Consider the following 114080-nt stretch of genomic DNA (forward strand, 5'->3'; position numbering starts at 1 on the left):
CACCAAGAATTGTGAATGTATCATCTTTCCTGGGGCAGTTACAGGTTGGCTATCACTTCTTTCATCTGTATGCATGCATGTTTTAAGGTTTTTGCATCAAATCTAACTAAGTAATGGAAGATTAAAATTGAAAGTTGAAACTAGTGTTTAGATAGATTTTTGGACTATTGTAGAGTGAAATCTTGCTCATATAGAGTGTAGATTGAGTAATTATTGTTGCCAAAAGTTTCATATAGATATTCTCGCAAGTTATCACTGTATCCCCTCTGTCTCCTTAATTTGCAAATGTGCTTATTACTTATTCATGTCAAATTCAGTGTGTACCAAATGGATGGGCTAAAGGAGTCTTGAGTGATGCTGATAATCTTACAGAAGAGACATTGGATGGAGTATTGAAAAAGTTTCTCAAAGATTTTCAAGAAGGTTCATTAGAAAGTAATGGGTGGCCTAAGCTTTTCAGTGCCTATATCATGTCGAAAGCTACCATAATTGCCTATACTAGAATTCTTGCCAGGAAATACCCCACTTTCAGCATCAATAGTGTTTGCCCTGGTTATTGCAAGACAGATATAACTGCCAATAATGGTTTGTTAACTGCTGAAGAAGGTGCTGCTAATCCTGTGAAGCTAGCACTGCTTCCAAATGGAAGTCCATCTGGCTTCTTCTATTCCCAGGGTGAAGTGTCATCCTTTTGATAAGTGGTATAATTTTATGGATCGAAGACAGACTGCATTGAAAAGCTTTTGCTTGTCTATTATTATGACACTATCATGATATCCATGAAATAAAATTGTATGTATTAAACTTCAGCTTTTGTTCTTACATGAATCTATTTTCTTTTTACAAATCTAATTTATCAATATTAGCGTCAGCTTGGCCAACAATAAAGCAGAAAAAAAATAAAATTGTTTTTGCTAGTTACAAAAACATAGCATCGACTTTTCTGTCAAATAAATAGCGTTGGCTTTTTCAACTTTAAATTAGTGTTGGTCTCAGAGATACTATCATATTTGCGTCGACTAGGTAAGCCTTGGGCAGGATCATTATGCTAATTGAGGTTTTGCGTTAGCTTTTCCTCATTATCTTTGGCTAATGGAGCCTATTTTGTAGTGTATGTCACATTATTAATTCTAAAAACCCCATCAAAACGTCCTACAATTTAAAGAAGGCTTAATTGCACTTTTGCTCCCTGATCTTTCATTTTTGTGCGATTTACCTCCCTCATCTTTAAAATGAGCGAATTCCCTCCCTCTTCTATTAATATGTGTGATTTAGGCCCTTCCGTTAGTTAGCCGTCCAATTACTAACGGTGGTTGCTATTTTCACCCCCCCTTTTACTAACCACACCCCCTTATCAGAAATAAAAATAAAAAAATAAAAAAAACGAAATGAATTAAATAAAATTAATAGAAAATAAAAAAAAATTATAAATTAAAAAAAAAAACTGAAAAAATATTTTTATAAAAATCAAAGAAAAAATAATAAAATAAATGAAATAAGTTAAATACAATTAATAGAAAATGAAAAAATATTTTTATAAAATCAAAGAAAAAACTGAATTTTTTTTTATAAAAATCAAAGAAAAAAATGTTTTTATAAAATCAAAGAAAATAACATATTTTTTTTAATTGAAGATAGAAATTTAAAAATAAAATAAAAGAAGAATTTGTTTCTATTTGCACCACCTACACTAAATTAAAAATAATTATTATTTTATTTTATTTTTAAATTTCTATCTTCAATTAAAACAAATATTTTATTTTCTTTGATTTTATAAAAACATTTTTTTCTTTGATTTTTATAAAAATATTTTTTTCAGTTTTTTTTTTGATTTTATAAAAATGTTTTTTCATTTTCTATTATTTGTATTTAACTTATTTCATTTATTTTATTATTTTTTCTTTGATTTTTATAAAAATATTTTTTTCAGTTTTTTTTTATTTTCTATTAATTGTATTTAATTTATTTAATTTATTTCATTTATTTTTTTTATTTTTTGGCTTAATTGCATTTTTGCCCCCTGATCTTTCATCTTTGTGCGATTTACCTCCATTTTATTTTATTTTATTTTATTTCTGATATGGGGGTGTGGTTAGTAAAAGGGAGGGTGAAAATAGCAACCGCTGTTAGTAATTGGACGGCTAACTAACGGAAGGGCCTAAATAGCACATATTAATAGAAGAGGGAGGGAATTCGCTCATTTTAAAGATGAGGGAGGTAAATCGCACAAAGGTGAAAGATCAGGGAGCAAAAGTGCAATTAAGCCTTTAAAGAAGTTAAAGTCATGCAAGGCATTCTAAGCATGGATAAAAAAACCACTACTTCAAATTGTCTCTTTATATTATGTTATAATCCTTCTTCGCCGTCGTTCCTATCCTTCACATTGTGGGTGCATGTAACTTCAGATTTAACAACATCAAGGACATGATGCCATTAATTGAAAACCAAAATAGATGATAGTAGAATATGACACTTATACTCATTTGAATGAAGAAAAAAAGTATTGAAAGAACGCATACACTTAGCCTTAGAGAAGTGTTTTAAAACTCGGTTCATTCATTGACTCGATCAAGGTATTGAGTCAATGAGTTACTACTTTAAGAATAAAGTATGCTACTCAAGTTGATACATTACATTCGGCAAATACATGAAGTAAAAAAATCCTAAAAGCCATGAGACCAAAGTTCCACCATAGCCTCTAATTGTTGTATAAATGCAAAAATATGATAAAGACTTTTTACATGTCACTTCTTCACCTTCAAGGCATGATCGGCTCTACCAGAGCTGTGCATAAACAATTACAAGAAAGGCCACAATAAAACCATTAATGATAAGCAAACCAACATTCAAAGAAACAAAGGGTGGTCTGAGCTTGCAGCAGAGGAGCTTGTGGCGAAAACTAATGGCAAGAGGCGGACAGAGGTGTGTCAAAGGCAAAGGGAGGACAGAGGTGCCGCGAAGGTAGGGGAGGAATAGGTGGGGGAATTTGGTTTGGCACCCCACCTATTGGGTTTCGCACCCCACTTTATTAAAAACGGGAATTTAAATTCCGATTTTAATACGAAAAAAACGGAAATTAAAAAACCGTTATGTATTTTAGCATATGTGACACATTTTCAACCGTTCATTGCATATAAAAAACAAATCGGAATTTTAAATTCCGTTTTGAAAACGGAAATTAAATTTCCGTATTGAATACATGGGGTGCCAAACCCAATAGGTGGGGTGCCAAACCCAAATCCCAATAGGTGGGTAGCAGAGGCACCAACATAAAAGGGGTAAACAAACTCGGACAAAGAAAAGACAATACTCACACTAAGAAAGGAAGAAAGCTCACTTATTGGGGTAACTAAATCACATATTTTGGTAGAGAACACATCTATTATCGGGGAAAACACCGACACTTCAGTAGAGATTTTATATTTGTTAGTTCCTTTGTAAGTGACCTTTAATCATAGAGGCATGCCCTGACCCGGGATTGTGATTAGAGCAGAACCCACCCAAAATTTTGCTTGCAAAAAAAATTAATTTTAATTATGACATTTTTTTGGACACTACACATGACATATTGAAATACAGCTGGTGACAATATTTAGTCCTTAATCAAATGGGACATCGTTCAGTTGCCTTTGCTTACCAACTACCAAGTACCATAGATGTGATCGCTATGCAAAATGACAACCACAAAAAGCTGCTAGGCAGAAGCCAAAGGCATACGGTTGTAAAATGCATAGATATGGATAAGGTGCTGCTTCCTTGTTCTTGTTCTCATTGTTAACATTGCAAACTTCAAAGTTGAAACTGAAGATGAAAGAAGCTACACAAAGGTTGGAACTAAAATGGCTTTTATTTTTATTTTTTAATTAATCTTTAACTAATTAACTTGGTGATAATTTGGTTGAGTTTGTCAGGTATGCAGTAGTGACAGGGGCAAACAAAGGAATTGGATTAGAGATAGTTAGGCAGTTAGCTTCAGTTGGAATCAAGGTGGTGCTTACAGCAAGAGATGACAAGAGGGGTCTTCAAACTTTGCAAACTCTCAAAGCCTCAGGTTTATCTGACCTTGTAGTTTTTCATCAACTAGATGTGGCTGATGCTGCAAGTGTAGCTTCTCTGGCAGATTTTGTCAAATCAGAATTTGGGAAACTTGATATTCTGGTAATTAACTAACATGAAATTTTTGGTACCTATAACATTGCTCTTCTTAAAACTGCTGTTATTCATTTTTATAGCAAGTTTGTAAAGCATATTTAGGTGTTAGAATTGACTTTCCACTTTCAGAATCAACTTTTGCATATTTGTTTACATGTTTTACTAATAGAAGTTGTCCAATGCAGGTGAACAATGCAGGGATTATTGGAGCTAAAATTAAAGACAATGATTTATATAATTTGGCGATTTGTAACTTTGGGGTTAGTATCTGTCATGTAGACAATAGATGATGAATTTTTTGGAATTAATTATTTCTTCTGCGTTGTTAAAAAGATTGTAATTGTTTAACTTTAACAGCAGGGTTTGAGTTTTTGAGTTGTCTGCTGTCTCTACCTCTCAGGTGTTATCAGAAGATGACGGGGATAAAGCAATGACTCAAACATATGAGTTAGCTGAAGAATGCTTGCAAACAAATTATTATGGTGCTAAAATCACTACTGAGTCCCTTCTACCTCTCCTACACTTATCTGATTCACCAAGAATTGTGAATGTATCATCCTCCCTGGGGAAGTTAGAGGTATGCTATCACTCTTTTCATCAATATGTTCTAAGGATTTTGCATCAAATCCAACCAAGTAAGAGTGGTTTAGTTTACCATTAGAAAATATGAAAATGAGAAAATAACACATCCAAATGCACTTTTTGTTGAAGTAGAAAACCAAAAAGACTCTCAGGAGAGGAAGATTATCTCTAAAATTCGGGTTAGACAGAACTCTACCCATCATACTCATATGATATCTTAAAATTAGGGCTGCACCTAACTCTACCCCAACAGTCAGGGGTGAGGATTATAAGGACTTAGGCTGTCATATCTCTAGTCGATGTGAGATTTCTTAACAGATTAAACTTGAAATAGTGTTCAGATAGATTTTTGGATTATTGGAGTTAAATCTTGCTTATATTGATTCCAAATGCAGAGTAAACCTTAATTTATATGTAGATTGATTCATGTTGCCAAAATTTTAACATCGATTTCTCAAGTTATATATCACTGTAAGCGCTTAGGCTTGAGGTATGATTGCCCTGATGATATCCCTCTCTTTCAAATTGCCAATGAGATCAAGGCGCGCAAAGCTTCTCAGCGCCGTTGAGGGTGAGATCTGGGATGTTGGCGAGTTATGGGCTGTAAAGGTTTTTCCAAGTCCTTTGAGAGTTTTGGGGTATTGCAATCGGCTTTTGGTATTTGAGGTTGTTGCATTTGCGGCTTCTAGTTTTTGAAGCTATTGTTCTTATTTGCCGGTGTTTTGGGTTGGTTTTTTGCTCTTTTTGGGATGGTTAGCCTTGACCGTGTGGATTTTTGATACTGTGTTGAGATTGTTTGGTTGTATATCTTATCAGTTTCCTCATTATTATTATTATATATATTTTCTCCTTTCGAAAAAAGTTATATATCACTGTATCCTGTCCCTTAATTTGCAAAAGTGCTTATTGCTTAATCATTTCAAGTTTAGTGTGTACCAAATGGATGGGCTAAAGGAGTCTTGAGTGATGTTGATAATCTTACAGAAGAGGCAGTGGATGGAGTATTGAAAAGGTTTCTCAAAGATTTCCAACAAGGTTCATTAGAAAGTAAAGGGTGGCCTAAGACTTTGAGTGCATATATTATGTCCAAAGCTGCTATGAATGCCTATACAAGAATTCTTGCCAGGAAATACCCCACTTTCTGCATCAATAGTGTTTGCCCTGGTTATTGCAAGACAGATATAACTGTCAATAACGGTTTCTTAACTGCTGAAGAAGGTGCTGCTAGTCCTGTGAGGCTAGCACTGCTTCCCCTTGGAAGTCCATCTGGGCTCTTCTATTACAAGGGAGATGTGTCATCCTTTTGATTAGTAGTATAGTTTTATGGATTGAAAAGCAGATTGCATTACAAAGCTTTTGCTTGTGTATTATGATTCTACCATTGTAATCAAATTAATATTAATTACCTTTTAAATAGTTATTCAATTACTAAAATATATTGTTAATTTACCAACAATGTGTTGGTTTAGTGATAAATAAGTGAGATTTTCGTAAGTCGTAAGAGTGAGTACACAAATTTGAACAATGAAAAAATTATTTGTTAAGAAGGACTAATTGACTGTGCCTTAGAATGAATACTTGGCCTCAGAGATTTAGAACACCCGTCAAAGTGAGTATAAAAAAAAATTGATATTATTATAGAACTTGATGTTAAATTTTAATTTCCACATTAATTAAAAACTAAATTAAACCGGCCGGTGACATTTATATTTCTAGAAGATCCAAATCTATAGGGAGAAAGAAAAAAATAGTAGATATCCAAATCCAAACACTCAGTCAAAATTGAAATTATCAAACACAGCTCCAATAATATGAATATAAGCCAAACGTGAGATTTGCCGGAGGATTCTGGAAGGACAAAATTGTACTATAATAATAATAATTTGATAAAAGCCGAAAATGAAGCTCGATTTGGAAGATACTAGGTGGTGGTGATGATGATATTCATTCTGGAAGGTAGGGCCAAATAAATAAATTAGAATGGTTTTTAGGTTACCCACCGGCCAGAGTCAATGGGAAAAAAAATGCCTTATCAACTTTAACCTCTATTTACATTTCTCTATGTTGCTAAAATTTCTCAACTGCTTAATTAAGGGAAAATGACACTATTCTAGAACTCAGAACTCTTGAGCAAGATGTACTCTTAAATTAATGGATTTTTTTCACACCCCAACTATATATCACACTAAAAAAAACATAAGAGAGAGAAATAAGCTATGATAGGTAATGCGCTATAAAAGAAAGGATAGAATTCAGAAATAGAAGTTAGAGAAAATGAGATGGTAGATAAAGTGAATGTGGATGAATCAAATCGTAATTTAAACAAGCCATTGTTTTTTTTTTTTTTTTGAAAGTAAACCACAATTGCATTAAACATTAACGGGCAAAGAAGTCATTACATCAGAGTCTACAATAGAAATCGCAGCATGAGGAACCACTTCCACCCACACTGAATTAGCATAGGTGGAGGCGTTCCGAGCAAGAAAATCCGCAACTGCATTACCAGTGCATCTAACAAAAGAGAAACTTATAAAATCAAAAACAGTAGCTAAAAAACGACAATCACGAACAATGGAATCCAAATAAGAACGCCCTTTTGTCCTTCGGTGCCAACACTGATACAGTTGTAATGAGTCCGTCTCAAAACACATCAGGCGGAACGCCAACGCCTCAGCAAGCAAAGGTGTTTTCCTATAACAAGCCATAGTTTTTTAAAGCTAAATAAATATAAATAGGGAAAGTAACATAAATAATTTATTGGATCATTCCGGAAATGTCACTTTTCACCATATTTTTAGGGAATACAATGTGTAAACTTTCTAGGTAAGTATGGAGTGCATCAAAATGAATCTCAAGTATCCATTTTGAACCCTTTGGAGGATATAAGTACTTTGTTGTTGGCTGATGCTAATGCTAACGCTATTGCTATGAGAAATTCTTTTTTTGAAACCTTAGTGTCGGTTCTATTTTTTATTTACATAAACTCAATTAAGCTATAAGGATTAACATTGGATAAAAAATCAAAGTTATGCTCCTTATATTTGTATCATATACTATTAATTCATTAAATAATGACACATGGAAAATTTTCTAATGATAAATTGAATTATAAAACTGTTCGGTCATTAATTATACGGTCAAGGAACTTATAAAATGTGGAGAACATAAGTGTGATTACTGATTAATCATAGTTAGAATTAAAAATCAGCAAATTTTGACCATTCACCTGGTCATCCAGTGTCGTTTTCTTCCTTTGAGGATGCAAAAAAGAAACTTTGATATTATAACAGAGAGCTTAATTACTTGATGTGAAATTTTGTCATTAATTAATTGAAGAGTTAAATTAAATCGACGACATTTCTATTTCTAGAAGATCCAAACTGATATCTGGAGAGATGAAAAATTAGTAGATTTCTACTTCAAAAAGTCTGGTGTCAAAGTGAAAATTATCAAGCACACGTCCAAATTAAAGTGGTAATGATTCTATATAGAAAATCCATAAGCCAATTGGAATTTTAAAAAAAAAATTCTAGAAGAACCAAAATTGTATTATGATTTATGACTATTGGTAATTTTTACAAAGTTAAAAAACGAAATAAAATTATAAACATGTGAAATTTTTATTTTAAAAATCTAACTCATGGAAAATTAATCTAACATAATTTACACCTCGATTTGTTGAATAAATTTATATCAAATTAATTAATTAATAAAATTAATAACATACAAATTAATATTAATTGTAAAAAAAATTAATATTATTTATTTATTTTAAAAAGGTAACCATTTAATTTTGAAGTAGTATGAAAAAGCCAAGTCACATTGATAAAGATACGTGGCGACCATAGTGGTTAAATATGACTGTTGGAACTTCTGAGATTGAAAGTTAAATCCTCATAAATGCATTTTTGATGAACCCTTTAACTTTTATTGCACCCAGGTTAAACATAATTGCTACAGAGTATGTATACCTGGATTTGGAAGGGACGACGGTGGTGAAGAATATTGATTCTGGACGGTTGGACAACACGGATAGATTAGACTTGGTTTGTGGGTTACCTGGCACCGCCAAAGTCAACGGAAAGGGAGAAGAGTCCTTAATCTCCATCTCCGTTTTCTCTATTTCTGTATTGTCACACTCACATGGATTGTGAATTTGTGATCCATCCATTTTATACTCTCAACAGTTCAACGGAGAATATTACATTTTTCTAGAACTAGAATTCACAACTCATGAGTCACGAGTAGTTTAAGCTTTCAGTTTAATTTCGAGGGGTTCACCCTTAGGTTGGTTCGGGCTTGAGGTAAAATAGAAATTAAATTATTTAAATATGTAATTGGATTGATTTGACATCAATGAATCTGAATCAAACCAATTCGATTAAGATTAAGTTAGTTTGGTTCGGATCATTAAATTGGTATATAAAATTTATGACTATTAAAATAAAAATTACTGCCTTTAAGAAAAAGTAAAATAAGATTTATAGTAGACAAATAATTTGAAATGAGAATTTTAAAATGTTACATGTGTTATGAACTGAAGTTTCTTAAATTACAAGCGAAAATATTATCGGACCACTAAATTTGGATAATTTTACGAGTTTAATGGATATGCACTATCAGTGTAAAATAATTTTACATTAACATCCCATCAATGTTTGTCACGTAGCAGAGAAAATCACATTCATTTTTTATTTTAATTAAAATTAAAACATGTTTACTTATTTGACGAAATTCAATTGGATGTCAGTGTAAAGTAGAGGATGACAGTGCATATCTAGTAAATTCTAATTTTACTTTATGGGGTCTCCCTGATATGCACCACTTTTATAGTGGTGCAATTTTACACCACTTACTTTGACCGGTTATAACAGGTCAACACATTAAATTTTTTTAAAAAATATATCATTAAAAATTTGTTATATATTAAACTTCTTTAAAAAAAGATGTGTTAACCTGTTATACCAAATTAAAAAAATTAGTGTAGAATTACACCACACTAAAAGTGGTGCATATTAGAGTTCACCTACTTTATGTATTTAAAGTGATTTAGATAATAGGGGATGTATAAATCGCCCAAGTATATTATTTTAGAGTAGAAGAAACATGGTAAAGAAAAAGATAGCAATGGGTAACATGAGAAAAAAGTGAAGATAAAGTGAGGGCATTTCTATGTATTTCACAAAAATACCCCTCACTTTATATTTTATAAAAAGTTATAGAAAAAGTAAAATCATTATCATTGACAAAATGATAATACTTTTTAATGGTATTTTAATATTATTATTACATTTAATTTCAACTCTAGAATATTTAATTTCATAGCACACACTTTTTCTTTTTCTTTTTCTTTTTTTCACTTTTCTTTGTACTTTCTTTCTTAACAAACAATATTAATATTAATCTTACATTCATCTTTTCCCTTTCTCTCACTTTCTTTACACATCCAAACATGTAAAATATGCGTCACATTATTTGCGTGCTACTGTTTATACCTTTACAGAAAGTCATTTAAGGTGTGCAAGTGAAACTAGAGTAGGAAACTATTTGACCAAAAAAAAAAAGTAGGACACTATTTAGAGTTTACCAATTGTGTTGTGTTAGGTAATATACCTCTCAAATTGTCTTTGGGAGTTTTTGTTCTTGTGTGATTGTCCTTTGTCTTACTCTTCTCAATTTTACGGCTGGTTATCTAGAAGACCCAATTGCACTCATCAACAATCAAGAGATAACCACTCGTGATCAGGGGAATAACCCATCACATCATTAACAAAAGTCCAAAGTTAATTATGTATTTAATTTTTCCACGAATTCAACTTATATCAACATATGTTAAATTTGACGTGACAAAATTTGTTTTTAGGATTCACGTTATATTCGGTGTGTTTAATTTTAATTTTTCTCTCCATTAAAAAAAAAATTAATTTTTCTCTATTAATATATTAAAATACATAAAATCACGTTTATGTTTACATTAACGCCCAACCAAAGTAAGTATAAAAGTGATACTAGAAGTTGTCCTAACCCATTTGACTATATAAATAATACTCCAGTTCGGGTTCATCTAACTTTTTAATTCATTCATTCTGAAGAAACCTAGAAAAGTGTTCTTCTATTATTTTATAGTTGTCATCCAATTTAAATAATACCCTCCTCTCTCTTGTTCACTCATTCATCCATACATTCATTCATTCATTCATTCCAGATTCAGCATCTAACTATGGTAATGGCAGACAACAAAAAACAAAGGTACTTGTTTTGTTCATGTTCATGTTCTGGGGCCATCCAGACATGAATTCTTAAACATTTGAAAGATCCATTTTTTTCCTTGCCCTTCAACTGTTTGTGTATATGTCTGTGTTAACATTTTGCTGAATTTTGTTCAGGTATGCTGTTGTTACAGGTTCTAACAAAGGGATAGGAATTGAGACTGTGAAAGGGTTGGCCTCTAATGGAATCAAGGTGGTGCTCACAGCCAGAGATGAGAAGAGAGGGATTCAAGCTGTTGAGAGATTGAAAGGGTGTGGTTTCTCCTCTAGCCTTGTGGTTTTTCACCAGCTTGATGTCACTGACCCTGCTAGTATTGCATCCTTGGTTGATTTTGTTAAGACCCAATTTGGGAGACTTGATATCTTGGTAAGAAGAATTTGTTGACACACTGAATATTCTGATTTCTGAAGTCTGGTTCATTTTTTATTTTCTTCTTTCTCTTTTCTCTCTGATTGATGCATTATTATAAAAATGGCAATGCTTTGGAATCTTGCATAAGCATAATCATTGTGCCTCCACTCTGTTTGTTCCCTTGAATATTATGATTCTCAATCAGCATTTGTCTGGTGAATCTGTATATTCAAGAATTTTTACTGTTCTTACATATCTTCTTAATCACTCAAGTCTCTTTCTGATTCCCTAATAATTCCTCTTATTGCTGAACAATATATTTGTAGTTAACTTGGAATGGTTTTTTTAATGCTGCAGTGTTGCTTTTTGATTTGATGACTCATTTAAGAATCTATGGATCCCTTGATTTGTGTTTGTGCCCTTGAATAGTGTCTCTATGTATGATAAACCCCTTAAAATTGAAAACGCACTGACAGAACATCTTGTGGACTGAGTCCACTGTTCCATTAATATGCCCAGATTTTCCTGATATTATATTACATTGAGATGGTTGACCAGTGATCTTAAACATTTCTCTATCAGAATCAGAAAAGTTTCTGTGCTTGAACCTTGGTTTTAGCCAATTTAAATCATAGAACTTATTCCTTTTCAACTGTTCTGCAAAATCAATGAACTTAGCCTGATCAACGAGTTTAGTCAAACCAATTGATTTAGGCCCCGTTTGGAAGATCTTATTTGAGCTTATGTTTTAGCATAAACACGCATTAAATTATTTGAGCTTATCTTAGCTTAGCTCTTATTAGAAAATCTCAATGGGTTAACCATGGTAATAACCCTGGATTTTTCGTTTCTCCCTTTCATTACATGAATGGCTCATTCAAGAATTCCAAATTCACATGCAGGTGAACAATGCAGGAATCAATGGGTTCAACACACATGATATGGTGAGTGGACATGTTTTCTTCACTCTTGTGTGGTATTAGTCTATCCATATAAACTAGTAAAGCCTCTGAAAATTGACCTGGGTTTCTTGTTTATGAATGCAGGTGGGACAAACAATTAAATGGAGGGAATTGCCTCAAACTTATGAAATGGCTGAACAATGCCTAACAACAAATTACTATGGTGTTCAACAAACAACTGAGGCTTTTCTTCCTCTTCTTAAGTTATCCGATTCACCCGTGATTGTTAATGTTTCCTCCGAAGCAGGGCTCTTAAAGGTACAGAAACAACCAAACTATTATTATTGTTGTTGAATTCTTTCAACATATGATTATTCATTACCTCAACAGCATTGAAAATTTCATGTTATGCTGTGTTTCAGTATATATCAAACGAATGGGCTAAGAGGGTGTTTGAAGATACTGACATTCTTACAGAAGAGCTAATAGATGAAGTTTTGAAGGAGTATATGAAAGACTTCAAACAAGGTTCCCTAGAACATAAGGGTTGGCCAACCTATCTATCTGCATATAAGCTCTCAAAAGCAGCTGTGAATACCTACACAAGGCTTATGGCCTATAAGCATCCAAAGTTCTGCATTAATTGTGTTTGCCCTGGTTTTGTCAAGACAGACATGAACAGAAACACAGGAAGCTTATCTGTTGAGAAAGGTGCTGCTAGTGTTGTGAGATTAGCACTGCTGCCACATGGTTCCCCTTCTGGCTACTTCTTTGCTAGCCAAGATGTGTCTACCTTTTGATTGATTTTCAGTGTATTTACATTCTTACTGATCATATAGGGAGAAAATGACAGGATGTGCGTCTTGTACATAATTTTTATCCGTCATTCTATTATTGTCTCTTGAGAGAAAATGACAAGAATTTTCAAGGAAGCATAATTGGAGAAAGATAAAAGGTTCTGAGCAGTTGCAAAAGGAGGAAGAAGAAGCCAAGAGAAGGAGAGAAGAGTAAGAAAGAAAGAAGGAAGAAAATGATAGGGGTGTTGCTGTGGCTTCGCAACAAACCCTTATGGAGGCATGTGAGAAGGAAGCCAAAGATGATGCAAGTTGAAAAAGAAGAAGAAAAAGGAGAAGAAAGTGAAAAGAAAAGCTCTAACGGGAAGAGATCACATTACTCTTCAAAGAAAAAATATTATGACAAGAGGCAGGCCACTGATGCTTAGAGTTGAGGATTTTGTAGAAAAGGCTTCTGAGGCTGTACAACATCTATATTTCCATCTCATGTTGAAGGAAGAAGTTATGATGTCCCACATGTTGTTGTTGCTACAATTTTACTACCTGTTGAGGTACAAAGTTCGGTTGCTGGACCTTGTACTGCTGGTCCTTCAAGGCATGCTGACCCATCAACTGTTGAGAACTTGAGAACATAGATGTTGAGAAGTCCCGGATTGCCAAGATAGTCATTATAAATGAGAAGACAAACCTCTTGAACTAGTTTTTAAAGTAGTGTTAAGTCTCTCAAATTCTAATATGGTGTCAGAGTCTACCTTAGATCTGTTTAGGGGAGACCACACGTATATGGGTTACCCGTAGATGTTCATTTCTGCATATTCCATGCTCCATATGTCCAACCATGAGCATTAGAGGGTGTGTTGAGAAGGCCTACATTCTTACTGATCACATAGGTTCAATGTATCTGGATCTAGGGTTTGGGGCTCACCAACTACATAGTGGGGTCCTCATTGTAAATTGTATGCTCACTTTTCTACTCAATATATCTCTAAGTCTTTTGTGTTTCCGGTCGACAATATCCCTATGAGTCGATTCAGGGACATAACCCTTATGTATGAGAAGACAATTTTCACCTCTTAAGCTAGTTTTTGAGGTGGAGTTAACCACCTAAATTCTAATAATATATCATTTTGAACCAACTATTTTCCCAAATTCTGTTAACTTGGAGGAGAATATGCTTTAAGGAGAATAATACAATATCCCAAATTCTGATAATACATTGTTTTGAGGTTCAATGTATTGGGCTAGAAATACGATTACCGAGAGTCAAGTCCATGTTCGCTTGTGAATGGGAAGTCCAAGCCGATTATGTTCTGAGGTAGAAGAATAATGCAACCGATTTTTTAGCCTGGGACACTTTTAGAGAGAGTTCTCCGCGCTGTGTTTGGAGGCGTCTTCTGTCTTGTGTTATTGCGTCGTTGTGTCATGGCGCTCTAGTTTAGTTGTTTCAAATATTTTGTTACTTTTGCTTTTGTAACCAAAAAATTTACAAGGGCCAAAACTACATACTTCATCCGTTCCTTATTATAAGAACCAAATTAAAGGTGCACCTTGAGTGACAGATTCAAAAAGTTTGAGTTGCAGAGACAATAAGCATACAAACATACATGTAAATAAGTAGTGGGGGCAAATGATACATATAGTAATAAGAATTTTTTTTTTGCAAGGCAAATAATACAAACAACACAAAGTATTAATGAAACATCAAAAAGTTTGTCGAGGCAATTTCCCCCTAGCCTATAAGGTGGATCCGTCATTGTGCAACTTAATTCTTTATATATGAACTAGTTTGAAGTTTGTGGTGAATTACTTATTTTTTGACAAGAATATTCTTATTTAATTGAGTTTTCTCACTCTTTCCATTCACAAAGACAAAACTAATGCATAGAAATTAAGAAAGGTTTTTTTTTTGGACATAAATTAAGAAAGGTAAGTTATGGGCAATTTTGGAAAGTTGATATAAATTGAAAACAAATTCAATGCTACTAACCGCGTCACATATATTTCTTAATGGGCATGAAATGATAGGTGGATTATTTATATAAAATGAAAATTTTATTGGAAACAAGGTCATATTTGTTACGCTCTCTGCTCCTCAATATCTGTCACTTTAAGCTTGTGCCGCATGTATTAAGGAATATTACTTATTATTTTTGTTTTATTAAAATTATTACTAATTCCTCGTTCCTATATATCTGTCACTATTTTAATCTTTTTTTCCTATTTACTTGTCACTTTTATAATTTCAATAGAGCATTAATCCGATTCTACCTTGAAGTTCATGATGGTATGAACATTGAAATGTCACAACCCATATCTCACCTTAGCTTTTATCACTTTAGCTATCTTTCTGGAATAATTAAATAAAAATAAATATAAGATAAAAATGTTGACATATGGGGATGTATCTTATGAGAAAGGTAATCTTATGTGAGAAAATGAGAATAAATCACGACCGTTAGATCTAACAATCAACGGTTAAGATTAAAAGAATTTAATGGTCATGTGATTATCACATGATCACTTAAAAAAGTCACATGACTTAGGGCCTGTTTGAAAGTGTTTTCATTTTTTTTGTTTTCAAAATTGTTTTGTAAAATAGTTTTTAAAAACTATTCTCGAGAACAATATAAGAAAAAAACTTGTTTGGTAATTAGATTTTGAAAATAGTTTTGAAAATAAAAAAATAAAAAAACTTGTTTGATAAATTTATTCTAAAAACATGTTTTAAAAACAATAAAACAGAAAACTTGTTTGGATGCCTATAATTTTAGAGTATTGCTAGCCACACATAGTCTTCTCCTATATGTTGGAGAAACTTATCAAAGGACGTTATCAATTAAAACATTTAAATGAAATATTGAAAATAGAGATGTGTGCAAATTATAAGTCATATATAGATCAACCCAGCAATGTTTTTTCTTAAACAAAACAGATTTATTTGATAAACAGTGTTTCATGGGAACATAGCCCTTCCAAGTAAGCATCATCACGCAGGCTTTTCCAAACCATTCACAATAGACTCGCAAAACCCAAAAGAAAGAAACAACACCTGCAAAAACCCCACCATAAATGAACATCCCACAAACTATACCACATAAGATCACTAATGCTCACCCACAACATCTTGAATTGCAGTACCAAAAAACTAGAAACTGAAGACAACACAGTTGCAGCCTTTTTTTTATATGCAAAAAAATGTATTGAATGAGAAGTACAAGGGGTACTTCAACCCAATATAAGTAGATAGTTTAAAAAGATAAAGATAAAATACAAGACATGTCTAAGAACAATCTTAACTGCTACAAGATGAACTTAAAACATGATTCTAAACCATCCCTCCATCCTTGTCAAAGAGAGCACTAAAAATATCACATTGTACTTTAAATGTTCCCTAAAGCCAACAAGGCAGATCCACACAGCATACAAATCCTTGATGACTTGGTGGATTTTATTAGCTATCAGAGGCAAAACGGGTAACCATAATCCTCCAACAACCAAGACAAATAGCCACTATGCAGCACAATCAATATGCTACCTTCAGTAGCATATACAATGCACATATGCCCCTAAAATATGCTAGCACCAGCCAATTAAAGCAACTAGCAACATAATACCCGAGAAACAAATAAACAAACGCCTAGTAGACCCAATCTCACCGAAAAATGAATCAGAAAAAAAAAAAAGCCTCCAACCACAGCTCCTGATTTGAACCTCAAGGCCCTTAATCGCAGCCTCCTCTTCACCTTTGAAAACCACACCTAGCTCTTTAGCAACAACCCAAGTCTCCTTCGCACAAGAGGCCACATCCATTACACCTACATCATCATCTGTCCATGAGAGTGACTCCATCAAGTCATCAACTAAGCAATGTTACTAATTACTCCTATATAACAATTTCTACAACTCTTGGAATTATCTCTCAATGGTATCCAAAGATTTAAATGGCTAGCAGTTTTTCCGATTCACCATGGGCTCTGATTCTTCCACAGTCCACTAACTTACAGTATTACTTCTGCAAACAATTCTTCCTTCAATTTGATAAGCTTTTGAACTTAAAAAAATAATAACCAATACAATCAATCAATTCGACTCCTCATGGTTGCATCAGATTTAAATTTTTTTCGGAATCTTGGTGATGTCAAAGCCGGCGCCGACGGAGACTTTGCAGGAATCTAGATCCCACCATACGGAAACATTTGCATCGCGGCAGGGGCTCTAAGACTCGGGCTGAGGAGAAGAAGGAGACAATGAAAATCCACAGACTTGCGGTGCAGAGGAGGAGATTGGACTGCTGCAATAAGACAGAGACGATGAAAACCCACTCTGCCTCATCATCGTTGCAAAGCGAAAACGAAAACCAGAGGAATCGTGAAAACCTATTTTTCTAATATCTAATAATTATCATTAGTGCCATTAATGAGAGAAAAAAAAAACAAATTGTTCTCCGTGTTTTCATGTTTACAAAACAGAAATATGAAAATAGAAAACAAAAACAATTTTTTCTTGTTCTGATTTTTCTGTTTTAAAAACAATAAAATAGGAAACTGTTTTTAAATTAATTTTTTGAAAACAACTTAACCAAACAAGATTTTTTGTTTTTTAATTTTATAAAACAGAAAACTGTTTTTAAAAACAGTTATCAAACACACCCTTAATGTTTTAATCTTGACCGTTGATGGTTAGATCTAACGGTTGTGATTTATTCTCATTTTCTTACATAAGATTACCTTTCTCATAAGATACATCCTCTGTTGACATATATATATATATATATATATATATATATATAAGGGGGGAGTATATTCGTATCACATAATTCTCCACACAATTAATTAAACGTGATTATTTTTTCAATATGAAATTCATTAAGAATCTATTCAAGTTTAGAAAAGAGTTGTATTAGTTTGCACCGTAAAGAAGTTTTACAGAATCACTTTCAAAAAAAAAAGTTTTACAAATCATCCAATAAAAAACCATCAATTTGTCATATTATTATTTAAATATTATTAATACATAAAAATAAAATCCTTTAGAAAATCGTTCACATGTCATTAAATAATTAGAAAATTTTATAAAATTGATATAATAAACTTCATACCAAGTCATCCAGTGGGTTTGGATCCATCAATTTTATAAGTGTAATTATAAGTGTGGAGAACATTATAAGTGTAATTAATCATAGTTAACAATTAAAAAATATTGATCATTCACCAAGTCATCCAGTATTCCAGTGTCATTTTCTTCCTTTGAAGATGTGTGTCAAAAAAGAGAAACTTATATTAACAGAGAAAATGATGTGAAATTTCGACATTAATCAATTGAAGGGCAACATTGTACCGATAACATTTATATTTCTAGAAAGCTTATGTCACCTGAATATTAATAAGGACTCGAAAGCGAAAAATAAAACCTGGATTTGGAAGAATTGGAAGGAAAGACACAATGATGAATGATGATGAAGAAATTAATTCTGGAAGGTAGGACTACACGGATTAGACTTGGTTTGTAGGTTACCACCACAAAAGTCAAAGGAAAGGGAAGAGGCTTTATATCTATATCTGTATTGCCACATGGGTTGGATCCATCAATTTTATATACTGTCAAAGAGTTCAACGGAGAATTTTGCATTTTTCTAGAACTCACAACTCATGAGTCATGGGTAGTTTAAACTTTTAATTAAAGATTTAATTTATATGGATGAACAATGTAAAAAAATTATCACTATGTGCAATCACATTACTCCATTGGAGAGGTTGTTAAGTTTAATTTTGAAGCATTGATGTCTCCTTTGAACTTGGTTGGTTTTGATTTTATTGTTAGGGATGAGTATGGTGAGGTCTTAGCGCCGTGATGTCGTCTCCTTTAGAGGTTTTGTATTTAGTTTTCGCGAAAGCTCTTAAATTCAAGTGAGCTCTTTTTATGGATCTATAAACATTTGCTTAGAGTGAGTTTTGAAACTAATTGACTTTAATTGTTTGATAGTTCTTATTTTGCTTCTATTATTATTTTTTGAAATATTGCTTTTATAGTTTTTTTTAGTGCTTCGGAAAATTCCTTCTATTGTTTATGATAGTAGGACTTTTTTTTGCTTCTTATTAATTTTCTGTATTAAAAAAAATCTAAGAAGAAAAAGTTATAATTGATTGAATGTGATATTTTTCAACATTAAAAAATTGTAATTTAAAAATGAAAAATAAAAATATAAACCATTTTTGTTACTGTAACCAAAAAAACATTTTTTTACTGTTCTTGTATTTTAGTTTTTAAAATCGATAAAAATAAATTTTGAAAATATGTTGTGACAAACAAGTTTTTTTAACTTTTTCAGTTTTTAAAAACAGAAAATTGTTTTCAAAAAATGTAATCAAAATAGGCTCTAAGAATTTGAAACTCGTTTGATTATAGTTCTTAAAAAATGATTTATATTTTTAAAAACTGAAAATTGTGACTGTTTTAAAAAATGAATTTTAAAAACAAGTTACTTAATTTTTATAATGTAGCAATACCTAATTTTTTTTTAATGTTTGAAAATATCTTATTCAAACAATTTATTTTCCTTTTATAAAAAAATTGAGAAAAAGGATGATGCACCAACCGTGTAAAGTTTTTTTACACCGTCAACCAATCAGATTTTAAGGATGTGTCACGTCAATTAATGAAATTGAATAAAATGAGAAAAAAATTCACATCCTTATAATCTAATTGGTTGACGGTGTAAAAAAACTTTACACCGACAGTGCATAAAAATTAAACTCAAAAAGTTTTCCACAACAGTTTCTAAAAAGCAGAAATTATTTTTAAGAGCATTGATATGACTCAATCTTTTTTGAGTTTTTCCGTTAAAACCTCATGAACCAATCAAAAATAAATCAACAAGTTGATGTGGGGTCAGTTACCATTAATGTGATGTGTGAAAATACATAACATTTTGCCGCATATTAGTTCGTAGGATTTGTTGGGAATAATTTTGAGCCATAAAGCATTTCTTTATTTTAAAAAACAGAAAATTAGTCCATTAAGGATAACTCAAGTGGTAAGAGTTATGAAACATATGGTTAAAGTACGAAAAGTTTAGGGATTAATTCCTGAAATGTGTAATTTATCTTTCCGATATAAGAAAAAATAAAGAAAAATAGAACGACAATCAAACAAACTCTTGGATTTTTATTTTAATGTTTTTTTAGTTTTTTTTCCGTTGTTCTAGTAAATGTGTTACTGATTTTTTAGCTAGGTTTTATTTTCATTTAAACAATATTGTTTGAATACTTTGAATTGAGGAAGAATCTATAATCTTTATTTTTTTTTGAAATGCTATAATCTCTCTTAGAGCATATTTAACCATGATTTTCACTAAAGTATTTACATTTTACTTTTTACAACTCTCAATAATGTCACATCATCTACATCGTTTTTTAAATTTTTACTCCAACCCAACAACTCTTAAAAGTTTATATAAAAAAATTATTTTATTAATTACAAGTTTTATTTAAACCTTTTACATTAAGCAATAATAAATGCAAACACACTTTTCATGATTAAATTGAGTATATACTCTCACATACCCTCACTAGCCATGTTGGAATTAAAAATATGCTCTAATGGTTAGATATTGATCGGAGCATGTATTTGACATTACATACTCCCATTGGAGATGCTCTTACTCTCTTCTTGTTTAGTTTGATGTATTAGCTTTTGTGCTTCTTATAAAATTTTATCTATTCTTTAGGCCCGAGGGTAGCAGTTACAAAATCCAAAATACTAGTGTTCTTTTCCCGTGCGTTGCACGGCGATTAAATTTATTGTAAAAATGAATCAGTAGAAATATGTTTTAACTTAGTTTAGGCTCTTTTCAGTAAGTAGAACAAAGATGAAACCGAACATATGTTACAAACATGTAGATGGATGACCACAGTAAATATATTAATTTGATTAGGTTGTATAGACCTCATAATGGCAACACTTGAATAGTAATAAGAACTCAGTTTTTAAGGAATGCATTACATTGAAATAAGTTAAAGGCTTAATTGCAACTTTGGTCCCCGACGTTTACATATGCCACGATTTTGGTCCCTAACCTAATTTAATTACATGAATGGTCCCCGACGTTGTAGGTCGTGTGCAACGTTAGTCCTACCGTTTATTTCTTAATGGAGGAGACTTACGTGGACGTCTAGTTGGAGAGAAAAAGGAGGTATGAGAAGAGAGGGAAGCACGTGAGTATCACGTGAACTCACGTGAACCTTATATGAACCCATTATACCGAAATCTGAAACCCTAGGGATCTAAATCGTGTTACCTTCTTCGTTCTAGGGAGGTCAGGAGTTTGGGTATAATGGTTCAGATAAGGGTCAAGTGATACTCACGTGCTTCTCTCTCTCCTCATACCTCGTTTCTCTCTCCAATTGGACGTCCACGTAAGTCTCATCCATTAAGAAATAAACGGTATGACTAACGTTGCACACGGCCTAAAACGTCGGGGACCATCCATGTAATTAAATTAGGTGAGGGACCAAAATCGTGGAATTGGTAAACGTCGGGGACCAAAGTTGCAATTAAGCCTAAGTTAAACATAACAATAACAACAACATGAACCCTTATTAGAAGTTGTAGTTCATGATTAATGATAAAAACTTCATAACCAATCATGTTGTTAATAAAGCATATTTGAGCTATAGAACCTACAAAGGAAAAAATTTATATAAGAGTAATAATCAATAACCAATACAAATATAAATTGTGTATAATTTAAAAATGTTAAACAAACCTTATAGAAACGCCAACAAACCTTATATCTTGTAGTTAATGATCATACTTTAAAAAGAGATAAGAAATTAATTATTTTTTTTTCATTTGTGTAGCCCATTAAGTTATTGAGCGAAGACAAATCATTCATCTAAATGTAAACCTGTATTTTTCCAACTGAACCCACCCCATAAGTGGGTTGAGCTAAGCACACTCACAACCTGAGTCCATTTTGGTCGACCTAATTACTACTCCACCTCAATTATAATATTTTTAAATATTACATAAGTTTCCATGCATTGAATTATTACTTAAATTTCTAAAAGTAACTTAACATCACATAATTGATTATTGGAATTGGGTCACAACCTACCCAAAGAATTAATAAACAAAACAACTTTTCATAATACAAATGAAAAAGGAATTATGTCTTCCATATTTCAGACCATGCAACCTAAATATCTCCACATATACTTCATGGAGATGATGTTGTCGTGCATTTGTCGAGATTTATTAACAAAATAAATGCAGTTATTTTGTTCACGTTCAGACGATAGCTAGCAGCGCTACTTGATCATGAGAGGTTCTTCAAAGAGTTGGTCGATACAAAATTCTGGTTGGCTCCATTCCAGCACATATCTATTGGAATTTCCTACATCAGTAAAAAAAACAACATTATAACATAGACTAAAAAAATTCTCATAAAAATACATATTTTTCCGTTGAACAATTTTAGTGGTCGAGGTACCTAGGTAATTTTACCCTGCTGCAGAAAGGTCGATCAATTCGGACGACCTTCTCAATCTTTCTAAGGATTGTGAACTCTTGTACTCGTCCAACCTTACTCAAAACACCGATTATATCTAAAATATCCAGATATCAGAAATTGTTAATACAGTGCGAATAATATAACTACAAAATAATTAACAAAGGCTCACTGATAGTGGACGTATCCTCCCGAAAGTTGAGTTCAAAAAGATGAGTGTTTGATGGGTAATATTCAGAATTTTCAAAACTAATAGTTGGTGGGAATTGGAAGGACTGATAAAGTTGAAGAATAACATGAGGTGATTTATATAGAAATTTCATAATTAGGGTTACTTCTCAATGCAAGTTAAAAAATGTAGGGAAATTAGGGTATTATGAATGGTATTTGAAATTAGCCGGCCCAAATTTTTTTTTTTCAACCAAAATTTCAATCGTACGCTTATAGTGACTTTTAATAGCATGAGGTGATTTACCACTCAAAATAGGAAATTCAATCAATTCCAGGGTAATTTTTTCTTCATAAGAATGGAATGTATCAAACATGATATTAAAATACTACCCCGTGCGTTACAAATCATGATATTAAATAGTGATTCCATTTATTAAAATATTACAAACGCACGGTTCACTTATAATTATTATGAATGATAGGTCAATATATCTCATTTATGAAAATGATTAATTATAGGAAAGGTGTTATTTAACTGAGAAACGCATTGATTTTAAAAAGAAATTGAGAAACACGTTGTTGACAGTCCTCACACAGGCAATCAGTAATTATAGGAAATTCGAAACTATTTCGAATATTTTTGAAAAATAGTAATTCTATTTAAACACATGGATCTTGTGGTGCAAAACAAAAATTATTTGTAATTAAATAGTTGAAATAGTCAAAATGTTAATTAGCCATTAATGTGGATATTTTATGTTAGCAATTAATGAATGACTAAAAAAATAATAATAAAAAATCAGCATTCAATAAGCCTTCAATAATGGACCTCCATATAAAACTGAAATAAAAATGGGCTTTGTAATGTTTTGGTCCAAATCAATAAGACGGTGACACTTGTCAGGCAAAGAGAGAGATTGGATGAAAGTAATTCTTGGAATGCCAAATCAGGAAGGTGAGTCTCACAACCTTCCTCTTTTCTAAAGTATATAGATACTAGTCCTTTTTTTCTTGAAAATTACAGCATTCAAAGTATTCATGAGTCACTCATGACACTAAATACAAGATTTTTTAACAAAAAGCTACCGCTTTTGATTTCTTAAAGGCACTGATTAGCATTTCTCTTATTCAATTGATACTCTTTCAGGTTATGTAATTAAAGTAATTCATGCTCCCTCCGACCACTATTATATGTTATTTTTATCTAAATTTCTATGATTAAGAAAAGTCGTTGTTTGCAATAAATTTGTAAATTTTTTATCAACTTTCCTAAATCACCTATGAATTTATCTCTTCAATTTAATATTTTTTCAAAATTACACTATCTCTTTCATATTAAATAATGAGGGTAAATTTGGAAAAAATGTATTACTCTAACTATTCCTATATATAAGTCACTTTTACATAATTCTCTTAGATTAAGAAAAAGTAGTTTTTTTTTTTGAAAATAAGAAAAAGTAGTTACTACCAATAAATTTGTACAAAAATTTATTAACTTTCCTAGATTACCCTATTTTTTTTTGGTACATCGAAAAATTAAGCAGACAAGAAACAAAAACTACAAAGCTAACAAATCTCTAGATTACCCTATTTAATTTCCTATAAGTTTTTCTCTCCAAATTAATATTCCAAAATCTCACTATCTCTTTCATATTAAATATATTCAAAAAAAATTATTTAATGCTTTATAAAGTGGCTTATATTTAAGAACAAATTTTTTTTTCACAAAAAGTGACTTATAATAATGAACGAAGGAAATATATTGTTTTTTTTTAATCAAGGAGGGAGTATATGTTTCATTATTATTTTTTGATACATTATGTTTCATTATTATAAATAGACTTAAATAAACATTAAACAACATAAAAATATCTTACATTCATTTTTTTTCTCTCTCACTTCTTTCTTCTCACTTTCTTTTTCATAACCAAGTCCAAACATATGAATATCGTCACATTTTTTTTGTGTGCATGTGCAATGTATAAACCTTTTACACAAAGTCATTTAAGGTGTGCAAGTAGAACTAGAATTGCAAAGTTTTTACCGAATGTGTTGTGTTAGGTGATATACCTCTCAACCAAGTAAGGTTAGTATAGTTTAACACTTCATCTCTTAAATACATGGTTAATTATTCAATTAATAACTGTTGTGAATAAAAAAAAATCCAATGATCAACCTCCTTTCGCTTAATGCATATAGTAAGTCAATTAGTATTAGTTTTGCAACTATCCACTATGATGATGATACCTTACTTAACATTAAAAAAAGTTATATATATATATATATATATATATATATATATATATTGTTTTTGGGATTTTTGTACTCGTGTGATTGTCCTTTTGTCTTCACTCTTCTCCTTTTTACGGCTCCTTATCTAGAAGACCCCAATTGCACTCAGAAAAGTTAACCATTCGTGATAGGAACAACCCATCACATCATTAATAAAAGTTCAAAGTTAAGTTAAAGCGGGAGTTGGGTTTGACACCCCACCTATGGGGCTTGGCACCCCACTTTATCAAATACGGAATTTAAAATTCCGTATTCTCCCTATTGAATACGGAACTTAAAATTCCGTACTATATTTAAGCATGCGTGTCACATTTTCAACCACTCATTATATACTAAAACAGATACGGAATTTTATTTTCCGTATTGATACGGAACTTTAAATTCCATATTTAATAAAGTGGGGTGCAAAGCCTAAGGGGTGGGGCACCAAACTCAATTCCCAGTTAAAGCTCATACTCGAACTTGTCCTAACCCATTTGACTATACAATAAATATTTTGGTCAAACCAGCCTTTTCTTTCATTCTTAAGGAAAGTGATCTTCCATTTCTTTTATAGTTGTCATCAATCATCATCCTATTTAAATAATACCCTCCTCTCTCTTGTTCACTCATCCATCCATCCATCCATCCATACATACATACATTCATTCCAGATTCAACATCTAACTATGGTATTGGTAATGGCAGACAACACAAAACAAAGGTACTTTTTGGTTCATGTTCTGGGCCAACCATGTTCTATGTATGTCTGTGTTAACATTTTGCTGACTTTTATTTTCAGGTATGCTGTTGTAACAGGTTCTAATAAAGGGATAGGATTTGAGACTGTGAAACGGTTGGCCTCTAATGGAATCAAGGTGGTGCTCACAGCCAGAGATGAGAAGAGAGGGATTCAAGCTGTTGAGAGATTGAAAAGCTGTGGTTTCTCCTCTAGCCTTGTGGTTTTTCACCAGCTTGATGTCACTGACCCTGCTAGTATTGCATCCTTGGTTGATTTTGTGAAGACTCAATTCGGGAGACTTGATATCTTGGTAAGAAGAATTTGCTGACACACTGAATATTCTGAAATCTGAATTCTGGTTCATTTTTATATTTTCTACTTTCTCTTTTCTCTGTTTGATGAATTAATATAAAAATGATAATGCTTTGGGATCCATTGCGCCCCCACTTAAAAATGATAATGATTATAAGCATAATCATTGTGCCCCCACTTTGTTTGTTGTTCCCTTGAATATTATGATTCTCAACGAACCATTTGTCTGGTGAATCTGTATATTCAGGAAATTTTCCTGTTCTTTCATATCTTCTCAATCACTCAATTCTCTATGGATCTCTTGACCTATGGTTGTTCCCTTGAATAGTTTCTCTATCTATCATAAACCCCTTAAGCTTGGAAACACACAGAACAGCATGTGGTCTGAGTCCACTTTTCAATTACTATGCCCGGATTTTCCTGATATTAGATTTCATTGACATGGTTGACCAGTGATCTTAAACATTTCTCTATCAGAATGAACAAAGTTTATGCGCTTGATCCATAATACTTATTCCTTTTCAATTGATCTGCAAAATAAATGAACTCAGCCCGATCAATGAGTTCAGACAAACCAATTGATTTAGGCCCTATTTGGTTGACCTTATTTGAGCTTATCTTATAGCATAAGCGCTTGCGCAAGTGTTTGAGAATTGAGCTTATTTTCATAAGTTGCTCAAATTAGCTTATGAATAAGTGTTTATACCCACCTATAACTTATTTTGAACTTATTTCAGTAAGCTTCTCAAATTAGCTTATGCCATAAGTGCTTATTGAAAAATCTCAATGAGTTCACCAGAGTTATAACCTGGATTTTTCATTTCTCTTTTCAATTACATGAATGACTCATGAATTCCAAATTCACATGATGCAGGTGAACAATGCAGGAATCAATGGGTTCAACACACATGATATGGTGAGTGGACATGTTTTCTTCACTCCCTTCACTCTTGTGTGGTCTATCCACATAAAACTAGTAAAGCCTCTGAAAACTGACCTTGGTTTCTTGTTCATGAATGTAGGTGGGACAAACAATCAAATGGAGGGAACTGCCTCAAACTTATGAAATGGCTGAAAACTGCCTAACAACAAATTACTATGGTGTTCAACAAACAACTGAGGCTTTTCTTCCTCTTCTTAAGTTATCCGGCTCACCCGTGATTGTTAATGTTTCCTCTGAAGCAGGGCTACTAAAGGTACAGGAACAACAGAACTATTATTATTGTTGTTGAATTCTTTCAGCAAATGATTATGCATAACCTCAACAACATTGAAAAATTTATGTTATGCTGTGTTTCAGTATATATCAAACGAATGGGCTAAGAGGGTGCTTGAAGATACTGAATTTCTTACAGAAGAGCTAATAGATGAGGTATTAAAGGTGTATATGAAAGACTTCAAGCATGGCTCACTAGAACATAAGGGCTGGCCAACCTACCTGTCTGCTTATAAGCTCTCAAAAGCAGCTGTGAACACCTACACAAGGCTTATGGCCTATAAGCATCCAAAATTGTGCATTAACTGTGTTTGCCCTGGTTTTGTCAAAACAGACATGAACAGAAACACAGGAAGCTTATCTGTAGAAACAGGTGCTGCTAGTGTTGTGAGATTAGCACTGTTGCCAAATGGTTCCCCTTCTGGATACTTCTTTGCTAGCCAAGATGTGTCTAGCTTTTGAGTGATTTTTAGAGTATTTCCATTCTTACTGATCACATAGAGGAAAAAAATGAAAGGATGTGTGTCTTGTCTTGTACATAATTTTTACCCATCATTCTATTTTTGCGACATAATGAAAGGAGGGGAATAATACGTCTTAGTTTGCTCTCCTCACATTTTTTTTGTACTTCAAATGGTCATTTCCAATTGGTAATGCTCATTAGTCTAACAAAAACATTATTGCTTAGGTAATAAAATAAAGTACCCTAAACTTTAAACCCAAACAAAGACTACAGCCCTTGGAGGGAGTCCCTGAGAATCAAGGTCACTCAGCAAGCGGCCTCTCAAAAACCTGAACCCCAACTTCAAAGAGCGGGCACCATACTTTGTTAAGCAATTCGCTGGGGCATTACAAATTTACAATCGCGATAGACACGACGAAACTGCACCACCCAATCCCTCTACAGGATCTCAGTAGTGAGTAGTGACATTCAACAGCGGCACAATCAAAATAGTTTTTTTTTCTTCCAATAACTTGATTTCAGTTTTTTTTAAATATTGGTGTTTTAAAAAGCTTAAACACAGTTTTAAAAAACACTTAAAAAAGTTTTAAAAATATTTTTTGAAACTCTAAAATTTGAACCAATTACTATCTTCTAATATCTATAGTTAGTAAAATCTATAGTAACTAACTGACAATCCCTTTCAAAAAAAAAAAAAACCAATAATCCCTTTTTGCGCAGAAAAACAAACAACCTAGTAATCCCTTCAAATATTTTTTTGTTGTTGCAAAGTAATCCCTTAAAATGTGCATTCAAATTAAACCCCTAATTCAAACAAATTAGATATTTATATTAAAAATATTGAATTCAAATTGTAAAATTGAAAATATATAATATCCACTAATAAAATAAAGGATAGTACTATTTCATTTTCACATGACTAATCCATCCACGACAGAGATGACAGGGCATGCCTATGATTTGTAGTGCAATATGGCAATGCCAAATGATATATACACACATCTTTTTTTATACACTTCATTTCCACCTATTTTTATCTCTATCTCTCTCTTCTTATCATTTATCAAATCTTTTACTTTCTCTCTTACTTTTTTCATTTCTTTCTATCTCTCTCTTCCCCCACCTCATTCCACCTCATTTTTTAGGTGTCAACTAATCATTATTCATGGCAATGCTCAAAATAGGAACGAACTATTTGTTAGTGAAAATGAAATAAAACTGTTTCTTCCTCACAACAGAAAATTGTTTTACCTAATAGGATAGAGATTGTTTGCTCCTAATCCTTATCCAAGTTGAACATTTTCCTCTCTCTAATCTCTATATATAGACACTATATCCATGATGAAAGTTGCAAGTTCTCTTCTACAGAGTCAATATGTTGGGAAATATGACTACACAATCCTTGTTTCTTCTTCTCCTTGTTTCCATTTTAGCATCACATTCCAATGCTTACCCTCTTTCAACCCAAGGCAGATGGATCATAGATGAATCCACAGGGCAAAGAGCCAAACTTGTGTGTGCTAACTGGGCTGGTCACCTTCAGCCAATGATCCCTGAGGGTCTAGACAGAAGGCCATTGAAGGAGATTGTTTCTGAGCTTGTCAAACACAAATTCAACTGCGTTCGCCTCACCTATGCAATTTACATGTGGACACGCTATGGCGGTCACATTGTGAGTGGCACCTTCGATGGTTTGGATGTGCCGGAGGTGGTGGCTGGCATAGCCAAGAACAATCCTTCTGTGTTGAAAATGACACACATTCAGGTCTTTGAAGCTGTGGTTCATGAACTTGGTGCACAAAATGTGAAAGCTTTGCTTGATAACCATGTTAGTGAGCCAAAATGGTGCTGTAATGATGATGATGAGAATGGATTCTTTCATGACAGACACTTTGATCCTCAGGAGTGGGTGCAGGGCCTTACTCTGGCAGCCAAGCACTTTGCAGGACATCACCCCGTATGTATTATATTGCTAATTGCTAACTATTGCATGTTTGGATGTTTGTCACAATTGATTTTGGATAAATTGATTATTTTAACATTGAAGTGAAGTGATTTAGTTTGGATACATTTGAGAAAAAATGTGATTTTTGTAAGACAATGTTAAAAAATCTAGTTGTAAAATCGCACAAAGAAATCTGTCTTGTTTGATTAAGATCGGTGACATGTGAATTTAGGAATTCCCTGCTTGTAGAGAATCCCAATTTAACCTACTTTCTAGTTTCTACCATGATTGATTTTTGGTCTAAAAAAAATTCTCCAAAACGACTCACAAACATATATATTATCACCAAAATTGATTTTTTCCTCTATCAGAAGAGGAACCAAACACACACTAAACCTTTGTTTGTCTTAACTCTCTTTTCAATTTTTACTAAATTGAATGTAGCATACCTTTTATTGATTTTCCAACCCTAACAGGTTGTGGCAATGAGCTTGAGGAATGAGTTGCATGGTCCACGCCAAAATCTGAATGATTGGTACAAGTACATGAGCCAAGCAGCACTGGCCATCCATAAATCAAATCCAAATGTGCTTGTGCTGATCTCAGGTTTGAACTATGACACTGAGTTGCAGTTTTTAAGGAACAAACCATTGAAGATTGACTTGGGTAAAAAATTGGTCTATGAGACACATTTGTACTCATGGTCTGGAATTGAAACACTCAAATTGAAAGAGATTTGGACCAAGCAACCATTGAACAGGATATGCTCCCAGAGCATTGAGGGGATAGACTACAGAGCTGGGTTCCTTACCAGTGGTAAGAATGCAGCTCCTTTAATCTTCACTGAGTTTGGGTTTGACCAAACAGGTTCTTCAGTGGAAGACAACAGGTTCTTGACATGCCTTCAAACTTATCTTCTTGGAAGAGACTTGGATTGGGGTTTGTGGGCATTTCAAGGTGACTATTACATTAAACAGGACAATGTTCAAGTTCAGGAGACATTTGGTGTACTGGATACCACTTGGCACAATCTGAGATACCCAAATTTCACTGCCAAGTTCCAACTTTTGCAAAGGAAGAATCAAGGTAAGTCTGTTGAGTTATTTAATCAAATAGTTTGCAGGCATGTGAAGAAAAGCAAATAATATCAATATCAACTTGCATTTTACTTGTGTTTTTTTTTATGCAGATCCTACTTCAAAAGCCCCCAATGCATATATCTTGTACCATCCACTAACTGGTCAATGTGTCAAAGTGAATAACAAGAATGAACTTGAAGTTGGTAGCTGTGAGAAGCCAAAAAGATGGGTTTATGGTGGAGATAGGTCTCAGGTTCTTTTGCATGATAACAAGAAGTGCATAACTGCATCTGGTGAAGGGCTTCCAGTTTCTGTTTCTGATGAGTGCCAGAGCAAGATCAGTTCTTGGAAATCTGTGTCCCTTTCTAAGCTTCATTTGGCTACTAAGGATAAAGATGGGAAACAACTTTGCTTGCAGAAGGATTCCAATTCATCCAGGATTTTGACTTCAAAATGTATCTGCATAGATGATGATTCTCAATGTCTGAATGATCCCCAAAGCCAGTGGTTCCAGCTTGTTGCCACTAATGTTTAGTTTGGTTTAGCTAAGTTTATGTTTTTTTTGTTTCTTCTAAAAATTGTTATCGCAATTCCAATTCCGACCTAGATGTGGTGGAAAGCAAAGGTTTCCAAATAATATGACTCATAAAAATCGAACTCTCGACTTAAAGGTTCAAACAACCATTATTTACCATTGTGACCGACACCTGTTGGGTAGCTAGGGTTTATGTTTCATATTGCACAAAATTTATCTTTTTATTTTGTTCTTATTATTTATTAAGAAGCTTTAGGCGGATATATATGATTCAAAGGACAAAATCAAATCTGATAAGAAACAGTTGTTAATTTTAAGTTTTGAACTAAAACTAACACAAATACAGATTTTGCTGCACATCTTGAAGGCATTTGGAATCAGTAATTAAATGTGAATCTTCAATTTTGCTGCACATTTGGAATCAAAAAAATTGGCATTCCTCCACTCTACCGCTCCAGATTTCACAACAAGACAATCGTAAAATTACATTCTTTTTCTTTGGTACATCGGAAAAGGAAAACTCGCAAAATACATCCGGATAAAGGGATAAAAACAACAAAGAATTTTTTATCAATATTTTAACAAGTAATCAAATAAAAAATAAGTGAGCTAAACATGAAAATTAAAATATTTCTTTCAATAATTTGATTTTTAATATGACAAAGAATCATAGCAAACCTAAAACAATAAAACTAATGAAATTGAATATAACAATACATAGTAAAATTAAAATCGAGAAAACCTTGGCATAGGGTTTACCTTCTTGAAGATTTCGTTCTTCGGAGTTTGCCTTTGAAGTCTTCGCATATTGATCAGTTTCAGAAAGAAAAGTACATACCATATTCTTTTATCTAGACATCGGAGGGTGGAGGTGAAGATCAATCATTCAATCTCAATAGCCATTGTGATTGACTGATCTTCTCAACCACCCAATGATTTCCTGACAAAATTTGAACATGACATGTCCAGTGCTTTCTGCAATTAATCAACATGATTTCAATCACTCTGACATAACTTAACTTGCATGAAACTCTCGTTTTTTTTAGGAACAAATATGAATGAATATGATCGAATTCACTCAAATTAGGATTTCATAGTAATATATATGTATATATCGATACTTATTTTTGTATAATATCCTATTGATATCTTTTTCCCGACTAAGATATTATTTGATATCTGTTTTTTTTTTTGGTGAATAATATCTTATCGATTGATATCTAAATCAAGCTATTTAATGAATATGATTTGGGATAATTTTTTTTTGAACGGGATAATTTTTTCTTGTAACAAACGGAAACTGACTCAGAATTAATTGATTTAATTTTAAAATTATTAAAAAACCAGTCAAATTCTAACTTTTTTACGGTAATTCAAATTCTAACTGTTAGCTTTATAAAAATGTAAAATTTACGAAATATGTGTAAGTTGGTTGGTTTTTATTTTATTTTTTGTTTTCTTAATTTAGTCCTGAAAATTCAAAATCAAGTTAATTTTTTCCTTTGTTCAAATGTAATCTCCATAGTCCCCTAGCTCAAGTGGTATGAGCTGAGGGACAAATAAGTTAGGTAGAGGGAGGTCCAGAGATCGATTCCTGACGGGTGCAATTTATCTTTACGATGTACAAAAAAAATGTTATCTCCATAACATTTAAATAATTTTTCCTTAAACATTTAGTTCATGGTTTAATAACCAGATACCTTAGGAAACCAAAAATATTTGAATAACTTTTCCTCCATTAGTGTCGGACTTATCCTTTGATTGTTAAAATTCAAGAAGCTTTCAAAAAAAAATTCAAAAGAAAATGTATATGATAAACTTTTCATTTATTTTAAAAATTATTTATAACTTTTAATCTCCATGCGATGCTTTCCTTTGTAAAAAAAAAAGAATCTCCATGCGATGAGGTTGTCAAGTTTATTTAATTGTAGGGCAATATCAAATCATTAGAAGCCATTGATCAATGACAATCCTGGAGACCTAATTAAGACTAAACCCTCATTCATACACACTTCGAAATTTTATATAGTTAGTTTATTAGATTTTTTATTTTATTTTCAATAACATTCAAGATAAGTACACCTGATTAAAGACTATACCCTATTCATACACTTGAATAGCCATCCCAATTTCCATAGTTATATTTGTATATATCTTATCAATATCGATACCTTTTTTTCGGAACTCCAATATCGATACCTAGATCAATAGGATTTGGGGTAGTATTTTCTAATAACAGAGTACAGAAAATAACGGGATTATTTGATCTAATTTTTTATTTTCTAATAACCAATCAAATCTAACTGTTATCTAATCCTAAAATCATTCTAACGGTTTTCACAATCAATTTCGATATTTGTATCTTCTTGATATTTAAAACCAATCTATGTCCTTTTAAAGGTTACTTTCACAGTTTAACGTTAAAAAATAGAGTTTAATGGATATGCACTGACAGTGTAAAATAGTTTTACACAGTCATCCAATCAAAGCATGCCACATAGGAGAGATAATTACATTTGACTTTAATTTTAATTAAAAGAATAAGATATTTTTTGATTTGGCGGAATTCAATTGGATGTCTGTGTAAAACTATTTTACACTGTCAGTGCATATCCATTAAACTCTAAAAAATAAGGTTACTTTAAAAAAAAAAAAGGTTAAATCAAACTATTCAATGCACATTTTTTTATAACAAAATAGGGAACTAACTCAAGATATTATTTTTTTGTAGAACTAAGATCATTAACTCTCATTTCAAAAAAAATATCATTTAACTCAAGATTATTTAACTTACCTTTCCAAAAAAAGATTATTTAACTTGATTTTCAAAAAAAAAGAGATTATTTAACTTGCCATAAAAAAAGATTATTTAGCTTAATTTTTGAAATTCAAACAACAAGTCAAATTCTAAGAGTTAATTTTATAAAAATAAGTTAAATGAAGTATGTGCAAGTTTGTTGGTTTTAATTTTTTAATTTTATCCTCTTTGTCTAATCTTAAAAATTCAAGTTAATTTTTTCCTTTGTTAAAACCTTATCTCCTCATATGAATACTTTTTTCTCCCTTGGAATCAGACTTATCCTTTGGTAGTTAAAATTCAAAATAAAAAATGGATCATAAACTTCCCATTTATTTAAAAATGAAAAGTAGGGCAAGTTTATTTACTTGTAGGCCAACATCAAACCATTAGAAGTCAGTGATCAATGATAATCCATGAGACCTAATTGAGACTAAACCCACCTTCATACACAACTTGCTGCAAGGCACAAGGGACCAAAGCAAATGAGCGAAGCCTTCATTTTAAAAAGACGATGATGGGAAAAGGACAATCATTAGCATAACATTCATTTCCTCACCAAGCACTATCTAGTTTAAGAATCCAAGTGCAATTGGTTAAGGGTATCCACATATCAACATGGCTATGCATACCTTCAAAAACGTGGTTATGTATATATGCTGCTCAATTACATGCTGCTACTCTACTATCATTCCACGAGATTCTCCAAATCGTCTGCAGCCTGGCTCAATGCATGGAGACACATTTTCTTCACCTATATCAAAGTAAGTTTTATCCATTAACTCTGACATTTAGGGGAGGGATTGAGTTCATATATATCAACAATGCATTGAGCAAAAAAAAAAGACAATGCAAATTATTCAAATTTCAACATTACAGGAGGATTTACAAACATGCACTGAATGCTCTGATTATTAGTGTCTGACTTGATATAAAGAATCCCATGTTGAGCAAGGAATAGTTACCATAACTGCATAATGCAATACTATGTATGCGCCCTTTGCGAATATTTCAGCCCAATTTAACCCATTCAAAAGTACTCTTATTTGTTGTTTTCATTCTTTGATGTGTAATCCTAATTAAGTTAGAACCCATTTTTGTATTAAATTATTAATGACAGGACTAACTGGTTAGTGTTATACTAACAGCTACAATTTCGACAATTGATCATCATGACAAAAAGAAAATTACAACTCAGACTATATTTAATTGGTGCAAACACAGGATGTAGTTTCTTATGAGCTTAGCTCGTGCAATCCAGCAAGCCATGCTGATCACAGTTCAAGTAGCCAAATAGATGCCCTAGGTTCCCCTCTGCAACTGACTAATACCCTCAAATCCCACAAACAAATACAATGGCAGAAACACTAAGGCACAGCATCATGAGGCACAAGAATTAAAACAAATAAGTTCATATGTGAAAAATGTACCAGACAAGACAAGTCCAGAAAGTAACTAATTCGAGAGACAAGATGGCATACCCCAAGTTTATCTTCATTTGCTCTATGGCTTGATGGAAGAGTGCGAAATTCCTCAGTTAGACGAATACATTCCTTGATATTTTCAGGAGAGACAAAATCTAAAGCAACCTTTATGCATGACTGTCAAAAAACAGTTAAAACATTGAAGTGAATAACATGGCCTTAAAAAAAACAATAACATGAAAAGGGGTAGACAAGCAGGCAATTTAGCAATGATAGGCATGACACGAATTAGTTTATGGAAACATAAAATTGGAACAAGACAAATAAACATTATATTTAGAATTGACACACCTTCATGTTTCTAACTTGATGGGGGCACCCAGCAGGTATAAAGACTGCCTCACCAAGGTTTTGTATAAAAGTCCAAGGTTCAATTCCTGCAACAGGGCCTCACATGAATAAATGGGAAGATGGCTAAAGTCTTCTGTGCCATAAAATAAATAAAGATAAAGTACTAACCAAATTCTTCCTTCAGCTTCCTTTTATGATGAGAATTTAGATAAAAAACTTGATCATGAATGGGATGAAAAACCTATTCCATCATATGAAGGATATATAAGAATCAATTATCAGCGATAAACTGTGAAGATATCCAAATAAAGCTAACATTTGAATTGAATCCTAAAATTAAGAAAGACTCGTATTTGAAGACAAAATCATTACCAAAAAAAATTTTAAATATATTTTTATTTAAACAAGAAGAAATATTAGAATACTGCCTGAGATATTATAAATCATTAATTAAACAAATTAAAAGGAGCATGGAACATAATTTTCGTTTATTTTTTCCTTTAGTTTATAGAATTCATATTCTAATTCAAAAGGTAAATAAGAAAAGATTCATTTAATGAAAAAGAAAATAATAAAAAAAACTATCGAAAATCAAAACCATAGAAAGCACTACTTTCAAAACTTAGGTTAATTACCTTCTCCACTCGAGAACAATAGAAATGTCTGAATTCCCTAAAATGATTTCTAAGGTATTCCTCAAGCTTGGGAACATCTTGTCTCCGAAAGATATCCCAGACAGCGCCTCCCTTGGCAAATTCTTGCCCTCTATGCAAATTTCCAGAATGCATAGGCTGACTAATACATCCTGTCGCATCCCCAACATTTTCCCCCTTACAATCATTTTTTTCCTGCAAAACTTGAAAAGGTTCACTTCTGTCCTCAGCAGCATACTGTTGTTTCAACTTCTCTATTTTGGCAAGATGTTCAGACCTGAGGGTCACTTCCTCAGTATGCATCAAGATATTTACCTAGAAAAGAAAATCAGAAAACCAATCTTACATGTGCAGAAGCTGGAACTTGATATTCTTGTCACAAATGATAATCAAAATTAATTATATTAAACTCTCAGTCTGTATGTATACTTTGACAACAAAACCCATTTGTAATTGTAACACTATCTATTATTGTATTATTATTATTATTCTTGGCGATTTCCAGCCAACATCCAGCCACTGAAGAAGTTGATCCAAGCAAAATCCAGCCTCACATTCTAGACATTTACAATGTTTTAGAGTTTCCAAAATTCAAATTTTTGGTTGTTGTTTGAAGCTTCTAAACTATTTTGATTTTTTTGGAGCATGTTGGCCTTGTACTGGTAATCCTGCACAGTAGAAAAATTAGCAACATTCCAACCCACTCTGGGTTATGTGTCATTCTAGTCATTTACTTGGAGAGCATATGGAAGTGTTCTAATGGAGTTTATTTGGGCTTATCTTAAGATATAAGCCCTTGTAAGTGTTAGGTTAAGCTTGCTTATGACCTACCTAAGTATATAAAATTAAGCAGGTGTTGCTTTTATGTATATAAAACTGTTCATGGCCTGCCTATAAAATAATTTGTAACTACGACATTGGGTTCATTTGTGGATAAAAATAACCATTAATGCATATCACATACCGCATCTGACATGTCACAATGAAGCTTGGTCACAGAGTCTCCACATCCAAGCTCTTCAGCAAAGCCATATGCTATATATGTCTTTGGCCCCAAGTCAGGTTTCAAAGATTTCTTCGGCAGCTTTGTGGCCATGTTAAGAAAACCAGAGCGAGGGTGTGTATACTCTTTGTAAGGTAAGGCACTAATAAACTCCATACCATGACGTGGTAACTTCCGCTCAAATGAATTAGACGGGGGCCAATCTTTGAGTTTGAGCACCTCAGGCCATGAGTCACGATGAGTACGACCCTCTGAGTATCCCTTGAAAAATCTATGGATGTTTATTTCAACCTGCATGTTCAAAAGGCTAATGAAGAGACTATTGAAAAATATCAAATTTACAGTACCCTTTTTATTGGATGAAAGCGTTTACTGAAGAATGAGAAATAGAAAGATAAAGGATGCAAAAAAATATATATATATCTTTGGTCTGCAACAAAAATTAAGAATTCTTCTTCAGCCAAACAAGCAAGAAACACAACAGGAGAAAGGGAGGTGTATATGCTCACAAGAGCTCAGGAATTCCACTTTATATGAGACAACAACCATAGCCAAACAGAAACAAGCCTTGAACACAACCTATTTTTCTGCATGCATAAATGCCCCATGCATAACAAGAGTAGTAAAATAGACCAAAAGTATATAACTAGGAGCACCAATTTAAAATCTCTTATTCAAATATAACCTCTGGCTAACCATCAAAGCACTTATTTATAATTAATTTTATAATATATAATATGACTGACCTCACACCAATCTAGGCAGTCAATTGCTTTCACGTTCAAATGTTTGGAATGATGGTAAGTCAATTCACGCATTGCACGCCACATTACCATTGGCTCCCAGCTCAAGCCAGATGTTAACTCAAGAGAATTCCTAACAATAATTGGTTCTCCCTTAATCCAATGGCCCTGGAAGTGTTCCAGATCCCCACATTTAGCATCACTAGCAGAAGGACAATACAAATAGTTGTCTTTTGAGTCTTCTCGAGAGGCAGCTTTCCGCAACTTCTTGTTAATGGAGTCACTTTCATCATGTGAATTGAAGCACAAGGTACACTGTGCAGAAACTGCAGCCACGTCTTCTAGTCCATGAACTTTGACTAATCTTGCCACCTTTTCCTTTAATTCTGAAATCCAATTTTGTGAATGTATGCATTTCAGCTCAAGATATTCATGTCCACAACCATCATTATCCTTTGGTGGACAGGAAATGGCACCATTTTTCATTGCTCTCCACACATGCTTAGAGCCTGAACCAAGACAAATATCTGGTGATTCTTTCTTGAATGAGTGCAGATCTAAAGGCACTCTTCTAACACGAATTTCCCGGCAACATGTAAGGCAAAGATCATACGAACAATTTGGGCAGCTCCTATGAAAATCAATTATAGAGGTTTTGCAATTGTTGCTGCACATAATAGTCAATACCAGTGGGTAGTTAACAATGAGATAAAAAAACACAGAAATTGATGATCCAAATTATAATATGACGTTGGAAAAAATCTAACCAATATATACGCTCATCTGCGAAACAAACAGTTTGGTTTACTTCTAAATCTGAAAGCAATAAACCTGCAATTAAATCAACAAATTAACAGCGATAATGAAATTGTATGTAAGATAACAATCAGCTAGACTTCAGTAGATTAAAAAAGTAAAAATATACTCTTGCATGTACACATTATATCTCACTCTGCCGTTTTTAGTCTGTACAGATCACTTGTTTAGTCACAGTACAAGTAAAACACTTCAATCTAGCACCCCCATTCCCACGGAAAAACATTCTTTTAAATGTTTCTTTTTTCTTTCTTTTTGCACTGAAGCTAGTACCATATATAAGTATAATGTACCTCTAATTTTTGCTTCCATCTCCAATTCCAACTGCTGCTCGTGATTAAATTGTTCCAGAAAAGGATACAATGTTCTCACCAAATGCTTCAAATGTTGAACCTTTTCATCTTGATTTAGAGGCATTCCTAAATTTCCTGAATTCTAAAGTACATAAAGTAAGCCATACATTTATTGTTGCTTGCACAAGAGAAAGCGTAACATGGAGAAAGAGCATATCCACTTTGCAAGTACTAACCATAGCTGGGACTTTTCTGCATAAACATGCCTTGCAGTTACAATTTCCTCGACAATATGGACAAGATTCTGCTATAGCCTCCTCAGACATTTGCGGATACCTATATTAATTGAAAGATTCATATTTCAAGGAGAGGGAAGAGAGAGAGAGAGTGCCATCTCATCAGTCCAAGAAAATTTCCAATGAGAAATAAAAATCCCAATTATCATACACAACATTGAGAACATCAACAATCATGTGAACTTGAAGAAACTCATTACACTCTTGCATGACACAACACATCAGGGAAAGCCAAATCATACAGTCCAGTTGTTTACATTGACACCTAAACTGTAAATAAATGCCTCACTGCCTCCACTGTGTTCAGATATTATTTTTCTTCAATTTTCTTTAACTATGACATGTTGCCAAAGGCGTACTAAGATTCATTTACAGAAGACAGTGTAAAAGCCTCAATCACACAAACATTGTTCTCAGTTAAAAAAGAGTACATATTCGAAGAAAACACCATATTGGCAAAACAAAGATAACTTGAAGAGACAGAATCACAAAAAGGCATGCATCCTACTATCATATTTCAGCGACCTAAACAGATAAGCCAAACCATAAAAGGCACTCCATATTTTCTTCGAAACTAAATTTGCCACCTCGGAGGCTGAAAGGACAAAGGCCCAATTTGTACCAGCTTCTATGTTATGAGAGCTTCTCAGTTGAGATAAATAGTATTAGATTCATGGTTATTTCAATCTTAGTTTATAATACTAGTTCAATGTCACTCATTTCTACCCCCTTTTGTATTCAAATGGAATTTCAAAGTTTGAAGCAGCTGGCAGCTGGTAATGCAAGAAAAACTGAAAACAAACAACCAAAAAGAAATCAAGGTTTGAGAACATTCTGAGTTTGAAGCTATACCATCTCCGAATACAGTGGACGCAGAAGCGTTTGGCATTGCAGTTTTGACAGCGAACAACCCTGTTATCATTCTTCTGACACTGATGACACGACCGAGGAAGAGGAACACTCGATTTCTTCTCACTCTTGGACGAAGAAGACAGTTTCTGATCATTTCTGGAGGAAAAGCTTCTCCTTCTCGTCATTGTTCCTTCTTCTCCTTCTTCACGTTCAATCGATTGAAGCAATTTCTTGATCTTCTCTCTGACCCTGACCCTCCTGTCTAGTAGCAGCACCGTTCCTTCAGGGTCTTCCTCTTCCTCCTTTCGACATTTTCGTTTCACCTGAGCATTTACCTCAGGAAGAGACGCTTCCTCTTCTTCTTCGCGAAATCTCTTCGGTTTCTGACTCCGGCGGCGCGTGGCCCGAACAGCTCGTTGGTTGTTCTCTTCACCGTGGTGCATTGGTGGCGCTGAAGCTGAAGAAGCGTTGGGTTTGTTTGGTTTTTGATATTTCAAGGACTTGGCCCTGGCATTAAAGTAATGCTCCTCGCATAAGCTGCTGTCGTGAATCCTCCAGTGATGGCACCGCCATGATTTGCCGTCACTCCGCCGGCACCGGAGCTCGTCTGGTGGTTCTATGAAGGGGGACTTGTTCTCCGCCGTCGCCATTGTCCCTCGCTGATTTTCTCTCTCTAGGGTGTCTGAAGTTTGAACTTCTGTATAAACAGACAAACGCTTCATTTTAAGATATTCACACTTTTTTTTTTTTTTCTCTTTCATTTTATATCACTAATATTTCTTTTTCTCTTTTTTCAATTCATCACTCTACTACATGTGAGTGAATTTGAGATATTAAGAAAAATTTCAACTTTGACCCTTTTTTTAGTATGCTAGTTATATGATTACAAGTGAAAGAGGTAATTTATTCCTAGTAGCTCTAATTATGAGTAGTTCAACAAATAATCAATTCACCCTCTATATATTAAGTATTCGATCTTAAGTTTCATTAAGTCATGTCAAGAACTTTTTTCAGATAAGATCGTGATATTTGAATTTTCATCTTTAAATATAAATCAAATCATATATATAATTACTATTTTAATGGAAAGGAAAGAAGAGGGGAAGAGAAAGAGGACTAAATTTGATGGAAGAAGTATTAGAGGAATTAAAGTGATGTTGAAAGTTCATATAAACCATTTACATCTTGGATTGTTATCTGAATTAATGACTGAAATCTTAGGCCCTTATTTCAAATAACAAATTATGGGACCAATGAAAAAACATTTATGGACCAAATTTAGATCTACCCCCATAAGTCAGAAAGTAAAAGCATATTTAAACCAAGCGAATTTAGATCTATTCATATTTTTCTAAAAAAAATTGTAAAATCCGAAAACATTATTAATATTATTTTCGCTCACACTTTCAAAATATGTATATTTCTCTTTGAGGGAGTATTTTTTCATTAAGGGGCATTTTAGTACATACTTTATGGCGTGAAACCTATAACAAGTCCTACCATTAATGTAGTATGTGAAGAAATTTCATTATTAGTTTGTTTTATCAAATCACCAAAAGAGCCTTTGAACTTATTTGTAAAGTAGTTACTCCCTCCGTCCCAAAATATAGGTTGTTTTAGGTTGTGCACATTGTTTAAGAGTTCATTAATTGATAAATATTTTGATTAAAATACCCCTATTTAAAATTGTTTATATTAAGGAGAGAAAAATGTTATTATTAGTTAAGTGGATAGTGAGAGTTGTGATAGGTGAAAATCGAATGTGGTAATTAAAAAATATAATATTAAATAATGATATATAAGGAAGAAAGAGAGAAAAAATGCATTAGTTTTGCAAAACAACTTATATTTTAGAATATAGTAGGAGTACAAATTCTAAAACAACTTACATTTTGGAGCGGAGGGAGTATTACTTATTGCTAATCAATCAATTTTTTATTTTAAATTTAATCTTGACAAGATTATAATGTTGCGATATATATTATTTTAATAAACACCAAATTTTACACATTACATAATTTTATAATTAGAATTTACATAAACAAAAAAAGATTTTTTTGTGCATAGAAAAATAAGAAAAAATATTTAATTTCAATTGCTATCTTACAAAATATCTCATGTAATAATTAAAATAGATTCTAATTTTTTTTTGCTGCACTTAGAAAACAAAATTGTGTAATTAATGTTAAAGATTGTCTTAAAATTACAAAGATTTATTCTAGTTTTACAACAACTATAACTACACATACAAAAGGAAACAAACCCTGAAATCTTGCTTCAGTACTACTACACTTTCTTGTTTTCTCTCTGTTTCTTGTTCAGTTCTTTGTTACTGGCAATGGCTCCTCCCAAGAAACCAAACGAGAAAAAATCCAAGGCGGTGAAGAAAGTGGAAGAAGAAGAAAACCACCGCAACGTGACATTCTCGAAGCGGAAGGCGGGGCTGTTCAACAAGCTGACAGAGCTCTCCATTCTCTGCCAGGCGGAAACTGCACTGATCATCGCCTCCCCGAATGACAAGCTCTACGCCTGCGGCTACCCCTCCGCGGACGCCGTCATACGCCGCTTCCTCACACGAGGTCCCCCCGCCGCCGCGGGAGGAAACATGAACGATGAGGAGAGGTTGGAAACCCTTAGGGCGATGTATGATGCTGTTCAGGAGCAGTTGAAGGAGGAGAAGAAGAAGCTGCATGAGATCATGGAAGAGCAGAAGAGAAACCCTGGGGTTTTTCCTTCTTGGTGGGAGACTCCGATGGATGAGATGGATTTGGATGGTCTTGAAATATTCAAGAAATCTTTGGAGAATTTGAGGTTGAATTTGGTTATGCGGTATAACACTGCCACGCCGCAACCGTTGTCTGTGGTGTTTACTCCTCCTCCGTCGCCGCAGCCGCCGGTGACTAACTTTTCCATCAACTGGCAACAAGTTATGCAGGATGAGAATCGGAATTATTATAACATTGAACGTGGGTGTACTAGTGCTGGTGCCAGTGTCACGCTTCCTCCGTTTGCGCCGCCGCAATCAGTGATTCCACCTCCGCCGTTAGCGGTGGTTTCAGATAACTGTCATGGGTGGCAAGAAGTGGAGAATGGGAATTGCATTGAATTTGAAAGTGGAAGCACTAGCTCTGGCTATGATAATACTGGTGTCACACTTGCTCCGTTTCCTCCAAGTTTTGATTATTGCAGTACCAATGGCAGTGTCATGCATGCTCCTTCCGGTTTCGGACAATTTTTTTATTAGCATGCCTTTATGTTAGTTTCTTTTTAGGAAGGACCTTTACAGTTAGTTTAAAGCCAATCAACATATGTAGGTGTTTGTTTTTGTTAATTCTTGGTTTGATGAGATATTATGTTAACTAGTATTTTTTACCCGCGCGTTACACGGGTAATATGTCTGTCTTATTTGATATGACAATTAATACCTTGATTATTAAAAATATTTTAAACAACAGGTGAGATAGAAGAATCTGAAATACTAAACAAAGTGGACCAAAATACTTCTCTTCTAAGCTTGATTTACCCGTAAGTAACCAAAATGCATAAATCATAGATATAAAGAATTACCGACATATTAAACAACACGTAAAATAGAAGAGTCTGAAATACTAAGCAAAGTGGTCAAAAAGTCTTACATTGAAACCCTTGTTGCATAGATTGAAATTCGTGCAATTGATTAACTAATAAAAAGATTTATTAACAAAATCTCAAAATCTACAAAACATATAAGGGGGTGGTTTAATGGTGGTGATTATGCGCGTTCGTTTCCACTCATATGTTTTTAAAAACTTCTTGATAGACAACAACAGGATGATTTGCGATTATGCAATTATGCGTGTTTGTTGCACGGGAAATTTGATAATGTAAATTGTTATTTTTTTTTATGTATTTGTTTGTAATATTATTATAATAAAAATCTAAAAATTAACCAAAAATGTAATTTTGTATGCTATATTTTAAATGTCAACATATTAGTTGAGTATACATTTCAGATTAAAAATAAAAAAAAAAGGACAATAGCATGACTTGGGTGCAAGAAGATATATGTAGCCTATCATCTCAGTTTATATAAAACTATTATTTGATACAAATAGAAAAGTAACTAAAGAATAAAAATAATGAAACTTATAAGTCTCTATTCAAGTGAAGAGCTTAATATATATTACAAAATATTCCTCTTCTACTAACGGGAAGTTCCATTCTCGAAGCAAATACTCCCTAAACTCTATATTAAAGCCTCATCTCCCTGCAACAATGGCAAACAGATGGATTATTATTCTGGACTAAATTGGCCTCTAAACAAATTAAACATAAAAATGAATTTACAATAGACTGAAAAATGGATTTGGATCCTCTCCATCCAACTTCTCTCCATCCCCTCTCCATCCAAAATCTGAGCCATCAATTTTAAATTTTAAAGGTGAGGATTAATTCATGTTTTCTCTCTCTTCTTAAATTGATCCAAGCCTTTAAATTTCAAAATCAATGGCTCAGATTTGGATGGAGAGAGGATGGAGGGAACATGGATGGAGAGGATCCAAACCCCTGAAAAATTGATCCAGTTGACAAAATATATATATATATATATATATATATATATATATAATGAGACTATAATAATAGTGAAATGCTAATATAAATAGCACAACAAAGTTTGAATATCTAAGAGTCTTAGGGCCTGTTTGATAGCAGTTTTAGTTTTCAGCTTTTAAAACAGTTTTCAGAAACAATTCTTAAAAACAGTTTTCAGAAGAAGAAAACAGTTTGAATGACATGTTTTCGAACATTTAGAAAACTGATATCTGAAAACTAAAAACTGAAACTGAAAACATCTTTGACCTGTTTTGGTTTTTTAGTTTTAAAAACTGAAAATGAGAACTGTTTTCAAAAACTGTTTTTGAAAACAGGTCTTACCAAACTGTTTTGGAAACAGTTATCAAACAGGCCCTTAATCTTTCTGTCCCTCTTTCCAAAGCCTTTTCCCTCTGTCCAAAAAAAAACGATTATCTATACAAATATAAACATAGAAAAAGGACAAAAATGATGAAATTTGTAGGGCTCTACTCAAGTGAGAAGCTTAAAATACATTACACAAAATTCATCTTCTAATAACGGAAAACTTCCTTATTGAAGCAATCACTCCCCCTCCTTTGGATTCTCTCTAAACTCTATATTAACATCACCCTTTTTCTTCGATCTCAAATTAATGTTTATCCTCTGAATTATCGAACTATTATTCAGTAAAAACTTTGAAGAAAACAACAACACATGCATTGAATTGGCTTAGATCCCCAAATCACAATCTTGGTAGATTTTTTTATTAGTAGAGTATGATTTAAATCACCAAACTTTGTTTTCTATAACCATTAAATATGTGTGTATGTCCATGACCCTTGTTTTTTTGGCACCGTTATCTGATCATATCCATCAGTGTGAGTACAAAAACAACACACTCACCAGCCTATACAATGAGTAGTAAATGCTCTATAATTAATGCTATATAATTAATAAGTCACAAAAAATGATTAATCTTTAAAGTTATGTGTTAACAGTCTATTGGAAATTAAGCTTCACATGTTACTACCTTCCCCATTGGAAGAATCTCAATCTTCCAAGAAACTTCACTTTTTTTTTGATAGACAAAGAATTATATTGATATGAAGAAACTTCACTTACAATCATCAATAGAGATGTATATCATTTGGTAGGACACAAAAAGCCTGAATATAACAATAAAATCCATGAAAATCCTTTCCTTAGAGATTCTTTGTTTAAATCTCAAGATTTATTCCCATGATGGGAGTCCTCATTTGAAATTCAAGTAAAAAATATTAGAAGCTGAGTCAAAAAAATATAGAATATTAAGCAAAAATTACTAACAGTATTTTTCAGCTTGTATAGTACAGAAAATTTATTATTTAACTTTTAAAATTGAATTTTTTTACAACTTTAACTTGTTTAGTCTATTTCCAGTTAACAATCTCATTTATTGCAGCGAAGGGTGCAACAGTTGTAGTGAAGGGTGTAAAATAAAAAAATCTAAGTTTAGACTATCATAACCCTTATCACGACAAATATTCAGATACTATATAAATACAATAAATCATTGGACTAATCATAATAATAATGGTAAAGAAATCTTGTGAGCACTCAAATAAAAAATGTAAGTCCATTAGAAAGTCAAGGGGAAGAGCTAAAATTACCTTTTGAAAAGTAGCGTGGATTCAGCAAGTGGAAGCATGCAAGACATTGCTATCATCATTAGAAAATCAAGGGGAAGAGCTCCCATCTTTATGATGTTTGAAATCAAATTGAATGAGTTTCTGAAGTGAGAGAGTCAAAGTCAGAAACTAATGTAATTAAATTTGAATTTAAAATCAACAATATTTGGAAGGATCGTCTATTTATGTCTATCATATGATATTAATTTAATGTGCCACAAAGTTTTTCAGTATTCAATAGTCAAAGTGATGCTATGCAAAACATAGATTTTTTTTTCGAAAGCAAAAATGTAATAATATAAAAATGAGGAGATATACACGATATTCACCCTCCTCAAAGGGAACCAAAAAGGCAAAGCAAATAAAAAAAAACCCTCAAAACACTCGGCAAGCCCACCAAAAAACAACAGAGTTAGTCCTAATCTGAATGGCCATAGGGGAATGAATAGAATATTGACTCATGCTTCAATAAACAGAATGTATGTAGTGAAAACCTTGTCAACCTGAAATTGTAAGTTTGTAAAACCAACAGATTGTAAGTTGTGGATCATAAATAAGGGAGTTCAATCATTCTTTACATGAAATAATAACACTAAAATTATAGGTACTAACTGTGTAAATGCTCAAAGAGAGTTCCGTTAGGGGCATATTCCAAAACCAGCATTCCGGTAAAAGGCTCATCTTCTTCACAAAATCCAAGAAGATTTACAAAATTCTTGTGGTTCACTTTGGATAATGTATCTATCTGAAACCATAGTTGCTTAAATATGTTAGTTTTAATAGCAGCGTTACTCGAAAATCTACAGATAATTTAGTTTATTTTTTGGGGATGGTACCTCGTTCCGAAATTGGGCTTCTGAACTATTTGGCCAATCTTTGTATGATGTCACTGCAACAGAGGCCACAACTAATTCAACACCACTGGATAAAGTCCCTTTGTACATTGTAGTATTGTACCAATAGGTGAAGTACCAATTACATTACTAAAATCTTCACATGCTTTTTCAAGCTCTGAACTCTTTAGCTTTGGCACACCTGAAAACATAGAACTTTGAAACATTTAGCATGCACTAAATTGAAAATTTGCAATCACTTCAAAATCCTAAATTGGAATTTCTTTTAAAGAAAGAGACGCAAAAGATATTTACTTCACCCATCTGTGCCCAATTACCAACTATCCAAGGGGTGAAACATAGATATAAGGGAAAACATTAGCCACGACATCACAAATAGAATCGCTAGAAGACAATAGCACATTACCCATTATACACAATGGACTCAATTCTAGGTAAATCTTAGATAATTAAGGAAAATCTTTTAAAATTTTAAATTTTTATGAAAAAGTTTCTCAGATTTAAAATTATCTTTAAAAAATCGGTTTCAAGATTTGTTATGGAAATAAATTTTAGGTGAAGAAAAAGTTGATTTTTAGAGTATCAATTAAATTTTATGTTATTTTTTTGAATTTTCGGATTTTAATTTAATTAAGAATTTTGTGAGTTTTTATTGTGATTTGGTAGTTTTTATTAATTAATTTTTATTTTTAGAGTATTAATTAAATTTTATCTTATTTTTATTGAATTTTAGGACTTTATTTAATTAAGGATTTTATGAGTTTTTATTTTGATTTGATAGTTTTTATTAATTAATTTTTATTGAATTTTTAGTTTTTTATTTAATCTAGGTAAATCCTAGACAATTATGACAAATTTTTTAAAATTTTAATATTTTATGAAAAAAATTCTCAGATTTAAAATTACATTTAAAAAATCAATTTCAAGATTTGTTAAAATCTTGAATTAATTAAAAATCCAAAAATTCAATATAAATACCATAAAAATTAATTAATACTCTAAAAATATATTAAATAAAATCAAGAAATAAACAACCTAAATCCTAATCAAATCTAAAATTTAAAAATGTATTTTTTTATGAGAATGACACGTGGAATTTTTTTTATCAGAATTAACGTGGGAACGACACGTCTTTAAATCAGCCTGATGGGAGTTCTTCTTTTCTAATATATATATTGATATTGATATTGATATTGATATTGATATTGATATTAAAGTGACACATATGATCTGAAGTGACATTTATGAGCATTGCTTGTATTGAGAATAATTGTATCGATGAAACTTATAGAAAATACTCAAAATAGTACTAGTACATTGTATTTCTTCTATGTATGATTTTGTCACCGGCCAATTCCAACTTATGATCAGCTATACTTCAAATGAGAAAGTTTCATTTCTTTTCGCATGACGATAAAAATAAAAGTTAAAAGTTGAACGATTTCTCACGTGCGTCTATACCTCCCAAAACCATTTTACTCCATTTTGTTAACTAAACTTAGCATTTTAGTTAAGAGATAAAACCATTAAAAGGTTTGAATATTTGGTGCAAACAAAGTAAAATTGATCACGTAAAATGATTATAATGGCATGTAAGAGAATTTTTTTCATATATAAATTACTATACAAAATTTAATAAACATATTTTAGATTTCATTTTCCTTTTTCATAATTCCCTTTTTTACTTTTACTTTTTTCGCAATTTTTGTTAGTATTAAAGCGAAAATAGTTATAACCTGTTAGCTCATATCTAAAGAAAGAAAATGTTTATTTGGGTAGAGATTGAGTGAAGATGAATATATTTTTTTTGTTTAGTAATTTTCTAAATGGAACTATCTATATAAACACTTATTCAGTTTTTCTTCATTCATTCTTTGTCACCAACTTGAAAATTCTATTTCCCCTTATCTTGTCAAGATGTTAGGAAAAACTTCATCACAATGCTTGTTTCTTGTTCTCCTTGTTTCCATAGTAGCATCACATTCCAATGCTAACCCTCTATCAACACAAGGTAGATGGATCATAGATGATTCCACAGGACAAAGAGCCAAACTTGTGTGTGGCAATTGGGCTGGTCACCTTCAACCAATGATCCCTGAGGGTCTTGACAGAAGGCCATTGAAGGAGCTTGTTTCTGAGCTTGTCAAACACAATTTCACTTGTGTTCGCCTCACCTATGCAATTTACATGTGGACGCGCTATGGCGATCACATTGTGAATGATACCTTAAACACTTTTGATGTGCCTGAGGTGGTGACTGGCATAGCCAAGAACAACCCTTCTGTGTTGAAAATGACTCACATTCAGGCCTTTGAAGCTGTGGTTCTTGAGCTTGGGGCTCAAAATGTGAAGGTTTTGCTTGATAACCATGTCAGTGAGCCTAAGTGGTGCTGTGGTGATGATGATGAAAATGGGTTCTTTCATGACAGACATTTTGATCCTGAGGAATGGGTGCAGGGCCTTACTCTGGCAGCCAAGTACTTTGCAAGAAATAAAGCTGTAAGTATTATATTGCCAAATTCTAGCCACTGCAAGTATTTGATCAGCATTTGTCACAATTGGTTTTGGATAAATAGATTCTGGTAAAATTGACTATAGTTGACTTGATTGTGAAGTGATTTATGTTCGTATCCATTTATGAAAAAAAATGGTTTCTATATGGTAATGTTATAAAGTCTAGTTGTAAAATCTCAAAATTGATTATGTTAAACACATAGTGCATGTATGGATACTCCATGATTTTGCCTCATTGTAGTCCAGAATTGATTTTGAGACCAAAATCAATTTTCCAGTATTATTCACAAACATCTATACTGTCATCCAAAATTGGTTTTCCCTCTAACAAAATTGATTCATCCATGACTTGGATTGGTTTTTTTCCTCCTAATAGGTCGTGGCAATGAGCTTGAGGAATGAATTGCATGGTCCACGCCAAAATGAGAATGATTGGTACAGGTACATGAGCCAAGGAGCACTAGCCATCCATAGGGCAAACCAAAATGTGCTTGTGGTTATATCAGGTTTAAACTATGACACTGAATTGCAGTTCTTAAGGAAGAAACCATTGATGATAGACTTGGGTAACAAAATGGTTTTTGAGACACATTTGTATTCATGGTCTGGAATTGGAACACTCAAATTGAAAGAGATTTGGTCTAAGCAACCATTGAACAGGATATGTTCCCAGAGCATTGAGGGTTTAGACCAAAGAGCTGGGTTCCTTACCAGTGGTAAGATTGCAGCCCCTTTAATCTTCACTGAGTTTGGGTTTGACCAGTCAGGGTCTACAGTGGAAGACAACAGGTTCTTGACATGCATTCAAACTTATCTTGTTGGAAGGGACATGGATTGGGGTTTGTGGGCATTTCATGGTGGCTATTACTTGAGGGAGGACAAAGTTCAACTTGATGAGTCATTTGGTGTAATGGATGCCACTTGGCACAACCTGAGGTACTCAAATTTCACTGACAAATTCCAACTTTTGCAAAGGAAGAATCAAGGTAAGTAGTCTGTTGAGTTATTTAATCAAACTTTTTGCAAGCATGTGCAGAAAATCAAATGATTTCAATATCCATTTGCTTTAAACTAGTGTTTTTTTTTATGCAGATCCTACTTCAAAAGTCCCTGAATCATATATCTTGTACCACCCACTTTCTGGTCAATGTGTCCAAGTGAATCACAAGAGTGAACTTGAAATTGGTAGCTGTGAGAACCAAAACAGATGGATTTATGGTGGAGATGGGTCTCAGGTCCTTTTGCATGGCAATAACAAGAAGTGCTTAAGTGCTGCTGGTGAGGGGAAACCAGTTATTGTTTCTGATGATTGCCAGGGCAAAAACAGCTCTTGGAAATCTGTGTCACTTTCTAAATTTCATTTGGCTACAATGGATCAAGATAAGGAACAACTTTGCTTGCAGAAGGATTCCAGTTCATCCAGTGTTGTGACTTCAAAATGTATCTGCGTAGAAGATGATTCTCTATGTCTGGATGATCCCCAAAGCCAGTGGTTCCAGTTTGTTGCCACCAATGTGTAATTTTGGTTATTAACTAGGTGTCTGATGATTAGTATTGCAGAAAATAAAATGTTGAATTTTTTTTTGTTGAATTGAATTTTCACCATAGAGCTTTTAGTGATGTGTTCAGGTTTGTAAATCTAATCAGATGATAAATAATAATTTTGAGGATTTTTTTTTCTTTCCTATTGAATGTTATAATAGAAAGAAACGTTTTCAGGATGATAGAGATAGATAGCCTTTTTCTGATTGTAATTTTGTAGAAAATAAAATGTTGAATTATTCTCCATCTCCAGCGATCAATTATTGTGTACGGAGTATATATTTTATACTGTGACGCAATTTAATGTGTATAATGTATATGCCCGGTAATAATTTTAATTTTTAAGCAAGAAATTAGATCATGAAAACGGACCAGCTTCACTATAAAAGAGTATAAAGCAGGCCAAAGCCGTCTCATCAGAAAAAAGCTTGGAATATACACACGGAATCATCAACATGGGAGAAGAAGGAAAGAGGTACACAGAAATTTTTCTCATAAATTTTTTTCTGAATTTTGTATGTTTGAAAGCCAATTCGCATTACACTCAACTGATTTTCAAACACAAAAATAGTTTCTTCTCTGCTAAAATGTGTATTTACTCGCTTAGGTATGCGGTAGTGACTGGTGCTAATAAGGGGATTGGTTATGGGATAAGCAAGAAATTGGCTTCAACTGGTATCATGGTGGTGCTTACAGCTAGAAATGAGAAGAGGGGTTTGGAAGCAGTGGAAAGCTTGAAGGAGTTAGGCCTCTCAGACTTTGTGGTTTATCATCAACTTGATGTGACTGACCCTACCAGTGTTGCTGCTTTAGCAGATTTCATCAAAACCAGATTTGGAAGACTTGATATCTTGGTATGTGTATGAGTTATGATAGTTATTTCCTTCTTTCCTTTTCAACTTGTTGAAAGAGCTAGTGCAATATTTAATTGGAACCATTGAGTTTCAAATTGGTGCAGGTCAACAATGCAGGTATTGGTGGTGGAATAGTCGATGGAGATAAATGTTATAGGAAGGTAATTAAGGTTCCTTCTCTTCCAATAGAAAGCCTTAAGTTGATGATAGTTCATAAATGCTCGGATATCCGTTGGCGTTAGTACTGACATGCGTTAGCACTCACTTTGAGGAAAAAAAAGAGTGAAACCATTATGGTGGATTGAGATGAATGTGTCTTCACATTAATTCAACTGATATCTAAACACACGCTAAATGGTGTTATGTTTTTATTTCTATTTTATTGTAGCATTGCGGTGAACAAATCGATTGGAATGAAATTATGAGTGAAAACTATGAGTCAGCCAAAGAATGTGTTGAAACAAATTTCTTTGGTGCTGAAAGAGTAACTGAAGCTCTTCTTCCCCTGCTTCAACTCTCAACCTCACCCAGGATTGTTAACGTCTCCGGTAAAATTGGACAATTGAAGGTAAATAACTAATATGTTGAATGGTTTTCCTTGTATTGTTCCTTTGTAAATGAATTAAGTATCAAACTTTGCCAACAAATAAGGTTGTTCTTTTGTGTTTCAGTATATGCCAAATGACTGGGCAAGAGGAGTGTTTAGTGACATTGAAAACCTTACCAATGAAAAACTCGGCGAGGTGCTTAGGGAGTTTCTGAAAGATTACAAAGAAGGATCACTGGAAACCAACAACTGGCCATCTTTTTATAAAGGCTACACCATGTCAAAAACAGCTTTAAATGCCTACACAAGGATGCTGGCAAAGAAGTTCCCTCAATTTCGCATAAATTGTCTATGCCCTGACTATGTCAAAACTGATATTAACCATAACACAGGCACTATAAGCATTGATGAAGGTGCTGAAAGCCCTGTTAGGCTAGCATTGCTACCAGATGATGGTCCAACTGGTCTTTTCTTTTCTAGGGATGAAGAGTTTCCCTTTTGAATTTGATCTGTATGGATGCTTTGGGAACTAGCAAAGATTATGATTCTGAATGCCTACACAAGGATTCTGGCCAAGAAATACCCTTTATTCTGCATCAATGCTGTTTGTCCTGGTTATGTGAAAACGGATATTACCTACAATTTAGGCCTTCTAACACCTGATGAAGGTGCTGCAGCTGCTGTCAGGTTGGCACTGTTACCCCATGGTAGTAGTCCTTCTGGCCTTTTCTTCTATCGAAGTGAAGAGAAACCATATTGATCAAGGAATAATGCATAGTTATGCTATACACAGGTTTAGACACTCTTGTGAATCATGTTTTAAACTATTTTCTTATGTAATAACGAGTTGTGTAAGCAATGATGTTTTTTTTTTTAACGGGTCAAACACATAATCCCCACACCACGACACTTGTAGTCATGTGGTGACTGGCAGTCCCATTGCTGCCAGATGATGGTCCATCTGGTCTTTTTATTTCCAGGGATGGAGAGTTTCCTTTTTGAATTTGTTTTGTATGGATGCTTTGAGGCACTATCATGTATTCATGTGTGCTTATGGTACTAGCAAAGTTAATGGTTGTGAATTTGTTGGACATATTGAAAAACTGTTTGGTTCCAATAATTACTTAGAACTAATCAAATTTCAAATATGTGGAAAAATCAGTTTTATTTAATTTAATTAGTTAATGTTACATATCTTTAATGGTTGTGTAAATTTACACATAAATTCAATAACTGAATGTCACGAATTCAACAACAATTATGTTCTTTTTTATTTTAATTACCACTAAATTCAAATTGCTATGGACTTATATTTTCTTAGTTATTTTTTCGGTTTGAACCACATGTTCCTGTGAGGCTATTCTGTTCAAGTAATCCGGTGAGGCAATTCTGTTTGAGTATGGTAGGACCGCTAGAATCTGCTTGCCGCTGGGGCATGATATAATTTGAGAGAATGGATCCCCGCCTTCCCTTGTAAATCAATGAAAATGTTAAGCGTTCTTGAAACACTGATGCTGACTTGTTGGTAGCTAAATTTGCATTAGATAATAGTAGAATCAATGATTGAAAATAGGCTTTACAGGGGGGCAGGAGAGAAAAGTGCTGATCCAAACTGCTAGATGTTAAAATCAATAAAAAAAGACTTCACAAAACACTAGAACCCAATTTTAATATTTTGCTATATATGGCCGGGAAAATAGTTGTTTGAAGTTTAAACATCAACAATTTTTTTAACAAACGCACTCCCTTTTCCATTTGCAGACAATTCACTCTTTCAGAAGCAATGGCAGAAGCAACAAAAAGGTATCATTTTCCTGAGCCTACCATTCTTCAAAATGGTATCATTTTCCTTAGCCTAATATTTAATTTGCTTTGGCCGGCAACATATATAGTTGTTTGAACCTTGAAATTTGAAGATAACATTTTTTTATGATCTTAAACAAACGCAGGTCATTTTCTTTTTGCAGGCAATTCCCTTGCTCTTTCATAAGCAATGGCAGAAGCAACAAAAAGGTACCATTCTCCTTAGCCTCTCATTCTTCAACGCACCTAGCAGAACTAAGTATAATGATAATGACATATATATTGTTAACTTCTTAAACTGGTTCCTAGGTATGCGGTTGTGACAGGAGCAAACAAGGGAATAGGATTTGCAATATGCAAGCAATTGGCTTCCAATGGTATCACTGTGGTGCTGACAGCAAGAGATGAGAAGCGGGGTCTTGAAGCTATTGAGAAACTCAAAGGGCTTGGTCTTCTTGGCCATGTGGTTTTTCATCAACTTGATGTCACTGATCCTGCAAGTATAGGATCATTTGCACATTTCATCCAGGCCCACTTTGGAAAACTTAATATCTTGGTAAGAAAATTCTCGCTTGCCTTTTGCTTTTTTGTGTTTCTAATCTTATCACCAACCATTGTTGACTCTTTTCAATGATTCATACTATATACGCTGATCAATCTAGTCACATTTGAAGTATTCATGGCATGTTTGGATCAGTTTCTCTTTTTCCAGAATCATTTATAAAATCCAGAAGCTACTCATATAAGCTTCTCCTTGGAATTGATTATGGCTTTAGAATCAATTGTAGAAGAATTTCAAAACATGCACTTAATTTATTTAAAAGTGATAAGTGCTTCTCTCATGTTATACAATCAAATACAGACTAGTTCTGATTTCTGAATATGATGCATCTTTGATTCTGCTACTAGCCTTCATTTTTCATGTGCCCTGATTATATATATTTATGAAGTGTATATGAGTTTCATTGATGTATACCTCGTTACTAATTACAATTTACAATTGAAATTTTATAGGATATATATCTGCTTTTTGTTTGAGGGATTTCTTTCATAATTTTTTCCATTTGTGAATATAGCTACTAGTTCAACTTGAAATTGAATGACCATAAAATATTTGCAACTGGGAATTTTTTCTAGGTAAACAACGCTGGAGCCCCAGGAGCACATATAGACGGTGAGGCTTTGGCTGCTGCAAATATTGTGGTATGAATTTTTTACCCCAAAAGCTGAGGCCATGATACAACATAATTATGGTGAATAATATTTCTCATCTATAAAGAAAGTGATTGCCAGATATTACATAACTTTAATTAACAATTTCAGGTCATGCCTTGCACTAGTATATTCCCTAATCAACTCATTCAAAAAGAAATGAAAAGTTTCTTGTTTTTTTTTATTGCAGGAAAACAGAGACCGTATAGATTGGAGTAAAATAGTTAACTGAAAACTATGAATTAACTGAAGCATGTCTTAAAACAAACTACTATGGAGTAAAGGAATTGACCAAAGCACTAATTCCCCTTCTCCAGTTTTCAGGCTCACCCAAAATTGTCAATGTTTCTTCATCCAGTGGAAGGCTTGAGGTATGTGATACTAATAACTTTGAATCAGATCCTCTCACGTGACAATGTCAAACAAAATTTCAATATGATAATGTCACGTGAAATTTTCAGTTGGAGACTAAAATTCTGGAAATTTTAAAGCTTTTAATTTGCATAACTGGATATAAAAGGGCAAAACTGGTGCTATAAAGTTCCTTTTATGCACGAGGTTTAGGGAGGGCCCGAACCCACTTTGTGGATCTAATTTAGCTAATTTTATCTTACATTTTTACAAGAGGCTGATTCCACGACTCGAAATTGTGACCGCAAAGTTACAAGGCAACAACTTTACTGTCGCAACAATAAATAACTGGATATGATGTCTAAATTTAACTGGTTCATTAATTGACTCAATATATATATATATATATATATATATATATATATATATATATATTATGTCACTTGGTCTATTAGTCCAATTGAAGATGATGCTTATTCTCATGTAGCTGTTTTGCCGTATATGCCAGATGGAAGGCCTAAAGAAGTGATAAGTGATGTTGAAAACCTCACAGAAGAAAAGATTGATGAGATTTTGAATGAATTTCTAAAGGATTTTAAAGAGGGTTCCCTAGAAACCAAAGGGTGGCCTCATAGTATGTCTGCATATACAATCTCAAAAGCTGCTCTGAATGCCTACACAAGGATTCAGGCCAAGAAATACCCTTCATTCTGCATCAATGATGTTTGCCCTGGTTATGTCAAAACGGATATTAATCAGAATACTAGTTTTCTAACACCTGATGAAGGTGCTGAAGCTGTCGTCAGGTTGGCACTGCTATCTAATGGTAATAGTCCTTCTGGACTTTTCTTCTTTCGAAGTGAAGAGAAACCATTTTGATCAAGGAGTAGTTGTGGTATGAGAACAGAAACTAGGTGTCTGTTTGGTTGCGGATCCAAAACGTGGATCTGAGTCCCAAAACTGGATCAAAGCCTTAAACGTGGATCTCCATGTCTCAAAACATGTTGGGAAGGCTCAATTAGATCCACGTTTTGAGAGTAAAATCGGATCCTGGTGATGCTAGGAAAGGTAGCTTCTCCATCAACCAAACGTTGATCCAAGAAACCAAATCGAAACAAACCCAATTTTACCCCTTTCCCCTTCTTCATTTGCCTGATATTAGAATTTTAAAATGACACCAAATTAACGGAAGATGCTTAAGTTCAAAATTAAAACGCAAGTTCAACTAGTTTGTGCAACAATGACTATACACAACTTTATTAGGAGAGCTGAAATTGATATTGATTTCAATCGGTGTGAAGATGAGAACATAACTGTTGACACAAATGATTATGGTGACACAAATTGTAAATAAATTTATATGAATATAAAGTTTAAAAAATGATGCAATATATAATAAATAAATAGTCATATACCCATTTTGGTCATTACACAATCAAAATCAAATCTAATCAAAGTTATCCAAACGAAATTCTGATACAAAAATCAATTTTAGGTATGTGTATCCAAACATAAATCACGTCACTTGAACTCACGTTTTCAGATCCAATTTTGACCAGATCAAATTCTGATCAGATCCAATTCTGCTAACGCTAATCCAAACACACACTAGGTTAAAGGAGTAATGCATAGTTATGCTATATACATGCTTAGACACTCTTGTGAGTCATGTTTTAAACTATTTTCTTATGTAATACTCCATCTGTTCCTTATTAACTGCCAACTTTGAAGAAAAAGTTGTGTTCCTATATATCTGTCCACTTACAGTTTCAAGAGAGCATTAATTGATGTTTTTCCTAGAAATGCCCTTACAGAAATAATAAATGAAGAAAGATAAAATACATTCTAAAGGGTTATATAAGAAAAAAAATACTTTTATGAAAATTAACATAATTAATTGTTTTCTTTAATTTATATGAACATTCTCTTCCTGAACAGATAAATAGGAACGGAGGGAGTAACAAATTGGGTAAGCAATGATGTTCCTTATCGTCAGAATTGTTTTGAATTCTGCTAAATAAATGAAGTTACGTTGGAATTGATGTGTTAAGTGTGCTTGATTTCTGCAAAATGACCATGAAAGGAAAGAAAGAATGCATAGAAAATAAGTACTATCTCAGTTCCAAAATGTTTGTTTATTTTACCCTTTAGATAAGTACTAGTACTATGAGTCTATGATAATGTGGGCGAGCGGTACTTGTTCTTGACGATGACATCGTTAAAATCAATAAACCAAAAGCTTCACGAAAACCCAGATTGATTTGCTTTGGCCGGCAACACAGTTAATTGAAGTTTGATCAACTTTCACTTTTGATCTTTTTAATAAGGAATTGTACTAGAGTATTAATTTTGAAAGGAAATGTACAGTCGTATGAAAATGTACTAACAAAGTAATATAATTATTTATTAGTGCATTTTTAACCAATAACGTCTAGTACAATAGCTAGATAATTGAACTTCTTAAGCATTTAGTCCAGAATTCAATCTCTAAACGGTACAGTATAGAAAATAGAAATGTTGGGTATGAGGGGATGGGGTTAATAAACTCCTGTCAGAGAACCTTTTTGATGGCTTCCTTACAGCAGTAACCTATATTCATTCTCCTGTCATGATCTGTATCATACTTAGTGACAACCTTCGTAAGAACTACCTAGTAGGCTGTAGCAACGTCGAGATTAGCCAAATCGGTCTGCTCCAAATCATGGGCGTGGGTGGTTTTGGGCAAGTCCAACAATGATGTACAAAATTCGACAATAACCACAACAATCCATTGGTAATAAGAAGTTTCTGACGTTCAAATAATTGTGGGTACTTTTTTTTTAGAGGCAAATGTTAATTATTAGTAAATTGTGGGTACTTCACTCCTCGGTAATTATTACCCACGGTTTCGGAAACAACTTTTACTTTTTTTTCTTTTAAAAGACAAATTTTAAATATTGTTTATGAAAACTGTTTTTAAATATAGAAAACTAAAATAGAAATCAAATAAGCCCTTAGATTTCTTTTTAATGCACAAGTCCTTAAATTAAATTAAAACATTATTTATTCCATAATGAATACAGTAAAAATCTTGAAACACCTAACATTTATAGCTTGTTTTTCGTCCACTCATTTGCAGGCCTTTCCTTCTTTGATGAGCAATGGCAGAAGCAACAGCAAGGTATAATTTTCCTTAGCCTCCCATTCTTCAACGTACTATTTCATGATTCATGACTTCATGTGTTAACTAGTTGAGCTGGTTTCAAGGTATGCGGTTGTGACAGGAGCAAACAAGAGAATAGGATTTGCAATATGCAAGCAATTGACTTCTGAAGGTATCACTGTGGTGCTGACAGCAAGAGATGAGAAGAGAGGTCTTGAAGCTGTTGAGAAACTCAAAGGGCTTGGTCATGTGATTTTTCATCAACTTGATGTCACTGATCCTGCAAGTATAGGATCATTTACACATTTCATCCAGACCCGTTTTGGAAAGCTCGATATCTTGGTAGCAAAATTCTCTCTTGCCTTTTGATTTTTTTGTGTTTCTGATCTTATATATCATCAACCTTTGTTGCTTCTTTTCAAGGACTCATACATAAAAGATTTGCTGATCATGATCAATCTGGTTACATTTTAAGTATTCATGGCATGTTTGGATCAGTTTCTTTTTTAAGAATCAATTCTAAAATCTTGAAGCTAGTCATATAGGCTTCTCCTCAGAACCCTCTAATAGGAATAGCTTATTTTATAATATAAGCGCTTAGACAGGTGTTTGAGAGAGAGCTTAGGTGATAGCTTATGACCTTACATATGTGCTTCTCACATCTTGCAAAATTAACACCGAATATAGTTCTGATTTCTGAATATGATGCATCCTTGATTCTGCAAGCAGCTTTCATTTTTCATGTGTCCTGTTTTGTATTTATGAAGTGTCTGAGTCTGAGTTTCATTGATGTATACCTCGTCACTAATTACAATTGAAAATTATAAGCTATATTTCTGCTTTTGTTTGAGGGATTTCTTTCATAATTTTTGCCATTTGTGAATATATAGCTACTAGTTCAACTTGGATGACCATAAAATATTTGAATCTGGGAAAAAAAAATTAGGTGAACAATGCTGGAATCTCAGGAGCACATGTGGAGGAGAGTGAGGCTTTGGTTGCTGCAAATATTTTGGTATGATTTTTTTACCCCAAAAACTTCAGATAAAACACAAGGCAGTGACTATTTGCACCTCCTATTTTGCTAAGTGCGTCATCCCCAAAACTGAAAAAAGACCAAAATACCCTTCAGTAATTTAAATTAAAAAAAAACTACCTTATCTTTCCCTACAAACCCTCCCCCTCTTTCAACCGTATAACCCCCCTCTTCCTCTCCAACCCAATTTCAAAATTTTCAACCCTCACAAAATCAAGTCTCTCAAACCCACATTAACCATGGGAGGTTGTATTTTGTCATTTTGTGTCTTCATTCAGTCCCTCGATTTGATTCTGTCATGGGAGGATGTTTCGTGACTTGCCCGCACTCTAAACTGCGGACAGGTTTTATGACTACCGCATGTTTAAGTGCGGTTAGCCTGCGGATGGTCAATTTTTTTTAATTCTCTCTGAATTTGCCTTCCGCAATTTATTATTCCAACACATCATGTTCCGCACTTTTAAGTGCGGGAAAATCAATTTTATTTAGGAGCAGTACCAGACCTTAACACGATTGAAATGACTAAGTTTTTCACTTCCGTTAACAAGTTAGCGGAAGGTATAAATTTCACACTTCCGCACTTATGTTAGCGGGAGCGTGTAATTTGTTTCACTACCGCATGTTTAAGTGCGGGACTAACCAGTTACGTCGGGAAGTCGCGAAATCGCGATGAAAGCTAAAAAAAGCTGAAAAAAAGCTCGAAAAAAGGTAAAAACTTACATGGATAAGCTTCTATTCTTGACTTGAGATCACCCAAAAAAAGTTGGGAGTGGAGGATTAAGAGGAGGGTGAGGAGGAAGAAGGAGATGGTGTGTGGGAAGTAAAAATAAAATATTATCTTTTTATGTTTTTTTTACTAAGGGCAATGTTGGAATTTTTAAAAAAGGAGATGACGGACTTAGTAAAACGGGAGGCGCAAATAGTCACTCCCAAAACATAATTATGGTGAATAACATTTTTCATCTATAAAGAAAGAGACAACATAACTTCGATTAACAATTAAAAATTTCAGGTCGTGCTCCCTCATCAACTCATTCAAAAACAAATGAAAAGTTTCTTGTTTTCTATTGCAGGAAAACGGTGGCCAAATTGATAGTAGAAAAATATTTACTGAAAACTATGAATTAAGTGAAGCATGTCTTAAAACAAATTACTATGGAGTCAAGGAATTAACCAAAGCATTAATTCCCCTTCTCCAGTTTTCAGGCTCCGCCAAAATCGTCAATGTTTCCTCATCCATGGGAAGGCTTGAGGTATGTGACACTGACAACTCTTGTTAATGTTACTAGCTTTGGTAACTAAACTGGAAACATGATTTTTTTTTAATTTAAATTGCAACTGGATATGATGTCTTAAATTGACTAGTTCTTTTAATTGATTTAGTATGTATGTTAGTTCTATATTAGTCCAACTTAAGATTATGCTTATTTTCACCTTTGTAACTGTTTTGCAGAATATGCCAGATGCAAGGCCTAAAGAAGTGCTAAATGATGTTGAAAACCTCACAGAAGAAAAGATTGATGAATTTCTGAGTGAATTTCTAAAGGATTTTAAAGAGGGTTCACTAGAAACCAAAGGGTGGCCTCATAGCGCATCTGCGTATAGAATCTCAAAAGCTGCTCAGAATGCCTACACAAGGATTCTAACCAAGAAATACCCTTTATTCTGCATCAATGCTGTTTGTCCAGGTCATGTGAAAACAGATATTACCTACAATACAGGCCTTCTAACACCTGATGAAGGTGCTGAAGCTGCTGTCAGGTTGGCACTGTTGCCCCATGGTAGTAGTCCTTCTGGCCTTTTCTTCTTTCGAAGTGAAGAGAAACCATTTTGATCAAGGATTAGTTGTGGCATGAAAACAAAATCTTGGTTAAAGTAATAATGCATAGTGTTATTGTATAAACACGTTTAGACACTCTTGTGACTTGAGTCATGTAAACGAAAATAACGAATTGTGTAAGCAATGATGTTCATTATAGTCAAAATTGTTTTGAGTTGTGCTTAATAAATGAAGTTACGCTGGAATTGATGTGTTAAGTGTGCTTGATTTCTGCAAAATATGACCATGAAAGGAAAGATAGAATGCATAGAAAATAAGTACTATCTCAGTTCCAAAATGTTTGTTTATTTTACCCTTTAGATAAGTACTAGTACTATGGTAGCGTTTGGTGACGAAACTGAACAGGACAGAACAGAATGGAACGGGACAGAACAGGATGGAACAGGACAATAATGTTCTATGTGTTGTGTTTGGTAACTCTAAGGTAGCGTTTGGAAACATAACAGAACAGGACATAACAAAACAGAACGGAACAGTACGGGATGGAACAAGACGATAATGTACTGTACACTGTGTTTGGTAAATATATCACGAACAGATCAGAACCATAAAGATAATTACACATATACCCCTATTATACTTATTGTTTTATCAAGCTTGTTTTCCATTGAATATTGTTTCGTATATACTGTATATTATTTTAAATGAACTTTTTATTCAAAATTTAGATTGATTATAACATTTTGAGAAGGAAAAGATGATTAGGTTTTTCTTCTTCCACACAAAACGTGCAAGCCTGCAACAACAGCTTTTATGGCTTCTATCCTTTTCATGGCTATTTTCTCTTACAGCCGCCGGCAAGCCCCATCGCATGCAATCAGTCCGCCACGGCGCCACCGGACCTCCACCACGCCGCGACCAGGGACCATCACGCCCAGTGGCCAGATCTGCCGCCGTGGATGCTCAGGCCACCGCGCGTCCCTCTCTCTTCTCTCTTCCTTCGTCTTTCCCTCTCATCCCTCTTTTGTCTGTTTTGATGCCCTGAGACTGGGGTTTCCATGAATTTTGATTCTACCATGATTGAGCAAAATCAAAACAATGGAGTATTTAGGAAAAAAATGGAAGATGAATTGCTAGAGGGATCTAAGAGCACTGGTGTACAAAAATGCAATTTGTTTTTTGTCCCAAGAAATAATACATTGAGCAGAATGAATGCAGAAGAAAAAAAAGAAAGAAGACGGACGTAACAGATGGAGGCTTGATGAGAATCAGAGGAGATGGAAGGATAAAGATCAGGAAATATGAGAATAGGTTGGGGTTATTTCGTCTTTTTAAAAATTTTAATAAGGTGTTCCGTTCCGTTCTCTTCCGTTCCACCCTTTTCTATGGAACCAAAATGTTCCGTTCCAGAAGCTTTTTGTCCCGTTCTGTTCCATCTTAAAAACATGACAAACACGGAACATAACCAATATGTCATGTTCCGTCCCGTTCAGACGTGTCTACCAAACGCTACCTAAGTCAATAGAACAGAACCATGATTTTAATTACATATATAACCCTGCATGTTTAATATTTGATTGAGGAAAACAAATTGAACTCAATTGAACATTTTGCATAGAAACCGTTTGTTACTCTTACTTCATGAAATAATCACTTATTTCTTTAAAATAATCACTTATATATTGTTTAAGTTGTTTCAGTATACTATTCAAAAAAGCAGAAACCTAATTATCTATTTAAGCTATTTTAAGTGTGTTTGTTTAGATTAAAAAATATTGATTTTTAACTATAATTTTTTTTAAGAGATTTTGAGAAAAGCATAAGTTGATTCGTGTTCGACTACTCTAATTAAAATCACTTTTTTTTATCTCCCCTCATCTATCATCATTGATTTTCGTTATAAGCTAAAGTAACTGTTTTAAATAATTTGTTTGCAGCTTCAGCTGAAACAAACACAAAAAGTGATTTTTTGATTAAAAAATGATTTTTTCTAAATAAGTTGACTTAAACGCACTCTAATTGGCTCGTTTATCATTGCTTACAAAAACTTATTTTACTTTTGAAAAAATAATTGATTTTATTTTAATTAAGTTGATTCGTGTTTGACTACTATAATTAAAATCACTTTTTTATCTCCTCTCATCTATCATCATAGGTTTTCATGATAAGCTAAAGTAACTGTTTCAAATAATATGTTTTCAGCTTCAGCTGAAACAAACACAAAATGTGATATTTGATTAAAAAAGTGATTTTTTGATTTTAAAAGTGATTTTTTTTTATTAAAAAGTGATTTTTTTTATTAAAAAGTGATTTTTCCAAAATAAGTTGAATCAAACGCACTCTAATTGACTCGTTTATCATTGCTTACAAAAAGTGATTTTACTTTTGAAAAAAATAATTGATTTTATTTTAAGTGATTTTTTTGAAAAAGTAGATTTTCATTTAACTTTGTCTACAAATATAATAAGTGCTTTCAATTTTATAAATGATTTTAAACTGTTTAGATACATAAAATTTCAAATATAAATTATGGATATTTTTGAACTTGCAAAAGTTTTAAGAGAGTGTTCCGTTCCGTTCTCTTCCGTTCCACCATTTTCCAGGGAACCCAAGTGTCCCGTTCCTGGAGTCTTTTGTCCCGTTCCGTTTCATCTTAAAAACACAGAACGGAACTCATATGTCATGTTTCGTTCCCTTTACACGTGTCTACCAAACGCTACCTATAATAATGTGGGCGAGCAGTACTTGTTCTTGACGACGACATCGTTAAAATCAATAAACCAAAAGCTTCACTAAAACCCAAATTGATTTGCTTTGGCCGGCAACACAGTTGATTGAAGTTTGAACATCAACTTGCACTTTTGATCTTTTTAATAGGAAATGTACTGGAGTATTAATGTTGAACGGAAATGTACAGTTATATGAAAATGTAATAATAAATTAATATTATTAGTGCATTTTGAATAAACAATATCTTATACAACTGATTAATAGTTGAGTTTCTTAAGCATTTAATCTATAGTTCAATCTCTGAGCGGTGTGTATGGAAACAGCTGTGTATGAGGGAATGAGGTTAATAAACTTCTATCGGAGGAGGACCTTCTTGATGAAATCCTTATAGCAATAACATACATTAATACTACAAGAAAAATAGTTATTACTGGCGTCCAGAAGTCGACGATAACCACAACAATCCATTGGTAATAAGAAGTTACCGACCACCAAAAAACTATGGGCACTTGACTCTTCGATAATTATTACCAAGTACCAACGGTTTCGGAAACAATTTTCACTTTTTTCTTTTGAAAAACAAATTTTAAATATTTTTTATGAAAACTGTTTTTAGATATAGAAAACTAAAATAGAAATCAAACAACCCCTTAGAGTTTCTTTTTATGCACAAGCCCTTAAATTCTAAAGATACCACACATCAACCTCTTAAGTTAAATAAAAACATTATTTATAAAGGAAAAATCTAAAACCACCTAACATTTTATAGCTTTCCGTCCACTAATTTGCAGGCCTTTCCTTCTTTGATGAGCAATGGCAGAAGCAACAGCAAGGTACTATTTTCCTCAGCCTCTCATTCTTCAACATACCTTACAGAACTAACTATAATGATAATGAGTCATGTGTTAACTTGTTACACTCTAGGTATGCAGTTGTGACAGGAGCAAACAAGGGAATTGGATTTGCAATATGCAAGCAATTGTCTTCTAATGGTATCACTGTGGTGCTGACAGCAAGAGATGAGAAAAGGGGCCTTGAAGCTGTTGAGAAACTCAAAGGGCTTGGTCATGTGGTTTTTCATCAACTTGATGTCACTGATCCTGCAAGTATAGGATCATTTGCAAATTTCATCCAGACCCACTTTGGAAAACTTGATATCTTGGTAGCAAAATTCTCTCTTGCCTTTTGCTTCTTTTGTGTTTAAGATCTTATCATTAACCATAACCTTTTGTTGCTTCTTTTCAATGATTCATACTATATATGCTGATCAATCTGGTTACATTTTAAGTATTCATGGCATGTTTGGACCAGTTTCTCTTTTTCCAGAATCAATTCTAAAATCCAGAAGCTACTCATATAAGCTTCTCCTTATAATTGATTTTGGCTTTAGAATCAATTGTAGAAGAATTCCAAAACATGCATTGAATTTATTAAAAAGTGATAACTGCTTCTCACATGTTATACAATCAAACATAGACTAGTTTTGATTTCTGAATATGATGATGCATCCTTGATTCTGCTAGTAGCCTTCATTTTTCATAAAACAGGACATATATCTGCTATTTGTTTAAGGGATTTCTTTCATACTTTTTTCCACTTGCGAATATAGCTTCTAGTTCAACTTGAATTTGAATGACCATAAAATATTTGAAACTGGGAATTTTTTCTAGGTTAACAACGCTGGGGCCTCAGGAGCACATGTGGATGGTGAGGCTTTGGCTGCTGCAAATATTGTGGTATGATTTTTTTACCTCAAAAGCTGAGGCCATGATACAACATAATTATGGTGAAAGTGATTATAATTATAGTATTTCTCATCTATAAAGAAAGTGATTGTCAGATACTACATAACTTTAATCAAAAATTAACAATTTCAGGTCATGCCTTGCACCGGTATGTTCCCTCATCAACTCATTCAAAAAGAAATGAAAAGTTTCTTATTTTTTATTGCAGGAAAACGGTGGCCAAATTGATTGGAGAAAAATAGTTACTGAAAACTATGAATTAACTGAAGCATGTCTTAAAACAAACTACTATGGAGTCAAGGAATTGACCAAAGCACTAATTCCCCTTCTCCAGATTTCAGGCTCACCCAAAATTGTCAATGTTTCTTCATCCATGGGAAGGCTTGAGGTATGCGATACTAATAACTTTGAATCAGATCCTCTAACATCACTTGACAATGTCAAACAAAATTTCAATATGATAATGTCACGTGAAATTTCTGATGAGCGAATCATGATTCTATCATTTTGTTAGGGTAGCTAAGTTGGAGACACAAATTCTGGAAATTTTAAAGCTTTTAATTTGCATAAAGTTCCCTTTATGCACGAGGTCTAGGGAGGGCCCGGACCCACTTTTTAGATCTAATGTAGCTAGTCTTACCTTGCATTTTTGCAAGAGGCTGATTCCACGACTCGAAATTGTGACCTCAAAGTCACATGGCAAGAACCTGACTATTGCGCCGATGCATAACTGGATATCATGTCTAAAATTAAGTAGTTCATTAATTGATTCAATATATATGTTATGTCACTTGGTTTATTAGTCCAATTGAAGGTGATGCTTATTCTCATTAGCTGTTTTGCAGAATATACCAGATGGAAGGCCTAAACAAGTGATAGTTGATGTTGAAAACCTCACAGAAGAAAAGATTGATGAGTTTTTGAATGAATATCTAAAGGATTTTAAAGAGGGTTCCCTAGAAGCCAAAGGGTGGCCTCATATTATGTCTGCATATACAATCTCAAAAGTTGCTCTGAATGCCTACACAAGGATTCTAGCCAAGAAATACCCTTCATTCTGCATCAATGCTGTTTGCCCTGGTTATGTCAAAACGGATATCAACTACAATACAGGTCTCCTAACACCTGATGAAGGTGCTGAAGCTGCTGTCAGGTTGGCACTGCTACCTGATGGTAGTAGTCCTTCTGGCCTTTTCTTCTATCGAAGTGAAGAGAAACCATTTTAATTTGATCAAGGATTAATTGAGTCTAGGAAACATAGTCTTTGTTAAAGGAATAATGCATAGTTATGTTATACACAGGTTTAGACACTCTTGTGAGTCATGTTTTAAACCTTTTTCTTATGTAGTAACGGATTGTGTGAGCAATGTTGTTGTTTATTGTTAAACTTGTTTTGAATTCAGCTAAATAAATGAGTTACACTAGAATTGATGTGTTAAGTGTGTTTGACTTTTGCAAAATATGAAGATCAAAGGTAAGAATTCGTTGAAAATAAGTACTACATCTTTTCCACATCTTCATTGTCAAAATCTTCAAATGAGGGAAGCATTGAATTCCTTGATCAAGTAGGCATCTTACACACTTTGGCCTAACACTTGATTACCTTCATTAGCACATTCCCTTCCATAACCATGTGTGTGCCTTTCATTTGGTCCTGGACATACAGGCTCATATGGTATTGGTAGTGATGCTGACTTCTTCACAGCTAAATTTGCATTCAATTTTCTTGATACGTGATTGGTGGAGAAGAGCCACCTGAGCTTTCAAATATTGTCTTATCTGATGGTTATTTTAACACATGTTCTCTGCTAGAAACATTAATTAAATAATGTCCAACGAACCTAGATTCCCGTGAAACTAGTTCTAATAGTTAATATTTTTTTCCATATATTGGCTAGATTCAGACTCAATACCTTACTTTTCTTCCCATTAAAAAAAAAAAACCCCCACATTATCTTACTATGAGAAATCAATCAATCATACATCACATAAAATTCATTCATTTATGCAAAAATTTGCACTAAGAAAACAGTCAAATGTGGGCCGTCAATTCTTGCTCTTGTCATGACATTGTTGAATCAATAAAAAAAACTTACAAAACACTAGAACCCCATTTAATTTGCTTTGGCCGGCAATATATATAGTTGTTTGAAGTTTGAACCTTAAAGTTTTGAACATAATATTTCTTTATAATCTTAAACAAATGTGTAAAATAAAACTTCATACGATGTAAAAGTTCAATCATTGTCAAGTCAATGAGAAGAATAGATAATTGTAAAGCAGAGGTTTATCTGAATCATAGCAAACAACAAAAACAATGAAGAAGAAGAGTTCCAACAAAACAAAACACATTTCATTTTCCTTTTGCATACAATTCCCTTGCTCTTTCATAAGCAATGGCAAGCAACAAAAAGGTACAATTTTCCTTAGCATCTCATTCTTCAGCCCACCTTGCTGCCTTGCAGAACAAACTATAATGATAATGACTCATAAATTAACTTATTAAACTGGTTTCTAGGTATGCGGTTGTCACGGGAGCAAACAAGGGAATAGGATTTGCAATATGCAAGCAATTGGCTTCCAATGGTATCACTGTGGTGCTGACAGCAAGAGATGAGAAGAGGGGTCTTGAAGCTGTTGAGAAACTCAAAGGGCTTGGTCATGTGATTTTTCATCAACTTGATATCACTGATCCTGCAAGTATAGGATCATTTTCACATTTCATCCAGACCCATTTTGGAAAACTCGATATCTTGGTAACAAAATTCTATCATTAAACATAATTCGTTGCTTATTTAAAAGTGATAAGTGCTTTCACATGTTGCACAAATCAATTAAACATAGAATAGTGCAACTTGAATGACCATAGTGCAACATTGTCACTAATCACAATTTACAATTGAAAAAATCTAGGCTACATATATTAGTTCAACTTGAATGACCATAAAATATTTTGCTTGGAACTTTTTCTAGGTAAACAATGCTGGAACCTTCGGAGCACAAGTGGACGGTGAAGCTTTGGCTTTGGCTGGTGAAACTCTTGTGGTATGTCTTTTCTTACTTCGAAAGCATAGGCCGTTTTAATTAAAATTTGTTTGAGGAATGATTGATTGTTGCATCAATTCAGTATTTTTAACCTCAACTGATAAAAAAATGAAGATAATAGTAAAATAATTTCAAAGCATTATTCGAAATGAAATTTAGTGTAATTTTCACTGCATTCATGTTTGACAGAGTATGTTATTTAGATCATGCCTTGCACTTGTATGTTCCCTCATCAACTTACTCAAAAAGAAATGAAAAGTTTCTTGTTTTTGGTTGCAGGAAACTGGGGGCCGTATTGATTGGAATAAAATAGTTACTGAAAACTATGAATTAGCTGAAGCATGTCTTAAAACAAATTACTATGGAGTGAAGGAAATAACCAAAGCACTAATTCCCCTTCTCCAGTTTTCAGGCTCCCCCAAAATTGTCATTGTTTCTTCAACCATGGGAAGACTTGTGGTATGTGATACTGATAACTTTGGTTACCCGCTTTGCTAGCTAAATTGGAGACACAAATTGTGAAAATATTTAAAGCTATTTTTTGGCAGTCGTTTTCAACTTTGTATAAGATGTTCTGTCTCCCAACATGTCAAGGTTTTATTGGTGGAATAGAGAATGAGAGACTTTAAGGAGATATAAAAAAATCCAATCCATATGGTGTCTAAAATTAACTTGTTTATTGCTTCAATATATATGTTATTTCATTTTATGAGTTCAATTGGAGATGATGCACAAAGGGGCAGTCTGGTGCACAAAAGTTCCCTTTATGTGTGGGGAAAGTCGGACCATTTGGTGGTCTATTGTTCGCGGTCTTACCCTATTTTTACATAAGAGACTGTTTTTAGGACTTGAACCCGTTAGTCACATGCCAATAACTTTTGCAGATTATGCCCGATGGAAGGCCTAAAGAAGTGCTAAGCGATGTTGAAAGCCTCAAAGAAGAAAAGATTGATGAGACTTTGGATGAATTTCTAAAGGATTATCAAGAGGGTTCACTAGAAACCAAAGGGTGGCCTTATAGTGCGTCTGCATATACAATCTCAAAAGTTGCTCTGAATGCCTATACAAGAATTCTAGTCAGGAAATACCCTTCATTCTGCATCAATGTTGTTTGCCCTGATTATGTCAAAACGGATATTAATGAAAACACAGGTTTTCTAACACCTGATGAAGGTGCTGAATCTGCTGTCAGGTTGGCACTTCTACCAGGTGGTAGTCCTTTTGGCCTTTTCTTCTATAGAAGTGAAGAGAAATCATTTTAATCAAGGATTAATTGTGCCATGAAACAGAAACTTGGTTAAAGGAATAATACTTAATGCATAGTTAAGAACTAGTGCAAGAACTTGAAGATGCTCTTATACACAGGTTTAGACACTCTTGTAATCAGTCATGTTTACTATTTTTTTTAATGTAGTACGTAACGAATTATGTCAGTAATGGATTGGTGTTGTTTATCCTTAAACATGTTTTGAATTGTGATAAAAAATTGAGTTACATTGGAATTGATGTGTTAAAGTGTGTTTGATTTCTGCTAAATATGAAAATAAAAGGAAAGAATGCCTTGGAAACAAGTATTACATCCATTCTTATCCGTTTTTAGGTTTTCTCTTTTACATTTTTAATTGAGATTGAATCTAAACCATTTAAATCGACCTAACCCATATTATAAGTTGTCATCTCTCATAATAAGGAGACACTCCTCTACCCAATTGGTGTCGGTGTCGGTGGTTAACTTAAAAGTGTTTGTTGAACCCTGGAGGTCGAAAATTCGATACTTGGAAGACGCACGATTAGTGAACCTTTAACATTTCCCACACACTCGAGCGAATATGATTATCTCAATTCTCAACATACCATACATATGGTTAAATTGACTTATCTACGCTCCACGCCTCCACCTATGAGAAATTGAGTAAAGAAGGTTAAACAAGTAAACTCCAACAATGAATGGTGGCGAGGAGAAAAAGAGGTTTTTCGTGGCGGTTCACGTAGGCGCCGGCTACCACTCTCCTTCCAACGACAAACCTCTCAGATCCGCCATGAACCGCGCTTGCCTCGCCGCCGCCTCCGTCCTCTCCTCCGTAACCACCTCAACCATCCCATCCCTTTTCCTCTCTCTCTAGTCTCTTCCAATTCCAACATCATCTTTTGTTTCTCAGGGCTCAGGACTCTGCTTAGACGCCGTCGTAGCCGCCATTCAAGTCTTGGAGGATGATCCGAGCACGAATGCAGGAAGAGGATCCAATTTGACAGAAAATGGCGGTGTGGAATGTGATGCCAGTGTCATGGATGGAAAATCTGGAGCATTTGGTGCTGTTGGTGCTGCTCCAGGTACTATACAAACAGTTGAATTCAATTTCTGTTCTGGGAAATTCTTGAGATGATGATGAAACTGTTATATTATATGTTGAAATTTTCAGTCAAGTTTGTGTGTATTTATTCCATTAATTATAGACCAGGTGTGCCAAATGCTGTCAAAATTGCTGCATTATTGGCTAAGGAGCAAATCATGGGGTCTCAATTGTTGGGTCGAATTCCACCAATGTAATAATTACTTTACTTCTCTGCATTTGTAACCAAAGCATGTAGAGTAGACTGTAGAGTCTTCTCTATTTTTAGCTCATATGAACAAATCATCATTGTAGTTTCTGTTGTTAGGCTTTTAGAAATTTTATCATATTTGCAGCTTCTTGGTGGGTGAAGGGGCTCGCGAATGGGCAATGTCGAGGGATATTGCTTTGCCGGAAAGTATAGAAGAGGCCAATGAGGTCTTATTTTCTAACTATGATTTAAATTCTGCATGGGGACTTATCAGTAAGTCGTACCGCTTTGAAATTGCAACTTTTGAGTGTATTTCATGACAGTGGCTGGTCACAGAAAAGGCAAAAGCACAATGGAGAAAGTATAAATCTATGGTTGAAGCAGCTAGATCAAAGATAGAGAACTCTTCTCCTGATGGTGATTCTTCTGTCTGTCAAAGTGCTGCAATACCTGGTATCAAATAGCAGACTTCTACAAGAGCTTAACCTTCTTTCTGTCTACAATCCCTTGTCTCTCAAGGACTAAATCCTTATATCAAAGAAACGAAAACAATCAAAAGAATCAACTATCAAGGCAACTAAGTAACAAAGCCAAATCTGAGGGGAACAATCTTAAGGTTTTGAATGAAATTATAAGTCCCTGAAAGATGATATATTTTCAGTAAAAAAAATTAAATATGAACTTATTTACACTTTTAACTACTTCAATGTAAAGTTGACCTTATGGCATTAGTGTATTTTGCACCAAAGTATATTGTTCCTTTCATGCTTGAGTGCTTCAGTGCTTGCGCTTGCATGAACAATGTTGGCTAACAAAGGAATTAGGGTAGTTTTACACTAAGTAAAAGAAATTGATCATTGTTGGCATCTTTTTTCTTCCAAGCCTTAAACCATTACATCTATATGACACCCCCTATGAACTTTATCATGCCAAAATCATGCCCCCTTAAGATGCAGATTGTGCTTTGGAAGATCGCATAATGGACACAGTTGGGGTTATTTGTGTAGACAATGAGGGGCATGTAGCATCTGGGGCCTCGAGTGGTGGTATTGCTCTTAAGGTGAAGAATGGTTTCTTCGTTTGCTTTTTTTCTAGTGCTCCGCACTTGCATATTAGCATACTATCTGATTGCTCGTAATTATGTATTCGAAATATCCAACAGGTTAGTGGTCGGGTTGGGGTAGCAGCAATGTATGGTTCAGGTTGTTGGGCATCATCAAAAGGTCTCTTTGGGGCTCCGTTCATGGCTGGCTGTTGTGTTTCTGGTGCAGGAGAGCAGCTAATGAAAGGATTTGCAGCCAGGGAGTGCATTGTTTCATTGTCACTGTATGAGTGGCTCTCAGTCGTATAATTGCATTTAATTAGCTTTGCAGGCTATAGCAATACTTTGTGTGCTGGATTTTTCCTGATGTTCATTTTCCTTCAGCTCACAGTCTGGTGCTGCCTCTGCTTGCACAAAAGTATTACGCTCTGTTACCGAAGATAGCAGTCAATACGGCACTGATAGCACTGCAGGGATCTTGGTTGTGCAGTCGGATTCTTCCACAAATGTGAGCCCCTTCAGCCTTTCCAGTTAATAGTTTTGTGAAAGATTATTTAATCTTTGATTTTCTCTAGGACGAAGGAAAATCATCAAGGCTGAAAGCTGTAGAGTTTTCAGCTGCTTATACTTCCTCATCTTTTGGAGTAGGATATTTTGGAAGCTCTATGGAACGGCCCAAGGTAGTGTATTCATGACTCTGGTATTCCATCATATGAAGATTTGATAGTTGTACTATTTTGTTTGAATTTTAGCAAGACATTAAAAATGATGCTAATTATGAAATCATCACATGATGGCCCTAAAAAATTTTGCACACAGAATATTTTAGGTTTATTAAAGATGCTTTTAATTTAGCATGTTTAATTTTCAGCATCTGGTCTCTGATCTAATGATATTTCCATGTAACCTTTTGGAACGTAATGCTTTTACATTGTCTTATATTCCAGGTTTCAATTCTCAGGAGTACAAAACAGCAAAGCAGGACTGCTATAGATCAATTTGGAGCACGGATAGACCTTTCAAATCCATAATTGTTGTGGCTACTGATCAAATTTCATCCGTGCTGAAGGCTCAAAATCATGACAACCGTAGCTAAACTGCATGATCGAGACTCTTTGATTTTCTCAGGAGTTTTAATATTCATTTATTGTGCAGTGCATATCTTAGACATTTTGATTAAAATAAACATAAGATCCACTTTGGTTCTCGGAAAATGGTTCTGAGTTCTGTAAATTTTGAGGCATATCTGAATATAATTTATTTTTATTCATTTATGTCTATTATTTGCTAATGTTTCAAGAATTGTCGACTGAAAGGAGCATTCTATTGAAGCAATGCAAAGAGGAAAACAGATTAATTGTTAAATGAATGCATGATGGGTGATCTATATTTTATCATTATGGAGGTAGAAAACGTGCCTTTAATTTGTTGGGCATCTAATGGATTTTAAAAATGTATTGTAAATACACTTTCTGATTGTGCTTTACTTAAAAACTTATTGGGTAAATAGCCAAGTTCGTCCCTGAAAGTGTCCACCGCCTTCAACTTCGTCCCTAAACTTCTAAAATGACGCCCGTGGTCCCTGGAAGTGGCAAATCTCCCTCATTGATGGTCCTTCGTTAAAAAAAAGTAACTTCCGTTAACGGAAGTGTGACATGGATTTCTTTTTTAATAAATCCATAGCTGATGTGGAAATAAAAAAGTTTCCCCCCAAAACTAAAAAACGTAGGGTACGTGTCAGATCAGGGTAGGCAGATATTATGGTCAAATAGGTCCTTACCACCTTCCTTCTCATATTAGCAACCTCTACACTTCTTACATTTCCAGTTGCACTAACAGAGAGAAGGAGTGACGGAGAGGGCGAGGTACGACGGTGAGCGTGAGGATAGCGGTGGTTGTTCGTCGGAGGCGTACGAGCACTCTACTTTGGCGAAGAAGAACGATCGTCTACGGTGGTCCTCACGAGAGGAGCAACGGTGCTCTTCATTAACGTACAAAGGTAACATTTTTTTGTTTCAATCTTGCAATATGCAGTTGAAATCTGTATAATATGCTTATGTAAACCCTAAATTTCAGATCCCTAATCTATGTTTTGAACTTTAACCGGAAGTTGTACCTGAACTAGTTATTCTGAAATGGGTTTTGTGTCTGTGTTAAAGTTTCAATTTTTATGGGGTTTTCTTAACATTGGGATTTCTGATGCATGATTCTATGCATGTAGGGATTTTACTCTATTCTATTCGTTAGTTTCTTTGTGAGTAACCTACCATGAGTTTGAAACCCTATTTTGTGTTGCAGTTCTTGGCTGTTGGATATCTTCATTTTTTTACAGATGGATGATAACAATGTCACTCTGATATTGTATCATGGTGGATTGCTAGAGTTTAGTGGTGAGAATGGCAGTGTGTCCTATGAAGGGGGTCAAATGTGTGTCTGGGAGGATTTGGATTTTGACAGAATAAATGTTAACATTGTGATGTTAATGGGCAAAGAACATGGCTATGCAGTGTTTCAGAACATATGGTGGCGTGACCCAACAGTTTCAGAGGACATTGTGTTGAATGAACTTTCCACTGATCGTGATATCATGGATATTTGTAAAGCAGCCAAGTTGAACAGTGGGGAGATTGAGATTTATTTTGAGCACCCTCACCCTAAGCCCTTATCTATGATTCCTCCACCCCCACCCCCACCCCCACCTGCTGATGAAGATGGTGCAGTTGTGGTGATTGAGTCTATTGTTGCTGATGAAGATGGGCTGGGTTGTGGTGTGGGAAATGTGTCTGAAGAGGGAAGTGGGATTGGTGCTGAAGATGGGAATGAGAGGGTGAATGGTGAGGGAAGTGAGATTGGTGCTGATAATGGGAATGAGAGGGTGACTGGTGAGGGAAGTGGGATTGGTAGTGTTCATGGGAATGAAAGGGTGACTGGTGAGGGAAGTGGGATTGGTGCTTGTAATGGGAATGAGAGTGTGACTGGTGAGGGAAGTGGGATTGGTGGTGTTCATGGGAATGAGAGGGTGGCTGTTGAGGATGTGAATGAGATAGTTAATGAAGAGGAGAATAGAAGAAGAAATGACAAGGGGAAACAAAAGGCTTTTGAACAGTATGACTTCCATGGCATGGGGAGGAGAATCAATGATCCAGTCTCAGATGACAATAGTGACACTGAGTCAGATGATGATGCATTTAATATGGCTCATACAAAGGGAAAATCTGTATTAACTGGTACTGAGTCAGATAATGACAGTGACTACATACCAGAGGAAATTGAAGAGGAAAATTGGTTTTTGGATGATGACAACAACTCTTATTGTAGTGAGGACCTCCATAGTCCTGTGAGTACAGATGATGAGGGCAATTGTAGGGTTAAGCAAACTTTCCCACAGTTTGATGAAACTGCAGGGTATGGCAATATCCATCTAGAACTTGGCATGGAGTTTCCTAATTTGCAATCATTCAAGGAAGCTGTTATAGATTACACTGTTGAGGTGGGGAGACAAATCAGGTGGTTGAAGAATGATAAGGACAGGTGTAGGGCTGAGTGCATGGGAGAGACCTGTAAGTGGAAGATCTACTGTGCATGGTCCAGGGCAAGACAAAGCTTTCAGAGAACATACCTGCAGCAGGTCTTTCAGAAATAAGCAAGCATCAACTAGATGGGTTGCAAAGAAACTTGAGAAGAAACTCAGGGCACAACCAAATATGACTCATGCTGAGGCTTTTGATTACATGAAGACTGAGTTTGGAGTGCACTTAAATGAGACTAAGATTTGGAGGTCAATGAAGAAAGCAAGGAAGATGGTGGAAGGCAGTGAAGCAGAGCAATATGCCAAACTTTGGGATTATGCACATGAGCTTCTTTTAAGCAACCCTGGATCTACTGTGAAGATGGATACCATTCCCATTAGTGAAACAGAAAGACAATTTAAGAGGATTTACATATGTCTGGATGGATGTAAGAGGGGATTCAAAGCTGGATGTAGACCCCTCATTGGCCTTGATGGATGTTTCCTCAAAGGTTACTATGGAGGGCAGCTTCTTTCTGCAGTTGGCCAGGATGCAAACAATCACCTCTATGTGATTGCATATGCTGTAGTTAATGTGGAGAATAAGGACAATTGGAAGTGGTTTCTGGAACTACTTCATGCTGACTTGGGTGACTACCAGCAGTATGGATGGTGCTTTATTTTAGACATGCAGAAGGTAACTTTTTCTGTTAAGTATTTGTTATATTTTTTAGGACTTGTTTGGAAGATTGTTTATTCATTTGAGGACTGATTGGAATGATCATGAGACTTATAAGGACTAATGTGAATGTTTTATGTTTTCGATCAGGGTCTTATTCCTGCAATGCAGGAAGTTATGCCTGGTGTGCACCATAGGTTCTGTGCAATGCACCTATGGAGGAACTTCACAAAGCAATGGAAAGACAAAGAGATGAAGAATGTGGTGTGGGAGTGTGCTAGAGCAAGAACAATCCCTGAGTTCAATGATAAGATGGACAAGTTGAAAGCTAAGAATGTCCAAGCTTGGAACTATCTGAACAAGTGGCCTAAAGAAGCATGGACTAAGGCTTACTTCAGAGACCATCCAAAGATTGACAACATTTGCAACAATGCATGTGAGGCCTTTAATGCAAAAATCCTCAAGTATAGGGGGAAGCCAATTCTGACTCTGCTGGAAGAAGTGAGGTGTTACATTATGAGGACAGTGGCCAATAACAAGATGAAGCTGAGGGGGCACCAAGGCATGCTTCCACCACTGCAGCAGAGTAGACTTGAGCACCAGAAAGAAGCGAGTAATGGATGGACACCAGTATGGTGTGGAGATGGTGATGATTATGAGTATCAACTGCAATGCTGGGGTGAAACAGTTGGTGTGCATCTCTCAAATGGGACCTGCCACTGTAGGTTTTGGCAATTAACTGGGATGCCATGTAAGCATGTGGTTGCTGCATGTGCACACAAGAATGAACCTCCAGAAAATTATTGCCATGCTTGGCTGACTATGGGGGCATACAGAAGCACTTATGAGTTCTATGTGCACCCCACTAGAAGCCAGCAATACTGGGAGCCAACTGATTATGTTAAGCCACTTCCACCCAATGTGCCAAAGAGGAAAGCTGGAAGGCCAAAGAGGAAGAGGAGAAGAGATGCAACTGAGCAGCAAGTGGCTGGAGGATCAAGGACAAGGCTGAGAAGAACTTATCCAGACATTACATGCACAAGGTGTGGTTTGACAGGTCACAACTCAAGGGGCTGCCACCGCCAAGGTGTGTCACGTATGCCCAGGAATTGGGTTCCACCACCACCTGAGGAGCCAGGGCAAACTGAAAATGTTGATGCACAGCTAGGGCTGCAAACTGAAATTGATTTGTCTCAAAGTGCACCTAATGAGATTGATGTCTCCCAGCCAAGACATCCAGCACCTGAGGTAAATTATCCTCACAATTTTACTTCTTCCTTGTACTATAATGAAATTATTAATTCTATTTAATTTCTTGTTGTAGGGAACTTCAAATGCTTCAGCTGATCCAATGCCCACTCCAGCAGCTAGAGGTGGCAGAGCAAGAAGGAGTTCAAGTAGGGGCACAAGAGGTGGTACAGGAAGAAGGGGTGGTACAGGAAGAAGAGATGGAAGAGGTGGGAGAGGTGCAAATCCTGAAGTCATAAGCCAGCCAACTCCTGAAGCTCCACCTCTACAAAGCCAACCCACTCCAATTCCCCATAGGCCTGCATCAGCTCATGCCCCAGCCCGTGGACCTGCCCCTATTGGATATGTTATCTGGCCCAATGCTCCCACTGGAATTGTGCATAGGCCTTCAACAACTGTCATAAGAGCTCCCATAGGAGGGTATAGGCCACCCCCTATTAGAGCTCCAATGTTTAGGCCTCCACGCCAATCAAACCCAACTCCTCCCCAAGTCCAGCCAAATTTCCAAGGTAGGAGGAGTTCACCTCCACCAGGTCCAGGTCCAGTTAATCAACAGCTCAATGGAGACCCTATGAAATTCATGCCAACTCCTTCAGTTCCATGGAGGCCCTAATGAAGATGCTTAGGTTTCATTAATATATTACTTTTTGATATCCTCATCCTTAGTATGATGGTGGAAAGTTGTACTTTTTTTAATCATGTCTCAAACGTGTGGTTTAATTTTGATAGTGCTCTATGGTATCCCCATCATTAGTATGATGGTGGAAAGTTGTTATTTCTTGGGATCTTGTCTGAAACTTGTTAGCTACTTATTATGGTTATGTGGCCAGTTAAGTTATCTTGCATGAAAGGCCTAGTAGCCCCTTTGTTTATGTTATAAACAAGTTGTCTTGTTATGTTATAAACAAGTTGTTTATGTATGTTGAGCAGGTTGTTTATGTATGTTGCAAAAATTTTGTTATAAGTAGGTTGTTTATGTATGTTGAGCAGGTTCTTTATGTATGTTGCAAAATTTATGTTATAAGCAGGTTGTTTATGTATGCTGAGAAATTAAAATTCATTGGTATACTGTGATAGAAATTTAAATTCATTGATAGAGTTCAATAGACTAATACAGAAAAACAATACATGATTACAAACTGCTTCCCTCCCCCCCTCTCCCCTAGGTTCACTCATTCTACACAAACAGTTTCAAAAACACCATAAACAACACAGCAAATCCCATGAATATCACACATGATTTCATGAAGTGAATTTGTTGCATATGAGTGTCATTGTTCTTCAGCATAATTCCCTTCATGATCCTAATCTCTTCAACCAAAAACTCATTCTTCTTCTGCATAATCTCCTTCATCATCACTACCTCCTGCAACAAGGTCTCATTCTGCATCAAAATTTCCTTCAACAGCCTCACTTCTTCATCATTGTTGTTAGGGTTCTGCCCATTTGAAACCACTTCACCTTCTTCTTCAACCCAACGAAAAAAATTACAATTGGACACATGACCCTGCAAACAAACACAACAAAGTTACAAAATGAAGCTTCCAGGTCCATATTCGAGAACAAACTTTGGAAACAAGAGTTACTAACCTTAGGTAAATAGCAACTATAGAAAGCTTTTCCTGGGTTCAAATCAGTCCTCGAGACCCTAACCACAGCCTCTTGACCACATTTGCAGTGGGGAACAACAGCATGCACACGAGAGCTTGAAGAAGCACTGTAATTCCTGCAATTGTTCGGTTGAATCCGCGACTTGGAGCTCCCACTCATTGTGGGTTCAATTGCGACAGAGAGGGAAGGAGAATTCAGAGGAAATGACGAAGGAAGCTTGGAAGGTTAGGGTTATGCGAATTAGGGGAATTTGAGATTTTAGGGTTCATCATCATATAAAGGGCTGGAAGGACTAAATTGAACCCTTCCCAAACATCCACAACGTTAACATTCCACATCAGCTATGGATTTATTAAAAAAGAAAATCCATGTCACACTTCCGTTAACGGAAGTTACTTTTTTTTAACGAAGGACCATCAATGAGGGAGATTTGCCACTTCCAGGGACCACGGGCGTCATTTTAGAAGTTTAGGGACGAAGTTGAAGGCGGTGGACACTTTCAGGGACGAACTTGGCTATTTACCCAAAACTTATTGCAGCTGTGATCAACTATGTTCTCAAATTCTCCTAAAACCCCAATGCAGTTTTCTGTACTTCAACATTCTGGGAAGCATTCAGGGTGATCATCTTTACATCTTATATACTACTAACCTTGGGTTTTATCTACATCTATGCTGATCAGAACTCGGAAGGGTTAGTACGTTTATATCCGGATTGGAATATTCCATCCCCAGAACCTGAAGCGGTACCAAGTCCTTTAAAAGACTACTAGATCCCAGAATTGAAAGTCTATGGTCTGTAAGGCGTATAAAAGCAAATCTTGAATCATACTAACTGTCACGACCCAAAATCTTAAGTCGTAACCGGCGCACAGACTATCACCTTAGCCTGGCAAGCCTATTTAACCCAAACCACTTCCCGAAACAATTTTCCAAAATTATACATGTTTTCTGTAATTTATATAAATCCAAAAGAATCTTTCCTGTAATATCAATATCTCCAAAATAATAAAATCTAACAATTGAGATTTATCATAACTAAAATTCCAAGAATACATAAATTTCAAATCCAGCACTAATGTGCTAAATCTTAAATTTAAACAATAAATAACAAGTTAGACTGAATCCCCTCAAAGACTCCCCTATAGCTGCAGAATGACAAAGACCGACAACAGACACAATTAAATGACAACCTTCCAATGAGGCCTATAAACGAAATAAGCCGAACGATCTGAATCTGACAACAGTCTGCTACTCAGTTTCCTGTGGATGGAATTAAGGAATGGGGTAAGTCACAAAGACTTAGTGAGGATTTAACAACCACCATGAACAGGAAGGGGAAACATATGAAGCACGAGTTTTTCACTGTCAGTTCAGAGTGTGTAATATATATAATATTAACAAAGTTAATAAGAATCATTTTAAATAAGAGATGATCAAATTGTCAAGTTTATAAATAACAATTTCAATGAAACTGAATAAAAATCATGTCAATCATATGAAAGCATTTCAAAATCAGAAATATAATTTAATAGGGTCACACATGTAGAACCGTGAGGCGGCTCCATCTCGTTGATAGCCCTCTCCTCCTAAGGGATGGCCTCTCCGATAGGGGCGGCTCCATCTAACGGATAGCCCTTTCCTCTCTCATATCACATGTCGCATCGTATCATATCATCGGGGGAAGCTACATCTCGTTGATAGCCCTTTCCGTGCACTGGTGGCTCCATCTAACGGATAGCCCTCTCCTCCCGGAATCAAGCTAGCTAGGTGCACCTAGGCCGTTACCTCCGTTAACGGCTACGGGGTTCTATCAAGGATCCCCAAAACCGTTTTCTCAAACCAGTTCAAGTCTCATCAAAGTCTCAAAATCAACTTTCCAAGTTCATAACCTCAGTTTCACATAATTTCCAAAATCAAGGTAATATAAATTGTTTTCTCATGTCAGTTCAGAATCAGACTCAGATCATTTTCATAAAACCAGCTTTCAGATAATTCACGAATTGTAAAGCATGTTTCCCCAATTTAAATAAATATGCAATATGCTAAAATAATCAAATCATCAGTTGTATAATTATTAAAAGTAAGTCACAGTGATTGGAAAATCACTCACTAGTATGAGGAGTTAAAACGATTGCTCCCGACATCTCCAAGATACTCGAATGAGCTAGTAGCTATCAAATCCTTGGATGACCCAAATCTAATTCAAGCCATTTGCATCTTTCTTTGTATCATCTAAAGCTAAACATAATCAGACATAGATTTCACTTTCAGTTCATGATCAAGAGCAATACACCATGAAAAAGCATCATGGCCATATAATCATTAGGATGCAAAACACAAATATATAATGCACCTGACTTGGTTTCTTTCCCGTGACAAAACGTTTTGGAGCAATAACATGCAAGCTGCCAGCTAGACATTCCAAGGGCCATGATTTCACAACAACCATAGGAACTCCATTTTCGTTTGGTTGCTCACTGAATCGATGGGAAAAACTAAGCAACAGAAGAGATTTAAACTCAGATTTATGCAGACTTAGGAATGACATAATGGCAAATCATAATCTTCCGCTTATCTTATGACAAACAATTACCTTCTCCGCATTGTTCATCACTTACATACTTTACTTCAAGACCCTTTGCTCTCTTTACTGTTGCTGCGACAAGCGAAGGAGGTTTTGCGGTTTATTGGCTTCATCTCAATGAAATCAGCAGTGCACCTCTTCTTTACGGCACAAAACTTCTACATCTAAGGCATACCCCCACTACGACATGGCTCAACGCATCGTCTCTATCATGTTTGGAGCCCACAGCCGCAACACCCCTCAATGTGTTGGCGACGGAACTGAAGAAGGATGGAGCGCGAATAGGATCAAGGGACGGAAGATGTCTTGGCGGCTCTTGATGAAGGAGATGAAAGGTGCAGGGCCTTCGTGGCGTGCGTGGAGGAAACTTAACGCACTAGGGTTTTCAACCGTAAAGAAAAAGGAACGGGAATGGAGCGTGAGAGAGTGAGGGACATGCTTTTCAATATTTTTTTTTTATAAAACTTAGAAATTGGTAACAAGGGCTGCAGTGGTTTTTTCTTAGTTAGTTTTTTTTTAACTTATTTTCTTATATCTAATAATGATATTAATAATTAACCATAAAACTTAAACCCACAATATCACTAAAACGAGTCGTTTCAATCTTCCCCCCTTATAGAAAATTCGTCCTCGAATTTTAAAGTCATACTAACCTTGAGACTCAAACAATTGGGGGTACTTATCACGCATGATATTCTCAATTTCCCAAGTCGTCTCTTCACTTGATGGTCCTCGCCAAAGAACTTTTACTAAACCAATGTCCTTAAAATGTAGCCATCACACCCTTTCTATCCACTATTCCTACCATAAACTCCATCTAAGGTAAAGGTTCATCTAACAATACATCCTCATTACAAATAACAAGAGAAGGATCTTAGAGGTATTTCTGAAGCATATAAACATAAAAGTTTATGAACTGTATAAAGATTTGGTATAAAGATTTGGTAGAAGTGTCAATCGATAAGCCATAGGGCCAACTACTCCCATATCTCAAACGACCCAATCAATCATAGACTCATTTTCCCTCTACCAAACCGCACCACTACTTTTATCTGAGAAACACTTAAAACACACGGTCACCTCCTATCTGCCTAAAACTTTTGCTTGCCTAGAGTTGTACCCAAATGATTTAAACTAGTTTAACCTTATCCATTGCATCTTGGATAGGGTATGGACATACAAGTTTAGTTTCTTCATATTTAAACCAATCTATCGATTACTGCATCCCCTACCTTACAAAGGTTCAAATGGCTATCTGAATACAAGACTGACAATTGTTATTATAATCAAGCTTGATCCGGGTTAAATAATCATTACAACTATCTGTAAGGTCTAAAACACAAACACGAAACATATCCTATAAGATTTGAATAGTCTCTAAGAATGGCCACCTGTTTGGGAATGGAAACCTATCCTCATTGTAAAGTGAGTTCCCGAAGCAGTTTGAAACGATTTGAAAAACTAAAAAGTGAATATAGCTCCTCAATATGAACTTATAACTAAGGGTACACCATGCCAGAAATAATCTCATCCAAACAACACGTAGCCTATTGAGTTGCAATGTAAGTAGTGTCCACTTATAAGAAGTATGCAAACTTAATCAACTAATCCATGATTACCTAAACGTAATCATAACCTTTGATCCTAAGAAAACTTGTCACCAAATTCACAACAATACTTTCCAACTTCCATAGTGATATCTCGATAATTGACCTAGCTCTTCTAGTTCTTAGTGCTTATCCTTCAATCCATGTCATACAAAACATTTAGAAACAAAATCGACTATGTCTTTCTTAAGAACCAAGGAAGATTAGCGTCCCTAACTAATTTCTGGAAGCCACGTTTCTCCAACAGAAATGGACCTTGAATTGGATCACTATAATCCCATATCACTCTACCAGCGCAATCAAATTTAAACCGACAGCAACACTAAACCAGTTTCACAGCAACACGACAAGAGACCAAACGATCAGAGATCTTGGCTGAATTTATGTAGTTTCCAGATAACAAAGAGAGTTCATTATCCATTCCATAAATGAAGCGCTAAACCATTTATTCCTGGCCTTAAGCCACAACCATGATCTAAACTTGATATGATCAATGGATATTCCAACCCCCCCACCTTTGAACAGAACAGAGTTCCTATGAAACATAGGAACTGTGAAACTGTAAAACAGGGTTCCTATTAAGCACACACAACCAATATTAAAATTGTAAAACATCATCAAAGTCTATTGGACACTGTGAAACATAGTCACTTTAAACATCACCAAGTCCCTTTCTTTTTATTTCTTTCAAAATATTGCGCTCTTTATCACCAATCAAACAATTCATCTAAATGAGGTAAAAGATATTTGTTAGGTATTGTCACATAATCCAATTGCATGTAGTCATCACATAACAACATAGTAGATCTTTCTTCTTCACAAACAAAGCCAGTGTCAAGAACCAAATATATGGAAAACTTTATGGTACCTCAGGAAATTCTCCCAAAATACATTAAGAATTTCACACACTACGAGAACCTCTTCTGTTTTTATTTCAACTGCTTGAGTATCCTTTTACCCAAAGTCAAGCATCCATGACAACCCTTCATTAGTAAGCTTCTAACTTCGACACTAAAATTAGATTACATGGTTCCCAACTTCACTCTCCCTGAATAAGAAAGAAACTCTCTAGATAATTCATATCTTATTACTTTGCTATGCCAGTCCAAATCATCATGATGCCTAGAGATCACATCAAAGTCAACAATGTTTAAAGTTATGATTCCTTCCAACAATTCTCAATCCCTAATGGATGCCTCAAGTTAACAATGAACATAATCATCTATCAAAAACTCTCTAAGAGGTGTAGCAACAATCAACGTCATGTTCAGAAAGGATATAATGTATTAAGTTAAGAAGTGAACAACAATTATACCAAAGAGAGCATAGCTTTAGGATCAAACAAACATGAATATCTCAAGGACATATCGAACTAATCTCGTGACCGCTCCATTGGTTTCTAGAGTATCCTGACGAGTAACAACAATGACTCAAGCTTGACTTCTGACCTCGACTACCAAATCCTTTACCGCTCTCGTACTCACAAAGTCATCAAAGCAATCATATTCTGCAACCTTCAACTCGAATGATGTTAACTCTATTGCATGTGTGAGCATCCAAGTGCTCTCCACAGACTCTCAACAGCATCAATAAACCTCTATGATCCACGCTTGCACTAGTACTAGAAAAACGTGAGAATTAAGCTTAATGTGAACAATCAATATGACAGCAATCTCTCCAATGACATCTACTCGTTGTTGCTCCTTTTGTTAACCCTTGGTCAACACTCCTAAATTATCTCGAGTTGGTTCTCTTGTCGCTGCTCAATAACAACTCCAATACATCGCTTCACATCATGTTGTAATCCCTTCAAACCAGTTGCAAGCTTTATCATTCATGAATTTCATTGTCTCGATATAAGCACCTTAACAATTCCTACATCAACAAACAACCAACGTCTTTATGCGATGGTCTTTGCCATGCACTACACTGTCGAACACTGCCGACCATAAATTGTCTTACAGAGGGTTCTAGCAAGCTAATCGTCTTCAAATAAAAATCCTAAATTAGGTGGCATCCTCACTGAGAAAGAATATTCATCAAACATAACACATGACTCAGAATTCAGTGAATGAGGAACAAACTCAAATCACACTTTGGAAACAACTTTAGGACTCTCATGGGGCGTTCATAGCATCTTTGAAGTAAGTTGTGCCGCGGTTCACAATTTACTAGAAAGATTCTATCACTACCTCATGTCTGCAGCTAATAGGACCTACAGCCAAAGCTCTGATACCAACTTTGTCACGACCCAAAATCTTAAGTCGTAACCGGCGCACAGACTATCACCTTAGCCTGGCAAGCCTATTTAACCCAAACCACTTCCCGAAACAATTTTCCAAAATTATACATGTTTTCTGTAATTTATATAAATCCAAAAGAATCTTTCCTGTAATATCAATATCTCCAAAATAATAAAATCTAACAATTGAGATTTATCATAACTAAAATTCCAAGAATACATAAATTTCAAATCCAGCACTAATGTGCTAAATCTTAAATTTAAACAATAAATAACAAGTTAGACTGAATCCCCTCAAAGACTCCCCTATAGCTGCAGAATGACAAAGACCGACAACAGACACAATTAAATGACAACCTTCCAATGAGGCCTATAAACGAAATAAGCCGAACGATCTGAATCTGACAACAGTCTGCTACTCAGTTTCCTGTGGATGGAATTAAGGAATGGGGTAAGTCACAAAGACTTAGTGAGGATTTAACAACCACCATGAACAGGAAGGGGAAACATATGAAGCACGAGTTTTTCACTGTCAGTTCAGAGTGTGTAATATATATAATATTAACAAAGTTAATAAGAATCATTTTAAATAAGAGATGATCAAACTGTCAAGTTTATAAATAACAATTTCAATGAAACTGAATAAAAATCATGTCAATCATATGAAAACATTTCAAAATCAGAAATATAATTTAATAGGGTCACACATGTAGAACCGTGAGGCGGCTCCATCTTGTTGATAACCCTCTCCTCCTAAGGGATGGCCTCTCCGATAGGGGCGGCTCCATCTAACGGATAGCCCTTTCCTCTCTCATATCACATGTCGCATCGTATCATATCATCGGGGGAAGCTACATCTCGTTGATAGCCCTTTCCGTGCACTGGCGGCTCCATCTAACGGATAGCCCTCTCCTCCCGGAATCAAGCTAGCTAGGTGCACCTAGGCCGTTACCTCCGTTAACGGCTACGGGGTTCTATCAAGGATCCCCAAAACCGTTTTCTCAAACTAGTTCAAGTCTCATCAAAGTCTCAAAATCAACTTTCCAAGTTCATAACCTCAGTTTCACATAATTTCCAAAATCAAGGTAATATAAATTGTTTTCTCATGTCAGTTCAGAATCAGACTCAGATCATTTTCATAAAACCAGCTTTCAGATAATTCACGAATTGTAAAGCATGTTTCCCCAATTTAAATAAATATGCAATATGCTAAAATAATCAAATCATCAGTTGTATAATTATTAAAAGTAAGTCACAGTGATTGGAAAATCACTCACTAGTATGAGGAGTTAAAACGATTGCTCCCGACATCTCCAAGATACTCGAATGAGCTAGTAGCTATCAAATCCTTGGATGACCCAAATCTAATTCAAGCCATTTGCATCTTTCTTTGTATCATCTAAAGCTAAACATAATCAGACATAGATTTCACTTTCAGTTCATGATCAAGAGCAATACACCATGAAAAAGCATCATGGCCATATAATCATTAGGATGCAAAACACAAATATATAATGCACCTGACTTGGTTTCTTTCCCGTGACAAAACGTTTTGGAGCAATAACATGCAAGCTGCCAGCTAGACATTCCAAGGGCCATGATTTCACACCAACCATAGGAACTCCATTTTCGTTTGGTTGCTCACTGAATCTATGGGAAAAACTAAGCAACAGAAGAGATTTAAACTCAGATTTATGCAGACTTAGGAATGACATAATGGCAAATCATAATCTTCCGCTTATCTTATGACAAACAATTACCTTCTCCGCATTGTTCATCACTTACATACTTTACTTCAAGACCCTTTGCTCTCTTTACTGTTGCTGCGACAAGCGAAGGAGGTTTTGCGGTTTATTGGCTTCATCTCAATGAAATCAGCAGTGCACCTCTTCTTTACGGCACAAAACTTCTACATCTAAGGCATACCCCCACTACGACATGGCTTAACGCATCGTCTCTATCATGTTTGGAGCCCACAGCCGCAACACCCCTCAATGTGTTGGCGACGGAACTGAAGAAGGATGGAGCGCGAATAGGATCAAGGGACGGAAGATGTCTTGGCGGCTCTTGATGAAGGAGATGAAAGGTGCAGGGCGTTCGTGGCGTGCGTGGAGGAAACTTAACGCACTAGGGTTTTCAACCGTAAAGAAAAAGGAACGGGAATGGAGCGTGAGAGAGTGAGGGACATGCTTTTCAATATTTTTTTTTATAAAACTTAGAAATTGGTAACAAGGGCTGCAATGGTTTTTTCTTAGTTAGTTTTTTTTTTTAACTTATTTTCTTATATCTAATAATGATATTAATAATTAACCATAAAACTTAAACCCACAATATCACTAAAACGAGTCGTTTCACTAACAGCCAAACCAAATAACACTAGACCACTTGATGGATTTTTTTTTTGTTTGTAATCAAAGTAAACTTTATAATAAGCTCTCAGCCTCTCACAAAGGCTTGCTTCTGACCAAGTTTTTACAAGTCTCAAATAACCCTTTTTCACTTCAATACTCAAAGTATGCCTAAAGATTAATGAATTAATGACTTCTGCTTTTGAGATTTGGACATCAAGTCCTAGCTAGACATTTGGGCATCACATGATCATATGCAATTTCAAGGAGGTGGATGTTCAAGATGGGGGAGGGGGGGTTCCCCTTTGATCTCAATCTAAAACAACAAACCATGACAGAAGACAAAATGCCCAAAATTAATATGTATGCTAAATTGCTATTTATCATATATGCTAGTTGAAATCAACCAACTTCTGAACAACTTTGTGGCTTCTTCATAACAAGTAATTGTCTGATAAGGACAAAAATAATCGGGATAGAAGGGAAATCAGTAAAGATAGACGTTGGCCGAGTTACATTAGCTATTAGTAAATCGACATTCTTGAGCTCAATTCTACAATGCTTGGCAGAGCAAAAGCATGTTCTTGTTAAGATAAAATGCAGAGAATACATACTTACAGAAGCAATGCATATATACTTTTAGTTAACAGTTAGATGCATTCTATTGAAGCAATGCAAAGAGGAAAACAGATTAATTGTCGAATGAATGCATGATAGGTGATCTGTATTTTATCATTATGGAGGTAGAAAACGTGCCTTTAATTTGTTGGCCATCTAATTGATTTTAAAAATGTATTGTAAATAAACTTTCTGATTGTGGTTTACTCAAATTCTCCTAAAAACCCCAATGCAATTTTCTGTACTCCAACATTCTTCAGGGTGATCATCCTATATACTACTAACCTTGGGTTTTATCTACATCTATGCTGATTAAGCAAATGATTCAGGTCCGAACTCGGAAGGTTTAGTATGTTTATATCCGGATTTAAATATTCCATCTCCAGAATCTGAAGTGGTACCAAGTCCTTTAAAAGACTACTAGATCTAAAACAACAAAACCATGACAGAAAACAAAATGAATTAATGACTGCACCATTCCGCATCACATGATCATATGCAATTTCAGGGAGGTGGATGTTCAAGATGGGGGAGGAGAATTCCCCTTTGATCTCAATCTAAAACAACAAAGACCATGACAGAAAACAAAATGCCCAAAATTATATGTATGCTAAATTGCTATTGATCATATGTGCTAGTTGAAAGCAACCAACTCCTGAACAACTTTGCTGGCTTCTTCATAACAAGTAACTGTCTGATAAAGGAAAAATATAATCGAGATAGAAGGGAAATCAGTCAAGATAGACGTTGACCGAATTACATTAGCTATTAGTTATACTTATCGACATTCTTGAGCTCAATTTAACAATGCTTGGCAGAGCAAAAGCATGTCCTTGATAAGATATAATGCAGAGAATACATACTTGCAGAAGCAATGCATATATACTTTTAGTTAACAGTTAGATGCATTTATTAGACAAGAAGCCCAAATTAAGAGTGGCAATAAATATGCTCAAAAGATCAAAGCCTAGACAATGTGGGCATGTAGCTGCTTGCAAATGTACAGAAAAACTTAACTAGCTGTCTGACTGAAAGTAAAAAGCCTCAGTACAAGTTAAAATAGACTAAGAAGAAGAATTGAGTTAACCAGATGTTTCTAAGTCTAAGTCCCCCCCCCCCCCCCCTTCTCTTCATTAGTAGTTGTCATCTTCATGATTAAGCCATTGAACAAGAAAGATTATAGATGTTCTACTTTTACATTGAGGATTTAATCATAAAACAATTATCACATGTATGATCTTCTTTCTCACCGCCAACCCCCAGAACAGTATTTCATCCTCTCCATTTAAGCAGTAATGGGAAGTGTTCAGTGTTTGAGAAGCAAATATGTTCAAGAAGCAACAATCAGGATGAGCGCAAATTAACCTGATACATATAACTACTTAACCTAACAGCAGTGAAATCAATTATTGGTAATTAAGTAAACAAATGCATGATTGATTGATAAGATTCACTATTGAATCTTCTCATATTTCCCTATCTTAAATTCTTATGCAGAGGAATAACGCCCAATACATTAATAAAAGATAAATCCTAAAGGAAATTAGCGCTCTGAAAACCAGTTCATAGCCACATAATTACACAGCACAATGATGATGACATCCCTATGCTTTGGCAGGATACTCAGCAAACAAACATAAAATTCAGTTCCTCATGAGCTTAAACTCATCAATCAGTGATCTATCATACAAGAGTTAAAGAACCCACTTGATTGAGCAGAAAACATAATCAAAATTCATCATATCCTTATTTCCGGAACTGAAGTTAAATGCTTAAGATAGAATAGAACAGAAGCCATACTCTTTATCCCAAAAAAACATGTCATGCCTTCAACAGCAATCTATTCTAGAGAGTCTAAGAAAGAACCACATTGATGTAAACAACAGCAGAAAAGAAAATATCCACAAAAGGTTGATTAAAAACAATCACTTCTTTTTCTTAAGCTGCTTAACTTGCTTGGTGTTGGAGTGTTCTTTAACTTTGCGTTTCCTGGTGAGAGCAAACTCTCCAAACTTATGACCCACTTTCCCCTCCGTAATCTTACAACGAACCGTGGTTTTCCCATTGTAAATCTTGACAGTGGTATCAACAAACTCCGGCAAGATAGTGGATCTCCGCGACCAAATAGTCTTGTTCGTCAGAAGATCCTTGTTCTTTTTCATCTTGTAGAGGAACGCATCTATAAACGCCGGCTTGCGCGCGGGAGGAGGCGGTGGCGGTTTCTTAGCAACAGCATTCGCCGTGTCGCCAAAAATTCCGAGAAACTGCTGGCTAATCGCCCTAAGCATCGGCGTAGGCCTCATTCTTCCTAATTAAACACAAAACTTAATCAAGTTCAAAACTTTCGACAACCAATCACTTAGTGAAGCAAATGGGTCTGAGGAATTGTAAAATATAATCTATAGAAAAGATTGTCAAAAATTCTATCCATGATGAAAATTGAAAACACAATAACAAGATTGAAAACCATACAATGACAGTAGTGAAGTAATGAACAGAGGCTCAGAGTAAGAGAATAACTGAGAAATGGAGAATAAACAACACAGCAGGAAAATGGGGAAGAAGGAACTAGCGGGGAAAGGGAAGTTTGTATAACTCACTGTTGTATGGAGCTTGCGGGGAAGAAGAAGGCGTTGACGGAGAGGCTGAGAGAGTGGAAGGAAACTTCGCCGGATCGGAGAGAGGGATGGGGTGGAGTAGCTCGCCGGCGGATCGTGGTGGTGGCGCACGCAGAAGCGAGGAAAGGAGGAGTGTCTTTCTCTGGAACCCTATGAGCTAAACGGCGCCGTTTTGAGAAAAATTTGGCCAGCAGTTCTTAGACTTTGTTTGGATTGGATTGGGTGAAGAAAATGAAATGGGAAATATTAGAATAGTAGAAATTGTACAAGAGAAATTGTCTAATTATTTTCCTATGTAACTAAAAATTATGGTTAATTTTGTTGAGTTTAATGGACATGCCCTGTCAGTGTAAATAGTTTTATACACCATCATTCAATTACATCATGCCACGTAGAATGAATAGTTACATTTAATTTAATTTTAATTAAAATAAAAACACATTTCATGATTTGACCGAAATCAATTGATTGTCTAAACAAATTTTACATTGAGCGTGCTCATCCTTTAATTCAATTTTCTTACACATAACTTTCTTCCGGCTCTAGTTTAGTTATGTCAAGTTATAAATTATATTTACACTATGTTATTTTTTTTACACTGAAAAGCTAACATACAAGCAAAAAGAAAACATGAAGGCTAGCACAAATCCAACCTATCATTCAAAAGAAAGTACTCTAGCTTCGTGGGGGAATCAACCAGCTCTCTAAGACTCGGAACAAGAGATCACGCGCAACCCAATCCGCAGGGCATTACCTTCCCAGTTAATCCAAGCCAGGCTACACCTCTCGTTCCTATTTTGCAACTCACGCTAGCAAGACCCCTGCATGCTCGTGTAATCTCACTCGAGCATCCTCCAGTGCAATCCACCTCGCAAAGAACTCTCCGGTGGTCATGATTCCAAGCTAATTGCATCCCATCCCTCAAGGCTAAAGCTTCCGTGAGGAACAGATTACCAGCATTACCATGACTCAATACACCAAACCAAGAATCCAATTCCCCGAGCCATCCCGCAGCAACCCTCCTCCACCCATACAGTTATCTCCATCGCGAAAGCTTCCGTCGGTGTTAAGCTTTTCAAATCTAGGGGAGGTGATTTCCAAAGAGATATAAAAAACAAGCTATCATCCAATGTCTCTGTACCAGCAAACTGAACCAGTTCATCCTAATCATGTCGAAGCTTATGCCATGCTACCTGAATGGTCCAAGGATGAGGTCAACGATCATGTTGTTACGCCACTTCCACACACCGCAGAGGCCAGCAATAAATCTTACATAAATACTTATGACTCGGACTGTTTCAATCACCAATTTTGTCTAATTTTCACCGATTTTGAAATCTACCGAACTTACTGCTATTTTGAAGAAATCTTCAAATAAAAAAAGTATAACTTAACCAAATAAATAATTAAATAAGTAAACCAAACAATCTTTAGAGATGGGGGATCAATTAATCAGGAAGCCATCTTATACATGCTTTAATTGCTTTTTGAAAGCCAAAGAATATGAAACAATATCAATGCTACATACAACAGGGTTACATACAACAGGGTTACAGGGATATCTTCTTGATCAGGAATATGAGAAAGGATGATGAATCAAAATTTCTGATATGAAACAATGTCCACAATTATGGAACATCTTATCTGCTATACAAATTTTCACAATTATTGTTTTTCTTAACTTCAATGATTTCTTTTGCCGTCCTCTCTGTATAAATGGGGTGATCTTCATGTTGTTCCCTCAGAGACTTGGGTCTCATCTAATGAATCTGGGGATTGAGATTTGGGTTTCTTCATACTGCTATATCCATATCCAAGAGAACCTCCACTTGATTCAGATAGCTGAACAAATAGACCAAAAGTAACATGCGTCCATTCAGATATAACTATATACAAGTGAAATAGTAGTATGTGATCATGCAATTTCCGCAGCGTGCTGCGTGTGCATAGGTTTAAAAGGAACACATACCTCTGTGAGTTCAGACAGATGGCGGGATCTGAATTCATTTATCGTTGCTGCAATCTCAGATGTAGGAAGTTTAACCTGAATATAGAAATGCTTAGATTACAGATCCTCCATCACCATGTCACGATAGCTTTGTGTCAGAGTTTCATCAACTAACAAAATCATATGATAAGAACCCTTTATTTGTATGTTTTTATTCTCAAAAGGCCCAAATTAAAAATCAAATTACTTCAGTTTCATTTCCCCCCCTCTTTTTAGTTTTCAGAACAGGTAGTGTCTTCAATGAGATGTACAGCCAATTTTACCATGCAATGAAGAGCAAAAATTTGCTCATAAAATTGTTGAGAAAATCAGACAAGAAACTTCATTTGTATATAGAGAAAAAAAAAGTTTAGTTAATGTGAAATAAAGATTCAAGCACAAAAAGAATGACCATAACAATGTAACGTTGTTTGCCATCAGATAAGAGTATTAACAAAATACTAGGACATAAGAAGTTTTTTGCTCCCATAATCTAGTTACCTGAGCAAGCACTGCAGCTGCTAGTTGAAGACTTGGTTCCAAGGTCTCAGGGACCACCTGCAAATGCAAGTAGCATTGAGATAATATAGACAAGAAAGACAAGACTGAGGTAAGGATTCCAAGAAAAACCAATTTTGCTAAAAATATGCAATAGTTAAGAAAACGCTAATTTTCTGACTGTTCCAAAATTACACCATTAGGAAATCGTAACAGAGATAATAGAAAAGGTATTGGAATATTACAGCTGTAGCTCCAGCCTTTTCTAAATTCAATCCGTGGTCAACATCATGAGCACGAACAAAAGTCTTCACTTTTGGGAAGTGCTTGCTCAAAGCCCAAACTGTTCTATAATTTGCGCCAGGGGAATCTAGAGTAACTGCTGCAGCACTTGCTCTTGAAGCCCCAATTTTATGTAGGACCTTATCATGCAGTACAAAGTGTGTCAAGAAATGAACATGTATGCGAATTCAAGAACTAAGTCACATGCACTACCTCTCGACTACCAGCGTCTCCGAAGTACACAGGGAGACCTAAGGAACGACCGATTGTTACCCTTTCACTGAAGACATAAGCAAATATGAAGTTAGAACATCACCAGGCATTCCCCATCCAAAATTGCACACACTATATGGTTCACACATCTTTAGAGAAAACTAAAGAATCTTGATTAACATCAAAATATTGTCCCATACTGGTTACTAAATACCTGCATCATCAAACAAGCAACCAACCAACATGGGGGGATCTATCTCTAATCTATCTCTATTGAAGTGTTGAAAATTACACGACAAATCAATTATTCAGAGTAGAATAAATAAAGCCTTTGATGCCTCCATGAAAGTCAGAAACTGATGCATGAGAAAACAGAGCTAGGCTCATCTATGCAGTGTGCAGTGATGTTTTCTTTTTCAATATAAATAAGATCTAAATCAAATGACAAGAAAAGCAAATAGTTTCAGTTAGCATTGAGTTACCTTCTCACATCTAGTGCGACAAAAGGAATAAGTCGCTCAGAAAGAAGTTGTGCAATGATCTGAAAATAACAACAACCAAAAATACTGTTTTACTTAGATCAATTATCAAAACTAATTAAATACACCAAAAGAGAAAGAACTCACCTGGCCAACTCGTCCAAATCCACAAATAATGATATGATCTTGCAAGTCATCTGTCTGTAAGAGATGCCCTCTGATAATAAGTCAACTACTAATTTTTCATGTCAAGGCTAAATAAACAATAACAATTGCTAAATCAATATGTTCTCACTGCATCAAGTGTCTACCACCACAAGTGTAAGAAGGATTCACTACAGAATCTCTTAAACTTACTGAACTAAATTAGATTCGAGATAATAAATACAGTTAACTAATTGGAAAAAAAGATAATCCTGGGATTAAAAAAGCATACATAAATTTTATGGTGATTATTTTTGTCTTATGGTGATTTAAACCAGGGAAGAAAAATCCTACACCAGGTGTAAGCAAGAACTTCCCTATTGTTTTCACTGCTGTCTAAATACTTACAGCTACATTCTACCCTCCTAGCAAGACTTCCCCTATCCCATACAACGCTGTTGCGTTGTAAGATAAAAAAGACAACATTCAGTCTACCAGCAAGAAAGCCTAATAATGGATAATGCAAAAACTTAAAATTTAACAGCCATTTGCAATTAGTAGATGTCCCTGCCAGCCAATCATGAAAGAAATTTTACCTCACTTTCTACGGGTAATAAACTTCGAACGTCATGCAGCTCAAAACGGGAAGCAATCAACTGGCCGCCTGCAGCTAGCCATGGCGTGAGGGCCATTGAAATTCCGACAACAAGAAACAGCAAAGAGGACAACTGAGAAGACATTATGCCCTACAAAAGTGTCAATTAGAAAAATTAAATGCAGATTAAATTTCAAAGGGTAAAACTTCTTAATAGCTATCAGTACATTAATCGATATTTTTGAACTTTTTTACTTCCCCTTTTTTAAGATAAAAAGGAATTCATAAATAGAAAGGAAAGGATCCAAGAGAATTGAAAAACTATCAGGCAACAGTAACACGATTAAAAATATTAGTATCCAAGAGAATATGGAAGAAAAAAAGAACCGCACAGGAAAAGCCTACCAATCTCCTTGAATATACATACATGGAAATCACATAAATATCCCATTGAGCCAAAGACCGAAGAAAAACAAGATTTAAGATTATGCTCATTAAATGAGATAATGATGGTTCTATGATTCCAGAAAATCCTTGAGTTCCCTCCATCCAAGCACTCCATGTAATCAAAACATAGGACACCTTGATAGAACCCTATATACTCCTTCCCTTCTAAAATCACTACCAAGCAACAATAGTAAATTTTAAGCATAAAGTATCTACCGTGCCCTCTTAAATCAAAGAATCTAATTAAAAACTTAAGAGTAATAATTAAATTAGGGACACTTCCATAGAATCCTATATTTCTTCTATAAACACTACAAAGCAATAAAGGCAAATTATCCAAGCATGATGTATGTACTCAAGCCCTCTTGATCTTGAAATAAACGCCCTAATTCAGATAATCCTAGTCACTGTGCAATGCAAGAACAGATGGCATTGCATCTCAAGACTCTTATTAGGTCATAAAACATCAGAATAACAGCTAGAGACCTTATTTTGACGACACTTACCTAGTCAGAACATATTTTCTACGTAGTTTATTTCATAAGAAAGACGACCAGGATTATAAGCCTCCAAAATAATTTGATGTTACAAACATCAAGAAGGCATATTGTTAAAAAGTAACACAAGCAGAATAACTTACTTTAAATGAACATAGAGATTTAGTTACAAATAATTATTTATTAACCACAGAGGTCGTAGCAAAACAGCTTTCAAGGACAAAAACCTGATTAACAGCTTCACCAAAAGCCACAAAGGCAAATTCTCCCCCAGGAGCAAGAAGAAGACCAACTCTAACGGCAGAAATTAGTGAAATGCCAAATATTCTGCCAATCAAAGCAACCAAGATAGTTTTTCCAAATATCAAGAGTCCCAGTGTCCCTGAAATGACTGGAAAGTTTGAGAGAAGAAGTTTTGGATCAATTGACATTCCAACCTGAAAAGTCACAAAATTACTTTCCATTAATTACATACATTGATGCTGGCTTGCTCAAAAGATCACAAACTTCAAGCAGCCATTCCTTTGAAGACTCTTATAAGAATTATTCCAAAATAAGTAATTGACTACAGGATTAAAAAGTATACAGTAAATGATGCATGAATAAATGAACAATACATTTAATTAACTTTTGAATTCAAATATTAAACACCCACCGTCATAAAGAACAGGCCCAATAGAAGGCCACGGTATGGAGCAATATCAGACTCGACCTGTAAGGAAAATTCAGTTTCCGCAAGTAGTAAACCAGCCAAAAATGCTCCCAATGCCATGGAAAGTCCTGCCTGTTTTAGGTGAAGAAAAGTTAAGTTAAAAAAAAGTAAGGTTAGCAAACACTGGCAAAAAATTATTACTTAATGGACAAAAGAATAACTTAAAGTAAACTGCCAAACCTTTGCTTGGTTCAAAAACACAAACTGAAGGAAAAAAGAAAAAAACAGTTGTACAATCACCCACCCTGGCTGTGAAAAGGCTGGTCCCGAGAATAACAAATAGTGTATTGGCAGAAAATATTTCTGCATTTCGATTTTCTGCAATCTGTTTATATATAGGTCGAAGGAGCTGTACAAAAGAAAAGTGGGGAAAATTACAGACCAAATACAAATAAAGAAAAACATACGATGCTTTCAGAAATATGAACCCAAGGCCAAAAGTATAGAGCTTACCCTTCAAATTTTTTTTTTAATGTTTCAGAATCAGGTTCTTGATAAACTTAATAATAAATAAGCTAAATGTCTACTCCATTTAATCCCACTAAGCCTATGAACTTCCATCAAGACCTCATGTGTTTAACCACTACAGGATAAAACTCATCTTAACAATAATAAGAAACTAAATTTAAGCATTGCATAGATGATAAGTAGTTTCCAGTTGGTAGCTTCCATCCACCACGATAAGAATATCTGAATGTTCACCAAACCATTTGTTATAGATCATTACAGAACATGAAAAGCAATCTGCTGCACCTAGTCAGTAATTTGTAGCAAAACTTCTCTATAATTATCAATCTTTAGATGTCAACATACTAACTGCTCTAAAGGATCATTCTCGACTGTAGAATTAGTTGAAATATTTGGTAATATTATTGATATGAAAAACTGTACAGGGATTCCTCTTCTTATAGAGGGAATTACATAATGTGATTGATCAAAGTCAAAGAAGGAAATCCTTGACTAAAGAGAGAATTAGGGAGAATGAATGAAAATAAGAAACTACCTAAAATAAACTAAGTACAAACAGGAAACAACATAATTATATACAAACAAAAATATAACTGCTAATTAAGAGCATTAAATGCTCTATTTCACAGTCTGTTGACACTCCCCCTCAAGCTGGCCTAAAGATATCCTCCATAGACAGCTTGCTAGTTATGTTGTCAAAGGATTTCTTGGGTAATCCTTTGGTTAGGATGTCTGCCGATTGCTCTGCAGTGGGAACATATGTAATACAAATCTGCCCACTTTCTATCTTCTCTCTGATGAAGTGTTTATCAACTTCGACATGCTTGGTCCTATCATGTAGGACCGGGTTGTGTGCAATAGATATTGCAGACTTGTTGTCACAATAAAGCTTTATTGGAGGAGAATTGAAAACCTTTAATTCCTGTAGAAGCTTTTCCACCCATAATGCCTCACAAATTCCATGAGCAACTGCTCTAAATTCAGCTTCTGCACTACTCCTTGCTACAACGGTTTGTTTTTTACTTCTCCAACTAACCAAGTTTCCTCCAACAAAGGTGCAATAGCCTGATGTTGATCTTCGGTCTGTCACACTCCCTGCCCAGTCTGCATCAGTGTAGGCTTCTACCTGAAGGTGCCCACGGTTTTTATAAAGAAGCCCCTTCCCAGGTGATCCCTTCAAGTATCTTAAGATTCTAAAAACTGCCTCCAAGTGTTCATGACCTGGTGCATGCATAAACTGGCTTACCATGCTTACAGCAAAGGCAATGTCTGGACGGGTGTGAGATAAGTATATTAGCCTTCCCACTAGTCGCTGATACCTTCCTTTGTCCACCATATTTTCTGTTTCAGCTGGTTGCAGCTTTAAGTTGGGCTCCATGGGTGTTTCTACAGCTTTGCATCCAAGTAATCTTGTTTCTTTTAAAAGATCCAGAATATACTTTCGCTGGTTCATAAAGATACCTTCCTTTGATCTTGCAAACTCAATTCCAAGGAAGTATTTCAATGGGCCAAGTTCCTTGATTTCAAAAACTTTAGCAAGTTTCTCCCTCAGATTTTTGAGTTCCAAGCTATCATCACCTGTCAGAATAATATCATCAACATATACAATCAAGATAGCAACCTTATTATCTGCTGAATGTTTATAGAACAATGTGTGATCAGCTTGGCTTTGGATATATCCAAGCCCTTTTACCACTGTTCCAAACCTCTCAAACCATGCTCTTGGAGATTGCTTCAGCCCATATAATGACTTCTTTAGTCTACACACCTTATTTCTTCCAAGTTCTTCTTCAAATCCGGGGGGAAGACTCATAAACACTTCTTCCTCTAACTCCCCATTCAGGAAAGCATTCTTTACATCCAATTGATGTAAAGGCCAGTTGTAACTTGCAGCAAGGGATATAAGAATCCGAACAGAGTTAAGTTTAGCAACTGGAGCAAACGTCTCTTGATAGTCTACTCCATAAGTTTGAGTGAACCCTTTTGCCACCAATCTCGCCTTGTACCTCTCTACACTTCCATCGGCCTTGCACTTAATGGTAAATACCCACTTACAACCCACCTGTTTTTTGTCACGTGGTAGGTCTGTTATTTCCCAAGTTTCATTCTTTTTCAGTGCACTCAACTCTTCTAAGACTGCTAAATTCCAATTGGGATCATCTAGTGCTTCCTCAATGTTTCTAGGCACAAACAGATCTGTTATTTTAGAGGTAAAAGCTTTGTGATTCGGTGAAAGATTTTGGTAGGAAACATATTGGGAAATGGGATGGTTTGTGCTAGATTTTTCTGATTTTTGGGTGCAGGTTCTGGTTCCTTTTCTAATAGCTATGGGTAATTCAATAGTAGAAGTGAAAATGTCAGTGTTACCTCGAATTTCTTGTGGTATTCTTACTTGGCCTTCTTCCGGGATTTCTGGTTGGCTTGGTGCAGAGATGATGGATTGGTCTTTGGTCCTTTTAGGATACTTCCGAGTATAAACATGGAACTCCTTTTTTGACTGTGGTATTTCTTTCTCTGTTTGGGCTCCACCTAAGTCTGGCATAAGATTTTCTTTAGAAATTTCAGAACTTGTTTCCACATGTTCTTCCTTGTTGCATTCATCAATAAAATTTGTATTCCCTGTGTCTACAATAGGAATGGGCAGCGGTTCATGCAAAAAATTGTCTTCACTCACATTATTATTCTCCCCCTGAAGGGAATTTTTTTGAAAAAAAGGTTGATGTTCAAGAAAGGTAACATCCATGCTAACACAAAGCTTCTTTGTGATAGGATTAAAGACTCTATATCCTTTTTGGTTTGGAGAATAACCAACAAAAATGCATTTTTCTGCCCTTGGGTCTAGTTTGGACCGAGATGTGGAAGGTTTATGCATAAAAACTGTACAACCAAACACCTTTAAAGGCATATCAGTATGTAATCGACATGCTGGAAAAATGGTTTTGAAATTTTCCAAAGGTGTGCGATAATTCAATACACGAGTGGGCATTCTATTTATAAGATAGGCTGCTGTTAGGACAGCATCTCCCCACAAATACTTTGGAACATTACTCTCAAACATAATGGCACGAGCTACTTCAAGGAGATGTTTATTTTTTCTTTCAGCGGTGCCATTTTGTTGAGGAGTATTTGGACATGTCGATTGATGCTGAATGCCTTTATTTTTCAGAAACTCATTGAGATTTTGATTGAAGTACTCAGTTCCATTATCACTCCTCAAAATGGAGATCTTTGTATCAAATTGAGTTTCTACCATTTGTGAAAAACTTTTAAATATATTAGGAACTTCAGATTTTTCATGCATAAGGTAGACCCAACACAACCGGGTGTGATCATCTATGAAGGTTACAAACCACCTTTTTCCAAATTGAGTTGTAATTTTTGAAGGCCCCCAAACATCACTATGGATTAAGTAAAAAGGTCTAGATGCATGATAAGGTTGAGAATAATAAGGAGCTCTTTGATTTTTTGCAAGAACACAACTTTCACATTCAAGAGAAGAACAATTAACATTTTTGAATAAATCTGGAAACAAATGCCTAAGATATTGAAAATTCGGGTGCCCTAGTCTGTTATGCCAGAGCATTATTTGGTCCCTAACAGAGGTGCAACTCATACCACAAAGACCCTGAGCTGCTTTATTTCTGAAAGTATCCTCAAAGTAGTAAAGTCCATCCTTCATCTTAGCACTGCCAATCATCTTCCCCGAAATCCGGTCCTGAAAAACACAATGAGTGTCAAAGAATGTCACACTGCAATTGGAATCTTTGCAGATTTTGCTAATAGAAAGAAGGTTGCAAGATAGTTTGGGCACATGTAAAACTTTTCCTAAGTCAATGTTATTGGATAAGGTAATCTTCCCCTTCCCTGCAATTGCGGAAAAAGAACCATCTGCAATTCTAATTTTTCCATTTCCAGAACAAGGAGAATAGGTTTTAAATAAAGGAGAAAGGCTAGTCATATGATCTGAAGCACCTGAATCAATGATCCATGGTGCATGAATATTTGAGGTGCAATTAAGGGAGCTAGGGGTAGAAAAATTACCTGTTTGTGCCACAGAACCACTAGGAGTACCAGATAAAAAATTAGAATTTAACAACCTTATGAGTTCCTCAACTTGTTCCTTTTTCAAGGAAGTCTTTTCTGCCTCATGAGCTGTAGGGAAAGATTTTTGATTTTTAGGACCTGACTTGCCACCCTTTAGATGTGCTGGCCTCCCAATAATTTTCCAGCAACTTTCCCGAGTATGACCGGGTCTGTTGCAGTGATCACACCAGCGGTTTGAGAAGTTCTTCTGGTTAGTAGAAGTCTTAAGGGCAACAGTTTCTACAGCAAGAGCATTGGTCTCAGAAGGAGGTGCATCCGTTTTGGACTTTCCCATCATCACACTTCTGCGAGTTTCCTCTCTTCTAACTTCAGCAAAGACCTCACCCAATGAAGGTAAGGTTGCTCTCCCAATGATTCTGCCACGAACTTCATCTAGCTCTTCATTCAGACCAGCAAGAAACTGAAATATTCTACCTTCTTCCACGGTTTGTCGATGGTGTTTGGCATCCTCTGCAGAGTTCCACTTGTAAGTGTTGAAGAGATCTAGATCATGCCAAACTCGCTTCAAAGAGTGGAAGTATTTTGTCACGTTATTACCTCCCTGCCGAATTTCTCTGACTTTCAAGGTGAGTTCATAGATCTGAGATTTGTTCTCAAGATCTGAATACATTTCCGTGACACTATCCCATAGCTCTTTGGCTGTGGAATAACACATGTAATTGCTGCTAATGTCCTCCTCCATGGAGTTTACCAGCCATGTCATCACCATGGAGTTTTCAGCGTCCCAAACAGCATATTGTGGATCAGCAATATCTGGCATGGGTTTCTCACCAGTGAGATACCCAAGTTTTCCTCTGCCACGAATATACAACTGGACAGATTGGGACCACCGGAAATAGTTCGACCCATTGAGTCGAAAAGTGGTGATTTGGACAGAATGAGATTCACCGAACAGGACTCGCTGCTCCTGCCTTGGAGGCACAGAATGAGATTCGCCGAACAGGACTCGCTGCTCCTGCCTTGGAGGCTGCGAGACTTTGGGAACCACAATCTCCTCCGTATTCTGATCATCGCTGGCTGAGGAACTGTCAGCCATGGATGCAAATCAGATGCGCAGAGATCTTTGCTCTGATGCCAAGTTGAAATATTTGGTAATATTATTGATATGAAAAACTGTACAGGGATTCCTCTTCTTATAGAGGGAATTACATAATGTGATTGATCAAAGTCAAAGAAGGAAATCCTTGACTAAAGAGAGAATTAGGGAGAATGAATGAAAATAAGAAACTACCTAAAATAAACTAAGTACAAACAGGAAACAACATAATTATATACAAACAAAAATATAACTGCTAATTAAGAGCATTAAATGCTCTATTTCACAGTCTGTTGACAGAATTGATGACTTAATGTTATGCTCCATGTAAACTTAGATTATTGGAAGAAAAAAAAACATACTGACAAGACAATGTAAGTCCTCCATGTTATGTTATGTAGTCTATTTGTAGTCCCACATCGCTTATGTAGTCTATTTGTAAGTCCCACATCGCTTAGAATAAGGAGGAGGTTGACTTACTCCTACTATATATAAGCACCTCATTGTAAGCATTATACACACCAAAGAGAAATATTACTACCTAGTGTAGCCGTGGACGTAGATACACACATTGTGTTCCGAACCACGTTAAAATTCCTGTGTGATATTTCTTTCTCTCTTCTCTCCTTTCTATTATTGCTCCCAACACTCCAAGCAGAAAATACAAAATCTAGATAGATACAAACTATATTTTAATAATTGATATCACACATCCCAGTCCCACACCTCAGTTCTGATTCTTCTGAATACCACTTACCAATCGTCCTCCTGCAATTATGGCAGTGATGGCAACTGCTGCCTTAACAGCAGCCAGACCAAGAGCTTCTGCAATGGCTTGAAATCCAACCTGTAAGCATGAGTGGTTTTACATTATACTTTTTATAATGGTGATGACAGAAGTAAGGTAAAGTCAACAATTTCTAATCAAGCATTTAATATGAACCAAATTTAGTTAGAAGACTAGAAGAGTGAAACTGTGTCTTGATTACTTTAGTGCATATATCATAAAATTTAAACTAAATTATCCAAATAAATGCAAGTTCTCTAAACAATAGAGGATAACCTCATTTTTTTTGGGAGGGGGGGTGGATGATTGACTCAGAACATCCTAGTCATAAACTTTGTCTTTCCACAAGGAGTCCACACAATTTTAAGTAGTCCTGTTCTATTCCTAATGAACACAATATTGTAATCTAACTAATAAATGTATTTTAAGACAAGGAGAGCTAGAAAGTATTACCCCTCCTTTGGAAGAATTAGGTGAAATAAGAGGTATGAGTATTAGCAGGACAACAACAGCCAAATCCTGTTTAGAAACAGAGAGGAAATAGTTAATTTTGGCATATTGCAACACCGAAGACAGTTAAGAGCTAAAATAAATAATAAATGTCGGAACAATAAATTGATATACCAATTAACAAGATACAGCAAAGGCAAAGAGGATGCTAGTTGAGGATCTATGCAGAAAAGCATAACAAATAAGGTGATTTCAGTGGCAAATATATTAATGTTCCCAGACAGCCAACTATGAAGATTTTATTTTCACGATTTCATCCTTGTTCATTAGGACAATGCTCAAATGACAGGGATTATTCAGTTCATATAGGAGAAGTTAGTATTCTATCATTATGTGTCTGTTCTGCTATTTATGTTCACATGTTTCCCCGATTATTTGAGGACAATGCTCAAATGACAGGGATTATTCAGTTTATATAGGAGAAGTTAGTATTCTATCATTATGTGTCTGTTCTGCTATTTATGTTCACATGTTTCCCCGATTATTTGAGGAGTTATGTGTCTGTATTTCTATTTATCATTATGTGTCTGTTTTGTTATTTATGTGTCTGTTAGCGCTGGCCCACTCTATAGTTTTCAAGAGTTATTGGTGTCAAAGTTGACACCATTGTCCATCTCAGAAGCCATCAATCAATCGACCCCAAGATTTTTTTTTTTTTCTGTGTGGTTGCTTCTGGTTTGCTGTTGTTTTCGGTCTTGTTTTGTTTTGGGGCGTATTGTTGCTAGTTTTTCTCCCTAGTTCCTTGTCAACTTTTGCTTGCTAACTCAGTTGATCCTGCAATAATCCAGAAGAATTAGTTTTGACTTGCATCAATCTTAGCTTGATCAAGTATGGAAAGTTGTCTCTTGTTTGCCCATGGATTTAGAAGGGGGCCTATTCAATCCAGATATTCGTCAAGACTCTCATTAGGTTTCCTTTATCTAAAGGATATATTTGCAACAAGCTTAAAGCTAAGTAAGTAGGGAGCGTTAAGATATCTATTAAGAGATATCTATTAGGATATATCTTGTTGAGACGATTTGTTAGGATATGGTTTATTAGGATTAGATTTTATCAGTGTTGACAAATAGCTGTTATAGCGGCGCTATATCGCTATAGTGCAGCTCTCTGAGGGCTCACCACTACTCCGTTATTTGCCATTTTCAGGGCTTGAAATAGCGGATTTTTGGCTTTCCGCTATTTTCTGCTATTCGTGATAACAACACTGGACTTTATTTTGTTATGATAGATTAGGATAAGATAAGATGAGATTTATTATTTAGATTTTATTGTTTAGAGTTAGTAGTTGACTAGGAAACCTATAGAAATCTAGTCTATAAATATTGTACTTCTGATTCAGTAATTAATCAAGTATCAACAGCTGTTTAGAATACTTAAAATTTCTCTCTTCATACACTAAAAGAGTAAATCCTACAATTTCAACACTGTTCTTTGATGAAAATTGAAATAAGAGTGGAAAACACCACGATTCTTCCTATTTTCCACAGTATCCAAGTATAATGCTTGATTGTACTGGGGTGCATACATAGTTCTACTTATATTATCTCATATTAACATATTTTGCCACTTTTGGACATGGAATTCAAGTTATCCAGAAGGTAAAGGCTGCATGGAATGTTAAAGCAAGATGCGTCACGTAAGACACAGTTTAGCCAACTATGTATCACAAATTCACAATTCACAAGCATTATATTATCTAGTAATGCATCTCAGAAGAATATTCTTCAGTTTCTAGATAGATGGGTATGAAACAAAATAACCTGGAAAAGTAAAACTGAAAATGCAGCCCGTCCATGACGTGATGTGCTTTCACCTCTCTCTTGCAACACCTGCAAAACAAGTTTCGTTGAAATATTGCAACATAGCAGACTCCGCGAACATGAAAATAGAATTATAAAATAGAAAGAATACAGCCTTGACTACTATGCTAAATATTTAGACTCATGGGAATCTTCGAAGACGGGTATCTGTTACAGCTATAGAATTCAAGCATTAATAAGTAATGACAACCATAAATATATTTACTAAAAGATGCAACATACAATTTTAAAAAATCCCTTTACAGTTAATGCTTTTAGAAAATGTAGATATGACATTTTCGGAATGTACATTAAATAGAAGCATAAAGCTGGAGTAGTAAAACTGACTAGAACATGTGAATGTAAACCAGAGTAAAAATTTAAAAACAAACAGTAATCAAATTATTACCTGCAGAACAACAGCAGTCGACGATAGTGCCAAGCCATTCCCAATGACAATAGCAGCGGGGCCAGCTTGGCCACAAACATAATGAGCCAGCACGCCAATAGTTACAGCAGTCAACAGAACCTGCATTTTTGTTAGCCCGCACATTACTAGCATATAAACAGAATAGCTTGAGGATAAAAAACATTAAGAAGGATAAATCACCTGAGCAGAGCCTAATCCAAAGACATATTTCTTCATTGAACTAAGTCTTTCAACAGAGAGCTATAAAAAATAGTTCAGAGCTTCAGTTTGTTTTTTATTTTGGAGATAATCAAAGTTTGGGTAGAATGGGATCTTTTAGGAAGCTCCACCTCCAGGCCAATATTGAATAACAGGAAAACAACTCCAAATTCAGCTATTGCTTTTGTCCCGTGAACATTGCGAATGATGGAGAGACCATAAGGTCCAATCAAGATACCAGCAGCCAAGTAACCAAGAACAGGACTGCCTACACATTGTTGCAGATAGGGGCACAGCATCAGCTAAACAATATATGAATGTCACAGACACATTCGGTTTTATCAAATACGACATTTACAACAAAAACACGTATACCAAAGCATAAATCAGATAATGGTTAGATGCATATGAATAGATTGAAACTTTTCTGTTCAAGTAACCAATTTTTTTTTTACATTACGAGTTCTTTTATGGTTATTATCAAACAACGAACAAACGGTGACATAGGTAGAGAAACATGAGCGAGAAAGGCAGAGATAATCGATACACTAAAGCTTCATCGTATAATAAATGTATAGAGTTTGGTGGCAGACAATATGCAATCATCATGTCAAACAATAAATAATCTAGTCAAACAACTCTGTTATACTTTGACAGACAATGTTCAATCATCAAGAAAACATGACAACCAAGTTACCTCCAGGAATTTTTTGAAATATGGGCACAAATATAACACTTGCAAGTAATAACCAGAGCATGTCAAAGAGGGAGGCTTCCTCGTCATTCACCTATAATAAATTCCATTCGGAGTCAGATAAAACTTACCAAATTGAGCATGAGAATAAAGGGGCAAAACCAAGAAAAACAAACCTCTTGATTAGGTAATGACGCAATAATTTCCTGAATTCTCTTGGGGATTTTCTGAAGTTGTCTAACCAGAGGTTTTGTAGTTGAGGAAACTTCTTCGACAGTGGTTGCAATGACTTCTGGCTGCTGTAGCAACTGTGTGCTCCTCTCTGCTCTATTGGCATAAAAGGAAATCCTGGAATAAAATTCCACCAGTGTTTAAAGAACAGGATAAAACCTTCGTAGTGATCTTATCATCTAATTAACATAACAACAAAGCATGATATATAGCCATCCTTAAAATGGATAGAACAACTTCATAAAGTTGACACATAGACAGGCATAAGTCCCTTGCCCAGGGTAGGAATTTAATTTCAGCATCAGTTTTTAAACAGTCCAGTGAATAATTCAGCCTTGTATTTTTCAATAATGTTACACAGAGAGCAAAAATTACCATCCTAATTACTTCAATACCATACATAATGTAAGCCAGCTATATGACTAATAGACACTTCCAGGTAAATTGGTTCTATAAAGGTTTAAAATCAAAATAAAAACTACAGCAAGAAAAGGAGCGAGCTAAAGAAAGATCGTACACACCCTGCTCCAATTAACAATACCCCAACAACCAACTTGGGTAACTGCTTCTGTGCTGACTCTACAAGACCATGGAAAATTGATGCTGGTGTGTAATCAGTCTCATCTGCAGTACAAGAGAAGAATGATGCAGGAAAAAATCGGGAGGACTTCTTCAATGATGTCTTGGGGGCAATTGGTGAGTTATCTCTAGTAGAATCTTTCTGTGTTTCCTGCTTTTTCATTTGAACTACATTCGTTGACTTCTCTACTTCGACTTCAGCTTCTTTAGAAGAGTCCAAGCTTAGCTGTCCATTCTCATTATCACTCAATAAATCAGACTGTGTTACATCTTCCAAAATTTGGCTGGTTTTATTAGATAGTGTCTCTGGTGATTGTATGGCAAGCAAAGACTCCTCATCACTTGTGGAACCAAGGTCTCTTTTAACAGCATCATCTACAGAAAAATGTTGAACCACTTTCGCCTCCTCAGAAGCAGCCACAACATCTTGTAATTGTACAGTATCTGCGGTATTATCAGCATTGAAACTAGAGACCAACTTGTCTGCTTTCAGTAATGCAATCTCCGCATCATTCACACGCTGTGCAGCCTCAAGTTCCATAGCAACAGTTTGCTCAGCCAAATGCATTATGTCTGTGACATCCTTCTCCGCTTTCGCTGCATTCAGCTGTGCCTTTTCAGCCATTTCATGCAAGTTGCTCACTTCATTCTGCAACTCCTCCTTTCTACTTTGGACGCGCCTCAGTTCTGCCTCACAATTCGCTAAACTTGTCTGACATTCCTTGACATCTTCCCGAGCAACCACGAGATCTTTCTCCTCTTGCATTTCATCTTTATCGCCATCACCCCCGTTAGAGCCTTGCGTGGAACTGAAAACATCTTTCGCAACCTTCAAAGATTCAGCGGCTACTTGAAGCCTCGCCTCAGCTAAAGAAAGCGCCATCGTAGCATTATGAACAGCTTCTTTGGCATCAAATTCTTCACTCACAATTTCTTGGATGATATCAAGGGTAGAATTAACATCATTCCACGCACGCGCGGCTTCATCCTGGAAAGAAATCGCAGTTTCCGCTATCTTCTTAACCTTTTCCTCAAACATTAAGCTATTTACTCGAGAAGCTTCTAATTCTTTCAAGGCCTTCTGCAACAGCTCTTTCAATTCATCCACACTTTGTACCTCCACTTCTACTTCAACCCCAACTTCTTTCTTCTCTCCTTTCCCTTCTTCTCCTCCCAAAGACTCACTCAATTCAGCACCGGAAACCGAGCCCTCATCCTTATTACCTTTGACATAATTAACATTCCTGCCATTACCATTGACATACCCTAAAGAATCATCACCCTGACACTTCAACCAAATCCCCCTATTCCCCCTAAAAAGGTTATTAACCTTACAAGACAAACCCCTCTTCACATTCGAAACTCGAAACTCTCCCACACAAACCATTCTTGAACGAGCTTTCAAAATCGTTCTCGAGTTTCCAACAAAAGCACAACCAAACCCTCTCCCGCCAAATGCAATGCAAGAATCAAAGCCATCGAATACCACTTTTGACCGTGGTAAGCTAAAAGCTATATCCATGTTGTGTGACCTTCCAAAACCAGTACTCAACTTCAATGCATGTCACAAGCAATTTCCGTAGACAAAACCTGAAACAAAATTAGAAAGCTCAGCATAGTAGAAGCATTTTCGATTTTCACATTCAGAAATCAAAACAGAAGAAACAGATAAGATAACCGTTTTCTGCAACACGGAACTGGAATCGTTGATGAATGAAATTACCGAAGCTAGAAGAAACTGTAACCGTTTTCAATTTGCGTGTTTGGGAAGAGGGAAAATGAAATTTTCTCGGGTGAGAAAATGAGCGAGTTGCGTGTTTTGGTGTAAACGGTCAGTGACTGAAGATGAGAGTGAGAGAGGTGGATATTCTTCACGAGTTTTATCTTTTCCATTCGCAGGTTCAGCGCGTGGAAAACAAACTCCAATCGTACGCGATGGTGCTCTCTAAACGAGTCACCCTGAGTGACTGTTACATCAACGGGAATTTTGGAGCGTGAAGAAGTAGTTTTTTAAATCGTTGATAGTTTATTTTATGTAAATAAAAAATGGTCATAGAAATATAAGGCTTATGTATGTTTCCCAGAGAAAGTTAGAAATCACCATTTGTTAGATTTTGTAACGTGGATGAATAAATGGACATTAGAAGTCTGCTAACAAAATATCTCAACACAAAATTTGTCATTATTTGAGCTTATCTATGATATGCTGGAGTATATTCTTTCTATTTTTATATTGCAGTAAGTTATATTTACTGCTTAATTTAAATATGGCTCATATGCATTTTGGATTATAGCTCCCCCTTCTCCAGAGGTGTTGTTCAAGACTCGGAGATCGCATCATGTGTTTTTATAAAGTTATACGTTAATGCAAATACATTTTTAGAACAATCCTCATGGGTTGAGATTAAGGAAAATAGATTTTTAAAAAGTTGAAAAAGTAATGTAAGATAAATCTAGACGAAGTATCTAAATAATGCACGAGAGAGGACATTACTCCTATTTTGTTCTTGGTATGTGTAGTAGGTTGAGTGAAGAAGAGGAATTTCACTTGAAAAGTCTCAAACTCTAATTTCAATAAGTTGTGTAATCGTGTTTGAATAAATCTTTTGAAACATGCATGTAAAACATATTTTAAATCAGTTCTTGCATCTCAATTAAGTAACTACTAGTGTTCTTTACCGGTGCGTTGCACGGTGATTAAATTTATTATAAAGATGAATCAGTAGTAATATGTTTTAACTTCATTTAGCCTCTTTTCAGTAAGTATAACAGATATGGAACCGAACATATGTTACGGACATGTAGATGAATAGACCACAGTAAATATATTAATTTGATGAGGTTGTAGATATCTCATAATGTCAACATTTGAATAATAATAAAAACCAAGTTTTTAAGTAATGCATTACATTGAATTTGAAATAAGATAAACATAACAATGACAGCAACATGAACCCTTATTAGAAGTTGTAGTTCATGATTAATGATAAAAACTTTATAACCAATCTTGTTGTCAATCAAGCATATTTGAGCTATAGAACCTACAAAGGGAAAAAAAATTATAAGTGTGAATATATACACATTAGGTTCATTAACCTAGTTCTTATAGAAATAAACACTCAATGTTTCTAATTTAATCTAATTTGCTTATTTGATTATCCAAGAACCTATATGGTTAATCACTCAATGTTTAAACAAACATAGTAAATTGAAATCGAACTCATAAATACTTGAGAATTCCATAAACCTACGTATTTCATAGTTGAGATTTGTATACTTATACCGTGAGCAAAGATTGAAATTCATACAACAAGTTATTTAGCCTGCCTACCAAAAACAAAAAAAAAAGTTCTTTAGCCTAATCTGTTAGAGTCCATGGCCTTGCATAATGAGTAATTATAGGAAATGAGTAACTATAGGAAATGAGTAAGTATTTCAAAAAATTTTGAAAAATGATAATCAATGGTATATGTATTCAAATTTTATGTTAACAATTAATGAGGGGCTCAAAAACAATAAAAACAAAATCAGCATTCAAAAGGCTTTCAATAATGGGCCTCCATAAAAAACTAAAATTAAATTGGGCTTCTATTGTTTTGGTCCAAATCAATAAGAAGGTAACACTTGTCAGGCAAAGAAGGGGGTTGAGTGAGAGTTATTCTTGGAGTGCCAAATCATCTAGGTGGGGCTTACAACCTTCCTCTTTGCTAAAGTATATAGATTAGATTTGAATCGTAAAGAAAGTTTTATGTAATGCAAGTGAAATAGGAAGTCTTAGATTAATTCAAATAGGAAATCGTTTACAAAGTCAAATAAAAAATTAACTAGGTCATAAAAAGTCAAATTTAAAAGCATGCAGTTTTCTACCTCCTATGATATAACATGTCCTCTTGTGTACTACAAACAACTAGGTTCAAGGTCTTTCGTAGGGTTGTCCATGTCGTTGTGTCCAACCTAGATCGATCCTCCATGTTCTTCCCTTTATGTACATCCCAATTGCACCTCAACTTACATTCTCTCATATTCGCTATCTTCCTTTCTCTCCCTTAATCGAGTTTCCGTTCTAGCTAAAAAAAACATTCTTAAAACAACCTTAATTCCTCTTTTTCACCTCCTCATTCCAGTACCATTTGCTTTCATGCAAGAGAAATTCAGGTAAAGGGTGCTAAAAATTAAAATGAAACAGATGCAAAGTCACTAACTGAGTCGGTAAGTAGTGGCTTGTGGCAGGAAGTTTTGGCTAGAAATAGTAACGACCATCTAAGACGTTAGTACGTGGAGAGCATGAATGTAGGGAAATTTTACCAACAACTTATGTTGTATGTACAGTCACCAACCATTATGACCACCTAAAATAGTCACTTCCCGACGGTGTAGGGCGTCGACAACTCAATCAACAACAACATCAATGAGTACCGTCTACATCATCGGTAACTCGAATCTTTTATGGCTTAACAAAAATATGTGTGTGGGTGTACATTTTTAGTAGTTTGAGTTGTTTGGTTCTGACGAAGCGTATTTACAATGTATTGCACGTTATTGAGACTAGTGTTTTTAATATTTTATATTGTGCACGTATATAATTGTTAATGTATGAAATTAATATTTGTGGGCAAATGATATGATTATTATTGTGTGTAATTAACTAAGTTAAGAATATTGTAAATATATGACATGTATATTTAGAAATTATATTCATATATATATATATATATATATATATATATATATATATATGATAATTTTTATTAAACGAATACAATTCTTTTTTATTCGGGATAAAATATTATTTTAGTGAGTCAATCTTTTAATTAATTATGTTTCTAATGGTCAAGGGTTATTCCC

General features: G+C 35.0%; 15 protein-coding genes, 1 long non-coding RNA gene and 1 pseudogene across 28 annotated transcripts; 12 read left to right on the forward strand and 5 right to left on the reverse strand.

The window, feature by feature from the left end:
- The first annotated feature begins 3651 nt into the window (after positions 1–3651).
- On the forward strand, positions 3652–6150 carry LOC130746063 ((+)-neomenthol dehydrogenase-like). Its single transcript, XM_057598570.1, has 5 exons — positions 3652–3827; positions 3912–4158; positions 4338–4412; positions 4553–4729; positions 5664–6150. The coding sequence occupies exons 1-5, from the start codon at positions 3808–3810 to the stop codon at positions 6039–6041; spliced, it is 897 nt and encodes a 298-aa protein (XP_057454553.1). The 5' UTR covers positions 3652–3807; the 3' UTR covers positions 6042–6150.
- An 879-nt stretch (positions 6151–7029) lies between these two features.
- Positions 7030–8906, reverse strand: LOC130746065 (uncharacterized). The gene is made up of 2 exons (XM_057598572.1): positions 8706–8906; positions 7030–7425 (listed from the first exon to the last, which is right to left on the reverse strand). The coding sequence occupies exons 1-2, from the start codon at positions 8903–8905 to the stop codon at positions 7104–7106; spliced, it is 522 nt and encodes a 173-aa protein (XP_057454555.1). The 5' UTR covers position 8906; the 3' UTR covers positions 7030–7103.
- A 1905-nt stretch (positions 8907–10811) lies between these two features.
- Positions 10812–14054, forward strand: LOC130746064 ((+)-neomenthol dehydrogenase-like). Its single transcript, XM_057598571.1, has 5 exons — positions 10812–10983; positions 11121–11370; positions 12258–12299; positions 12402–12575; positions 12680–14054. Exons 1-5 carry the CDS (start codon positions 10955–10957, stop codon positions 13055–13057), a joined length of 873 nt encoding a protein of 290 aa, XP_057454554.1. The 5' UTR covers positions 10812–10954; the 3' UTR covers positions 13058–14054.
- An 11515-nt stretch (positions 14055–25569) lies between these two features.
- On the forward strand, positions 25570–27871 carry LOC130746073 ((+)-neomenthol dehydrogenase-like). Its single transcript, XM_057598582.1, has 5 exons — positions 25570–25725; positions 25804–26053; positions 26930–26971; positions 27078–27251; positions 27356–27871. Exons 1-5 carry the CDS (start codon positions 25691–25693, stop codon positions 27731–27733), a joined length of 879 nt encoding a protein of 292 aa, XP_057454565.1. The 5' UTR covers positions 25570–25690; the 3' UTR covers positions 27734–27871.
- A 1115-nt stretch (positions 27872–28986) lies between these two features.
- LOC130746069 (glycosyl hydrolase 5 family protein-like) lies at positions 28987–31546 on the forward strand. Its single transcript, XM_057598575.1, has 3 exons — positions 28987–29691; positions 30156–30765; positions 30869–31546. The coding sequence occupies exons 1-3, from the start codon at positions 29110–29112 to the stop codon at positions 31291–31293; spliced, it is 1617 nt and encodes a 538-aa protein (XP_057454558.1). The 5' UTR covers positions 28987–29109; the 3' UTR covers positions 31294–31546.
- Positions 31547–34409: 2863 nt separating this feature from the next.
- On the reverse strand, positions 34410–41229 carry LOC130746066 (lysine-specific demethylase JMJ26-like). Of its 3 annotated transcripts, none has more exons than XR_009022000.1 (12): positions 40522–41229; positions 39610–39709; positions 39374–39515; positions 39032–39095; positions 38268–38931; positions 37483–37812; positions 36501–36833; positions 36034–36106; positions 35866–35951; positions 35572–35691; positions 34723–34844; positions 34410–34586 (listed from the first exon to the last, which is right to left on the reverse strand). XR_009022000.1 is itself a non-coding variant. In XM_057598573.1 (11 exons), exons 1-11 carry the CDS (start codon positions 41169–41171, stop codon positions 34779–34781), a joined length of 2628 nt encoding a protein of 875 aa, XP_057454556.1. In that variant the 5' UTR covers positions 41172–41228; the 3' UTR covers positions 34410–34778. The 3 variants fall into 3 exon arrangements, 1 of the variants encoding a protein (XP_057454556.1); XR_009022001.1 differs by having other exon boundaries at positions 34422–34549; XM_057598573.1 differs by having other exon boundaries at positions 34410–34844; positions 40522–41228.
- A 1630-nt stretch (positions 41230–42859) lies between these two features.
- Positions 42860–43765, forward strand: LOC130744760 (MADS-box transcription factor 47-like). Its single transcript, XM_057596917.1, has one exon. It carries the CDS (start codon positions 42860–42862, stop codon positions 43763–43765), a length of 906 nt encoding a protein of 301 aa, XP_057452900.1.
- Positions 43766–49471: 5706 nt separating this feature from the next.
- On the forward strand, positions 49472–51808 carry LOC130746067 (glycosyl hydrolase 5 family protein-like). The gene is made up of 3 exons (XM_057598574.1): positions 49472–50095; positions 50487–51096; positions 51203–51808. Exons 1-3 carry the CDS (start codon positions 49514–49516, stop codon positions 51628–51630), a joined length of 1620 nt encoding a protein of 539 aa, XP_057454557.1. The 5' UTR covers positions 49472–49513; the 3' UTR covers positions 51631–51808.
- A 171-nt stretch (positions 51809–51979) lies between these two features.
- LOC130746072 ((+)-neomenthol dehydrogenase-like) lies at positions 51980–54146 on the forward strand. The gene is made up of 5 exons (XM_057598581.1): positions 51980–52127; positions 52260–52506; positions 52611–52667; positions 52895–53074; positions 53178–54146. The coding sequence occupies exons 1-5, from the start codon at positions 52108–52110 to the stop codon at positions 53553–53555; spliced, it is 882 nt and encodes a 293-aa protein (XP_057454564.1). The 5' UTR covers positions 51980–52107; the 3' UTR covers positions 53556–54146.
- Positions 54147–54788: 642 nt separating this feature from the next.
- Positions 54789–57866, forward strand: LOC130746074 ((+)-neomenthol dehydrogenase-like; annotated as a pseudogene).
- Positions 56309–62634, forward strand: LOC130746070 ((+)-neomenthol dehydrogenase-like). 4 transcript variants are annotated; one of them, XM_057598576.1, is made up of 6 exons: positions 56309–56439; positions 59538–59579; positions 59666–59903; positions 60508–60576; positions 61671–61850; positions 62051–62634. In XM_057598576.1, exons 2-6 carry the CDS (start codon positions 59560–59562, stop codon positions 62429–62431), a joined length of 888 nt encoding a protein of 295 aa, XP_057454559.1. In that variant the 5' UTR covers positions 56309–56439; positions 59538–59559; the 3' UTR covers positions 62432–62634. The 4 variants fall into 4 exon arrangements, with proteins under 4 accessions (XP_057454559.1, XP_057454562.1, XP_057454561.1 ...); XM_057598579.1 differs by having other exon boundaries at positions 61797–61850; XM_057598577.1 differs by lacking the exon at positions 56309–56439 and adding an exon at positions 57133–57245.
- A 3166-nt stretch (positions 62635–65800) lies between these two features.
- On the forward strand, positions 65801–68279 carry LOC130746071 ((+)-neomenthol dehydrogenase-like). Its single transcript, XM_057598580.1, has 5 exons — positions 65801–65940; positions 66032–66269; positions 66778–66843; positions 67061–67240; positions 67698–68279. Exons 1-5 carry the CDS (start codon positions 65921–65923, stop codon positions 68076–68078), a joined length of 885 nt encoding a protein of 294 aa, XP_057454563.1. The 5' UTR covers positions 65801–65920; the 3' UTR covers positions 68079–68279.
- A 969-nt stretch (positions 68280–69248) lies between these two features.
- On the forward strand, positions 69249–71277 carry LOC130744761 ((+)-neomenthol dehydrogenase-like). The gene is made up of 5 exons (XM_057596918.1): positions 69249–69266; positions 69357–69608; positions 69826–69897; positions 70177–70356; positions 70782–71277. The coding sequence occupies exons 1-5, from the start codon at positions 69249–69251 to the stop codon at positions 71157–71159; spliced, it is 900 nt and encodes a 299-aa protein (XP_057452901.1). The 3' UTR covers positions 71160–71277.
- A 473-nt stretch (positions 71278–71750) lies between these two features.
- On the forward strand, positions 71751–74845 carry LOC130746075 (putative threonine aspartase). 3 transcript variants are annotated; one of them, XM_057598584.1, is made up of 10 exons: positions 71751–71978; positions 72057–72228; positions 72357–72441; positions 72584–72665; positions 72762–72891; positions 73395–73498; positions 73601–73764; positions 73865–73988; positions 74056–74160; positions 74428–74845. In XM_057598584.1, the coding sequence occupies exons 1-10, from the start codon at positions 71841–71843 to the stop codon at positions 74509–74511; spliced, it is 1188 nt and encodes a 395-aa protein (XP_057454567.1). In that variant the 5' UTR covers positions 71751–71840; the 3' UTR covers positions 74512–74845. The 3 variants fall into 3 exon arrangements, with proteins under 3 accessions (XP_057454567.1, XP_057454566.1, XP_057454568.1); XM_057598583.1 differs by having other exon boundaries at positions 71752–71978; positions 73389–73498; XM_057598585.1 differs by lacking the exons at positions 72584–72665; positions 72762–72891 and having other exon boundaries at positions 71758–71978; positions 72352–72441.
- A 5203-nt stretch (positions 74846–80048) lies between these two features.
- Positions 80049–89215, reverse strand: LOC130746077 (uncharacterized). 2 transcript variants are annotated; one of them, XR_009022003.1, is made up of 8 exons: positions 88722–89215; positions 88482–88623; positions 88239–88366; positions 83122–87388; positions 82882–83023; positions 82639–82766; positions 80506–81788; positions 80049–80422 (listed from the first exon to the last, which is right to left on the reverse strand). It is a non-coding gene; the product is annotated as an uncharacterized LOC130746077 (long non-coding RNA). The 2 variants fall into 2 exon arrangements; XR_009022002.1 differs by having other exon boundaries at positions 82882–87388.
- A 2423-nt stretch (positions 89216–91638) lies between these two features.
- On the reverse strand, positions 91639–92774 carry LOC130746078 (ribosomal protein S19, mitochondrial-like). 2 transcript variants are annotated; one of them, XM_057598587.1, is made up of 2 exons: positions 92528–92774; positions 91639–92231 (listed from the first exon to the last, which is right to left on the reverse strand). In XM_057598587.1, the coding sequence occupies exon 2, from the start codon at positions 92228–92230 to the stop codon at positions 91853–91855; it is 378 nt and encodes a 125-aa protein (XP_057454570.1). In that variant the 5' UTR covers position 92231; positions 92528–92774; the 3' UTR covers positions 91639–91852. The 2 variants fall into 2 exon arrangements, with proteins under 2 accessions (XP_057454570.1, XP_057454569.1); XM_057598586.1 differs by having other exon boundaries at positions 91639–92235; positions 92528–92771.
- A 1161-nt stretch (positions 92775–93935) lies between these two features.
- On the reverse strand, positions 93936–111092 carry LOC130746079 (K(+) efflux antiporter 2, chloroplastic-like). Of its 4 annotated transcripts, none has more exons than XM_057598590.1 (21): positions 110959–111092; positions 109178–110825; positions 108602–108773; positions 108429–108519; positions 107863–107999; positions 107714–107773; positions 107513–107632; positions 107065–107133; positions 105248–105313; positions 104765–104854; positions 98644–98748; positions 98343–98471; positions 97915–98124; positions 96745–96894; positions 96152–96205; positions 96008–96066; positions 95526–95592; positions 95276–95452; positions 95034–95090; positions 94515–94589; positions 93936–94387 (listed from the first exon to the last, which is right to left on the reverse strand). In XM_057598590.1, exons 2-21 carry the CDS (start codon positions 110755–110757, stop codon positions 94274–94276), a joined length of 3582 nt encoding a protein of 1193 aa, XP_057454573.1. In that variant the 5' UTR covers positions 110758–110825; positions 110959–111092; the 3' UTR covers positions 93936–94273. The 4 variants fall into 4 exon arrangements, with proteins under 4 accessions (XP_057454573.1, XP_057454572.1, XP_057454574.1 ...); XM_057598589.1 differs by having other exon boundaries at positions 110914–111075; XM_057598591.1 differs by having other exon boundaries at positions 110934–111074.
- Positions 111093–114080: the final 2988 nt, after the last annotated feature.

The sequence above is a fragment of the Lotus japonicus genome, chromosome 3 (genome assembly GCF_012489685.1).
Source record: "Lotus japonicus ecotype B-129 chromosome 3, LjGifu_v1.2".
NCBI lineage: Eukaryota > Viridiplantae > Streptophyta > Magnoliopsida > Fabales > Fabaceae > Lotus > Lotus japonicus.

Bases quoted from the DNA above. Each gene is read 5' to 3' on its own strand.
- LOC130746063 (XM_057598570.1), top strand. From the start codon at position 3,808: ATGAAAGAAGCTACACAAAG. The intron at 3,828-3,911 runs GTTGGAACTAAA...TGAGTTTGTCAG, and splicing joins ATGAAAGAAGCTACACAAAG to GTATGCAGTAGTGACAGGGG. The intron at 4,159-4,337 runs GTAATTAACTAA...TGTCCAATGCAG, and splicing joins TTGGGAAACTTGATATTCTG to GTGAACAATGCAGGGATTAT.
- LOC130746065 (XM_057598572.1), bottom strand. From the start codon at position 8,905: ATGGATGGATCACAAATTCACAATCCATGTGAGTGTGACAATACAGAA. The intron at 7,426-8,705 runs GTATACATACTC...GGCTTGTTATAG, and splicing joins GTCGTCCCTTCCAAATCCAG to GAAAACACCTTTGCTTGCTG.
- LOC130746064 (XM_057598571.1), top strand. From the start codon at position 10,955: ATGGTAATGGCAGACAACAAAAAACAAAG. The intron at 11,371-12,257 runs GTAAGAAGAATT...ATTCACATGCAG, and splicing joins TTGGGAGACTTGATATCTTG to GTGAACAATGCAGGAATCAA. The intron at 12,300-12,401 runs GTGAGTGGACAT...TTATGAATGCAG, and splicing joins GGTTCAACACACATGATATG to GTGGGACAAACAATTAAATG.
- LOC130746073 (XM_057598582.1), top strand. From the start codon at position 25,691: ATGGTATTGGTAATGGCAGACAACACAAAACAAAG. The intron at 26,054-26,929 runs GTAAGAAGAATT...CACATGATGCAG, and splicing joins TCGGGAGACTTGATATCTTG to GTGAACAATGCAGGAATCAA. The intron at 26,972-27,077 runs GTGAGTGGACAT...TCATGAATGTAG, and splicing joins GGTTCAACACACATGATATG to GTGGGACAAACAATCAAATG.
- LOC130746069 (XM_057598575.1), top strand. From the start codon at position 29,110: ATGTTGGGAAATATGACTACACAATCCTTGTTTCTTCTTCTCCTTGTT. The intron at 29,692-30,155 runs GTATGTATTATA...CAACCCTAACAG, and splicing joins ACTTTGCAGGACATCACCCC to GTTGTGGCAATGAGCTTGAG. The intron at 30,766-30,868 runs GTAAGTCTGTTG...TTTTTTATGCAG, and splicing joins TTTGCAAAGGAAGAATCAAG to ATCCTACTTCAAAAGCCCCC.
- LOC130746066 (XM_057598573.1), bottom strand. From the start codon at position 41,171: ATGGCGACGGCGGAGAACAAGTCCCCCTTCATAGAACCACCAGACGAG. The intron at 36,834-37,482 runs GTATGTGATATG...TTTCTTTTCTAG, and splicing joins ATTGTGACATGTCAGATGCG to GTAAATATCTTGATGCATAC. The intron at 35,692-35,865 runs GTGTGTCAATTC...GTTTTTTGACAG, and splicing joins ATCAAGTTAGAAACATGAAG to TCATGCATAAAGGTTGCTTT.
- LOC130744760 (XM_057596917.1), top strand. From the start codon at position 42,860: ATGGCTCCTCCCAAGAAACCAAACGAGAAAAAATCCAAGGCGGTGAAG.
- LOC130746067 (XM_057598574.1), top strand. From the start codon at position 49,514: ATGTTAGGAAAAACTTCATCACAATGCTTGTTTCTTGTTCTCCTTGTT. The intron at 50,096-50,486 runs GTAAGTATTATA...TCCTCCTAATAG, and splicing joins ACTTTGCAAGAAATAAAGCT to GTCGTGGCAATGAGCTTGAG. The intron at 51,097-51,202 runs GTAAGTAGTCTG...TTTTTTATGCAG, and splicing joins TTTGCAAAGGAAGAATCAAG to ATCCTACTTCAAAAGTCCCT.
- LOC130746072 (XM_057598581.1), top strand. From the start codon at position 52,108: ATGGGAGAAGAAGGAAAGAG. The intron at 52,507-52,610 runs GTATGTGTATGA...AAATTGGTGCAG, and splicing joins TTGGAAGACTTGATATCTTG to GTCAACAATGCAGGTATTGG. The intron at 52,668-52,894 runs GTAATTAAGGTT...ATTTTATTGTAG, and splicing joins GAGATAAATGTTATAGGAAG to CATTGCGGTGAACAAATCGA.
- LOC130746070 (XM_057598576.1), top strand. From the start codon at position 59,560: ATGGCAGAAGCAACAGCAAG. The intron at 59,580-59,665 runs GTATAATTTTCC...GCTGGTTTCAAG, and splicing joins ATGGCAGAAGCAACAGCAAG to GTATGCGGTTGTGACAGGAG. The intron at 61,851-62,050 runs GTATGTGACACT...ACTGTTTTGCAG, and splicing joins CATCCATGGGAAGGCTTGAG to AATATGCCAGATGCAAGGCC.
- LOC130746071 (XM_057598580.1), top strand. From the start codon at position 65,921: ATGGCAGAAGCAACAGCAAG. The intron at 66,270-66,777 runs GTAGCAAAATTC...AATTTTTTCTAG, and splicing joins TTGGAAAACTTGATATCTTG to GTTAACAACGCTGGGGCCTC. The intron at 67,241-67,697 runs GTATGCGATACT...GCTGTTTTGCAG, and splicing joins CATCCATGGGAAGGCTTGAG to AATATACCAGATGGAAGGCC.
- LOC130744761 (XM_057596918.1), top strand. The intron at 69,609-69,825 runs GTAACAAAATTC...AACTTTTTCTAG, and splicing joins TTGGAAAACTCGATATCTTG to GTAAACAATGCTGGAACCTT. The intron at 69,898-70,176 runs GTATGTCTTTTC...TTTTGGTTGCAG, and splicing joins TGGCTGGTGAAACTCTTGTG to GAAACTGGGGGCCGTATTGA.
- LOC130746075 (XM_057598583.1), top strand. From the start codon at position 71,841: ATGAATGGTGGCGAGGAGAAAAAGAGGTTTTTCGTGGCGGTTCACGTA. The intron at 72,229-72,356 runs GTACTATACAAA...ATTATAGACCAG, and splicing joins TGCTGTTGGTGCTGCTCCAG to GTGTGCCAAATGCTGTCAAA. The intron at 74,161-74,427 runs GTAGTGTATTCA...CTTATATTCCAG, and splicing joins GCTCTATGGAACGGCCCAAG to GTTTCAATTCTCAGGAGTAC.
- LOC130746078 (XM_057598587.1), bottom strand. From the start codon at position 92,230: ATGAGGCCTACGCCGATGCTTAGGGCGATTAGCCAGCAGTTTCTCGGA.
- LOC130746079 (XM_057598590.1), bottom strand. From the start codon at position 110,757: ATGGATATAGCTTTTAGCTTACCACGGTCAAAAGTGGTATTCGATGGC. The intron at 104,855-105,247 runs GTAATACTTTCT...TCATGCTTACAG, and splicing joins CTAATTCTTCCAAAGGAGGG to GTTGGATTTCAAGCCATTGC. The intron at 95,091-95,275 runs GTAATATTCCAA...TTGCATTTGCAG, and splicing joins AAAAGGCTGGAGCTACAGCT to GTGGTCCCTGAGACCTTGGA.